The following is a 125,673-nucleotide window of genomic DNA, read 5'->3' on the forward strand; positions in this document are numbered from 1 at the left end:
CATGACAAAAAACAGCCTTTGTCCTCTCAGAACTTGTCATATGTTGAACAAGTAGTATAAATAAATTGTGGATGTGATCAGCATTTCAAAAGAACTACAGGTATACTGTGAGGGTCTATAAAAGAAGGAGCCAACATAATCTGAAACAGGCCCCCTAAGAAAGTGACAACTGTTCTGAAGAATAAATGGCGTACAATGTTGAAGTAGAGAAGCAAGTCATGACCATAGCTCTTGTGTGAGAGTGCAGTGTCAGTCAAAGCCAGAGACTGAGATAACTTTATAGTTTAGGAATATACTCCTCTTTCAAATTCTGAGTCTTGAAGCCTGAAAAGCATTATTTATTTGATTATTTATTTTTGTACTGGGAATTGAACCCAGGGCCACTTAACCACTGAGCCATATCCCAGCCCTTTTTATTTTTTATTTTGAGACAGGGTCTCGCTAAGTTGCTTAGGGCCTCACTAAGTTGCCAAGGCTGACTTTGAACTTAAAATCCTCCTGCCTGGGCCTCCAAGTCTCCTAGCGCTGGTATTATAGGCATGTGCCACCACCCCATCCAGTATTTATTTCCTTCTGTAAACATTACCTTTTAGAATGTCAGTGTCCTCTAGGATAGTCAGCATCAAGTCTCACCTGGGTGATATAATTTGTTGGTTTCCAAATTGGTAGTAGATCACTTGTGGAGAAGCAGTAATTTTGAACTGTGGGCATGGGGAAAAAGGGACGATCTGGGTGGAACCTTAAAATATGTGGATTAGTACTGCTGGAAGGCAGGCTAAAACCTTCAAGCACCTCAACGATTAAGAGGGGTTCCTGGGGATTGGAAGTCATAGGGAGATAGACAGAATCTGCTAGCTTTTTGCCTTATGGTCTCTACACTGTCAGGCTAGCCTGAGTGGCTCTTCTCGCTCTTGATTTGGGCCATCCCCCAGAGTCCAGTAACTTGGATTAACACATAAAAATAGCTGCAGTTTTTTTCTGGCTTACAATGTGGCAAAACCTGCTGTTCTGGAACCTGTGGTTTATAAGGTGGATCAAGGTTGTGAAAGTTTTAAGTGAGGCAGAAGGTGATAGTTTCTGGTGAAAGAGAACTGTTTGTTAAATGCAAATGCTACAATCACCAGGAGAAAATTAAAATGCACTTTAAAATGTAAAGACTGTTTAACCTCCTTCAGCCTTCTCTTTAAATAGTAAGCAGTTTAAATACTCTGGCCCACTTTCTCCTTGGAACCTTTTCTGTTTGTTGATATCTTCTGGCTCGTCTACCTCCCTTTCTGTTGCCTGGGCTGACACCTTTTTCCTCTCCTTTGCAGTGTTGGTGTCCCCAAGGTACCTTTGGCTCATTTCTGTCTTTATTCGCTCCCTCTTAGTGATTGTGTTAGCTTTCCATGACTGTGACAAAATATAGGGGAGAAACAATTTAAAGTCACAGGGGGCGGGGTGTTTATTTTGGCTCATAGTTTTAGGTTTCCATGGTCATTTGACTGTTATTTCTAAGCCTGTGGTGAGGCAGAGCATCAGGGCAGAAGTGCATGGAGAAGGAAAATTGCTCATCTCATGGCAACTGAGAAGCACAGAGGCAGAGAGGGGCCCAGGGACAAGATACAGCCTTCAAGAACATGCTACTAAGGACCTAACTTCCTCCAACTAAACCCTGCCTCCTAAGTTTCCACCACTCCCTAATAGCACATTGAATTATAAAACCATCAATAGATTAATCCGTTGATGAGGTTAGAGCCCTCATGATCCAATCACATTCCAATGCCCCACTCTGAACTCTGCTGCCTTGGGGACACATGAGCTTTTGGGGGACATTTCAGATCCAAACAATAACAGTGATCTTGTAGTAGTTTTCTGTTGCTGCCATATCAAATGCACAAATACAGAGGCATAAAGCCTCACAAATTTATAACCTTTCAGCTCTCTAGGTCAGAACTCTGGCATGGGTCTTAGTGGTCCAAAATCAAGTTTTCAGCAGGGCTGCTTCTAGGAAAGAGACCATTTCCTTACCTTTTCTGTTCTCTACAGGCTGCCTGCATCCTTGGCTTGTGGCCCTTTCCTTCACCTTCAAAGCCAAATACCATTGCATCTCTGACCACAGCCAGGAAGAGTTTCTCTTCCTACCCTAATAATCCAACCTAATCTTCCCTTCTCAAGGTCTTTAGCCTTTACTACATCTGTGGAGACCCTTTTGTTTTGTAATGCAATGTATTCACAGGTTCTGGGGATTAAGATATTGGTTTGGGTATAGCAGTTGCTATTCTACCTTTCACAGATCTCAAACACTCCTGTGGTTTCTACCGTTAGCATGGGATGAGGCTTTTTTTAAAACCTGGAAATGTTATAGGAAATATATGCAATGACAGAGGGATTAGTATAAAACATTCCTGTATCCCCATTACCCCAGCCTATGAGCACCAGGAAGAAGTGAAGTCTGACAAAGGCAGATTTACTAACTTGAAGGAGGAGAAGCTTTCATCCCCATCCACACCAGAGGAACTCTGGGACACCTCATCAACCAGGAAGAGTTGTAGGATTTTGAGGCAGGGTAGAGTTTAGGTGATATTTAAACAGCAGTGTTTTTGTAGGTGCAGAGCAAAACAGGACTGTATGAAAGAGTCAACAGCTTGTTCCTAACTGCCAAGCAGACCCACGATTTTTAGAAAATAGAATTAAGAATGTGAAGTATTGTGTCTAGAAGCTCCTTATTTGAGCCTCTGAAACTGGGCTGGAAGTCAAGACCACTTCTCTGTGTCCCTACACCACCCCCCACTATGGATTAGCATCCACTTATCAGAGAAAACATTTGACCTTTGGTTTTTTGGTATTGGCTCATTTCACTTTCCTTTACCTGCAAATGCCATAATTTCATTCTTTATGGTTGAGTAATATTCCATTGTGTTTATTTACCACATTTTCTTTATCCATTCATCTGTTGATGGGCACCTAGGTTGGTCCATATTTTCACTATTGTGAATTGATCTGCTATAAACATTGATGTGATGTGTCACTGTAGTATGCTGATTTTATGTCCTTTGGGTATAATCCGAGGAGTGGGATAACTGGGTCAAATGGTGGTTCCATTCCAGGTTTTCTTAGGACTCTCCACACTGCTTTCCATAGTGGTTGCACCAATTGCAGTCCCACCAGCAATGTATGAATGTACTTTTTCCCCCATATCCTCACCAACACTTCTTATTGCTTGTATTCTTGATAAATTGCCATTCTGACTAGAGTGAGATGAAATCTTAGAATAGTTTTATTTGCATTTCTTTAATTGCTAGAGATGATGAACATTTTTTCATGTTTATTGATCAATTGTATTTCTTCTGTAAAGCATATGTTCCATTCCTTAGCCCACCATTCATTGATTGTGTTATTTGGTTTTTTGGTGTTAAGTTTTTTGAGTTCTTTATAAATCCTGGAGATTAGTGCTCTATCTGAGGTGCATGTGGTAAAGGTAAAGATTTTCTCCCATTCTGTAGGCTCTCTCTTCACGTTATTGATTGTTTCCTTTCAATGGTATAAAGTAGAAGACACACAAACTACATAAATATAGTTATCTCATACTAGACAAAGGCACCAAAAACATAAATTGAAGAAAAGACAGCCTATTCAACAAATGGAACTAGGAAAACTGGAAATCCATATATAACAAAATGAAATTAAACCTCTATCTCTCACCCTGCCCAAAAATCAACTCAAAGTGAATCAAAGACTTAGGCACCTTGCACCTAACAGAAGAAGTAGGCTCAAATCTTGATCATGTCATCTTAGGACCTAACTTCCTTAACAAGACTCCTAAAGCACAAGAAGTAAAATTAAGAATCAATAAATGGGATGAATTCAAACTAAAAAACTATTTCTCAGCAGAGAAATATTATTTCATAGTAACTTTGTAACTGGCTCTACCTTTGTCTGTCCCCATAGCCTGATTAGTGACAGGGCAGCTTTTGACTTAGTGTGAGCTAATTACTTTCCTACCCACTTCAGTTATTTACTCAACCAATCTTGATTCACCTATAACCTGCCTCCCACTCTCAGCTTAGTTTGAAGCAAATCCCAGACAGGAAGATAACTTTTACAACTAGAGACTCATAGAACTCTAGATACCATTACCCAGATCCTTTATGGTCAATGAGCACAAAATGAGTTTCCATAAACTAGGCTTGGTGGTGCATGCCTGTAATCCCAGCAACTAGGAAGTTTGAGACAGGAGGATTGAAAGCTCAAAGTCAGCCTCAGCAACTTTGCAAGGTTATAAGCATCTCATCGAGACCCCATCTCTAAAGTTTTAAAAGGGGCTGAGGATGTGGCTCAGGGGTTAAGTGCACCTGGGTTCAATCCCCAGTACAGGAAAAAAAAAAAAAAAAGTATAGAAATAGCAGAATGATGATTACAAGGAGATGAGGGAGGGAGAGAAGTTCTTGTTCAGTGGGCCTAAAGTCACAGTGAGACAAAATGAGTGTGTTCCAGAGACCTGCACAGCATAGTGTCGTAATTAACTATAAGATATTATGTACTTAAAAATTATTTGAAAAGTAGACCATGTGTTATGTTCTTAGCACCAAAAAGGGTAGGAGGAGACACAAGAAACTTGTGGAGGTGATTGATGTATTTGTTTCTTGGGTTGAAGTAAAAGGAGTACATATATATGTCAAAACTCAGCCATGTATATGCAATAACTACGTACAGTCCTGTATACCACTTACACCTTAATAAAGCTGAGATGTAGGTAAAAAAAAAAAAAGTTTTCACCCCCACTCACACAGCTACCACCACCCCTACCCAACCCCAGCTAACAAAACCATTTACCCTGCTTCCCAGTCCACCCAAATGACATTAGAAGCCTTGGGATTGTCTTTGCCCCTCTACTGTCTTCTAACACTCATTCTCACCAAATTCTGCCTGTTCAACTCTGAAATCTTGTCTTCTCTGCCTGTCAATTTCTTTCTCTAGTTGAAGGTGGAGTTGACATTGTAATTGACTTCCCAACATTCATTCATTCCATACCTCTTTTTTAGCAGTTGTATGGTTGCCTTTCAGCAGTGACCATGCCTAGGAGTGGCTGGAAGGCCTCTGTCCCCTGCCTCCGCATTCACTACTACCCTGAGCCACCTCAACTAAACAGCGTGCAAAAAGAACTACAGTTAACATGCAGAAGCACAGGTTCAAATTCGATTCTTCTACCCTTCAGTCCCTCCTGTGTGGAGGCACTAGAGTCACCGCGTATTTAGAACTTTTATCTCCCACCACTCCTACCATAAACCCCATAAGAGGCTGGGTGCAGTGGTGCACACATGTAATTCTAGCAAGTTGGGAGGCTGAGGTAGGAGGATCACAAATTTGAGATCAGCCTCAGCAATTTAGCAAGACCCAATCTCAAAAAATAAAAAGTTGGGGATGTAGCTCAGTAGTAAACACCTCAGGGCTCAATGCACATTAAAAAAAAAAAAAAAAAAAAGAATATGTTTCTTGCTTCTCACTTGAACAAATCTCTCCCCACTCCTTCCCCTCCTCACTCCTTTACACAGGAAGAACTACTCATTCCTCCCAGCCCCAAGTCTACTATTCCTCCCTGTTGAAGCCCTTGCCTCACCCAACACAAGTAGCCAGTCTGTGCTCTTGGGCACCCTGCATATTAAAATTCTGTCAAATCTATTGCACCTGAATGAAAGTTGTTTGGAGCATCTCTTTGACCTTGTTGACACAGTCCATGTCTTGGTCACTTGGTACAATGCTTGACATTTATTTTTCTGATATTTAGTAAATGCCTAATACAAGACTTGCTAAGTAAAAGAATGATATGAATGGAGACACACTCTGCCCTTTCCAAGGTCATTGGTTGTGAGCTCCATGTTACAATCATTAATTCATGAAGTACCTTCTGTGTGCTAAGAACTGTGAGGATATGCAAGAAGATTAAGGGGCCCAGACCCCACCCTTGAGTTATAGAGGGAAGTGATGATTACTATGATTATTGGGTGCCTGCCTGTGGCAGCTACCCAACCAAAGTCTCCTTAAATTTTAATTAATCCTCTCAATAATGCCATGAAGAAGGGTTAAGATACCAGTTTTTATCAGTGGGGAAACTGAAGCTCAGAGAGATGCAGTAATTCAGCCAGAGGGCCACAAGAAGGGAAGGAGCTGAGACAAGCCTGCCCTCTGCACAATACCAAAGTGCCATGTAAGGGAGATGAGACTAGACTTCACGAAGAAGGAAGGCATGCACTTCTTTGGCTGCCTCTCTGGATTTATCAGCCTACTTTGGTAGCCTGGGCAGGATGACCTTCCTGTTTGCCAGCACTGCTAGGTGGAAGCCGCTAGGTGGAGGCCACCAGGTGTTTCCCAAATACGCCTTTGACACATTGCCACCTTCAGCAGCTTCAGAAATGCTTCCAGTGGCCCAGATTTTATCTTCTCTGCAGCTGCACCTTTGTAAATTTCTTCAGGCACTGGACATCAGAATGCATTTGGAAGCTTAGTGAAAGTTCTACAGTGTCTTCACAAATGCTTTCCTATCCCACTTCCCAGCTCACCTTTTATATTGCTATCAGACAATGCTCCCAAAACACCTTTAGTCATGTTAATATTCCTCTTTAAAAGGTTGGTATCTTCTTGGGTGTGGTGGCTCACCCCTGTAATCCCCGTGACTCAGGAGACTGAGGCAGGAGGATCGTGAGTTCAAAGCCAGCCTCAACAATCGAGTGAGGCCCTAAGCAATTTAGCAAGACCCAGTCTCAAAATAAAAAAAAAATAAATAAAAATGGTTGGGGATGTGACTCTGTGGTTAAGCACTCCTGGGTTCAATCCCTGTTACCACAAAAAAAAAAAAAAATTGGTATCCAAATGCAAAGTGGCATCCTGTATTGAATTCCTGAACAGAGAAAGGACATTGTGGAAAAACTAGTGAAATCCAAATCAGGTCTGGAGTTTAGTTAATAGTAACATACCAGTGTGGGCTTCTTAGTGTTTTTTTTTTTGTGTGTGTGTGTGTGTGTGTGTGTGTGTGTGTTGCTGTTGTTGTTGTTTTTGTACCTGGGATTGAACCTGGGGTGCTTTACCACTGAGCCACATCCCCAGCCCTTTTTATTTATTTTGAGACAGGGTCTCATTAAGTTGCTTAGGGCCTTGCTAAGTTGCTGAGGCTGACTTTGAACTCACAATCCTCCTGCCTCAGCCTCCCAAGCTGCCAGTATTATAACCACATGCCACCATGCCCAGCAGCTTCTTAGTCTTGACAAGTGTACCTTGTAACTTAAGGTATGAGCATTAGGGGAAACTGGGTAAGGGGTGTGTAGATACTCTGCCATCCTTGCAACTTGCCATAAATCTAAAATTAAAGTTCATTTTAAAATGGTACCCCGGGGCTGGGGTTGTGGCTCAGTGGTAGAGCACTCGCCTAGCATGTGTGAGGCACTGGGTTCGATTCTCAGCACCACATATAAATAAATAAATAAAATAAAGATATTGTGTCTGCCTACAGTTAAAATATTTTTTAAAAAATGGTACCCCAAAGCTGGGGATATAACTCAGTGATAACTCAGTGGTAGAGTGCTTGTTTAACGTGTGAGGATTTGGCAATCCCCAGTACTGCAAAAAAAAAAAAAAAAAAAAAAAAAAAGGAAGAAGAAGATGGTGCCTTTTAAGATGACTAGCCTCATTACCTGGGCTTTTAGGGTCTCCAGTCCTATCTTCTCCTCCCTATGAAAGAAACTTCTGGTCTAGCTAAATGATTTTGGATTTGTCCTCTGAACAAACTCCTCTGTCACCAAAGAATCAGTCATGGTCCTTCCTTGCGAATTGCAAATGGATGCAAGTTACTCTGACCCTAATAAGCCTAAGTTTCAGGGCCCACCATTGCAGGGCCCCAGGAGGGCCCACCTTGGCTGTTATGAGAATGTGAACTCTGCAACTATTACTGCTGTCACAGAAAGTTCCTTATGGACCAAAACTCTAGTACGTACATCTGATTTGCAAGACTGGGCCTCATGACCTTAACATGTCAAGTAGCTGCAAGGGAGTACAGGAAGGACAAACTCTCCATCCTCCCTGTGGGAGGTGGGCTCCACCTCCAACCAAGGTGAGTCAGTCCCCAAATATAGGAAGGAAATTTATTCACTGTTTCTCCCCAAAGAATGGCAGATGTTCACTACAGGTGGGTTTTCTAGAGCCAGTGTTTCCACTAGGCTCCATCAGGCTCAGGTGACATTTGTGTACTCCAGTTGGTTTGAACTGTGTTCCTTGATTCACTGGACCAGGGTCAAGGGGACTTCATCTCCAGAGGACGCTTGATTTAAGACCCTTAACATGAAAAGGGCCCGTGGCTTGCCTTTAGGGCCAGCCATGCAAAATAGAAGCACAGGGAGGTTATATTCTGTGAACCTGGGGATATTTCCAAGGCAAGAAAGCCCTGGGTGCTTGGGAGAAGACCTTGTATTCTCTATGTCAGTGGTGACCCCATCCAATCCCTCCAATCACCCCAGCTAAGAAACAGAGCCTCTCACTCCTCTCTCTCTCTCTCTCTCTCTTTCTCTCTTTCTCTCTCTCTCTCTCTCTCTCTCTCTCTCTCTCTCTCTCTCTCTCTCTCTCTCTCTCTCTCTCTTTCTCTCTCATTCCCACATCCAGGCAATTATGTGGTACTACCAATTTCCCTTAGTATTTCTCAGATCTGCCAGTTCTCCTGCTCCTCCCCTGAACCAGGCTCCCACATGTCTCTGCCCATTCTTATGATTTCTCCAAATCCCAGCTCCACACAGCAGCCTCACAGCTCTCGAGCACACCAACCTTGTGGAACCACCAGCTGCCTCCAGAACATACCATTGGGTCCCCCAGGTTCGTGAGCAGGCACATGTCTTTCCCAACCCTCTCTGTCCCAGTTTACATCAAACCGTCATTGTTCCCTGTGCTCCTTGCTACTCAAATTCTATTTGCTCATGTCACTTGCCCAGAATGCCTTTCATCCTCTAATCCCACCTTCATGACTGACTTCCACCCCACCTGGCTTAGGGGCTCCACCTTTGGCCTTCAGTTGAGAGTGTTTACTGTTGCACTGACCAAGTAGCATTAAAACTATCTCTTTCCAGAGTGTAGCCCAGTGGTAGAGTACTGGCTATCATGTGTGAGGCCCTGGGTTCAAGCGCCAGGAGGAAAAATCTCTTTTCTTGTCTCTCTCTTAGAGTATAGAATACATCTTATCCCTGTTTATATAGAACTGCAATACTGCCCTCAACTTCTTAGACTCCCCTCTCCCCCAGTACAAGGAACTGAACCCAGAGCACTCTACCACCTAGGGACATCCCCAACCTCTCTTTTATTCTTTATTTTGAGACAAGGTCTCCCTAAGTTGTTAAGGTTAGCCTTGAACTTGCCATCCTCCTGCCTCAGTCCCAGTGACTGAGATTACAAGCAGGCACCATTATCCTCAGCTCCTCAGACTTCTTTTATATGAGAAAGCTACAACCATCGAAGTCACCATTGTTTAGGGTTTTGTCATTGCACACAGCTGAGCTAATATATCCTGTGGCTCTGAGCTTGTGGCAACTTTCTCTCTTGCCTAATTTGAGGCCCTACTTGAAGTACATGTGTGTGCCAGATGGCTTACAACTGAAACCCCAGGAAATGTTACCTGGGAATCTCTGCAAATGGTAAGTGCCTGGGTCACCAGGGCAGACGTGTGAGAAAAACCAGGTAAAGGGATTGGGAGAAACTGTATCACCTTGGGCAAGTCAGTAGGCCTCCCCATGTCTTAGGTTCCTTGCTTTGAAAACAAGAAAGATGATCTTCAAGGTCCTCACTGTCTCATGCTCAAATGTTTGCTTTATAAATGAATAAGTAGCATGAATAGATGGAGAACTTGAGTCTGAGCATCAGACAAACCTAGATACAAATCCTGGCTGGGCCACTAACCAGCGGTGTAACTTGGACAAGTTCCTTAACTTCTCGGAGCTTCAGATTTTTGTTTTTGTTTGTTGTGGTACTGGTGATTGAACCCAGGGGTCTTTACCACTGAGCTACATTCCCAGTCCTTTTTATTTTTATTTTGAGATGTTCTCACTAAGTTGTTTAAGGTCTCGTTAATTTGCTGAGGCTGCCTCAAACTTGCAATCCTCCTGCCTCAGCCTCCCAAATTGCTGAGATTACAGGCATTCCCCATCTTGCCCAGTCAGCTTCTGTTTTCTTCAAGCAGAAACTGAAACCAGCTTTGGACTAATTTTCAGCATGGTTCCAAGGATTAGGACTACTACGGACCAGAGGTGTGGTTCAGTGGCCTGCTTGGAGCCCTGGGTTCAGTCCCCAGCATCAAAAAAGAAAACAAAAGATATTAGAGATAAACTTTTGGACACAGAGTAGTCCAATAATTCCATTCTAAATGGAACTGATAGGTATGGGTGGGATGGAGCGAGGAGAGAATTGGACAGTTTTTCAGAGTCTCTCTGAGCTGAGCTTTGGAAGCTGAGGTGAGGAATGTTCTGGCAGTACGTAGGACAGAATCCAGGTAGGTATGGAGCATGGCAAAGGAGGAGCTACACATGATATGATGGTGAAGAGCAAGACATCATGGTCACACTTGGGGAGAGAGCACACCCCCAGATGTGAGGCACAGCAGACTGGAACATGTGCCATTTCCAACTAAGGAAGCTTCATGATCACACAGCATTTGAACTGAGCATCAAATGACAGCAGGATTTTTGGAGCAAGAGTTGAGATGCAGGTGGTTTGCAGTAGATACCATGAGCAAAGGCAGGGAGCTAAGAAAGGGGTCTGGATGTCTGGGGTTCGGGAGGCAGGGATGCTGGAGTGGACAGCAATCATGGACGAGAAACACACAAATGTTTTAAAGAAAGTGACCCAGTCTTCCTTGCTGTTCTATTACCTGCCTCTTTCAGTAACTCTGGGCAGCCTGTCTTTGAGACCAGTCAGAAAGCCTGGGTCTGGAAGGAGCCTATGAGGTCTCTTGGGTAACCTGGCAAAGGAGTGGGTGTGGGACTTCTGCTCAGAAGGTGGAGGGCTGGGCGAGCAGGCAGGCATTCACTGCGGCTTCCTTCCCGCCTGGTGGCTGGCTGCGTGCCCTGAACTCGACCTTAGATGACCTGTGTGTTGGAAACCGTTCCATGGCCAGAAGCAGTTGGGCTTCATCTTCGACTTTTTTTGTCCTTCAAATAGGGACTCTGTCTCAGCTCCAACTGGCTTCTGCTGCTCCAAAAGTCTCCCCGTTTCCTGGCAGGACCTCCTTTCTTTAGCACTTGCCGGTGGGGTGTCTACTGTTAGTAACCTGCTGTCTTTGCTTTAGAATGGATGACTATAAGGGTGCTAAATCATTGCATAGATAAGGAAATAAAGACCCAGGGCATGGTGTTTCCCCCAAGGTTGCACAGCTAGTTAACAGCAGAGCCAAACAAGCCAGGTATCTCTCAGGTTGGTGACTCTCTCGTTCTCCTGCTGTGAGCTGCTTAACCTGTATATCTCAAATGCATCAAGGCATGAACCATACACTTCAGTTCTTTTGTATGTCTGGATTAATGTCAGTGTCTTGAAAAGCTCATGTGAAAAAATGAGTTATGCCAAGCACAGTGGTGCACACCTGTAATCCCAGTAGCTCATGAGGCTGAGGCAGCAGGATTGTATGTTCAAAGCCAGCCTTAGCATCTTAGCAAGACCCTAAGAAACTCAGTGAGAGCCTGCCTCAAAATAAAAAATAAAAAGGGCTTGGGGATGTGGTTCAGAGGTTAAGCAGCCCTGGGTTTGATCCTGGTTACCCACCCCCCTCCCAAAATGAGTTATGATCTGGCACTGTCATTAACAATACCATGTTCAGATGTTCTGTAGATGGGGTTGACATAAAGAATAATTCCCAAATGCCTAGATGTTTCCACTGTCACTGACTAGTGGTTGCCTTAGGAAAGTAAATCCAGCTATAGTTTCAGTAAGGTGAAGGGAACTACATTTTCTCCTTGGTCAAATGCTTAAGATAGAGATGTAACATATTAAAGGAAAAGGATTGACTTCTAACCAACATATAAGATAAAATTTATTAGTCCCAAGCTGTTGCTCAGAAGCCCTTTCAGAGTTACCTTTGGGTCCCGGTAGAACTAGACCCTGTTCATTATTCAACAAGGACACGTTGAGCATCTTCCTACCCAGCATCAGGAGCATGGGTAGCAAGATACACACACACGAGCGCCTCACAAGTGACCTCTTTCACTTTAGAAAATAAAATGTCTTCCCTAGTCAAACACTACCTTAATCACCAGGTTTCTGAAAGACATTTTTGACTGCTTTCTAAAATTAAACTCCTCTTGGAAAGATGGAGAATGAATTCACTGGTTGAAAAAATTCAGAAAAAAACATGTAGTTTAGACAAAGGCAATCTCAAAAGAGGAATTCCCAAGACATTTTAAGCTATGCTAAGACAATCTCCCAAAGAAATGATTTAGATAAGAATTTTTATTTAGAACTAGACATGGTGAGGTGTTTGTTTAAAACGCAGAGGCAGGTTTTCATGAGAACAAGGTTTTGGCTCCTGGACAAGAGCCACCTCTCAAAGCAGGAATGACCAAATGGTCTCAATCAACCCAGATCTATTTGGCTCTTGTCCACTATGTGAGCCCTCTGGCTAGGGCTGCTCCAGGCACCCGCATTTGACAGCACCTGACTACTACAGGCATTCCAAATCAAATGAAATCACAAGATGTACACAGTTTACAAACAAAGCTGCTTATTGGCACGAGTTCCCATGTTACCAAGGATATACCAATGATCAAAGGTAAGTGTCATGTGAGTGTCCAGACTTTAATAAGAACACATTCATATTTCACATAGTGCTTCCTCCTGTCCTGTCCTTGAGGTCACAACTCTAGCAATAGGCATTAAATATTCCTATTCTATGGATAGACAAAGTGAGTTTCAGTTAAACAAGTCATCTAATCGCACAGGGCCACCAGTGGAGTCAGAAAACGTGTCTTGTAGTTGTTCCTCTAGGGCTCTCTCCACCCGACCACAGAGACCAAAATGCCCAACTCAACTTCTGGTCACTCCTACAGGCAGTGGTTCCCAGCCTGGATGCACATTAGAGCCGTCCCACAAACCTAGGGTGTGATTGAATGTTGCTAAAGACACCATGGGGGACCTGGGGTCGTGGCTCAGTGGTAGAGCACTTGCCTAGCATGCTTGAGGCACTGGGTTCAATTCTCAGCACTGCATATAATAAAATAAAGGTCCGTTGACAACTAAAAACAAAATATTTAATAAAATAAAATAAAATAAAAACACCATGAAGTGGGGCATCCCAGTCCTTTCAACGAGAGCCTTTGGGTGTGAGTCTGGACATTAGTATTCCTCAAGTTCTCCAAGTAATTCCAATGTGCAAAGTCTTCATCACTCCGTTAGAGAGTAATCAGAATTTGCTTTCTTTCCTATTAAGGACCTACTTAAAGGTATTCATGACCAGGCATGGTGGTTCACACCCAGCTACTCTGGAGGCTGAGGCAGGAGGATCACAAGTTCAATGGCAGCCCCTACAGTTAAGTGAAAACCTGTCTCAAAACAAAACAAAAAGACTGGAATGTAGCTAAATGGTAAAGCATTTGCCTGGCATGTGTGAGACTCTGGGTTGGATCCCCAATATTACAAAAAAATAAATAAATAAAAAAGCAGCTGGGCGTGGTGGCACATGCCTGAAATCCCAGTGGCTTAGGAGGCTGAGGCAGGAGGATTGCAAGTTTGAGGCCATTCTCAGCAATTTAGTGAGACTCTGTCTAAAAGAATGAAAGGAAAAGAAAAAGAAAGATAGAAAAAGAAAGAGAAAAAATAAAAAGACTACAGATGTGGCTCAGTGTTCCTTCCCCAGTACCAAAATAAAAGTGTTGATGCTTCATTTGTTTTTTTGTTTTTTTGTTTGTTTGTTTGTCTGGGTGTTTTGTTTGTTAGTTTGTTTGTTTTTGAGCATGTGTATAGTACTTTTTGACTTTTAAATTTTGAGACAGGGTCTCCCTAAGTTGCCCAGGTTGGCCTTGAACTTGGGATCTTCCTGCCTCCAGCTTCCAAACTGCTGGGATTACAGGTGTGTGCCACTAAGCCCAGCTTCATTTCACAAATTTTTGAAAATACTGTAGTGATTTTTTTTCACTTGACTTCATATATTCAATATTTTCCAATGTTAGCAAGTGTTTTAAACATATTTTAATATTAAAACATACAAAATATTTTTAATAAATGACCTACTACAAATAATGATAATCATTGGACTATCTTTTTAGGTTTTTCTTTCTGCTAATTTGTATATTCTTTTTTTCTGTAATTAGACAGCATTTGTTTATTTTTATTTTTTGTGGTGCTGGGGATCAAACCCAGGACCTTGCATTTGCTAGGTAAGGGTTCCCTCACTGAGCTACATCCCCAGCCTTAATTTTTTTTTAATTTTTTTTTAGTTGTCAATCATCCTTTATTTATTTATGTGCGGTGCTGAGAATCAAACCCAGTGCCTCACACTTACTAGGCAAGTGCTCTACCACTGAGCTACAATTCCAGTCCCTCCCCAGCCTTAATTCTTAAATTAATGAAATTATTATAATGATATCATATCATGTTTCAATGTGCTAATATTCTATGAAATTATTTAATTGTTCCTTAATGTTGAACATTTAGATATTTTCCTTTTTTCTGTTATAAATAAGTCTTTCATGAGAATACTTGTATTTACTATTTTTTGTACTGGGGATTGAACCCAAAGGGGCTCTACCATTCAGCTACACCCCTAACCCTTTTTTTATTTTTTGAGATAGGGTCTCATTAAGTTGCTGAAGCTGGCTTTGAACTTGTGATCTTCCTGTTTCAGCCTTCCTGTGTCATTTAAATTCAGATTTTTATGCAACCCTTTTCTAAAAGTGCAATTAATTAATCAGAGGATATAAAATATTTTTAAGGCTATTGATAAGCATTGTTAATTTTATTCCCAGAAAGAAACACAAGATTATGGTTCCATCAGTGGCATATCTTGGAAAAGAAAAATGGTTCAGTCTTTGCAAAACTTTGTATTTTAATTTTACATTCTGTCAATTTATTATAATTAATGAGGATGACCTTTATGTGTCTTTATTAGTCATTGGTATTTTTTCTTTGGTGAATGTTCATCTCTTGGGGCTTTTTTCCCCCTGGTGGGTGTTAATTTTCTTTCTCGCATGTTAAGTTTATAATAGTTTTACTGTTCATTTATTTTGCAAACATTTTTGTAATTTGGTTTGTTGACATAAAGAAGAATTTTGTCTTATGCTTATAAATATTCTTGATCAGGTCAATAGTTACATCATTTTCTTTTACAGGTCCCAATGAATAAATGCCTGCCTACCAAGAAGCAATTTATCTAGTTAAGCAAAATTATATTGTTCTGGACTAAGAAATAGTTCATCTCCTACTGGAACCCAACTCGGAATTATCAGCACTATATTATTTTATAGTATATGTTCCTTAAACTACCCCACCTGATACAGAATAATATAAAAAACATGTTGGCAGTTCCTACCTTTTTAGGGCAAAACATTTTACAAAGCAAACAATTCAGCATGGCCTCTTACAAAAGACTGTCCCACCCCTAAACTAACATTGCCCAACCACATTTCCGTCCTAAGTTCAAAAATAGGGTGGGTATTAGGTTAGTGCTGCTGGTTCTCTCCACCCCGGGTGGAGACTTGCATTCAAACCAAATTTCTCCTGGTCCAATGCCTTGGGGTCAGACTGATCCTGAGCAGAGGGACTCTGGCATGTAATATTTGGTGCATATGTATGCTAAGAAATTATTTGCGGTTTATCTGACATTCAAATTCAACTGGAAGTCTTGTATTTTTATTTGCTAAATATGGCAACCTTAATCCTGAGGTTTTTCTCTGTGTTGATGTTAGTGACCAAGTCCCAGGAGTGCCCATGTCCCTAAAGTACCCACAGGAGAACAGACTTCTGGCATGCCACATTAAGGAATTTACCTGCTTGCTTCCAAAGAGATCTCTAGGGCCAAGGAGCAGCCTCCTCCTTGTACCCAAGAAACATTTTTGAAAACCCCACTGCATTACCTGTTACACAGATCAGCATGTACTTACAGACTAACCTCTTCAGCCAGGCCTGATGGGTTTTTTCCAGATTCCTGCACCTCCTTCCTCCTTTTTCTAGCAGCCATGAAACTCCTTGCAGGCCTGTGAGCCTGGGCAAGCCTGTTGAGTGACCACCAATGCCTGGCTCAATGCCCTGAGCCCACTGCACATTCCTACTTGAGCGGCCAATTTGTTAGTAGCCTCTTTCTGCTTTTGACACCTGTTTTCCATCATAAAGATTTTTTATTAGTTAATGATTAGATTATTTTCTTGAATTATGTTCAAATTCAAGTTTGTGGTTTGAGATGACCACTTGGATGTGGTTCATAGCCTAGTCCTGTTTTGATTAGGACAATCCCGTGGGATGACAAGAAGACAGAGATATTGGCTGATAACTTCCCTCCCTAGTTTAAGCAGATAAAGAATACAATGTTGTGAATACAATGTATCTCCCCAGGAACAATGTTAGAGTGACCCCGTATGACTCTATGACTCTGAATCCACTTATTCCCTGCTGGCTTCATGAGGGATGCCTGCTTTTTTTTTTTTTTTTTTTAATCTCTACCCTAACTAGCCTTGTCCCCAAAAGCTTCTAAAGCAGAGCTTCTTCTTCACTAGGGGGGCCAATGAATCACCTGGAGGTCTTGTTAAAGTGCAGCTTCTGATCAGTAGCTCTGGGACCTACTGAGATACTGCCGTTCTTCAGACTCTGAGTGTTGCTGCTGCTGGAAGCCCATAGCTGGTACTCTGAGTACAAAGAGCCTGAAACTGTAATTCCTGATTGGCTGCAGGAAGGCCCAGGTGTCTCATCAAATTGCTTCCAGGACATTATTGGGACTGCTCATTCCCAGAAGTCAGAATGAAAGGCAGTGTAATTCTTGTCAGTGAGAAAGGAGACCACAGAGTGAGGAGAAGGGAAGTAGACTGGAGTGGGGAGTGCAGGGACTCCAAGAAAGGAGATGAGCAAGACAGGTTAGAATGGAGCTGACAGGCAGTAGCATTGATTGAATGTGAAGGGAGGGAGGTGGTTAGTGAACTCGGGTCTCCAACTGGGAAGGCTGAATGGGGATCCTACTCAGTGCCATACCTTATGCTGGGTATGTAGACACCATTATATTCCATTATCTTATGTAACTTATAATGTCCTCATTGATAATTGTGTATATTTTAACTCTGGTTGTTATGGTTACATATGGTTAAAATATAACACAATTTCTTCTGTGAAGTGGGAAAAGGAATCAAGGAATTGGGTGGGAATGGAAGGATAGAACAGTTGGAGCACCTACTGTATACCAAGAACTTTACCATATGGTGGCTCATTTGATCATTCTGCAAAGGAGGTAGTATTAGTTCCATCTTTTCACATGGGAAGGACTTTATCTCATCCATAGTCACAAACTAGTACATGGATGGGCTGAAGTTGGAACTCAGCATCCATCCTGTGTTTCAGTATACAGACGAAGGGAAGATGTCATGGGTGGGAAGGTATAATGTCCAAGTGGGAAGAATATGGTTTGTGGTGAGGGCTCAAAGGATGGATACCTCTACATTGGGAAGTTCCCACAAATAAGGCTCAAATGGTTATGGGGAGGCCAGATGTGGTGGCACATGCCTGTAATCCCAATGGCTTGGGAGGCTGAGACAGGACGATTGCCAGTTCAAAGCCAGTCTCCGCAACTTAGCAAAGCCCTAAGCAACTCAGAGAGACTCTGTCTCTAAATGAAATACAAAAAAAGTGGTTGAGTGCCTCTGGGTTCAATCCCTAATACAGAAAAAAATTGGGGGGATATGGGAAGGGGGAGCCTCAAATATAAAAGAGGTTGATACATTCAAGTCTCAGATGGGACAAGCAGGCTCTGCAGGAGATGGGACAGAAACAATGTGGAAACCAGCTTATGGGAAAAATCAGTGAAGTTGAACAATCTTTTAGGGATATTCAGTTATGTCCATTCACTGTACTGAATGGATTCTTAGAAATTTACACTTCAGAAATTTCACCATTTTTTTGCTACATATATTTTCTCTGACCCCCCACCTCATCCTACCAAAAACTTTTTTTTTTTTTTTTTTTGGCAAGTCTCTTTTAAAAATGTTGACCTTGAAGGATTCAATGTTGAAGGTAAACCAAGAGGCAAATAATAGGGTCTGGTCCCACCTCATTTCTCCCACTCGAACCTCAGGCCCTTCAGATGCTGCTTCCTGGATCTCTTTCTGTAGGCATGTTCCATAGGCATCTTAAGTGAATGTGTCTTAGCTGATCCCATCAAATTGCTTCTCCTCAAATTGCCACTATTCACCCTGTTGCTCTTCCAGAAACCTCCCTCCCTTTCCCCTTGTCCAATCAACTCCCATCCTATTGATCTGACTCCCTAAATGTTTACCAGTACTTCTCTCCATTCTCACCTCTACCATCCCAATGAGACTAATCCCTTTCCCCACATCTTGATTTCTGCAACAGCCTTCTGGCTGTTCTCTGCTCCCATTCTGACACTCTACTTTACAATAGTCTCATGCAGTAGCCAACACTGGCCATATCCCAGTGGATGGGACAGAGCAAGACACTGCTACAATGTAAGTGGTAGGCCTCTCATCCAGTCTTGAGAATCATCAAAGACTTCCTGAATTGTCATCTGAATTTTACCAGAGAGGATGAGTTGGAGTTAATGGCAGGAAGGCACGAAACACCTCTGCCAAGGCTATGCTGTTTTAGAAGTTTTAGTAGGCAAGCCCTGGGTATCACGTATACCCTGAGTCCTTTCCTTTGCTAGATATCTTTCACTGTTTATAAATTACTTACCATTGAGCTTGCCCCATGGCCACTTACCTCCTCCACCACGATTCCCTCAACTTAGGTATCTTTCATCATCATTTAAGTCTCTGAGTCTGCCTTAGTGCAAAGAATGACAGTTCATTAGAGTGGGAATCTCTATTGTGTGTCTCCAGGAGGGAGAAACACCCTGGAAATGGACAGAATCATTTGTACTAACACCTAACTCAAATGTACACACATGTTCCCTGTGTATTAGTTAACACTGTTAGCCAAGTAGTTTCACTTCTCTCTCTTCCAGGCACAGGGCAAGATTGTACTTAGTGCACTTTCTTGTCCCCTTGTGACTTTCTTTGGCCAGTGGGATGAGAGCAAAAGTGATGTTTGTCATTTCCAGGTAAAAGTTGTAATAGTCAGTGCTTGATTTGCACCATCCTGCCTTCTTAACTTTCTACCTTCCAGATTGAGGAGGTACATGTCCACCTGCAACAGTCTGGGTTCCTGAGCTGGTTGCCAGAACTCCTGTTAGCCTACAGTGGACTTGTTTTGTGATTGAGAAACACAATTTTGTTATGTTAAACCACTGAGGTTTTGGGATTGTAGGGTGGCATGACATCACTGATCCTGATTCACTCATTCTACCAACCAAAGTTTAGGGGCACCCAGTCCTTTATCCCTGTTGAGCCTTCAGCAGTTTGGGTCTCTGAGTCAAGCAGAACTTCTAACCTCCTGCCCAGTCTCCCTACATTGGAAGATTTCCAAGTTGTTCTACCTCCTTGCCATTATGATGGGTTCCCTTGCATATCCCTTGCAGTAATTGTAATAGTAATTGCTAGTAATAGTATTTGGTTCAATCTAAATTCAAAATGCAGTTTCCTCAAAACTAGTTATAAAACACAAAGGCATTTGCTGAGCTATTCAGAAACATAGTCTAGATACCTTACACATGTCCCAAACACTCATACAATGTCCAAAAGCAAGCACTAATGAATCTCTCTGTCCGAAAGAGCAAACTGCCAGTGTCTTCCCTGTATCAGTCCTAGCAAAATTAGTAGGCTAATTTCGGGGATCCTAGATTATTGGCCTTATTCTGCCACTCAGTAGTGAATGACTTGGGCAGATTACTTCTCTGAACCCCAGTTCCTTTATCTGTAAAATGGTGATGATGATAATAAGAACTATGTCACAGAAAAGGAAGGTAACATTTGCACAATTGCCATATTAGCTACTCCGTGCAGACAGTGTGTGGAAGTGCTTTGAAATGGGAAAGCTCCATGCAAATCAATTGAGTGTATTTTTAACATATGCGACCAAAGAAATAACCTATCAAAAAATCAAATAAATCTCCCAATGTCTTCAATCTTTAAAACAAAATCCAGGTATATGTTTACATTTCTGCAAAAGGACACTTACTACAAATCTCATTCCTCACAGGGACACCCGTTGCTTATTAGCAAAAGTCAAGGAGTGGGGTCAAGTACTTCAGAGGAGGTTAGTCTCATTCAATCATTTGCAACCCAGCAGTGGTTCTAGGCATCACTTCCCCAAGAAAAACATGTGACACACATCCAATAATGCTGCTTGTCCTTTTCTGTTGCTCACTGCTGAATCAATTTCAGTTCAGCAACGGAATTGGAACATCTTGTTGCTCAGCCCCATCTCTATCCTTATCCCTGTCCAGGGAAATGCTTCCTCTCTCACCCCTGCCATACGTGTAGTGCTTCGTCCTTCATTCCTTGAAGAGGGCAGTTTTCTTTCTAAGGTCCTTGGGGGCAGTAGCGCAGCCAGGTTTGGCTTCCCTGGCGCAGTTGCTTGCACGAGGCTCAGCCCCCAGGCCCAACCCTCCCCCCGGGCCCGCCTCGCCGGCTCACAAAAGGCACAGACTAGTTCTCTGCTTTAAGCGCCTGGGGCCTGACCCTGGCCTCTGCCGAGGTGCTGAACTTGCGTTCCGCTGCTTGCGCTAGCCCAGTGCTTCTCAAACTTGACTTCAGCTGAAGGGCTTGTTAAAACAGACTGCTGGGTCCCACCCCCTGAGTTTCTGATTCAATAGGTTTAGGATGGGCGGGGAGCATGACTTCTAGTTCCCAGGTGACAGTGATGCTGTTGATCCGGGGACGTACTTAACGGGAACCGCTGCGGCTTTCTTCTAAAGCTTCTCAGAGATAGACGATTGTTCTCCCGCTGCACATCCTTCCCAGCCGCTCTCCTGCCTGAGCACCGTGCAACTATGGAATAACCCCTCAGTACTGGAGGCAGGAGACTCGAAGGCAGGATCTGGTATTTGAACTTAATTTGGAACTTCCTGGAGGGTTTGTGCAGGTTGGACACTAGGCAGGAAAGAAACTTGGAAGCTTATCTTGGGTGTTACTGGGGTATTTAATTGATCAGGCTCTGCTGACCTGTTTCTTCATTCACCACACCGTGATCGGGTATTAGGTCTAGGGTTTCAATAGTTAAAAGACTGAGACGTCCCAGCTGCCCAGGAATTCAGTGGTGACTGGGAGGGAACTATGCAAACGATTTCAAGGCCCATAACTGTTCTCTGGAGGGAGCTGTCTAACTTTGGAGCAGGGCAGGTGGAATTTGGGAGAGGAGCTGGAGGTTTCATGAAAGAATTGACATTTATGCACAGACCTGCAGTATTTGTGGGAATTTGGCAGGTGAGGTGGGAAGGATTTTCCCCAAGCAGAAAGAATAAGCCCAAGTGTAATAGTAAGACCAAGTTCAATAAGAACTGCCCAAGTGTACGGTTCCAGAGGTAGTGACTGGTAAGTTTGCATATTCAAGCTCTCCAGCCTGGCCTGCTTCCTCCTACCTCTTTGGTGGTTCCTTCTGTGTCTCCTTTGGTGTTTCTGGCAGCCTCTCCTTCTTGCTCTCCATATTCACTCCCCATGAGCTCCTTCTTACCTGAGGCCTCTCTTACTCACTGCTCATGAATAGTCAACGTCTGTCTCCAGTCCAGGCCTCACCTCCACACAGATGTCCCCAGGCATCTTTCCTTCCCCCTCCAGCAAATGGAACCAACTACCTACCTGAGTCAGAGGGCTTTATGAAATGACCTTCTCATAAGTTGCTGGTGGGGAGTAAATTGGTCCAATATTTTGCTGATGCTATTTATCAAGGCATAATAAAGAAGGAAAGATGCTTGGCTCAAATTCTGAGTCCACAACATACTGGCTGAGGGACCGTGGGCAAGTTACTTCTGTTTTTTATCTGTAAAATGGGTCTGGGAGTACTTACAGTTGTTCTATGGATTAAACACTAATTATCATTTATTGGGGTCTATATTAAGTTCTTGAATTCCCTCAGGTTGTGAGCTACCTAATTAAGGACACACCACTAAGTGGCTGAGCCCAGTCTGGAATACAAAGTTCTCTGGTTCTTAAACCATCTTCACCTCATTGTCACATTATATTTCTAGAGATTTTATACCAAATAGGAAACTGTATATGGTATGTTAAACAAAAAGAGGATGGAAAATTGCATAATCAGTATAAGTACAACTATGTTAGGAAAAAAAGGGGAAACTAACCCACAAGTAGAAAAGACTAGCAGGAAATGTAGCAAATCATTAATATGGTTGTATTGGGGTTTTTAACTTCTAATATCTATACTTCCCACATTTTCCTTAAATACATTTTATTAAAATATCTAAAACACTAAACATTTATTACATTGAAAACTACAAGTTCACAACTTCTCATGTTTAAAAACAACACTCTAGTGGCATTTCTTCTCAATTCTAGTCTTACTTCCCTGAACAGAAACCCTTCCGTCTTTCCAAAGGCCATGCATGGTAGGAAATAGGTACTGCAGCCATGTTCACCACCCACCTGACAGCTGACAACCTGGCCACTGGAGCCGGCTGTCAAAATCAGGCCTGTGAGAGGGAAGTTCCAGACAGATCGGAGCTGCTTCTACCGCCTAGGGCTTTCTGGATAGTGCTACTTAAGATCTGTTACTTTTTTTTTCCCTTCTAAATAGCCGGCCGAATGCTCTTTTTCCAGTTCTGAGTTGTTAGCTTCAGCGGGCGGGGACGGCTGCCAGGTACCTGGCTCAGTGAGCACCGCCCAAACTGGTCAAGCTAGTCCGCCCCGTGGCTGTTTCTGCCAGGACTTGCCCGTGTGTGTGTTTGTGTGTGTGTGTGTGTGTGTGTTAGTGTTAGAGACCCACCCTTCTCCACAGCAACCCAGGTAGTCAGCCTGGCAGTCAGGTCAGATGGGTGGAGCTGAATTAATCTAACCTGGAATTTCAACTTGGCCTGCACAACAGGTGAGGGGAAAAAAAGCTGCAGAGAAAATGGCTTAGTTTGGCAACTTGAAAGTATTCTTGTGTCTCTGCCCCTTACCCCCTGCCTGGAACATAGCCCAGGGTGACTTTTCAAAGTGTCTGCTCCAGGTTTTAGGGCTTGATCGCGCCATGGTCTCTCCGAGGCTAACCGAGCCCCTTCCTAAACGCTGTCCTCCTCTGTTACCCTCCGCGACGCGCCCGTTCCCCCTCCTCTGGGAGGCAGGGCGGGGGTATCGGATTAGTCTTTGTTTTCGACGCGAAAAGAGCCGAGCGCTGCTCAGGGGAGGCTTGAGATGGCAGGGCCCTGGGGTCCGCCTGGGCAGGGCGCTCGGCTGTGACCCCCGCGAGGGTGCTCTGCAGCCGGCCACGGCCTTTGCCTCCGGGCACCCCCTTCTTGCCGGCCGGGCTGACTTGGTACGCAAACGCGCGATGTCCCCTATTGTCCTGCCTCGGAATGAGAACGGCAGCCGGGGGAAAGGGGGTCAGTCGGGTCCACGGCTCAGGGTTCATGGGGGCGCTGAGGCTGTCCCGGACCGTTCAAGCCTGTAGGGAGTGGCAGGAAGTGGGGACACCAAGGCCCGCTCGGTCGAGGGCCTAGGTTGGGAGGTCCGCGTGCCCCACCCCGTCTCGCCAGTCCCGGCTGTGGTACCGCCGGAGGGCAGGAGCGGTCAGCCCGAGGGGGGCGGCCGAGTCCCGGGAGGGCTGGTCAGGGCATTGGGGAGGTACTGCAGGTGCAAAGACGCGGCGGCCGGGCCCGGCCCTGCCCCCACCCGCTCGCCGCCTGCCCTCTCCCACTTCTCTCCTCCGCGGGAACTCCCCCCTCGCGCAGTCCCGGGCCCGGCGGCGGGGGCGGCGGCGGGCCCGGCGGGGCTCGGCGGGGCCGCACGTGCGCGCCCTCCCGGGCGGGGGAGTCCCCGGGCGAGCACGTGCCGCGGCGCGCGGGGGGCGGGGAGTCCCGCGGACGCCTTCATTGCTGCTGCTGCTGCCGCCGCGGCCGCCGCTGCCTCTTCCTTCCTCCTGCGCCGTCTCCTCCTCGGCCCGGGCGGGGGGCTCCGCGCGTCGAGCTCTGCCGGGCCGGGCGCTCCGGGAGGCGGACGCCCCAGGCGGCGGCGGCGGCCGCGACGGTGGTGGCGGTGGCGCGGGCCGAGAAACTTTGCCCCTTTGTGCGCTCCGCCCCGGAGGCGGCGGGCAGGTCGGTGCAGTCGGTGCTTTTCCGGCTCCGGGGTGGGGGAGGGGAGGCGTGGGGGCCCGGCCCGGGGGGAGGGGACGGCCCGGGACCTGCTGGGGGGCGGCTACTTTGTTGCGGGGGTGCTGCGGATCGCACTGTAGCCGAGTCGGGTGGGGGGCGGGGGGGCGGGGCTGCGGAGCTGCCGGAGCCCGGCGGCCGAGGCCCCAGAACAAAGGAGCCCGAGCGGCGGCGCGCGCGCAGCCCGGCCCGCGCCCCGAGCGCGCCCCCCTCCCCGCGCCCCCTCTGCTGCGCGGGCCGCCCTCCCCCGTGGGGCCAGGCTCTGGCCGCAGGCGCGGCGGCCGGCGCGGGCTACCAGCGGGCGCGCCCCCACCTCCAGGCCGCTTCAGTGCAGGGGGCGCCGGGCAGCCTGGCTCAGCGAGGCTCTCAGCAAACTTTATTTTGAAAGCTGTGCTCCCTTGGGGAGGGCCCTGTGGCCTCCGGTGAGGGGGTGTGGGGGAATTTTGATGAAACTCTCATAAGCCCGCGGGGGGAGGGGTTCAGAGGACAACTTTCTCAAAAATCCCACCTTGACCACCCGTTTAAATTCGTCGTCCAGGCTCCCTCAGTCCCCAGTTTGACCCTAGGCCACCTCCCTGGTGCGTCCTGCCTAAGGTTCTGGGCAGGACTTCATTTGAGCTAGCCCCTCTCTTCCCCCATTTTCTTTTCCCAGAAGCAGGAAGAGGTGACACGTGAAAGTTGTCCATGAGCCCTAAGTGATGCGCTTCCCCTTTCTGTCTCTTTCAGGCAGCGCTGCTATCTCCACCATCCTGACCCTGGAGGAGAAATACCTGGAGGAGACGCCTCACACTGCTGTCCCACCACACACCCATCAGCTCACCTCATGCCCAGGTCCCGGGTGGGTGAGGGTGAAGGACCCACCCAGCCAAGATGATCCCTTCCCTGGGGGCTGCTGCTGCTGTCCTCCCCCAGATCCTGGGCCCCAGCAGGTGGGAGAGTGGCCCCAAAAGGAACCCTGTCAGACTGCTGCAGAGGAGGTGAAGAGGGCTTGAGAAGAGGCACCCATCCCGGAGACTGAAGCTCCTTGTCTTCACCCTTGTAGACTCTTGACTGTTTTAGGAGAGAAGAACCTGTTGGTGGCCTTTGCAGGCATCAGGAAACTGGACTGTGGTTCTGCTCCGCACCTATGCCCCCACCTCTGGCAGCATCAGCATCAGCGTCATGAGCCAGTTTCAGGTGCCCCTGGCGGTCCAGCCGGACCTACCAGGCCTTTATGACTTCCCTCAGGGCCAGGTGATGGTAGGGGGTTTCCAGGGGCCTGGGCTGCCCTTGGCCGGGAGTGAGGCCCAACTGCGATCGGGTGGAGATGGGAGAAAGAAACGGAAACGGTGTGGTACTTGTGAGCCTTGCCGGAGACTGGAAAACTGCGGGGCTTGCACCAGCTGCACCAACCGACGTACGCACCAGATCTGCAAACTCCGCAAGTGTGAGGTGCTAAAGAAAAAAAGTGGGGCTTCTCAAGGAGGTAAGCTGGGCCTTGCTAGGCTCCCTATCCCTTATCTGAGGGTGTTAAAATCATGAGAATCTTGTTAATGATTTGTCCAGTTAATCCTGTTCTCCCAGTCTCTTGGTCCAACTTTGAGTGGGTCCTTGAATGGGAATATAACTGAGATTGAAATCCAGAGTGGCCTCCTTTACAGGACTGGCATTTTGTTAGGGGAGTAACCGAATCACACAGGGAGCGGAGTTAGCATCCTCACCTTTATTTGCATTTGATGCAGGTCAGTGATGTCTAGCTTTATCTAGAAGAAGTTTCTTGTCCTGCTCGAAGCTTCATATGTTGTATTTCTAGGTCACATTAAGTTCTCCGTGATGTGGGCAGTGATGAGTGCCAAGTGAGGGATAGAGGCTCGTGGATTTGGAAAGAAAGCCGTGGAGTGACAGTGGTTTTATGCTACCCTGATTGAGTGGAATGTTTCTTTCCCTAAATCTTTTTTTGGGTGCCATTGTTTTTCTCAGACACCAAGAGAGCCAGTTGAAACTGTTTGGGAATTTAATGGAAAGCACATGATTTGGGTTCCCCTGTAGTACTGAGTACTTCTTGAGACCAAAGACCTTTTTTTTTAATTTCTGTGTTTTCAGGACCTGACACAGTAGTACCTTGTCAGGTAGTAGTCATCCACATACTAATTCATGAATGATGGATGTGCTTTTGAACCACTGTCAACCCAAGGAGGAGTTAGGGGATAGAGGAGTGAGGTTAGTATTGGGATGAGAGCAACCAGGGTGGGAGTGGGGGGAAAAATGGAGGGGAATTGACCCTGCATTACTGGCTTTCCCTTCCATTCTGGCAGTGGACTGCCGGCTCAAGATTGGTGGCAGCTTCAACAGCAGAGAGTTGGCAGAAGTAGGGACGAGTGAAGTTGAGCAGCTTAGGCAGAGCGATGTAGCGGCTGAGGTCGCTCCAGGCAGCGGAACTGGCGCTGGACAGAGACACAGGCCTGCGCTGTCTGCGGGGCTCCCCCAGCTCTGCCACAATCTGTCCAAGGGCCCAGACAACTCAGGTCTCTCTGGGCCTGTCTTCTCCTTGTGGAGGAGTTGTACCTGAAGCCCCCACAGCTGGGCCGAGAGCTGCTGTGCTCCTGAGGGTTGGGCACCTGTGGCTGTGATGGGTTGGCAGCGCACACAGGGATTTCCCTGACCACTGAGTGCAGAACCGAGCCGCAAGCTGGTGGGGTTGTGGTCCCGTGGCTAGGAAGAAGGATCCAAGTGTTGGGGGCAGGAAAGTGGGTGTTGCTGGGGTGTTTCTGTTACTTCTCACCTTCCCTTGTCCATTTGCTGTGGATCTTATATGTCATGACCAAGGCCACAGACTTGGTGCCCTGTTTACTCTGCTTCTGGTTCAAACAGACATCTGGATCACATCTGCAGCTCCCCACCTCAGCCTGGGAGACAATGTCCAGCCCCTTTATGTTACTGGTAGTTTGCGGGGAGTTAGCATCCTGCTGGTCTGTTTCCTTGCAGGTCATTTCTGAAAGTGGGTGAGATCAGATACAGGCTTCATTTCTGGAAATGAGATTTGGTGTTTTGGTGTGAGGAGCATCTGCCCACTGTACTTTGAAAAACTTGATTCCTTCACTACTTCCTTCTGACGTTCATGTCTTTCCCCACACCCCTGTATCTCTCTCTATTCCTCCCATAACCAAACCCAGCGGCTTAGCTTTAAGGGCTTAATGTTCTTGGAACCAGTGACCCTTGTGAATGATGTTAAGTGCTGCTTTTGGCAATAGTGGGGCATACCTGAGTGAAAGGGGCTGGGAGTGAGGCCAGGGCCATGTCATCCTTGTGTATAAGCTGCTGGCTGAGGCTGCTGGGTGGTCATGGTAAAGACACTGTGGTTCTGGGTCAGCTAAAGCTCAGAGACAACCCTGCTGAGAAATGTCTGTGCCCCTGTGTACATCACTTGCTGGGCCCCCAGGGTCTGGTAAAATGTGGCCTCATGGCCTGTGGTATTCCAGAACAGAAGGTCCACATGCTGTTTTGTGGATCAGTGTTGTACCACAATGGAGTTCTAGGTTCTGGAGAAACAGTGGGGACAATGGAGTGAATTTTTTCTTAAAGCTAACTTTCTTTAACTTAAAGAGCAATACGTTGTTCTAAGGATAGGTCCTTTCTACTTTAAAATTTTTTGTTGTTGTTGTTGATGGACCTTTATTGTATTCATTTATATGTAGTGCTGAGAATCAAACCCAGTGCCTCACACATGCTAGGCAAGTGCTCTACCACTGAGCCACAACCCCAGCTCCTTTCTGCTTTTGATATTTTAAAAAATGCTTACTTTTATGAAGTAGAGATTTAGATTTTTTTTTTTTTGAAAGATATCTTTGCTGAGTAAAACAAAACGGTGTAACTCATGTCCTTCTTTCCGTATTTGTGTAGTTTTTATTGGTCTGTGAAGACTGAAAGCCTGAGAACCACTGTTCAGGCAACACTATTTAATGGGCATCTCTCACGCACAGACAGAGCTGAGGTGGGTCTGAGAGAATCTGCCTGAGCAAAGTGTTTCACAGTCCCAAGGGACTGCTGGGACCTTAACCTTTATATTTTAGCAAGACATAGCAGAAGGAACATGTCCCAGGTCTGGGGTGGTTTTTTGGCCCTGACTCTTTAGATGGGGAGGACCCAGGAACCTCAGAAATTGAACCATCTACTTGTAATCTCTGCTTGCTGGTACTTCCTCCTGTTAGAGTGGTGCCACTCCTTTGGGCACCCTTTCCTTGCTTCATCCTGATTCCATTTCTCCCAGCTGCCTTTGGGGCTTCCTTTGAGCTGTCTGCTGATAGCTGCTTTGTATCATCCTATAAGGGAGGAAGATCATCTTGAATTTTCTTTCTTCCCTACTCCTCATCCTTTTTCCTAGTGGGATTTAAGGGGGGAACTAGGAATTCCTCTACTCAGAAAAGTATTTCATCATTTAAGACTAGAGGATGCTTTCCAGGGGCAGGTGACTACCTCTCTGGGTCTTAACATGAGGTTGGGGTAGTTGGCAGCAGCTGTAGGTATTATATCTGAAGGGGTTCATTCTTGTACCATGGTCTTCCATCCTAGTTCCAGGAAGGATTAAGATCCTAGGCTGATGACAGAAGCTGTTCAACTCGCATTCTTCTAGACTGAGGGGTGACTTGGCACAACAAAGACAGCTGGCTAAAAAAATAGGATTGGTGGGTGTAGAGGCACAGTAGGTTTACGTAGGACAACAGCATTAATCTCTGAACACCAGTTTTCTCAGTTGTAAACCTTGGGGTAACCCTTCTTTGCAGGGTTGTGAGATTAAACATGCATAGTGTCTAGCACATAGTAGGTAATCAGTACCCCATGACAACATTCCTAGAATGTGTAGAAAAGAATTAATCTTTATGCATAAACAACTGTGCATTAGTCTGACTTGTAAACTTGCAATACAAATTAAATGTTTATTTCAAGACATTCTCTGGCTTGCTCAAAGAACAACTGTGGTGCAGAACTGTTGGGCCATGCAGGGGGTTGGAGGCAGCACACCAGGAGCAAGAGGCCACCATGATCCTGGGCCTGACTGAAAGTAAAGACCTGATTGTGTAGGAGAATGATCCTTTATAGGGGAAAAAATCACCATAGAATATATGCATCATGTTGGAGACATGACTGAGAGAATTATGGTTGAAAATTAGAGCAATGAAAAGATGGATGGTTTGAAAACCCTTTCTAGCCCTTAGCCAAGTGGATTTCGTGACTGAAACACATCTTTCTGCTTGATTCAAGGCAAGATACCTTGGCACTGGGGGTGTTTCAACATCACAACACCTGATGGAATTCTTGCCCAGGTAGCTTTCTTTCTGAAGATAGAGACTGTGAGAAGGGATGCTCTCAGCAATAAAGGGGGAATTGATTGATTAAAGAGGTGATGAGACCCTTTAGAAAAAGGATCCCATCTTGGCATTTGTGTGGCCTGAGAAGAGTGTTGACCTTAGACTATATGAAAGTTGTCTTTTAAATGCAAGCAGAATTATGGTGAGTGAAAGGAGACCAAAAGACTAGAGACTGGTGAAAAGCCCAGTTCTTCAGAGATTTTGGAAATTATATATAAGTGTGTTTGTTAATTTTTTTTATAGTTCTAGAACAGGCTGTTTAGAAAGTGGTTTGTGAGACTACAGAAAGTCAAGTGGTGAACTGTGGGAGTCCGAATGGTTCTTTAGGAAGCAGCCCAGACAAACTAAGTTCTTGATTTTGACAAAGAAATGGTGTCTCCAGCCAGCTCTTTGACAGATCAAAGGTCCAATGTTTGACATGTCATGATGAAGGGAGGGCACTTATATAGCTGCTCTGCTCCACTATGTATATCAGGGGTTCCACCTTGGGATCATGGGGGCTGGGTGGGAGAACAAAACAATGCCTGGGACCCACCCCCCCAGGGATTCTGACTTACCTGGACTGAGGTGGACCTATGGGTCTGGGGCTCCTCAGGTGTATCTGATGTGTGGTAAGCATGTAGACCACCTGATGCAGATGAGAGACTGAGGTCTCTGCTGCCTAGACTCTGCTATGCTACTGCAGATTGAGTCCTAGGACCCCTGAGTGGGTCACAGTTCAACTTCCATTGCTGCTCAATGGACACATCAGCATCACCTGGGAGTTTGTTAGAAATGCAAAATCTCTGACCTTGTCTCAGACTTTCTGAATCAGAATATGTAGTTTAACCTGATTCCCAGGTAAGAATTTGAGGAGCTAGTTTACTGCACTTCTGTGACTGGAAGGGAATGGGACATAGAGAAGGGGGACACAAATAGGTCATGAACAGGCAAAGAATTCAAATGGCTAGTGAGGATAAGGAGAATGACCCAGCCTATTTCTTTATTCTGTAAGCCAGGAATACAAGAAGTCTTGAGATTTACTCCATGTTTGTTCTTGTTCTTTTGGAGTTCTGTTCCTTTTGGTCTAATGGATTATCAGTAAGACCCTTTAAGGATGTGTGTATGTGTGTTCTGAGAACATGTTTTGCTACTCAGCAGCCTAATTCAGGACGTTGGCACCCCAAAAAAGTATAGCTGGTGGTGCTTATGTAGAGGAGGAATGTGTCCATGGAATCTTGGACCTCTTAGAAGGATATGGAGGCTTATGAAGCAGAAGGGGTGTGTGTCTTTTTCACAAGAAGTAGGCGATAGATGTGTTACATCCATGAGTGGGTGCTGGTAGTGAGGGTACAGCTATTAAATTGATGGAACAAGGGGTTAAGGTGATTGGGACAGCCAGAACAATAAGCCTAGTCAGACTCAGGGACAATTAATCAAGATAATGCAAAGTCCATTTCTTTTCTAAAAAGAAAAGAAATTCACAAGAAACCCTTGCTTTCTAGCAGGTAGAAAGAGCTGAAGTTTTATAAGGACTCTTGACAACCTATCTTGAGCTTTGTTGGAGCAGTCACATGCAGGACAATTGAAGGAAACAAAGCTGTGCAGCTTGCAAATGAGTAGGACAGGGCACTTCTTGTATGGAAGAGGGAGTTGGCGCCTTCACATGGAGGAGAATGAACAACTTCTGTCAGTGGGCAGAAATTATAAGCAGACCAACTGAACTCATGTTAGAAAAAAGAATGTCCAAAATATACAGCTATTCCTACGCTGAAGAGCTGGCCCTGAGGGGTACTGTTTCCTTTGCCTGTATGTGTCTGGATAGGGTTTGGGTGGGGTGCTGACTGGCGGGAATGTTATGAGGACATCCTCTGTCAGATGGGGGCTTCCTCACCTGCTGGGCTCTTGATAGGACTTCGTAAAGTATAATATCAGGTCTATCTTCATATTCCTTAGATATCTGTGTTGTAGAGGAAATATCTATTTTGGGCCACAACGTTTTTGGTCAAGTTCTAGGCTTATTTATTTTGGGAGTGCCAAAGATCAGACCCCAGTCCTAGACTTAATCTTAGACCTAGACCTAGTCTCAGACCTGGATTGGGGTAAGGTTTATGAACTTCCTGAAAGCTTCAGCCGACTGTTAAGTGAATGTGTAGGGGTATGTTTTCTTAGGGGAGAGGGCCTATAGTTTTTAGCAGATACTCAAGAATATTCATGAACTCCCTAGATTTAAAAAGCATGCTTGGGGCTGGGGATATAGCTCAGTCAGTAGAGTGCTCACCTTGTAAGCACAAGGCCCTGGGTTTGATCCCCAGCACCCAAAAAATAAATAAATAAATAAAAAACATGCTCTACCTGACCTGTCCAATATGATAGCCATAAGCGAAAAATGGTCATTTTAATTTAATTTAAATAATAAATCACTCTGTCTTTCACATACCTGACAGCCACATGTGGCTAGTGGTTCACTACTGAACAGTGCAGATAAAGAATGTTCCTGTCATTGCAGGAAGCTCTGTTGGACAGTACTGTGAGCCAGACATAAGATGCCCTTGTGTGGTCCCTGTACCCTCACCAAAGCATCTTTCTAGGTTGGGCCAGTAGCTCTCTGGGTTGGCTGCTCTTTGATGAATTTTTTTGGTTTAGGATCATGGCTTCCACTCCAGGTAAGTGGTGAGGCCTGTGGAGGGGGACAGCACTTTCCTGGGTAACCCACCACAAAGCTCATACTTCTTAAAGGTGTGGCCATGTCTTATTTACCTGTTATGGGGAGAGAATGACAGTGGGAGTGAGGTGTGGCTCCCACACAACTCCCTAGTGGGGAAAATTAGTTCTTTCCACCTACAATCCTGATTGGCAGCCCCAGTGAACCTTGGTATTGTGGACTTCTAGTATCAAATGTATTTCTTCATGGATCTGACCTACAATCATCCCTTTGTCTTGGGTTGTCTCATTCAAGAGAAGGCAGTGTAGTGACTTGGTAGGCTGGAAGACCATATGTATGGTCTTACGATTTGTCACCAGTTTTACCCCATTCCCCATCACTTCTTTACATCTGACTTGTGGAATGCTGGTAGGAAGCTCAGAAATGAGGCCGACAAGAAAAGACACCCCTTCATCTTCCTCTTAAGCTCACTGCAGATGGCTGTTCTGGAAGAGTCCTTTGGGTTGCTGTGGTCTTCTTCCCAAGTGCATCTATGCAGATCCGAGGCTGTTGCCACACCTGGAGTACAAAGATCCCTTGGTGGCCTTCTGTCACTTGAATAAGAAATTTGATGACCTTAGGTTTTATTAATCACTGAGGAAGGGAGTAAAAAAAGATAGTCAGCAACCCAATGTGGGGTAACTGGCTCATCTTCAGGTGACCACAGGTCTTTGGGTTGCTTGTTTACTTCATGTTGCACAAGCAGCAGTCTGGACATTCTTGATGACTTTGTTCCTGCAAGGATGCCTGGGACTTGTACAGTTTCTAATCATCTTATCCTACCTGCCCTAAACCCACCTGGGAATTAGTGGACAAATAATACATCTGCCCCTGCTGTTAGAGCAGGAACTCTAGATTCTCAGAATAGGATGGGAATTTCTTGAGGTAGCATTGTTTTGGGGGGGCATTGGCCAGACTGCAGCTGCCTCCTGTTCCTCTTAATTACTGCTAGGGGAAGCCTCGGGAAGGAAGCATGGGGAAACTGGGTCAGAATTGGTGATAGTTGAGTTCAGAGGTGCACGCCTGTAATCCCAGCTATTTGGGAGACTGGCAAGAGGGTCCCAAGTTTGAGGCCAGCCTGGGTAACTTCCTGAGATTTTTGTCTCAAGAGAGTGGGCTGGGGATGTAGTTCAGTGGTAGAATACTCCTGGGTTTAACCAGGGTTTAGTACTGGGAGAAAAAAAAAAAGTGACAAAGTACCAGACAAGATAGTCTGTTCCAATTCTGAGCCATCCTTGTGAGTAGGATATTTGAGTTCTCTCCTGTCTTTGTCTTATTTTTTATTGATCTCCCCTTTCAGAGTAAGCTCTGGGTGTCCCAGTTTCCCTGATCTTGCTGTGAATGATTCTGGATTCTGAAGCTCTAGAAGAGAGAGAGGAATGGCAGACTCTTACTGTGAAGGCTGGGACCTGTCTATACCGTGTTCATGCTGCAGGTTGGGATGGAGGATGATAGGGACATGGGGACAGGAGAAAGAGAACTTGTGCTAGAAGGAGATACACTGCCTTCAAATGTTTTCTGGATCCCAGGACCTTCAGTGTCCCTTGTACTGAAAGAGGGCATTTTCTCCTTCTGGTGTTTCTTCTGTTTCCAGAGGCAGGGTGTTATCTGCTTTGACCTGTAGACATTCAAGCTGCCTTCCCAGCCCCATTCAGCTAATGTTGCCTGGGACTTGGTGTGGGCAAGGTTCTGTGCTGAGCCTGAGCAGCGAGTAAAACAGAGTCAACGTTAACTATGTCTTTAATGAGCCTGCAGTCTGGGGAGGGAGATGAGCATGAAAACAAATAAGTATAACACATTCTGATAGGACTGTAAGGGAGAGAAACCTTGAGAACAGAAACCAGCCTTACTTCTGGGCCCCTATAGTCTAGCAGGCAAGGGAACGAACATATCCTGAGAGTTTCATGAAGAGTAATGATGTGTGACATGTGAGGAGGGCAGGGTCTCCTCTGACCCCATGTGTGTGGAGATGCTGTTAGAGTGCTCATGGCTGGTGGCAGGGTGTGAAAGATGCAGGCAGGCCACTGGGCACACCCAAGGATGTTCATGGATCTTTGATGTGAGAGTTTAGATGCTTTGTGTTAATTCCTCTTGGAAATGTTCCTCTGGGGCTGCCCCAGGTTTCTAAACTACTCAGCATTTGTGTCCTGCCTTCTCTACAGCATCATGGAGTCCCTTGTTACTTGATTGGGTTCTGGAACATTTGGTGGCCCAAAGCTGTTGACTTTGGGGTGAGGAGACCCTGATGACATTCACAGGATATAAGACCTTCTCACAAGCATCTAGGAGGGCAAGTGGGGTGTAGGCAGAGTTGCAAGTGCTGCCTGTCAGAGGTTCCGTGTGTGTTCTGCTTGTTGGTGCAGAAGGAGAGGGCGAACTGTTGGCTGCCTCTTGCTGGCTTCTGCTGGTCATCACTGGGTGCCTTGATTCCATCTGGTTCTGCTGCATCTCCAAGGAGGGGCATCTTTTTTCTTCTGTTGTTGCTCCTGCTCCTCAGCTTCCTCCTCCCTGCAATTGCTGTTGACACAGACTTCCGCTGCCAAAGCTAATTGTGGGGACTGATCAGTGAATGAAGGCAAAGGCAGTTCCCATGACAACCACAAAGAGTTTCAAATATAGGGGATGATGTGTGTGTGATGGGCTGCAATTACTTGGGTGGAAATTGATGCGTGGACACCGGGGACTTCAAACATAGGCTCTGAAGGTGGAGGGGGTGTTAGGTTTCTTTGGCAGGATCCTTTGTGTGATAGAGAGGGAAGGAGGTCACAGACTTCCCTCACAGTTAATTCTAAGTGCCTTCAGCATGTGGAATGGTGGGCAAAGCCCCACAGGGGCTTTGGAGAGGCACAACTTCAGTCATTCTGGTTGGGGAGGCAGGACACACATACAGAAAGGCAAATTCTAAGTGCCAAATGAGAAATGTCAGAAGTACTTTCAGCTGGCAGAGACTGGGGTAACCAGAGAAGGCTTCCTGGAGGAAGTGGGACTTGAACTGAGTTCTGAAGTAAAGCCCCAAGAAGAGTGACCTGATTTAGGGCACAGCCATGGCAAAGGAGAAGCCTGTCTTCCTGTATCCCCCACTGGCACTAGAAGAGGTAGGTAGACTTGAAAAGCATAGAGCTACTTATGGTAGCTCTGACTGCGCTCCTGCAAATGAGGGAATTATAAGAGCCCTGCTTAGGTATTTTCTAGCTGTGACCTTGGCAAGGTGCTTAGCCTTTCTGTATCCCAGTTTCTTCATCTGTAAAATGGGCATGAATAATTAGTCTCATTGATTCATTTTGAAGCTTAAATAAGATGCTGTCTCTTGTGCCCCAGGTGTGGGCCCCTGCATGAGTTGGTACCTGGTTGCTGTTCTTGCATATCCCCCATGAATGTGTCTCTGGATCTGTCCACATTCCTTGGTCTTAATCTGTGTGGGGTCTTGGCTTGGGGTATCCATGTTTCTGAGGTTTTCATTATTCATCCTGAAAATTGATGAATTGATTCACTTCTTCCTAGTTGGGAGGATTGAGACCCTTTTTTCCTGATGGGAGCACAGTGGGACTGGGAGGTTGTGATGGAAGGTTGGGGAGGGACCCTCTGCCCTATGCAGAGGAATTCCAAGTACCTCTGATTTGGTCACTGTGAAGCTCCAGATGAAGTAAGAGGAGAACATAGAGATGGAAGGAGGATTAGGTGGGGAGTGTCCCAGCTTCAGGGAGCTGCCCCAGCCTGTGCCTCTGTGACTCCCTCCAGTCTTGGCATTCCAGATGCCTCAGAAGAAGGAAGGAAACCAGGGTGGGATGAGGATGGAAGCAGGTGGTAGACTGCCTTGGGGCTCCTTTGGTGTAACTGAGGGCAGGATAGGGATTTGCAGTTGGTAGGGCTGAGTTAGCAGGGGGAGAGGGGTTTGAACAGGAAGTTAGTGTGGAAACTTGGCTCCTGCAGGCTGCTGGAAGATGTGTGCTGGCCGAATAAGTCGAACTCGGCTCTGGTTCAGTTGTGGCAGATCCTGCCCTCCCAGGAGAGCAAGTGTGCCCCCAGATCTTTGGGGACCTCAGCGAGAAGGCTGACCAGGCGAGGGGCCTCCCCATTTCAGTGCTGCCCAGCCCCTGCCTCTCAAACCTCCCGTGTAGAAACTCGGCTCAGCACATTCCAGCTCTGCGCAGAGCCTAGTTAAAGTGGGGAAGACAGGGCCCCCGCCCACGTGGGGAGGACTGCCATGTAAATAAATAACTGTACTTCATTGTGGCTGGTGCCTAGAAGAGGCAGTACACTGCTCTGGGGACCCGGGAGGAGCCAGTGATGCTCTTGGAGGCTTGGTGACTGAGAAACTGGCAGAGGGGAGGCACTGTTTGGATTAAGCCCTGTACCACATTAACTTGCCAGGATGGAGAGGGGAGGGCAATCCAGGCAGAAGGAGAAGCATCAGGAAGCCTGTGAAAAAATTACTATTCTCAGATCTGCAGCTTAAGGGGAAGTGGTCAGTTCAAGGGTCCTATTCCGTTTTCTCCCCGTAGGGTTGTGGGGGTGTTTGTGTTTTTTGTGTGTGCGAATTGGAATAAGAAAGGGCTGAGTTTGAATTCCAGCTGTTTTGACAGGCAAGTAACTTAGCTTCTCTAAGTCCCTCCATTCCTGGGAAGAGACAAGGTTGTGTGTGGAGTAAGTCAAATGAGATGATCCTACAATGTGGTTGGCACTGGGCCTGGTATGTAGCAGGGCCTCGATAAACTGTGGCAGCTGTTAACAGCAACAGTATTAATTGATACTGACCAAGCAGTGTTGGTCTCTTATCCAGTAGCAGACTGTGTGTGGGATAGGAGTGTGGGGCAAGGGCTTTGGGGAGGATAGAGGAGGGAATTCTTTGACTAGGTTAAAACTAGGTTAAAGTAAGAGTAAAGAGGCACAAAAGCCCAGTTTTCAACCCATAATCATGGCTTGGGATATTGTTCCTTACCCTGGTTTCCCTCCTTGCTCTGGGAGAAACCCAATAGGACTGCCCTGTGTCCCCAGGAGGAAGCAAGTGTGGACCCTGGTGCCTTCTGGAGTCTCCTTACTGAGGTCAGCTTTGCTCTTTCTCCTAAGGTAGTTCTTCCTGTTCTGGGTATCCCCTTGGGGCCCCAGGGGAGGGGCAACAATTAGGTATCTGTGGAGTGGGTAATAGAGCGAATCACTGATCAGGGGCCCTCACACATCCTAACTAGTCCTATGAGTCATATCTCTTCTCTGGCCTTGGCTTATTCATCTGTGAGAATAAGAAGTAGCATCCAGTGAGCTCTTCCAGAAATGAAAAGTGCTGGTAGCTAACAGCCTCCACAGCCTGACAGGCAGTGTGCTGCGTGCATTCCTTCAAGGGAGCCCCTGCAACTGTGTGAAGGTCGCTGCTGATTCCATTTACAGATGAGCAAAGTGAGGCTAAGGCAGGTAAGTTACCACCAGCTAGGTAGTGATGGAACTGGGATCTGAACCCAGATTTGTGGGTACCAGAGAGTGTGTGAGTTGGAAGATCTGGAGTGTTCAGCCACAGGGAGAGAATGGGGTAGAGAAGGATGTGCTCAGAGATGCAGGGTAATTGAATCCAGGAGTGGACTGCAGGGTCTTTCTCTCCCCTCTCTCTTCTTACCTTTGCTGCTTGCCCTTCAGTTTCCTGACTGTTACCTTCCCTCCTCTGCCTCTCCTGGAACTGGGAGACCCTGAGTTCAGGAAATTTTGGGGGAACCTCCTGCAGATTTTCCAAAAGAAGAGAAACCATGGTGGGGTGGGGTATGCTCAGGCATCAGCAGCAGTGATCCCAGAATGAGCTGTTTGAATGTCCCTGGCGGGCACAGCTGACTTGGTGGCACAGGCAATGGGGGCTCTCAGAAACAGCCTGTTTCTGAGGTGGGTGCTGCAAAATGGTTAAGAATAGTTTTTTAGAAGCAACAGACCTGGTCTGGTGTCCCAGCTCTGCTGTGTCACCTTGGCCAGGTTACTTCACTGGTCTCGCCTTGTTTCCTCATCTGCAAAACGGGGTAAAGGTTCGCACCGCCCCGGCTTTTTCTTCTGGGAGGATCGAAGGGGCTATTTTATTGCGCCTTATGCTCTTGTGTCCTCGCTACCACCAGGATGAGACTGACTAGAGTGGTGGGGATGGGAATTCTACCGGTGTCTGTTCTGTCCCAGACGCAGTCTGTCATCTTTGACCCTGGAGGAGCAGAGGACGCCTTCTGCACATTGCCTTCGGGTGCCCTCAGGAGGAAGCAGGGGTTTGCCCCGGGATCCCCAGCCTGCCGGGGAACGGTGGCGGGCCTGGGAAGCAGCCCTGGCTGCGCAGCGGCACCCTCGGTGGCAGCCCCCGCCTCCCGGCTGGGCAGGTCCACCGGCGGGGGCAGGGCCGACCGAGGGATTGGCTGGCGCGCGCGCCGCCCCCTCGCACACCAGCCTCGCGGCGGGGAGGGGAGCGCAGCCGGCAGCTGGCCGCCGCCTCCTCTGCAGTGCCTCCCCTCCGTGCGCTCCTCCGGCGGGGATAATGGAGGCCCGGCGGCGGCCAATGCACCAGAGGAGGCCGGCCGAGGTAAAGCGCGCAGGGCCAGGAGGGGCAGGCAGGCAGAACACGGGAAGGGGGACAGTGTCCTCTCAGGCCTCAGGAAGGTTCTAAAAGGAGAGATGAAAACAAAAACACACTGGAAGGCGAATGAACCCATCCGCACGGGTCTGGGCGGCAGCTGGAGGCAGGAAGATGTCCCTGCTAGCCTTTCTTCCCAGGCCCCTTCTTCGTCCCCTCCCTTCTTCCCCTTAGTGTGGGGGACTTTGTGCTGTAGAAGGACTTTGCTTCTTTTCTGACACCAGCCTGGCTCATCAGTCTCTCTGGCTTCTTTTGCAGGTGGAAATAAAGGCTGGTGAAGGAGCGGGCAGTGGGGTACAAGGGACAGCTGTCAAGGTACCTTGTGTGTGTGTGTGTGTGTGTGTGTGTCTGTGTGTGGTGGGGGTGATTGTTTGGATTGGATAAAAATAAAGGGTCTCCTCTGGTGATCCTTAATCTCCCACTGTGTGTGTAGCAGCAGCTGAGGGGGAGGGGCGGCAGGAGTGTGGCGGCCATGAATTCTCAGGCCTGTGTGGGTTTTGTTTGGATTCTTTTGCTTTCTCAGCTGGATGGTTTGGGTGCAGTTGGGGTTTGGTTTGTTGAACTGTTTTTTTTTTTAAAGACATGCAACCCACTCCCCACCCCTGTCTCTGAAAATCTCTCTTGAGAATGTCCCTGGCACTGTTGGTTAGCATCCAATCTGCAGAAATCCCCGAGGGGGGGGTGATGGTAATGGGGGAGGGGGAATTGCACTCCTGAATCTGAAGCTGATAGGGTGTCATTAGTCATGCTGCTGTCACCATGGAGATGGCTGGAGAGGAGAGGAGGTGGTGGGGGTGAGGATATTTTGGGTAGGGTGGGGGGCTGATGCAACATCATGACTAGGAAGCCGCTGCTACTCTGTGCAGCTTGGTGTCTGGGGAACTGGGAAGGGAGCGTTCCCAGGTGTGTGGGAAGCAGAGAAAGGGGCACTGAGTTGTTCCAGGGGGTTGTCTGAGGGTGGGGGCTGGGGCATTTGGGACAAGCAAGTGGAGAGTCTCATAGAGTATCTATTATTACTAGGAACCACAGAAAAGCCTTCCAGGTTGGCAAGGACCAGATCAGTAGGTTTCCTTGGGCTTTGCCCCTATTTTCAGGGCTGGGGACCTTCAGTGAGTGGGGATTACTCAGCAGTATCCTCTGCTGGCTAAGGATAGAGAAAACAGGAGGAGGCAGCTTGAAGTGGCTGCCTTTCAAGACCAGAGAGACTAGGAAGGTATGTAGGGACAGGTGGGCAGGGGCAGGCCAGTGGGACTTTTCCTAGCAGGAAGGAATCTGGGGGAGCCCGGTTGCTAAGGTAGTAGGTGGATGAGCTGCTAGTGTCCCTGCGTGCTCTTAGTCTCTCCTCCCTGGAAATCCTCCTCCTGCTTCCTGTGAAAACTGTGGGAAGCTCTGCGGAGGTGCTGGAAGTGGCACCCTGCCACCTTGCTGCTTGGGTGGGGATATTGGTAGGGAGGCTCTCTGCTTCTCCACATGGGATGGGGGCTCCTGAGCAAGGCTACAGGGTGGCTCAGGAGCCAGGGTGGTTCCTTGGCTTTGTCCCAAAGAACTTGATTCAAGGAAGTGCTTGTGGGAGGGCATGGATTTTTGCTTCTGGAGCAGCTTCTAGGAGAAGAGAAGCCAGGTGGCATTGGCTTCTCTGGGGAGCTTGGCATGCCTTGGTGAGTCTGGGAGTAGTGGGCGATCACCTGGACTGAGACTGTGGGAGCCTCTAGGCAAGCAGAGGATAGTATGTACTGGAGATGGTGTGGGTGCAGAGGAGAGAGCTGTGAGCTCACCTCAACTCACACTGGCTCTCACTCCACCTCTTCTCTGGAGCAAAATGCCCGGGTTCCTCCTCTGCTTCCTCCACTGGCTGCCCGAGGCTAACTAGAGGAGTTGTAGTCATGCATGTGCTATTTCAGGGCTCTAGGCCCTGAAATCATGGAGTAGACCTGTTCTGCCCACCCCCAGCCTAGGGGAAAACAGGGCAAGAGGATGGGGACAGATGGGATCAGAGGGGGAAGCTCCCTCCTCCCTCTGTATCTCCAGCTTTGTCAGCAGAGCTTCTCACTCTACTGGGAGAAGGGGCTGCTGGCAAGTCTGTTTACTCCTGAAAGCATCCCTCCTGCCTGCCGTACTGATGGCTCTCTCTGGCAGACCTACTTCCCTTCCACTCCCAGTGTGCTCTCCAGTTCTCCTGCCTGCATTCTGCTGGCCTGTGATGAGGCCAGTTTTCTGCAGACCTGCTGGAAGCTCCCAGCCCTTCGTGTTGTGGTCATGGGCAGGGGCAATTTGAAAATGCCTAGGAAGCCCTCCAAGCAAGTCTTCCCGCTTCCTTCCTCTCAGTAGAGGCTGAGCTGACTGTGTTCTGACAGCTTGGGGTTGCGTTTGTTCTTGTTTGTATTGTTGAGCTGTCTGTCTGACAATCATAGCTTCTTTTTAGGATAGCACTGCCAATGGGCATTCAGGTTTGAGCCTCTGTACCTGGTTCAGTCTTAACTCCACATAGGATTTTCTCAGGTGGCCAGTTGTGGTGTGATGCCCCACATACCCTGAATGAGACAGTTTTGCCAAATCCTCATCTAGCATCAGGTCATGGTATACGAACAAATGTCTGGTGTGTGAACTTGTCTGAGATGCTGAGACATAGGAAATAGGGGGTGTCAGTCTGCATTTCCATGGGATGGGTGCAGGAGAAGTAAGCCCCATTGGTGTCCAAGCCAGAGGGAATCTGACATCTGTGTTTTGTCTTGTCAGGGTTTAGAGAATATCATGATGTATGGCTGTACATACAGGCACAGAACCGAGCTTCATGAACACAAGTTGTCATTTTTCTGTTTATGTATTCCATGTCTTTCCATGATATCCCAAGAAACATACCATAGTGCACACTGTTGCCACCTCCTCCCCCTTGGCAGCCTGGACAGGAGCAAGTGCCCAGTGCCGAGAGCACCAGGCAGCCCTGCTTTTGGGCTCCCACGCGGCTCCCACGCTCTGCCCCATGGGAACACTCCACTGGCTAGGGATGTTCTGGAAACTATTTTGGGACTGTGCCCAGGATCTCTGCCTTCTGTCTTTCCTTTTGACCACTGCAGAAATGCCCTGTTGTCCAGAATATGATCCTTGGCTTTCTACACACTGTGGGTCACTCTTGCTAGTACTTTCTTGCTTATGCTTCCAGCCTTTTGTGAGGGTTCAGGAGCAGTCCCTCCTTTTTGAGGTGAACTTGGAGATATGGAAGCAGGTGAGCCTGTGAGGCAAGAGCAGGAAAGGAACCAACCAAGAGTTGAGTTAGAGGATGGAGCAAGAGAGGACTTCTCTGTGTATGACAAGAACTGGAATTAAACACTATAAAGTTTAGCTCCATCTTTTGGTGACCCCAACCTTTTTGAATGTCATCAAGAGATGGGGCGAAAGCTTGACACGATAGATAGGAAACTGAACTGAAGGGAGAACCTTCCTCTCTGCAGTGGCTCAGGAGCCCTGGGACTGTATGAAGGGACCACCATAATGGATACAGTCCTCTAGCTGCATGAGGAAGGGCCTGGGTGCTGGGTTCCCTCCAGATGTAGTTGGACATTTCTGTTAGAAATGGGCTTTGTGGTCTTGCCAAGTCCCCTCCCATACCCTGGAGACTGTAGCAAATGGTTTGGCCTGCTGGGCTGGGGGCGGGGAGTGTGGGGAGGGGCTTTGGTTTGGCTCAGCTTTTGGGTCTCCCAATCCTCTTAAGTCCTCTCTTTCCCACTCCTGACCTCTTGGGCTTTTGGCCTCATTTCCTCTCACACCAGACATCTGGCAGTCAGCTGAGGACTCCCCCTTATTCCCAGCATCTCTGCAGCTTCTAAGAAGAAGGTGGCTTTCTTGTGGATAAGTTTAGGGAATCTTTAGGCAGACAGGGGACAGGGATGACTCGGATGCTTAAAATGTTTCGATTATTGTGCTAACTAGGGTTGTGACACCAACCATCCCCATCCACTTCATCACCCTCTGCCTGTCCCTTTGTTTTTCAACATTTACTGAGCTTTTACCATGTTCTAGGTACAATTCTTAGCATAGAAAAAAAGGAGAAATCATTATTTGAACCTCATAAAACAGGTGGAAGGTAAGAGACATTGATTAAATTACCTAAAATCATAACCCTGAGTGGGAAAACCAGCATTGCCAGTTTTTGTCTTCAGGCAGTGAAAACCCTTGGTTGTTTGTGTTTTGGGCTGGTGAACTTATACATGGTGGACAAAACCTTTCATCCCATACACACCTAGCTTGGTCCCTTTTTCTCCCACTCAGTAAAATTCAAGGGACTTTGAAGGAATCAACATGCTAACCTCATTTTTAGTAAGTTAGTGTTTCTAGGATCTAGTGGGTTAGGAGAGCATGGCCAAAAGTGGACTAGCTAGGTTTTGAAAGGAAGGTATTGGCCTTAGGTGTGTTGGGCTTGAGATCCTGAGATCTGTTTAGTTTGTTCCGTGTTTCCGCATGATATCCCAAGAAACGTACCGTGGTGCACACTGTCCTCGCTGACCCCCAACCGCTCTTGACAGCCTGGACAGGAGCAAGTGCCCAGTGCCAGGAGCATCATTCAGCCCTGCTTTGAGCTCCTGCTGCACTGTTCTTGAACTTGCTTTGGGGAGAGCATAATAATCTCCATTTTGATGCTTCCCTACCCTTTCTGGACATAACCTCCCTAATCTCCCATCTGGGAGATGAATGGAGCTACCGCTTGGAAGAATAGAGATTTTTCTCTCCAAGACATTCTCTGGGAGTGCCCTAGAAGATTGACTTGTACCTCTGCTTCTGTAGACAGGGATGCCTCTGCCCCTCTGCCTTCCCTTCATCTCTGTAAGTCCGGAGGTCCAATGGCAGAGCATCAGAACCAGAGGAACTCCCTGAGGGGCAGGCCTGAGTGTGTGTGTGTGTGTGTGAACTACCTGACTTTGAGGAAGAATGCCGTTTGGTGAAGCCAAGGTGAAGCCGGGTCTCCTGTAGATTCTTTTGTACACTTGGGCCCTGAAAGAAACTAAAGCTGTGTTTCTACAGGCAAGACACCTTGACTTGTGGGTTTTTTCTATTTTGTGACTCTTAATAATCTAGAGGTAAAGTCCTTTCCTCCTGGGGGCTGATCACAAATTGCCATAAGAATGGATATCCTTATTAAGTTTGACTGCTTGAGTTTAGCATCTTGCCCCTACTTCTTCCTTCTGAGGTCTTTGGCTTTGTTGTTGTTTGAGATGCTAAAGATTAGACCCTAAAGTGAAAATACCAATTTCCTTCTATTCCAGCTGCCTCACCCTAGAGGGAAGGAGGGGGTTGAAAGGCAGGTAACACTGTCTTGCCACAAAATATTCCTTAAGAGGCTAACATGCCAAGGAGCCAAGGATAGGAGGATTAGGGTCTAGGCAATCCTGGTCATTCTGTGACCTGGAACTCTGGTGCCCTTGGTGCTTAAGTAATTGGATTTCTCAACCCCGCCTTCAGGCATTTTCACGTGTAATCTTAGCCTCCTGGGCTTTGCAAGGAAACAAAAAGGTTTGAAAGGGTTTGCAACTTGTCCTGGACAGTGAGCTGCTGAGCTCCATGCCCTGTTGACTGACTCTGCATCCTCCTCCTCCTCTCCCCAAATGCCCCCATCCCCTGTCTTTCTAGCCTGCAGGCTTTGGTTCCCAGCCTGCTAAGCAGATGGAGTTTACAGAAGGAACCATTTCCTGCCAGTTCACCTTCTTGTACCTCAGGGAGGTTCTGTCTCTGATGCTGCAGGCTACCCTACTGAAGGGAAGAACCAGGGAGGCCAGTAATGTGTGTCCAGAGACAGAGATAGATCCTGGGAAGGGTTCTGGCCTGAGAACTCTGTTTGGATCTCCAGACCAATTTCCTCTGCTATGCAGAGGGAGTCATTCTCTGCTGGCTTGAATGGGGTCAGACTGAGGTGCAGAGGGCTCTCTGACTATAAGAGGCCCTGCTCAATCCAGAGATGGGAGAATGGACCTTCACATCCTTGTTGCACCTCACTGTGAGTCCTAGGGAAATGGATTTTCAATGGAACTGGAGGTGATACCCAAGAGATGCCCACCTGTTTTTCCTGGCATCCTTTTCTTCCTCTGTCGTCTCCATCCTAGGACACTTGCTCTTGGCCTGCTCTTGGCCCTAATGCTTTGAGTGCAGCTCTGCATGCTAGACAGCAGAGAGGGCCTCTGAGGGCATGCTTTATAAAGTATGGGCCAATGACTCCTTGGGTCAGAATCATCTAGGGAGCTTGTAAAAATGCCCTGGGTCTGCCTGGTCAAGATAGCCATCCACTGGATCAAACCATGGGCTCCTATTGCACAGTTAGGTCAAGTGGACATAGAATCGGGGGTGACATGGGTCTCAGCTATGAGTACTGGCAGCTCTGGGCAGGTAGGCCATATGGCATCTCCCTCCCTGCTGGCCTTGCTGCTTGTCCCTGAGTCGGTCCTACTGATGATTGAGCTCTATGCTGACCTTTGCCCTGTGGCCTTTTTTTCCTACTATTATTTCTCCTTGGTTTCCTGTTTTCCAGCTGTGGGTTCCCAGAGGCATCATTTGGACCCTGAGTAGTAGTTAGGGCTTAGCTCTGGGTTTGTGTGGTTGGTGTGGCGTGTGTCTTGGGGCTGTCCTGGCAAGTGGTCTAGAGCAGCCTGAACACCTGGCAAGGATCCAGAAGCCAGGGTTCAGTGTCTAGCCCTAGGGAGCTCCTCCTTCTCACTTTGTAGATGCTGTACCCTTCTTGTGGGGGACATTATTCCCCACTGGGACTCTGCCCAGGATCTGGGGGAAGTGCAATGTGAAGAAGGATCTGGATGGGTGCCAGGACACTTTAGCCCTAAACACTCCCACCTCCCACCAGGGCAGGCAGGGGCCATGCTTCAACTTGCCTACAGAATTAGAGTTTCCAGTGACCAGTTCCTCTGGTTCAACTAGTCTAGTGGTTCACAGCCCCCACTGCACATTAGAATCATCCAAGGAGCTTAAAAAAAAAAAAAAAGAAAAGAAAAGAAAATACCAGTGTCTGGGCCCAGCCCCAGGGAGCTGGGTGCCATTGATCTGGAGTGGAGCCTGTCCCCAGCACTTTTTTAAGCTCCCCAGATTATAGAACGGAGCAGTCAGGGTCAGAACAACTGCCTTGTCCAGTTGGCTCTTCCTATGTCTACTGTAACTGTGGACTGTCCCAGAATTCATTTCTTATTCATTGATAACTTTAGTGATAATCAATATAATCTGGAAAAGACAGATATATCACACTGTTGAATATTCTGTTCCATGAAACTGATACATGAATTCATAGTTATTAAAATCAGAATTTCAGAGGGAAACTGTAGCAGATGATAGAAATGGAGTTTTCTCTCTAGACTTTTAATTTTGTAAAAACTCACTTGAACCATATACACAGCAAAACCCACATTGTATATACAGTGTGGTGAATTTTCACAAACACCAGTGTAACCAGCACCTGGATCAAGCAGTGAGTACCATGCTTTGTTCCCAGTGCCCAGAATTTCTGTGTCATTTGGGTGAAATCAAGCATAGCAATGTGCCCAGGCTTTAGACCTAAGAGCTTTAGCTCGACTTTACCACGAATGCCTTTCAGTGCTTTTCACCCACTTGTGTGGGTGCACCTAGAGTAAGTGATAGGTATCGCTGATAGGGCACAGGAACCCTGTGAGCCCCTTCCCTATGTTATCCTCTTCCTTATGTCCTTTAGTTTCTTTTTTCCATTTGGGCCTTTAGACATGCCGTTCTCATTTGTGGATAAATCCAAAAATCTATATTCTTTTTTGGCCTTTGAGTCCTTTTATTTATTTTGTGGTACTGGGGATGGAACTTAGGGATGCTCTACCACTGAGCTACTTCCTCAGCCCTTTTGTTTTATTTGAGGCAGGGTCTTGCTGAGTTAACCCAGGCTGGTCGCAAACATTCACTCCTCCTGCCTCAGACTCCGGAGTAGCTGGGTTATTGGTGAACACCACCATACCCAGCTAAGTCTCTTTTATTGGTTATAGAGGTAATATATTCTTTGGAAAAATTGGAAAATATGAGTAGACAGAAGAAGAGAGAAGGGGAGGAATTTACCTATGATTGCACAATCCAGTTAATCGCTATAACTGGAGTGCCTGTCCAGATTTTGTTCTGGACAGGCGCTCCAGATGCATGCTGTACTCCATAGAGTTATTTATAATGAGTCATGCTGCATTATAGCTTGTATATTATTATATATTTACCCTTCACAGCAAAGTGGTCAAACCATTTATTGAGAGCTTCCTGTGTACAGAGTGGGCACATGGGCAAAGTTTCAGTTCTCTTCCATAGTTCTCATGACAACTCTGGGGCAGGTGGTAGTAGCCCTACTTTCAGATAAGGAAATTGAGAATCAGGCCAGGCACTTGACCAAGGGCTGATGTTTCATGAGAGTTGGAGCTGGAATGGAGGCCAGGGATGTCTGTGCTTTCATGTAGATCACTTGCCAAATATTTATTGGATAAAGAATATCTTTCTTCTTGATGATTTCTTTCACGTTAGTATGAATGACTCTAGCATTTTACCCTTAAGCATGATGTTGCTCCTTGAGTTCTGTTTGTGTTGGATTTCTTGTATATCAAAGAAATCTCATTCCATGTTAATTGAGATTGATTCCTATTAGCAGTGGATGTTTCATTTCATCATGTCTATTTAGCATGACTTGAAGATCAAATGCTATTTCACTTTTGCCTGTTAATGTGAAATGTGTTAATAATATTGACTGTCTTTGCATTCCTTGAATATGCTTGATAATGGGGTGCTTTTTTAACATGCTATTTGATTTATTAACATCTGTATCTGTGAGATTGACCTATCATTTTCATTTTGTTTTTATTGTCAGATGTTAGTATTAGAATAATAGTAACTTCATACAGTAGATTGGAAAGGTTTTATTCTGTATGCTCTGTTAAAAGTGAATTATATTAGCTTAAATAAAATTCTGTTCCTTAAAGATTTGAGAAAATCTGATGAAACCATCTGAGTTTGTTATTTCTCTTTCTCCATGTGTGTACACATGCATTACATGTGCGCCTCCCCCCCCGCCCCCACTAGGGATTAAACCCAGTGCTTCACTGCATTGAGGCAAGTGCTCTACCACTGAGCTGTCTCCACCCTTATAATTTTATTTTGAGACAGGGTCTCACTAAGTTGCCCAGGCTGACCTCAAATTTGGCAATCCTTCTGCCTCAGCCTCCCAAGTAGCTGGGATTACTGGTGCATGCCACCACACCCAGCTCTAAACTTGCTATCTTTATTGAGGAATGGTCCTTTGCAGCATTGTTTTTTTTCCCCCTGTAGCTATTGGTATAAAATGTTCGCTTTGTATTTTCCATGAAGTAATCTCCTTTCAGGGGGTGGGGTTGTGGTTCAGTGGTAGAGCACTTGCCTAGAATGTGTGAGGCACTTTTTTCAATCCTTAGAACCTCATATAAATAAATGAATAAAATAAAGGTCTGTCAACATCTAAAAAAATTTTTTTAAAGTGATCTACTTTCAAATTTACTAACCTGGTGTATATTCAGTTAATTGTTTCTCACTTCTCTTAGTACTTTTTCCTACATTTCTAATGTATGAAATTTAAAACAAATAGATTTGTTGTCCTGTTTTCTAAAGCATTAATTTCTGCTTTAAGTCATAAATTGTATTAGATTTTTTAGTATGTTCTTTCTCTAGATTCTCTGTTGAACCCTTAGTACATTGGTTTAGTCCCTAGTACTGAGAAAGAGAAATACCTATATTTTCTTCTTTGATAACACATTTTAAAAATATGACTCTTTAAGGTTTGACTGTGGGCTCCTTCTATAGGTTTTGATAATTTGTCTGTTGGTGCTTCTGGAGAGAACCAGCATGTGAATACCAAGACCCTGTTCAGCCTGACCACCTTCCTCCCATAGAGCCAATAGAGAACAATCCTTCCAGTGCAGCAAAGGGCAACCCAGGCAGTGCAGCTCTTGATTACTCTCTGGGGCTTTATCTCCAAATCCCCAGGTAGGAACCCTAGTAATAGCTTACCAGCTTCACACCAGGACCTGTGGAAAACTTTTTTTAACCTAACCAGTCTGTTTGAATTCATTGCCTAGGACATGTCCTAAGTTTATATCCTAAACCCACGTGTAAGTTTAGTAATGGTGTTTAGAAGAACCATATGCATTGGCACAGAGGAAATGAAGCTAGAAGGTAGGGACAGTAAGAGAGGACATAAGAGTATTTGCCCAGAGCTAATAGCCTGAGATGGGTCAGGCTATAGGTAAGTCTTGCACCTCCTAGAAATATGGTCCCATTGGTGTCTTTCAGGCTCTGACAAGTGTTCTAGGATGGAAAGAACAGTGGAAGATGAAAGAGGGATACTAGGAAAAGCGGGGTGGGTGTCTTTTGGATACAGCCTTCTGTATGCCCATCTCTGTATTCCTGTTCTAGAACTCAAGGTACATCAGTGATCGACACTGTGAAGGCTCTTTTTTTCTGTGCTCAGCGGGGCCTCTTGCAGTCCTGAACTTGTTCAGGCCAGCAGAGAAATGACTTAGCCCAAAGAAGGCGCAATACCTTGGGGAAATTTTTCTTTCCCTTTACCTTAGTCTTAAACAACCAGGGAGGCTTTGGGCAGGGGCATGAAGAAGGGATGGACTTTGAATTCAACCTAGAAACCACAGTAGTAGTGTTCTTTTTTTTCTCCAAATGGAAATTTTTTTGAACTTTAAAAGTAATACATACCCATTTAAAGAAATAAAATAATATGAAAGCATATAATTGGAAACTGAGAATCCTTATTTCTTTTCCATTCCAGTGTAATCACTAACAATTTATACCTCTTTCCAGGCTTTAAAACAAGTACATTATTTTACTGCCTTTCTCACATTTATGTGTTTGTACCATACCTGTTTTTGAGTAATCTTTTATTCACTCACTAATATGTTGAAGACCTCTTTCCATGTCAGCACATCTGTCTTAGCCTTTTAAATGGCTATGAAGTATTTCATTTGTAGGTTTAGCATAATTTAACTTGTTTCCCACTAATGGACATTCACAGTTCCAACTTTTTTTGCAGTTATAAATGATGAAGTAGTGAGCATATTTGTACATAGTTTTTTTTTTTTTTTTTTTGGTTATTACTTGTCCAAGTGATCGTTGTAGGACAAAATCATACAAATGGAGTTTTTTTTTGATAAATGAAAATTTTAATTGCTATTGCCAAGTTACCTTTTCAAAAGGTAATTTGATAATACCTAACAAATTACTCCCCCACTATCACTGAATGAGCATTTCAGTTCTTAATTTTTACCAATGGTAGGTTAAATAATTTCATTTTAATTTTTTATTAAAGTTAAAAATGTTTCAAAATGTTGGTTATTTTGAATTTTTTCTGTGTATTACCTGTTATATTCATTATCTACTCTTTTTGATCCATAAAAGTTCTTAATATATTATTTATCTGTTGTATATTTGTTTTTCTGGTATTGGAGATTGAACCAGAACCTCTCACATGCTAGGCAAACACTGAACTAAATCCTAAGCCCTTTTTATATTTTAAGACAGGATCTTGATAAGTTGCTGAGGCTGGCCTGGAACTTGCAATCCTCCTCCCTCAGCCACTTGAGTAACTGGGATTACAGTTGTACCGCACCATACCCATTTTATTTTTGTTTTTGTTTTTGGTGCTGGGATTGAATCCAGGCCATTGCACATGCTAAATGTGTTCTCTGCCACTGAGTTACTCCCCTATCCGACATCTGTTTCATTTTGAAAAAAGTTTTGGCCTTCATAGTATCTGTCTATGGAGATTTGATTTTTGTACAACCAGAATTTATTAATATTTGGTTTCTGAGTTTTTACTTTATAGTTTTTTTATACATTCAGATCTCTATGGTGATACATGTATTTTTGTATATGATATAAGATAGGATTGAACTTTTCCTAAAGAGAAAGCCTGTAATCTCCAGTGTCTTCATAGCGTATTTATAGTTTCCCCAGTGGTTTGCAATCCATGTGAAGTATTTCATAAATACTTGTCTTCACTGGTGTTCTAAGACCTTGCTGCAGGTCTGTTGAATTCTTAGTCCAATTCTGTGTATTCCATTGTTTAATTACCACTGTTTTTATTCAACAGTTGTGTGGTTCTGAAAACACTTTGCTGACAACATTGTTTGCCTTCTCCCCCCCCCCCCCCATTTTCCTTATCCTCATGAGCCTATTGAACAACTTGCCGCGTTCTGTGAGAAATGTTGGGAGTTTCCAGTTGGAATCACATAGAACTTAGAGATTTGGGGGGGAGAATAAATAGCTTTCTATTGAGTCTTCCTTTCCAAGGGAAGGGAAGTATATCTTTCCATTTCCATTCTGCTCTTTTTTTTTGTATATCCATCAAAGTTTTAAAGTTTTCTCCATTTGACTGTTACACATTTCTTGTTAAATTCATTCCTGGTCATGCTGTAGTTGTTAATGTCTGTTGTGAATGGGTTCATTTCTGTTGCAATCGCTGCTCCTCGTGCAATGCTGAATGCATGCCAGGTAAGAGTGCTACCACTGAGCTGTACTCCTCACCCCCCCCCCCCCCCAGCTCCTGTTGCACTCTTTAACCTGTCTCTTCAGGCACATTATAAAAACTTCTGTGGGTTTTTTTTTCTTTTTTTTTAAACTGCTCTGTGCTGCTGTTTCTGACACTTCCCTTAAGTCCTGGTAGCACACTGCACCTCTGTGGCAATACTGCAGTGTGTGGGTGGGTATGGGTTCCTCATGTTGGGGTGCTCCTCTTATCAATTTCATGTTTTCAGTACCTGGCACAAAGCCTAGATGCAGTAAATCCTTTTAATAAATGCTTGTGGAATCAAATTGATGAGAGACAGTATCACATCACATCACTTCTTCAAAGTATGCCAGCCTGGGCCAAGGAGAGCAGAGCCTAAGGCAGCCCCTGCTCCAACCCTGGAGGTTTGATCTGGATAACAAATGGAGCACCCACCCTGTCCCCACAGGGGAAAAAAAAGTCCTGGGCCATTTTCCCACAAGCAGACATCAGGGAGGAACCCATACCTCATAATTACCCTGGGACTGCAAACCACTTGTCATTAACCTCATTAGTACTGACTAGTAGGGAGAACTACTTTCTTGCTTCCCAAACATCTAAAGGTAGCACAAAACAAACACATGCAACTTCCATTAAAGGAAGAGGACTCAGCAAGACTGGAAGCAGGGCTTATAAAGACCATTGGTGAAACTGGCTCCACATCTCCATGCCCAGTCTCCTTTCTTTTCCCACTGCTATCCTTTCCAGAGTCTGTTCCCTGGAGTATCTCCTAGGTCGAGTTTATTCTCATGGTTGCCTTCTAAGCTTTTATTGGTAATTGGGAATCAAAGGCATATTTATTGATGGAGCCGTTGGGGTGTGCTCCACCCTGCCTCCCTGGTGGTCATTGCAGATCCTCAGGACCTTGCTCTCCGCTTCCCCAAGAACCAGGATGGAGATGCCTGCCTGTCTAGGAGAGTTGGCTTAGCAGGGACCAAAGAGCCTGAGGGGTATTGACTTGGAGTGGGAAACACCTGCTGTTCATAAGAAGGTGGGGGTGGAGGGCAGGAGCAGGATGACAGTCCCTCTGCAAGAGCTGTGTGTCAGTGTGTCACCCGTTTGGCTTTACTGCTGCAGCTGTTACTCATTTAGCTGGTGGTCTGGGCTTGCTTTCCCCTTCCACTTATCTCCCAAGCTCAGGGCAGTAGAGGAGACTGAAATGCTTCTCTGGCTTCTTTGCTAGTTTAATTCCCTAGAAGCAGGGAAAGCAAGGGTGTACCCAAGAAATGCTGTGGAACAGGGAGGGAGGTGGAAATATTGTTCTGGGCCCCCATTCCATCTCATGTTAGTGCATCTCCCAGCGCCCATCTGGGATGGGTGAGGCACTATGTGCCAGGTGGCCCTGGGGCTGAGAAAAGGGCCCCTCCTGGCAGCCCTGTCTGTATCTCTGCCAGCTCTGGAGGAGCTGCCTTCTCAGGGTGCTGAGCAGAAACTCTGACAGATGGACCTCTGTGAACCTGTGGAGTTGTTCCAAATGCCTCTCCCAGAGCAGAGCACATTCCGGCAGCAAGGCTACAATGCCAGACTGCTCAGGACTTCAGTTCACCTGTTGGACAAAGCCTGTTTCTACCCTTGCCTTCCCTGTCCACGTGTTACCCTTTCAAAGAGCGAAGGCACTGACTGCTGACTGCTTAAACCTGTGTGTGCGTGGGAGGTAGAAAGAGAGCGTTGTCCCCTGTCAGCCTGCAAGAGTTCCAGTTCTCCAAGCTTCCAAATCAGGTGGGACTGTCCCTGTGTTTGTGCTTACCCTCACCCCTGCAGGGTTATTGGAAAGGGGTTCTCAAAGGGTAGTTTGGGAACTACTTGTATCAGGATCCCCTTCAGGGGTGAGACCTGGATGTCAGCATCTGTAGCCAGCTTCCTGCAGGGGATTCCTAAGTGCACTGGAGTTTGAGAACTGCTCCACTGGGGACTAATAGAACAAAAAGGGCTCTGCTTTTTCGGGTTCTCAATACTTGATCAGGACTGGAAAGGCATGCCTTTCAGGGCTTATGATCGTTTTGAAAAGGCCAGGCATTATGCATACACTTGTGAAAACACAAGGGCAGGATTAAGTGTAAAAGCTATGAGTTCCATTTCTGATATGACCAAACTCTAGAAATAGTAAAAACTTTTTGCTGTTGTTACAAAGAAGGCAAATTCATCACAGAAAAGATAGTTTAAGTTAGAGTTAAAATTCCTTAATTTTCCCCTTAGAACTGCTGTTACTATTTTGGCCTTTCAAGAATAATTTTTTTTTTAAATTTTAAAATGTCTGGTTTTTTTTTTTTTTACCCCAATTATAAAAATAATGTTTATTATAAAAAAGTATTTTCTAATTGATATAAAAATGATGTAAAAGGTCTTGACTTACAAATCTTTATTGCTATATTTAGTTATGGTCTGCCTCTTTTTCTCTGTGGATCGATAATGATTTTCTTTGCCTACTTTTGAGTTTTGTTCATGAGAGCTTCCTATATAAGTAGTGTTAACTCTTTTCATACTTTAGCAAATATTACATATTTCTTTTGTTATTTTTTTAAATTTTGTTTCATGCTTTTTGTCCCTCAGTTTGAGAGAACCTGAGTTTTAGAGCCCCTCTGCTGTCACTGATAGTGACCACACACTTAATTCTGTTTCCTCTTCACCTGTAAACCATGGAGAATGTTACCTTTCCACAGAAACTAGAAGACCCTTAAGAGATATCCACCAACAATCACTCTTCAAAAAAGTTTTTTGGGGCATGATTTCTGAGTTTCAGAAGTTACAGAAATAGTACAAATAATTCTTTTCACCCAGATTCACAAATGTTAGCATTTTACTACATTTACTTTGTTCAGTGTCTGTTTGTGTCTCTCTCTCTCCCTCTCTCTCTCTCTCCCTTCCTCCCTCCCTCCCTCTCCCTCCCCCCACCTCTATTTTTGTGGGGATTGAATTCATGGTTTTGTGTATGCTAGGTATAGCTATATCATTGAGCTATACCTTCAACCTTTCTCTGTGATTGTTATTTGAGCTATTTGAAATTAGAAACATAATGCTCTTTACTTCTAAATACTTAAATGTGAATTTTTAAAAATCACATCAGTATCCACAGTTGTGATCAAAATCTGGAAATTCACTGTGGATGCAGTATCACTAGCTGATCTGTAGAACTTAATCATATTTTGACAGTTATCAACAACCTCTTTCGTGGGAGAAAAACCCCTGGATCACACATGCATACAGTATTTGGTCATTTTTTTCCCTCAGTTTTTCTTTTTTCAATTTTTGTATTGGTGCATCATAGTTGTACATATTGATGGGATTTGTTACTTATTTGTACATGCACACAGTCTCAGTTTTTTGGGTTTTTCAAAAAATATATTTTAAAGTTTTTTTTTTTTTTTTTAAGTTGATGAGGAACTTGAGGCCCTAGTGGATGAATGACTTGCCTAGAGCTTACAGCAACACAGGCTTAGCAAAGCTGGGCAGGAATCTGGTTGCCAAGTCCATAGGTAGAGAGGGAGCAGGGCCAGCTCCCCAGGGAACTGCCTTCCCTCTTTTCTCCTTTTGCCCTTCTGTCTTTGCAATGCCAGGCCACAGCCCTAACCCCACCCTTTCCTTGGCTGGTTGGTGTTGGCCTGGAATCAGGGCCATAACTGGAGAGAGAGGGACTTTAAAACTGGTCCAGCCACTGCCTCTCCCTGAGAATAGTGCTGAGGAACGAGATCACCCCTTGGGTGTGGCACAGCTGCAGATTTCTGAGGAGGAACACCCTCAGGCTGAGGTGTGTGTTTTAGCCATGCACCCGCCTCCACTACTTTGGAGTCATTAGCTGGGCCTTCTTCATCCCTAGCCAGAGTTGGGGGTCTGAGATATGTCCCAACTGAGCTGTGTCCGGTTGGGCCAGCGTGAGGTAGTTAGTGCTCTGGGTCCCCTCTCCAGTGCAGTGCTTCTGGAGTGATCATTTACATTACAAGGCGGATGCTTCACAGGCAATTGTTAGATTATCTTGCAGTGTCAGGCCCCCCTCCCCCATTGTGTTGTGGGTATAAACATGATTTTTTTTTTTTTCAACTATCCATTTGCATTACACTCTTTGGGGACATGCCTATCACTTAATATACATTCTTGACACCACCCCTGCCACCTGAGGGGTTCTCCCCTTCAGAGACTGGCAGTGAGGTATGGGAGGTACTCTCCTTGTCTGCTTTTGATGGAAAAGAAACTGCTGCCACCGAAGTCCCTGGGACAGGATCCTCCTGTTTTCACTTTCACCCATAACCTATTGTGAAAATACAGGGAGTTACAAGCTGTGTTTTCCCTGCTCCAGTTTTTCCTCTGTACCTGTGTCTCCACCTGTTTGAGGGTGAGTTCACCAGTCCAGCCCTCCCCTCCCCTTCTTGAGCAGGTGTTCAGCTTCTGCATTTCTTATAACTTCTTACAGAGATGAAGGGTATGGTTTTCTCTAAAGATTTTTCAAATTATGGTTTTACTGAGATATACTTCATCTAACATAATTCACCCAAAATTTACAGTTCAGTGGTTTTAGTATATGCAGAGTTATACAACCAACACCATTCTATTTCATGAAATTTTCATCAACCCCAAAAGAAACCATAGCAAATAGCATTAACCTCCCTTTGGTTTTCCCCAACTCCCTCAGCCCCTGGCAACCACTAGTGTACTTTGTTTTGGTGGATTTGCTTGGTCTGCACATTTCATATAAATGGAATCATACAGTATGTGACCTTTTGTGTCTGACTTATGTCACTTAATGCAGTGTTTTCAAGGGCCATCCACGTTGGAGCACGTGTCAATATTTCATTCCTTTTAGTGACTGCATAATCTTAGTAGGACGGGACCACATTTTGTGTATCCATTCATCAGTTGATAGACATTTGGGTTATTTCTCCTTTACAGCTATTGTGAATAATACTGGCATGAAAGTTCATGTACAAGTTTTTGTGTGGACATGTCCATTTTTAAATTGGTTTGTCATTTTTTCTATGAAGACGTAAGTCTCTTACGAGTGATATGATTTGCAAGTACTTTTCCCATAGTATGCTCCCACCTTCTTGATGATGTCATTTGGAGCTGAAGAGTTTTTAATTTCAGTGAAATCTGGTTGATCTTAGTTCTGTTGGTATTGCATCTCAGAAACCAGTGTCTAATCCGAGATAAGAAAGAGTTATGCATATTTTTAAGAGCTTTATAGTTACACTTTTTACACTTAGGTCTTTGATCCATTATGAGTGGAGCTTTGTCTGTGGTGTGAGACAGGTGTGCAGATTCATTCTGTTGCACGTGGCTGTTTAGTTGTCCCAGTACTATTTGTCAAAAAGATGTTTTCCCTCATTGACCTGTCTTGGCGCGCTCTGAAGGTTTGTGAGATGTTTATACCAAGTGAGGTAGTTAGATTAATCATTTCAACTTTTTTTTTTAACTGCTTATTTGCATGAATTGGCTGGTGTTTACATTTAAACAATATGCCAACCATATTCAGATTTTTTGGTGAAGGACTAGGTTTTATAATTGACACATAATATACATATTTATGGGAAATTGTGAGACATTTCATCCATGGACACAGTGTGTAATGATCAGGGTGATTGGGTATATGTTACCTCAGAAGTTTATTATTCCTTTGTGTTGGGAACATTCACTCTGTTTTGAAGTATACAATTGGTGTCAACCATAGTTACTGTGCTATAGAACTTAAAAAAAATTACTCCTTTCCAACTGCACTCCTGTACCTACCCATTAACCATCCTCTCCTGTTTCTAAAATTTCTAATCCATCATAGGCTGATCATTTTGTAAAATACATTAAAAATGAATTACTAGAAAAATGATCATGTGCTTAGGTGCCACAACAATGTCAAGTCGTGATGCAGGTTTGAAAGTTGGTGCTTACTCTCAGCTTTTGTACTTATTTTGTCCTGGACTGAGCTTGCAGAGCAGCCCTGGTACTCAGACCACCGGGAGCACTACAGGCCAAGACCCTGCGGCCTGTGTTCAGTCTCCTTGTCCCTTGCTGTGCATGTCTAAGGGGGGGCCTTAGGGAGCCTCATCAGTGTCACTGGAACAGTAGATACTGCTGCTCCCTCTACTCCCTCTCTAGTCTCAGAAGAGCCATTGTCTTCAGGGCTTGCTAGGGATATGTTTCTAAATTGTCACTCAAATAAAATGAAACCCTGTGCTAATCTGTTATTATCATGGTTGTTACCAGTAGTGTTTGGGGTGAGTAGTCTGTCTATTCAGCCCTGTCTTATTGCCAGTTTTCATGCCTCTCCTTAGGAGTGATAAGCCCAAACGGATGTAGGAGGAAGCGGGAAACTACCCCAACAGTCACTATATGCTGTGGGATTGTAGTGAACCTAGAGATTCATGGCAAGTAGTGTATATGTTATGCACATACCAGGGAGAACAGTATGTGTGCCTTCTACTGTGAAGGTCCTGTGAGAGATTCCGAGATTAAACCAACTGAAAGAAGGCAGATTCAAATTAAAGATGAAATTCTTGAGTAGTTAATATTATGGGGTAATGCTCAGGACCTAGAGAAGAATTTAACATATAAAAACCCACTGAATATTCTGAATTTTGAATTTTGTAAGTTAAGTGCATATTGACATAGTAAAATACATATATATAAAATATGTATAATTATATATGTGTGCGCACACACATACCACAATGGTCATCTCTTGCCAGTGGGACCCTCATATTGTTTTTATTTGTTCATTTCACTTTATAGTGAGAAGAGCCTCTTGTTCTTCCATCTCACTGAGCAATTTCTACTGAAACTGTTCCTTTTCTTCCTTATCATTCTGTTCTTCTGACCTTTTTTTATTCTCCTGGGTCATCCACCAGGGTTTTCCCTGACTTTTTCATGAGTTTATGGTATGTCTTTGATAGCCTATCAGTAACTACACAAAAGGCAACTTCACTTGGAGAAAAAGTCATAGTTAATGTCAGTTTTCATTGCTTTCATTACATATTCAAAGCCATAGTATGTGATATAGGCTTATGCAGCTACACACATTTTAGTGACACTGGCACAGTATAAATTCCTAAAGGAGCTTGGGATCTAAGACAAATTCAAACTTATAACAAGTCCTTGTCCATGAGTCAGGATCTCTGCTCCTTTACCACTGTGTCCTCAGTGTCTAAAAGTATGCTGAATACATTTGCATTAGAGGAATAAATTAATGGACACATAATTATATGCATGCATAGAAGAAAGGTATGGTTGTTACAATGTGCTGATAGCAGTAGTAGGTGGAATTTCTTTTCTTTTTCTTTTTTTTTTTTTTTTTTTTTTTGGTGCGGGGATCGAACCCAGGGCCTTATGCTTACAAGGCAAGCACTGTACAGACTGAGCTATCTCCCCAGCCCAGTAGGTGGAATTTCATAGTTATGTAAGGATTTTCTTTTTTTAAAAAAAAAAAAACTACTTCCTGGCACACAGTGGTGCATGCCTGTAATCCCAGAGGCTTGGAAGGCTGAGGCAGGAGGATCACAAGTTCAAAGCCAGCCTCAGCAACTTAGCAAGTCCCTAAGCATCTTAATGAGACTCTGTCTCAAAATAAAAAAATACCAAAAGGGCTGGCTATGTGGCTCAGTGGTAAAGTGTCCCTGGGTTCGATCTCTGGTGCCAAAAACAAAAAAGCAAAACAACAAAATGAACTACCTTTTTTTTCATTTGCATACGTAGATTTACATTGTAAAACCTTCATGCAGTATGGTATTGTGCTATTTTTGCTTCTTATTTCATCTTTTTTCCTTGGAGTTTATATTTAAGGGTTTTGATGAGTGCATAATATTCCATTGAGTTGTATCAGTCTACCGGAACATTCCCCTCATAACGAGTTTTCAGGAGTGTAGAAAAGACATTTTATACATGTAAGTTTATAAATTTACCATCCTAGGAGAATCACTACTTGACGGAGATATCTTTATTGCCCTGATTAATTTATTCATTTGCTTATCTACTGCTCCATTTTTACTGTTAGAACCAAGAGAGAAGATTAAAGTTGTGAATTTGTGGGGACTGTGGCCTGGGAGTCAGGGCAGGGGCTCAGTGGGTTGAACATGAATCTAACAGTGGTCTGCTGGGGTGAAAGCAGAGGTGGGCTGACTTCTGCTTTGATTGTCCTGTGAGAGGTTCAGAGATGAAGTCAACTGAAAAAAGGCAAATTTGAAATGCTCTGGAGGAGCTCATGGCAGGTTTTGTGTATGGAAACATAAAGATGAGAACACTGAAGGTGATAGAGAAACCAGTTTGAATAGGTTGCCCAGGAGAGTAGCTCTTAACATGATTTTTTCCCTAAAGAAAGGGGTTGTCCAAGTGGCATGGTGGTGTATACCTATAATCCAGGTACTCAGGAAGCAGAGGCAAGAGGATCACAAGTTCAAGACCAGTAAGACCAGCTTCAGCAACTTGGTGATACTGTCTCTAGATAAAATAGGGCTGCAAGATAGCTCGATGTTAGTGGTCCTTGCCGGGCGAGGCCCTAAGTTTATTCCCCTTCTACTGTCTGGAAAAAAAAGGCAGTGGAAGGGGTTGTCTAGAGGAGGAGTTGTTCAGTAAATGGGGACAAGTGCTGAGGTTTTATTTATTTAATTTCTATATTTAGAGGTACTAGGGATTGAACCCAGGGTCTTGCACATACTAAGCAAGCACTTTACCATAGGGTTACATCCCCAGCCTCTGAATTAAGTTTTAGATGTATGAGCTTTAAGTTGCATCCGAGTGGAATCATGTTTGGCAGCTGGAGGGCAGTGGAGGAAAAAAGAAGCTTTTGGGTTATTGGTGTAAGCTGAATCATGGAGTCTTAAAAGGAAGTGAGGTTTCCAAGGGTGGGTCTTGGAGAGAAGGAGGAGATCGACTCCTTGAGAGGACAAAGGAGGGAAAGGAGAATTAAGGAGGACCAGGATTCAGCAGAGTCACAAAAACAGAGGGATGAAGGGAGGTGTGGGGGTGGGCGGGAGGTTGGGTGGTCTGCCATTGAGGCCAAAGAAGTAGGACTCCCAGGGCCTTCCTCGCCATTCCTGACCCTCAGGAGCAGGGAACAGATGAGACTGGGCCTAGGCTGCTGTTCCCTTCTCCCCGACTGTAGACAGGACTTTCAGATGAACATGTGTAAGACCCTAATTACTGGCATCATTCAGTTATTGGAGATAACAGACCAACAGTGACATGGAAAATGAGGCTCTGGGATATGTTGTATGAGTTTTGTTCATTTGTGTGGAGTTAAGGTTTAGGGTGAAGAGGATTTATTTGCACTCCTTCATTTCCTGCCTTTTGAACAGCAGGTGCCTCTTAACAGGCATGTCTGACATGTAACGCCCCTTTCTCACTTCCCAGCCCAGTGTGTAAAGTTGGTCTTAGGGCTCATAAGTGGATACCGCTCCTCTTAATTTTCCTTCGAATTTTGAGGTGGTTAAAGATTAATTTATTTTAATGAAAAAAGAAAAACCTCAAGTCTTATTGAGTCCTTGGAAAAGGAATGAGGAGGGGATAGACTTGTTTGACAGGGGTTTGAGGAAGAAACTGAAATCCATTAATAATTACTGAGCACTTCCCTAAAATTTAGGAGCTCATTTCTGAATGGCTAGAATTGTGGTAGCACATCAGTTGTATTGATATTGGATTCAACTTTTGTCCTGCTGTTAATTTTGGGCCTGGGAGTAGGTCAGTTACCCTCTCTGTGCCTCATCTGCTCACCTGCTTTAATGGAGGTGGGATTGTGGGAATTGAAAGGTTACATTTAAATGTAATAGATCTTGCTTAATGTTGTTGGCACCCAACCTTCAAAACTGTTCGCAGCCATCGCAGCACTGCTTCCTAACCCTAGCCCCTTCAACACACCTGAGGAGCGGGTGGGTTTTGAGGGCTGTGGGGCCCCTTTTAGGGAAAGTATATGGGGCTGTTAGCCAAGGGCTGGCTCTCTGTCAGGGAGCTGTGGTGCCAGCAGCCTGCTTTCTTGTTTCCTTGGGAGGTGGTGCTGGAACTCGGTGTGAATAACCGGGTGGGCGCGCTGTGGGCGCGCTGTGGGTCGCCCAACCTCGCCGGGAGCTGCCAGGGGCTTTTCTGGCTGCAGGCGTGCACGGTGTGGCCCTCGGTGGCCCAGCACTGCCGGGATTGCGTGTGCGCCCGCGCGTGTGTGGTGGGGAGCCCGGGCTCTGGCTGCATCTGGCTGAGGAGCCGCCTGCGCGTCATGACCTGGTTCTTGTGTGCTGGCGGCTTCGGAGGCAGCCACTGCTGCTTTATGCCAGGCCTCAGATGTGGTCGGGGCTCGATTTCCTCCCTGCTGGCCTCAGGCCGGACCGCCACCGGCTGCTTGAGACCGGTGCTTCCGTCAGGAGAGCTGGATCCTGCTCCCTGGCTGCAGATCAAGGGGCTGGCGGGGACCCTGCAGAGTGGCTGCAGCTCTGTTTGCCCTCGCCTGTCAGCCCTGCCCTGCCACCGGGTGCTTTGGTATGGTGAGCTGGGAGGGGGCAGTTCAGAGCTGGTCACAGTGACCAGGCTTTAGTTTGGAATTCTGGTTGGACAGCAAGTTGCAGAGATTCTTAATGGGTGGGCAGTTCCAAGCCTAGCACCCAGCCTTAACCAGACTGAATCTTCCCCTTCCAGAGTATCCTTCATCTTTTAGGCATTTTCCTCAATTTTCTTACTTTGCGTGTGTGATCTCTGTGCACAGTGAACAGCTTTCTAGCAACAGAAATAGTACAGGAACAACAACAACAACAAAAAAAAAAACCCCACAAATTCCTGTCCCAGAGATTAACAGGTACGAAAGGTTTGCTCAAACTTTCGATTGTGTTGTAGGCACTCTAAAACCTTTCCCCTTAAATAAAATTGAAGAATAATAAAATTTGGAGACTATCGACAGAAAATATACCCACTCTGTACCACTCAGAAGTAAGCAGTCTTCACGGTGCCATGTATTTCTTCTTGGTGTTTTATGTGTGCATGGAATGTAATTGTTAAATTAGGCAGTATTTTGATTCCTGGTTTTTGTTTTTCTATTTAAAATAGTATTCACTTCTCCAGCAAAAGAACCCTCAAAGTATCCTTGTAAGAAGTACATTCTTGTCCTTTCTTCATTTAACACATTTCCTTATGTCATGTTCCTATTTTAAATAATTGTGAGTTTACTGATGAGATGTCATGATTTTTCACGTATGTATGTAAGCATATTAAGCTAGTGTTAAGCATAATGATAAAAGATACATATGAACTCTCTACCCACTTGAACTAGAACATCAATGGCATCACTGACCCTACCCTGGTGATTCTATCAGTCCATCACCCTTCTTCATTCCAGAGGTGACCATTACCTTGAATTTTATGTTTTTCTTTCCTTTAAAATTTTTCATTTTATGTGTTTATATTTTTACACATTTTAACTTTGCTTATTAGAGGTGTTTACCATCAACAGAGTATAGGTAGTCTTTCAAAGCTTGCTTTTTTTTCCCCCCCAGCTGTTTTCTGAGATTCATTCATGGTCCTGTAGTTCATTCATTCTCACTGCTCAGTAATATTCTATTGTCCATTCTGTGGTTGATGGGCACTGAGAATACTTTCACGCTTAGGTGTTTGACTAATGCTACTGTGAACTTTTGTGTACTTACCTTCTGATGTACCAAGTTTCTCTAGGAGTGGAATATGCAGGGTCAACATTAAATGTAGTGCCATAAACCTTTCCAGAATGTTTGTCCTGTTTTGCCTTCTTGCCAGTGGTGTATAAGGAAAAGTTAATACTAAACTATAGGCACTTGGTATTGATTTAAAATCCCCTCTTGTGGTGCTTACCAGGTATCGGTGCTGTTTTGAGTGTTCTTTGTATAGTTAATTTGTTTAATCATTGTAACAGCTTTGAGATAGGTATTGTTATTAGTTCCTGATTTACAGATGAGGAAAGGGAGACAGATTAATTTGCTAAAAGTCACACAGCTGGCAAGTGGCAGGAGGACAAGATTCAACCAACTAAATGTTGTTCCTCTTGAGTCCAATATGATGGTATCAAATGGAATCTCACTGTGTTCTTTGTATTTCTTTGATATTAATGAAGCTAAGTATTTTTCACGTTTATCCCCTATTTTCTTTTCATACAGAAGAAATATGTTATTTAAAAACCTTCCCTGTTTAGATACTCAGATTATTTGTAGTTCTACACTGTTAATGCTTCAGGGAATATCTTTGGCACACGTAACTTTAATTTCTTCTATTTCACCTATTTTTTACATTTATTTTATATGAGTTTAAAATAGCCTCTTCTGGATTGCTTTGTGATCTTGAGAATGTTACTTAACCTCTCTGTGTTCAGTGTCCTTTTCTGTGGTCCCTACTTTTGGGGGTTTGTGATGATTAAATGAAATAAGTGTGGAATGATTAGCAAGATGCTCAGCCTGTTGTAAGGGTGTTCCATCAGCGCCGTGGAGACTTTTCCTGGTGCTGCTGCTTTTCCTTTCTTCCTCAAAGCCACATTAATTATTATTAGGTCAGAGGGCATGAACAGTCATAGCTCTGCTTTTGCCAGATGTGATGACCTCAGGGAGTTAGGCCCATTTCAGCTTTTTCCTGAGCATTACCCCAGCCGCTGAAAGATCTGTATCCATCCATTTTGTAGTACAGAAAACATTAGGTTTTAGAATGTTTTTACTGACATGTACATAGTAACCATGAGAACCACTTCTTCCCCCCACCTCACACAAGAGCACCTCTGCCGACATTTGACAGCTTTAAGAAGTTGTCGATAACCCTCTTGGGTTTGCTGTCTGCAGAGGGCCAGGTGGCTTTTTTTTTTCTTTTTGTGGTTCTGGGGATTGAACCCAGGGCCTTGTGCATGCAAGGCAAGCACTCTACCAACTGAGCTGTATCCCCAGTCCAGAGGGCCAGTTCTGATGTGGAGGGTCCACACATGCAGCTGGGCTAGCCAGTGTCCATGTGCACACTCCTGCAAAAGCAGGCAGATAAGCACATCCTCTGCAGGGGTCCCCTAAAAGTCTCTCCACTCAGATTGGTGTCATCAGTAAGTCCCGGGAGAGCAGGACCCTCTTAAGAGATGAATAATTGATCAACTCTAGACAGCGTGCCATGTACTGTTGGAGAGAATGGGCCATCCGTTTGGGAGGGGGGGAAAGATTTGGCCTTGTTTGGAGGTGGATGCTGAGCTCAGGGACTGAGGGAAAGGGTAGGGCTGGAAGGGTCAAGCCCTCAAACAGCTGCTGACAGAACAGAGGCGCAGAGCGGTGGTGTGTGTGGATGGGAAAGCCCGGGGTGGGATTCACTAGCCCGCTGGCAGGGAAGCAGCCCCCCACTGCCTTGGAGTCCCATAAGAGTCCACTGTGGAAGAATCTTGTGGAGGCCAACTGCAGACGTGTTCACTCTGGCTGAAAACACCTTGTACACGGTTTTCTAACACGGTGTTTCACTGCTGGCGGTCAGGTTGGCCCTCTGTGCGTATCTTCCAGCTTCTCCTTTCTTAGAGGCCCTAAGAGATGTAGCCATTGAGGACTTTGCTCTTTCTGGATAATGTCTTCATCTTCCCTCACCCTTCCATTTCCCTTTAGTAGAGAATTGCTGATCTGGTTTCAGTGTGTTGATTCTCTGAGAGACAGAAAGGACTTAGGAAACTGATGTTATTTCTGTACCTCTCTGTGTTGGTGACCACATTGGTATTTGAGTGGAGTTTATTCTTTTCCAGCCTCACCTGGCATTTGGGAGTTCCAGAGCCCCGAGTGTGGGGTGGGGGGTAGGCTGCTGCTGTTGAATACCTGCAGATACCTGGGGATTTGGGAGCCCAAGAAGGGAGTTTGCTGTAGAGGTGGAGACAGGCAGGGCCTCTGGAGTCCTAACCAGGCAGGCTGCAGATTTGGATCCCAGCAGAGATTCCTGGACCCCTGGGGGAAGAGGCGGGTCTTCTGCAGGTGAGATCTGTGACTGCAGGTGACAGTGCAGTGCATACACATTAGCTGTCAGGAAGAAGAAAGTGAGCTTAGCTCTCGGATCTAAAAAGGATGTTTTCTCCAAGTAATTTTTTTGTTGTAGTCCCCCTCCCTGCCAGTACTAGGGATTGAACCCAGGGATACTTTAACTTTGTCCGCAGTTCTTTTTGTTTTTTAATTAATTTTTAATACACACACACACACACACACACACACCCCCATATGTTTTAGTTGTAGGCGGATACAGTACCTTTATTTTTATATGGTGTTGAGGATCGAACCCAGGGCCTCACGCATGCTAGGTGAGTGCTCTACCACTGAGCCACAACCCCAGCCCCTTGTTCTTTATTTTGAGACAGGGTTTCACTAAGTTGCTTAGGCCGGTCTTGAGCTCACAATCCTCCTGCCCTAGTCTCCTGAGTTACTCAGATTACAGGTGTGTACCAACATTTTCGGCTCTGCCTGAGTAATGTTTACCACCCTGCATCTTGTAATAAATCCCTGCTGCCCCTGGATGAGGGAGCAGCCCTCAAGGAGCCCCCAAGATGGGGAAAGCCTTGCCTAGGGTGGACTGGAGCCATTTACGTGATAGTGGGAGGCAAGGAACCTAATAGGGCTTGAGTGGGAAGGCCCTAATAGGGCTGGGCAGGGTTCTGTACCTGGAAGGGGGCAACACTGGTGCTATTGGTGGGCCTCTCTGGAGGGTACATGGGGGTACCAGGTCATTCTGAGGTCCTTTGCTGGGTTCCTGGGTCCTTTGTGGCCAAGGCATTTCTAATGGCATTCAGCAGCCTTTGCTGATTTCTACCATGCATGAGTTGTGACAGTGCTGTCATTGAGGAGAGATCACCGACTCTGCCTGGAGCGTTCACGTATCTTCCTCTGAAAGCACACAGGTGACAAACTGTGTACCAGCCAGGTCCTTCAGGAGGCAGAGGGGGCAGAACTTTTAGAACACACCCTAGGAACTTTCTTCTAGATTCCAAAGGTGTGATGGAAGACTTGTCCCAGAGGAGCTCAGGGTATAGTTGGTCATATGCTTTTATGAAAAGATCCCCAACAGAACAAGCTGTGTATGGTGACTCCAGTCTGGAACAGACCCTGTGGTGGGTCAAGGAAGACTTTGTAGGAGGGAGTCGATTCTGTTTTTGTCTCGCTCCATGACCATGTTTCATCCCTATCTCAGCTGGTGCCTCAGTTCTGGACCTCACTGTTGTGGATCTGAGCAGTGCCATTAGCCTGGTCTTTGGGTCACCTGCCTTGAATCCTGTAGCCTGTGCTCTGTGGGGACACCTGAATGTCCCAGAGTATAAATCTACTCAGGTAGCCCATGCACTTTCTTCCTCCTTTAGGATCAAGATACATACAACTGCTGGATGTAGTGGCCTGTGATTCCAGTGACTAGAGAGTTTGAGGCAGAAGGAATGAAAGTTCTAGGCCAGCCTCAGCAAATTAGTGAGACCCTGTATCAAATTAAAAACAGGTGGGTATACAGCTTCATGGTAGAGTGCTTGCCAAGCATGCACAAGGCCCTGGGTTCAGTTACTAGCCACACTCTCACACACACACACACACACACACACACACACACACACACACACACAGAGCAACTTTCCCATCCTCAAGCCTGCAACCTCATCATGATTGTGTGCCTTTGCATATGCTCATCCTTCCTTTAGGAATTCTTCCTCCTGCCACTCTTTTAAAATACCTGCCCATCTTTCCAGCCTCATCCCAAAGGGATTTTGAGATGAATCCTTTCTGGACACCCATATACCCACATGTGTTTCTGCCTGGAGAGATCTGACCTTAACCCTACAGGCCTAGGTGTGCCCTGCTTTCATAGCACTGATGTGCTTCCGGGCATTATTTTATAGACCTGTTTCTCACCTTTCATCTTTATCTTCTCAAGGTTCTTGAGATCTACTGTCTGACTGTTGTTGGGTAACAAACGACCCAAAACTTAGTGGCGTAGAACAGCAGTCATTTTCTTGTGCTCTTGAATTCTGTATTAAGAAATCAGAAATGATTCAGCATGGGGTAGCTTGTCTCTGTCCTTTGATGTTTAGGATCTTAGGGAAGGCTTGAGAATTCCAGGTTAGTCAGTCCTCAAAGAGTTCCTTCACCCACATTTGGTGGTTAACAACAGGTTGGCCAGGCCCTTAGCTGGAAATACTGGCTCCTACCTGTGGGCTCCCATGGGCCTGAGCTTCCTCACATCATAGTAACTGAGCTCCAGGAGTGAGTGTCCCAAGAGACCCATACAGAAGCTGTGTTGTCTTCTTGATCTATCTTTGAAGGTCATAAAGGTGTCACTTTGAAAGTGTCACTTGTGTCATTGTCACAAGCCCACCCAGATTGAAGAGAAGGGAATAGACCCCACCTGTTCATGGGACTACAAAGCCAAAAGATCTTATGGGATGGAGGGATTGTTGTGGCCATCTTTGAGAAATATAGTCAGACACACACACATCCTAAGTCCTTAATGTGCACGCATTAAAATCTGAAGCTTGAAGCAGAGTGAAGTATGAGATTTATGGACTTTGGGAATCCCAAGGGAGAGTGAACTATGTTCAGCAATAAATTTCAGGGTGGAGAAAAAAGTGTGTGTGTGTATGGTGGGGGAGAGGACTAAGGGTGTATAGAATTGCTTGAAAAGGCCCCTGTTGCTTAGGAACACTAAAAAAGTGCATGCACACAAAAAGACCTAGACTGGGAGTTGTTAGAATAGAGAGACAGTACAAATACAGAGTTGTTTGGATCTGATACGTGGGCACATTGGAGGGACATGGGTAACGTTTGGACTGGGAACCTGAAGTGTGAAAATGGGAAAGGAGTTACTGGAGATTGAGAAGGAGACTTTAGTTCCATTTTAGACAAGCTGACTCTCAGTGTGGAGCACATTCCAGGGGTTGGAGCTGACTGGAGGGCACTTGAGGTGAGAAGCAGACATTTAGGCTTCCTCACAGTTGGTGTTTGCTGGAGCCCAGAGGGGTGTAAGAATTGAGGGGGGGAAAGAATGGAGGATTTAGAGTTGGGGAATGTTGAGCTGGAACTTTGAAAGGGCTTAAACTGGCCTCCATCCTCCAAGATTACTGTCTCTACCAGTAATCAACAAACAAGTCTTGGTTTCCTCGTCTATGTCTCCATTGATAAGAACTCATTACCCCCTGGCTGTTTGGGTGACTGGGTTCATTGCTGTATTAGGAAAATTCTCCCCTAAAAGGACCCTAGGTTCTGTTTATAGCTTTACCCTTAGGGCCAACTCAAAATTCTTAATTCTTTTCCCAAGCGACAGATGTTTAAAGACCTTCTTAAGTTTTTATCTTTTCAGGACCAAACAGGACTTATTTATATTATGAAGTGTGTTTTTATTGACAGACTGTAGTTGTATATATTTATGGGGTACCCGCTTATATTTTTGAGCTACTCACTCTTCTCTATGTCCTCAGAGGATGTGGCCCCAAAGAGGAACAAAGGAACTATCTCTGCCTGTTCTGCAGGTCCTGTTTAGATAGCTGTGTCTGGGACCCTTTAGTAGACTATGAAGTAGACTTAAAAGACTTCAGTCTGAGCTGGAGTTGTGATTCAGTAGAGCACTTGCCTAGCATGTGTGAGGCACTGGGTTTGATCCTCAGCACCACTTAAAAATAAATGAATAAAATGTGTTGTGTCCATCTACAACTAAAAATACTTTAAAAATTCCGTCTACATTAAGAAAGGAAGGGAAGAAGAAAGATTAATTCATCCAGTAAAGGGAAGTAGTGTTTTGTAAAAACGTTGTTTATAAGTACATAATACCAGTGTAAAATGTGTATTTCTTACTCTGGATTGTAATCACAAAGTTTGAAAAAACTGTGGGTCATAAGGCCCTTTGAAGCTGCCACATCACGTCATAGTGAATGTACCTCCAGTTAACCTTCAGTCTTTTCTCCCTCCCAGTGTGTGGCTACTGCTGCCATTGCTTCCCCCATTTTTAATCTAAGTAGATGTGGTGATGTGGTTTGGAGTGTGAGTATGGGATCCTGCTTTACCCTGTTAGATTTTTCTCTCTGGCCTGTTGACTTTTTGGCTCCTGGTACTGTCATTCAGCATAGCTTTATCCCTCCAATTTTCAACATCTGCCTGTTTGATAAGTGTCCCCTCGCTATCATTTATTGGTAAATGGGTTGAACAGGACAGTTCTGAGAACAGAGCCCTGTGGTGGACCACTAGAGATTCGTCCCCCACCAGTTGACATGCCACTTGGCTCTTGGAGCCTGGTTGTCTTACAGTGGGGTGCCAGCCCTTACAGCTACAGTCCTCTATAGCCAGCCTCAAAGGAGTCGCAGCAGACCTTGTGAAATTTGAACATCTACAGACTGAGTTGCACATTCAAAAGCCTTCAAGGACTTGGCAGGTAACATGAGTGAATGAAGTGATAATTAATTCGGGCAATTAGTAAGTAATCCCTGACCCCTGACCTTGGTTTCTAGGCAGTGTGGAGTGGTGGAACTGAGTGTGAGCTGGAGCACTTACATTCTGAGATTCAGCAGCCACCCCTGTTGTAGACACATTGACCAGGTAGAAGTGCAGACCATCAAGGAAATCCAGGTGTCACGTGCAGTTTGATTTTTGAATGCTGTCAAAACAAACACAAACATGAACACTGTGTAGGCCAGCTCCAACAGATCGATAGCAGATTTGGCCCATAGCTTTCAGATTTGTGACTGGGCGGCCATGGGATCTCCTCATCTGCTGGTCCACTGACCATGTAACAGAGAGGAGTTAGAGTGGTTGGATGTGGACGGGTTGATGGTCTTTTGTGGAACCTGGCTCCTGTGGTTCCTCTGTGAATGCATTCAAGAATCCTACGGGGGTAGGACTGGAATGGGACTGGAGGTTGGGAATGGTGTTTGCCCTCTGTGCCTGCTGGTGTCCTCCCCTGCTCCAGGATCACTGGCAGGTGTTGAAAAATATATCACTGGGCTCCCTTGGCTGAGAAACTAGGATTTAGGGTTTCTTAAGATCTCCTTACACGTGCTAGCTTCATTTCCTTCCCCTCATATCCTTATCTACTTTTCCCTTCCTTCTCTTTTTGGGGACAAAAAGCATTTTACTTCCCAGGGAATTCTAAGGCACAAAACTAATATAGCCCTTCCTTGTTCTTATTCACACACCCAGAATAATTTTTTAAATCCCTTGTAGTTGTTGTGCCCATTAAGGGGAAGCGTTACCTCATACAGCATGAGTCTTCCTGACTGTTTTTGTAAATCAATGCTACACTCATGTTTTTGACTTTTTTTTTTTTTTTTTTTACTGGGAATTGAACCGAGGGGTGCTTAATCACTGAGCCACATCCCCAGCCTTTTTTAACTTTTTATCAGTCTTGCTGAGGCTGGCTTTGAACTTGGGATCCTCCTGCCTCTGCCTCCCAAGCTGCTGGGTTTACAGGCTTGAACCACCATGCCCATTTCATTTCTTTCTTTTTTTTTTTTTTTTTTTTTTTTTTTTTTTGTGGTACTCGGGATTGAACTCAGGGCCTGGGGATTGAACCCAGCACCTTGCGCTTGCAAGGCAAGCACTTTACCAGCTGAGCTATATCCCCAGCCCTTCATGTTTCTTTATGGTTATGCATGTTCCCTCTGTCTTTTATATTTAAGCATGTTGATTTTTATTGCTTCAGACTTTGTAGCTTTTGTCAGTTCACGTTCATATAGGCTTATAAGGAGGAAGGGAGTGCTGGGTCATCCGGCACACTCCTGGGCTTTTCCTCTGAAAGATGGTCTTCCTCTCGGGTTAGAGAGTTGTTGGGCTATTCCACAGGGGATGTGATGCCTCTTAATCTCCTGGGATTATGCTACTGTACCAGCTGTGGACAGGAGGTGCAGAAGTCATTAAGATTTGGACATTGGCTGGTAGGGCAGGCTGCTGCTTGAACATGTAATAGTGAGTGCACATGATAATGCTAACAGAGGTGCCATGGGAATCCGGGGAAGAAGCCATAGTGTTCAAGGTGCCATGAGATCCCAGGAGAAGGAACCACAGATAACTCTGCCAACTGGGTAGGAGAGGAGGTGACCCTGAGCTGGTGCTTGAAAGATAAGCCAGAGTGACCCTTTTAGATGCTGAGGACTGGTAACTCTATGTGCAAAGCTTGTTGGCATCAGAGAATGTGGCCTATTGGAGAAGTCTAAGGATCCCTTGTGGCCAGACCAGGAGCAGTGATGAGGATGAGGCAGAAACTGAAGGCTGGGGCCTCACCTTGAACAAGTCTAATCCCAAATCCTAGTTCCTACCACCACTTAGGAGCCTGTGATGGCCCCGTCTGAGTGCTAGAGCTAGCATTATTTTAGCCATCTGTTTAAAGCACTTTGTGTTTTTACCAAGGAACTGATTTCTTTTTTAGCTTTTTATTTTAATGAAAGTTTAAAACTTACAGAAAAGTTGGAAGAGGCTGGACACATTGGTACATGCCTATAATTGCAGCAGCAGGGAGACTGAGGCAGAAGGATCTCAAATTTGAGGCCAATCCAGGCAACTTAATAAGACCCTGTCTCAAACAAAGGGTTGGGGTTGTAACTTAGACTTCTCCAATAGGCCACATTCTCTGATATTGCAAACAAAAAAAAGTTTGTAAGAATAGTGCCTGGGTCTCTTGTATACCCCGAGTGTCTACGTTTTGCCTCATGTGCCTTATTGTTTTCTCTGTATGTAATATGTGTTTTTATATATACATGCAGTTTTTTTTTAATCATTTGCAATTAATTGGAATTACTGTCCCTTTACCCCATTACTGTCCCTTTACCCCATTACTTCAGTGCATGTGTCCTAACAAGGACATTATCTTATATAATTATAGCCTAATGTTCCACGGCAAGAAAATTAAGTGGACTCAGTATTATCTTGTCCATGTCCACATTCAAATTTCATGAATTGTTCTAACAGTATACTTTATTGCTGGTTTTCCTCAGTCTGAGATCTAACCTGTGAGCCTGCATTTTGTCCAGATAAATTGGAAGAGATTGTTTCTTGATTGAAATATTTAAAGAGAACATTTCGGGTATTTTGTAGAACACCCTGCAATTTTGGTTTACTGACATTTCCTCAAGAATAAATTCAGGTTCTACATTTTGGCAGAGTTCTGTGTGAGTGGTGTAATCCTCAGTGTATCACAGGCAGAGGCCCATGATGTTGATTTGTCTCAATATTGGTGGTAATAACTTTGATCATTTGGTTAAGGTGGTATCCGCCAGATTTCTTCTCTACAAAGTTCCTGTTGTAATTAAGTGATCCGTAAGGAGATGCCTTCAGACCTTGTATATACCCTTGTGTACTGCTTGTAGCATCCACTGTGACTTTCAAAATCTGTCACTCCTTGAGTATTCTTTCTTGGCATTTGATAGTAAAGAAGAACTCTTCTTTCCTGAGGGATGAGTTTTGCAGACTCAATTCCATGTCTTTTATTAGTGTTGGCCTTGTTGGGTCCTCCTAGTCCCCTTTCTCTCATGCTTTCCCTTTTGTGCTTCTGTAGACATCAGGTATATAATGGTAGTTCCTGGACTTGAGAAGTGGCCTGAGGTTTTTTTTTTCCCTAAGCAACAACTTGCTTGTCATTGGCATGACTAACTTGGCCCGGCACTAAACACGCACTGTGTAGGATCATCAGTGTTTCCCTCCAGCCTGGGGCTATGTGTGGGAATGTGGTCTGTCACTAGCTGTCTGACAGCTCAACCTAGGCTTAAGTGAGGTCAGTAGAGGAGAGAGAGAAAGGAACCATGGATTCCTTTCTGCGAAGAAGCTATGGCTGACTGCTAGTCCAGGCTGAGTTTGTGAAAGTGCTTTTCCCCCCTGACCCCCACATGTACATGCTTCCACTTAGAGTACACAGTTAGTGTGCTGGGCTTGGCTAACTTTCTTTACCTCTTGGAAATAAAATAAAATAAAATAAACATGGTCCTGGTATGACTTTGGTGATTGTGAGTTAGACTTTTCTTGGTGCCCTTGGTTTCGGGGAGCCTGTCAGTGTGATTCGTCCGAGGCTCTCACAGAACCTGAGCCAACACTGAGGACTCTGTTAGGACCTCCTTTTTGCAGGGTGTGGTGGTGCATGCCTGTAATCTCAGCCACTTAGGAGACTGAGGCAGGAGGATTCTAAGTTTGAGTCTGGCCTCATGCGACAGTGAGGCCCTGTCTCAAAAATGAAAAGGCTGGGGATGTGTTCCAGTGGTAAAGCACCCCTGGGTTTAATCCTCAGCATTCAGGGGAAGAATCTTTCTATTGCTGCTTGTGAAGCTAGCTAAGGAACAGAAACATGGGAAGACAGAGGCTTGTGAAGTATCAGGAAGTATCTTACAAGTATTTGTAAGAAAAGCAGGGTTTGGAGTTGTGTGAAGAGTGTGATGCCTTTCAAATAGTGTGGTTCATCTTTTTCCTTTTTTGCTTTCCCCTCTCTCTCTCCAGACAGGCTCAGAGCTCAGCCCAGTTGATGGACCTGTTCCAGGTCAGATGGACTCAGGGCCAGTGTACCATGGGGACTCACGGCAGCTAAGTACCTCAGGGGCGCCGGTCAATGGTGCTAGAGAGCCCCCTGGACCCAGTCTGCTGGGGACTGCGGGTCCTTGGCGGGTAGACCAGAAGCCCGACTGGGACGCTGCCCCAGGCCCAGCTCACACTGCTCGCCTGGAAGATGCCCACGATCTGGTGGCCTTTTCGGCTGTGGCCGAAGCTGTGTCCTCTTATGGGGCCCTTAGCACCCGGCTCTATGAAACCTTCAACCGTGAGATGAGTCGCGAGGCTGGGAACAATAGCAGGGCCCCCCGGCCAGGGTCTGAGGGCTGCTCTGCTGGCAGTGAAGACCTTGATACGCTGCAGACTGCCCTGGCCCTAGCACGGCATGGCATGAAACCACCCAACTGCAACTGCGATGGCCCAGAGTGCCCTGACTACCTCGAGTGGCTGGAGGGGAAGATCAAGTCTGTGGTCATGGAAGGAGGGCAGGAGCGGCCCAGGCTCCCAGGGACTCTGCCTCCTGGTGAGGCTAGCCTCCCAGCCCCAAGCACCAGGCCACTCCTTAGCTCTGAGGTCCCCCAAATACCTCCCCTGGAGGGCCTGCCCCTGTCCCAGAGTGCCCTGAACATCGCCAAGGAAAAAAACATCAGTCTGCAGACCGCCATCGCCATCGAGGCCCTCACACAACTCTCCTCCGCCCTCCCCCAGCCTTCTCACTCCACCTCCCAGGCTTCTTGCCCTCTCCCTGAGGCCTTGTCCCCTCCAGCCCCTTTCAGGTCTCCCCAGTCCTACCTCCGGGCCCCCTCATGGCCTGTGGTTTCCCCTGAGGAGCATCCATCTTTTGCTCCTGATAGTCCTGCCTTCCCTTCAGCAACTCCTAGAACTGAGTTTCCTGAAGCCTGGGGCACCGACACCCCACCTGCCACGCCCCGGAACTCCTGGCCTGTGCCCCGTCCAAGCCCTGACCCCATGGCTGAACTGGAACAGTTGTTGGGCAGTGCCAGTGATTACATCCAGTCAGTATTCAAGCGACCTGAGGCCCTACCCACCAAGCCCAAGGTCAAGGTTGAGGCACCCTCTTCCTCCCCGGCCCCATCTCCATCACCTGTTCTCCAGAGGGAGGCTCCCCCGCCATCCTCAGAACCCAGCACCCACCAGAAGGCCCAGACTGCCCTACAGCAGCACCTCCACCATAAGCGCAGTCTCTTTCTAGAACAGGCCCACGATGCCTCCTTCCCCCCTCCCTCAGAGCCTCCTACTCCTGGCTGGTGGGCCCCACCAAGCTCACCTGCCCCACGGCCTCCCGACAAACCACCCAAGGAGAAGAAGAAGAAGCCCCCCACACCAGCTGGAGGTCTTGTGGGAGTAGATAAAGCTACCCCGGGAATTAAGCCCAGTGTCCGAAAGCCCATTCAGATCAAGAAGTCCAGGCTACGGGAAGCCCAGCCCCTCTTCCTGCCTCTTCGGCAGATTGTCCTGGAAGGGCTGAGGTCCCCAGCCTCTGAGGAAGTGCAGGCACATCCACCTGCCCCTGCCCCTTCCCCTGCCTCTGTCTCTCTCCCTGCCCCCATCTCTGCCTCTCTCCCTCTCCCTGCTCCTCTCCCAACCACTCTCCCTGCCTCAGAGGGCTCTGCTGTTTCCTTGCCCCCAGAACCTTCTCTTGCGCTATTTGCACCTAGTCCCTCCGGGGACAGCCTGCTGCCCCCTACTCAGGAAATGAGGTCCCCCAGCCCTATGGCAACCCTGCAGCCAGGCTCCACTGGCCCCCTTCCCCCTGCTGATGACAAGTTGGAAGAGCTTATCCGGCAGTTTGAGGCTGAATTCGGGGATAGCTTTGGGCTTCCTGGCCCCCCTTCTGTGCCCATTCAGGACCCTGAGAACCAGCCAGCATGTCTCCCAGCCCCTGAGAGCCCTTTTGCTACCCGCTCCCCCAAGCAAATCAAGATTGAGTCTTCAGGGGCTGTGACTGTGCTCTCAACCACCTGCTTCCATTCTGAGGAGGGAGGCCAGGAGGCCACACCAACCAAGGCTGAGAACCCACTCACACCCACCCTCAGTGGCTTCTTGGAGTCACCTCTTAAGTACCTGGACACACCTACCAAGAGTCTGCTGGACACACCTGCCAAGAGGGCCCAGGCTGAGTTCCCTACCTGCGATTGTGTCGGTAAGTCCATTCAGGTGTCAGAGAAGGGCAAAGGGCCATGGCCTGGTGGATTTGAATCTCTAGGATCTGTCTTTTCATTTGGCAAACACAACGTGTGCCAGGCATCGCATTGAGTCCTAGGAACACAGAAGTGAGCTCACAGGTGAATTAAAAAGATTGCCAGAAACCGATTATGATGCTGTGAGGTGTATGCCATGTTAGTAGGGGTGGGACGGGTGCCGTGTGGTACAGATGAGCTGAAGGCACCTGGAGGACTTCCTGTGGGAGGTGGCTTCTGTGCGAGCTCCTCAGGGCCATCAGGTGGAAAGAAGACCTTCTAGGAAGAGGGAGCAGCTTGGGCTATGGGCGGGTGGAACTTGTTTGGACTGTTTTTGGTCTGGCAAGAGAAAAGAGAAGGGAGAAAAGGTGATTTGAGGGGTGGGCAGGGGCCAGATGGAGCAGGGCCCAGGAAGCCAAGGTCAGCAGTTGGACTAGGTGAGCTCCTAAGGGTTCGAAAACAACTAATGCCCTGCCAGCTTGTGCTTTAAAAAACTGTTCTGGCTTATGAAGAGGAAAGATTGGTGGGGTTCCTGTAAGGAAGGACAAAGGCCTGCAGAGGGAACAGACCAAGGAATCCTAGGACCTCTTAAGAGGAGGAGGTGATGAGGCCAACTCTGTTCTCCACTGTGGTGCTGGTGTTAAGAGTTCTGTTTGTATGGGTGGGTCTGAAGTGGTTGAGAGACCACTTGAGAGGCCAGAGGATGAGTTGGGGGTTTAACAGAGGTACCTGTGGTGTAGTGCATGCAGCTGTGCTGTGGGTCAGAGCACTGAGGGGTTAACCTGTAGGCCTTGCTTTGTGGGATAAAAAGACTTGGGGCCTTTGTTTAGCAGTGGCCACTGGTGGGGTTGTACACTGCAGGCTCACTCTGGGCTCCAAGCTCTGCTGTTGATGGAGCATTCTGTCAAAGACACGTGCATTTCAGGTGTTGACAGAAAAGCACTAATACTGGAGATAAGCATGTGGAATTACTGTGACTTTTTGGTACACAAATGGGTATTAGGAAAGGGCAGTCCTGTTCTCTTGACTTGTCAAAATACATAAATAGCAACAAAATTGTGTGATATGTTGGGAAGCTGTGTCATAGCCCATGAGAAGGAGCTGACTGTCCTTCCACACCAGCTACCCCAGACTCCTGTCTAGACACCAGGGGCCAGTGACAAGGATTCTCTTGCGGTGCAAAGAATGTTGGCTTCTGTTGGAGTGAGCAGATGTGCATGGTCCTGCTGAGTATGCACAGACATGTTCTGGCATCCCATTCTGCTAACCCCACTCCTTAGGCATGACTAGTGTTGATATGGTCTCGAGGGCCACCTTATCTCCCAGTATTTGGGGGAGTCTAATTCTAATGACAGGAATTGGGCCCCCTCCTCTTGCTTTTTCTGTGTTTGTACACATCTGTCCCACCTACCTGAGTTTAGTGCTATGTTAGGTGTTTCTCCCCCTCCAAGGTCAGAAACATCCTAACCTAGTGCTTAGGGCATAGTTGATTCTTAATGTTTTAATTGTTGCATTCAATTGTATGAGTATTAGGTTTGGTCAAACTAGTTTTTTATTTAAATTTCGACTCCTGTTCTTACTAGGAGGGAGAGCTTGGGTATTTCCCCCAACCTCTCAGTATCTGTTTCCTCAGTGTACAATGAAAATGATAATAGCGCCTACTCACCAGACTGAGGGTTGGGTTAGCTCATCTGTGCAAACACTTAAAACCACATCTGGGTCGTCTTGAGGCCTAGAGGAGCACCAGCTGGTCTCATGCCTGTCAAGTCCAATCAGCAAGAAAAATAAGTAAAAACACATGCATTGTAAAGGAAGAATCAGGTTGGTTGTTCCTTTATGCATCAGTCATTTATTGATCATCTAACCCTGTATCCTTAACCAATATGAATAAAAACGAAGAGAAGTGGCTCAGTAAGAAAGGACTTTGTGGCTTGCTTGAGGAGACAGAATATATGATAAAATACCCAGCAGCTTATTCCACAGGGTCTGCCCCTGCACTCTGCCACAGCCATGCGTGCATGGAAGTAGCTGTGTTATAAGAGTATATGGAAGACCAGGTTTGGTCCTCATCAAGGAGAATAAATGTTTTATTTAGGAAACTTCTTCCAAGCTGAGTTTTTTAAAACTGTAGAGAACATGAATGATAAGAAGTGAGGAGGTAGCCTCTCCAGACACAGAAATGCATGAGCACAGAGTTGGGGCAGCAGGAAGCACAGGTGCAGGGTGGAAGCCCACTAGTGCAGGGCTAGACCTGAAACCTTGGCTTTCTCCTGTGTTCCTGGGACCTGAGGAGCTCCTGGGGGATGTGTTCCAGCTCAAAGCCTCTGAGCAAAAATGCAAGCAGTAGACAGTCAGCATCCAAGAACTCCAGCAGAGGAAAAGTGGCAGCTACTGCCTTAGCAGACAGGTGGCGGGCATCAGCAGTGGGCAAGAGGCAAGGGGAGCGGAGTCCCATCACTGCCACTCCCTCCCTGCTGCAGGTTGTATGTCAGCTGTTTCTAAACAAAGAAGTATAACCAAACCTACCTCGTGTTGTTAAATGTTGAAAGTGCTTGGGTGAAAACAGAAAATTAATAGTATATAGCTGGGCACAGTGGTGCATGCTTTTAATCCCAGTGTCGTGGGAGACTGAGGCAAGAGGATAGCCAGCCTCGGCAATTTAGTGAGGCCCTAAGCAACTTAGCAAGACCCTCACTCTAAATAAAGTATAAAAAAAGGGTTGGGGATGTGGCTTAGTGGTTAAGTGCCCCTGGGGTCAATTCCTGGTAACCCTCCTCCCCCCAAAAAGAAAGTATATAAATGGTAATCTCATCTAGTTAAAAAAAAAAAAAGACTAACAAGAACTTTGTCAAGTTGCTATAGTCAGACTACAGGTTACATTTTCCTCATGTTTTCTGGAATTTTTTTCTATGACAAAATATGTATTTTATAATCAAGAGATTTTTTAAAAGTGTACCCTAGCAGTAGCACAGAAGATGGGTTGGCAGAGGGTGGTAACCCTGTGGCAGAAGACAGGTTAGGTGACTGTTGAGGACAATAGTGCCGGTATTTATGAAACGCTTGCTCTGATCTAGGCACTGTGCCAAGCGCTTTACAGTCACCACCTCATTTAATCCTTGTAACATTTGTATGAGGTGAGGACTGTTGGTGGCTCCATTTTAACAGCAAAGAAACAAAAGTCGGATTAAATGGTTTTTCAAGGTCATAGAAAGGTAGAAGTGAGATTTGAGCCCAGCAGTGGGACTCCTGACGAATATGTCTTCGAAGTTGGTTAGTTGAGAAATAAGCTCTAAGTGTACCAACAGTGGCAGAATGAAGAGGGCACAGAAGAAGGGATTTTTCCCTGAAACAATTTTTGTAGGGACTGGGAGTTTGTTAGGGAAAGCCATCCTGGACTCCGGGGGTGTCTGGGACCCTGCATCTGCACGGGTGCTTCATCAGCTGGTGGGAAGGACTCTGCCTTTGTGAATTCAGGCTCGGGACAGGGTTTAGAGAAAAGGGTGCTCACTCTAGGATTAATGAGACATGGGGACTGTCTCGTATCTCCCAAACTCATCCCCTCACACATGGGAGGCAGAGAGATACACATGGCAGGTGCCATTAAGGAAGAATTTGCTGTGGATGTGACAGTGAAATGTAAAGGCTCCATTAAGCACTCATAATAAACAATTGTTGATAGACTGTGGGAACTACTTTATAAAAGCAAAACTAGTCCCTGTAGCTTGGCAAAGGAAACCTGTTATTCAGGTGTCTTGGTAAGTCTTGCCAAATATACAATCTTGGCCAACATGGGCATCACCAGGTAACTGAAACCCTGAGCATCAAGAGCATTGTTTTACCCTTTAATGAAACTGTAAGTTTCCGAGGGTTTGAATGGGATCCATCAAAATACTAGGATTCAAGCACCCTTGAAGCTTCAAAGACCTAAATTTAGAAGATATGAGAGGAAATGTCTTTCTCCAAAAGGTGTGTGAATTTACAGTTTTGAGGATATTTAAGTTGAAGCTCTGTATTGCCTTTTTGCAGGGGATGCAGGGAGTTGATATAGTTGATATGGTTCTATTATGTTGAAGCATGTGTTCAGATGCTCCATATCCCCTGGCAATCCTATAAACACCCTCGTCAGGGGTAGGATGATATTCAGGCCTCTGTGCATTATATCCATTCTCAGTAATAGGGAAATTCCTCAGAGGAGCCACTAGGGCAGAGAATGAGTTCAAGTGATTTTTTAGTGGGAAAAGCATCCTTTGAGATCTAGTCATCATTTTATAGATGAGGAAATAGTCTGTTAGCTTCTAAGTGTTGCCCTGATGTCCCTGAGGAGCAGCTGACAGGAAACTGTAGAGACTAAACTTCTAGCCAAAGCAGGAGGCTAGGAGACATAGATTTTAGGGGCTGCCATCCTAGAAGTGCTGAATTTTTTTTAAATTTATTTTTATTGTAAACAAATGGGATACATCTCGTTTCTCTGTTAGAAGTGCTGAATTTTTAACCAGTTGATTATCTTGTCCTAAAAAAGTGACCACATGAAACAAATGCCCTTTGCCTGGAACATGGTGGAAGTCCAGGTAAGGGAGAGGTGTTGTCCATTGGACATGACTGATTGATGTGTCTGCCAGTTAACCTAAATAAGGACCACAGTCCTGAGTGGGGGACACAAAGTTCTCTCTGTTTACAGTCATTTAAAGACTACTTTCTGTAGTATTTTTGAGAACTTACCCCCTCCCTTGCATATAGATGTAAAGAGGAACTTCATATGAAATATTTTTCAAGATGGTAGAATATTTGGATACCAATATAACGGTGGGTAGGAGGGTTTCAGAGAGAACATCCTGGAGGAGGTGAGGTCTGAATTTTAAAGGATCAATAGAAGTTTAACTGGTCAACAGGAAGAAGGTAACATATGCCAGGCAAAGAGATGTAAAGATTATGGAGAAGAAAGACGTGAAAGAACCATGTGAAGATGTGGAGATCACAGAACATGGAGAAACACAAGTGGTTCTGGGGTGGCTGGTATGTTAGAGGAAGAACTGGGAGTAGCTGGAGAAGAGAGTTTCTGGGGAAGAAGGAATGATATCAAAGGCAGAGAAACCAGTTTGCAGGCTCAGGTGTCATCAGGCAAGAAATAACAGGTGCCTGAACTAAGAGAGTAATGGTGAGGAGGAGGAGGAAAAGATAGGAGAAGCAAAAAGAAAAATAATTAACTGCTTCATTAACAGTTGGGTGTAGAAATAAAAGAGAAGAAGCAGGCACAGGCTCCTCCTGGAGTCCTGGATTGACCGATTGCATGATGGTGGAGTCATTTGCTGAGATTGCAAACACTGGAGGAGAGCGAGTTTGGCCCTCCAGCCTTAGAGACTTCTGTGGGGGGTGTCCCTGTGGAGTCTTGTTGGATCAGTGAATTAGAGGTTCTCCAGCAAAGTGATGGGAGTCTAAGTTTCAGTTCTGGTCCTTTCACTAGGCTAAATATGTAGACCAAGTAGTTTGAGAATGGAGGAGACCACAGTTTAGAGGAGAGGGGCTCAAACAGGAGACTTTGAAGGACAAGTAGACAAGCAGTGGGAAGAAATGGAGAAGGTAGGTTGAAGAATCGACAGATGGTTTCTGGGTTGAGAACGGGTAACAGCATCAGTGCTGAAGAAGAGTCAAGTTGTAATGCTGTCTTCTTTGTCTCACTTTGTGCTTTAGTCTTTGCAGTTAAATTCCAGTTTCCTTAGGAACAGAAACTGTGTTGTATTTTTAAAGCATCTGTGCTGGTGTTGAGCATTTGGCAAGTATTCCAGATGTTTTTTTGGTTACCTGGTCAACCTTATTCTGTTTCTAAATTTCAGCTTTACAAAAGTATCAGGTTTAGGCATCATCTCATTTTTTAATCCTTTTTGTCAGCAAACGTACCCATTATTATGAAGTTGTTTATATCTCTTACCATTTAGCCCAGGATGCTGCCTGTGAACTCATAGGCAGGGTGACCTGAGATTTTAGTGTTAAGAAAATTTATCTAACACACCTGATCCAAGGTAGGTTCTGACCATCTACCCATCCACTGCTGTGTGCTTATGACTGTCAGCAGGCATCATGCTAGTGGTCAGTTATTGACCATCATCGAAGTGGAATCTAATTAGCTGTATACCTTTAGTCTGTTCAGATTGAAGTCAGCTGATTACGTTAGAAATCTGAGGCATTATGAAGGATTGTTTGGAAAGAGAAGATAGGTACAAATAAAGCCCTTCTGTGATTTAGATATCTGTACATTTATTGTCTCTGTGAACCAGTGTCATAAAAAAGAAGTACCTTAACTCTTCTCCCATGTACATTTCTGGCCTTGATTTTCCCCGTGGGAAAAGTGTGGATGCCCTAGTCTCTGAGTAGAGAGGGAAGGAAAGGTGGAAGTTTCATTTAGATCAGAGAATCCCTTTTCCTGTTATGTAGTCATGAGTAATTTCTTATGTTTAGTAATCTCTTGCTGATAGCAGAAAAGATATATTTCATTCTCACCCCAGCCTAGTGCAGGACAGAGCATATTTTTCTATTTTAATGATTGTAAAATTAAGTGTGTAGGGTTAAGAAAAACACCTAGAGCCATATGATGAACATTTTCTCAAAAATTGAATTTTACTCTTCTGAACTGTCCCCCAGAGCTTTCTATTGAATATTTTAGGAAAGAAAACTCAATTTTTGTCTCACTACTCAAAGTAAGACATAAAGCAAATTTTTCTTTAAGAGAGTTGAGTCATTTCTCTGCTCTCTCACTTTACCTTTATGGAGAAGGAAGAAATATTGCACTGGGGACTAAAAGGAAGAACAAGGACTTACCAGCAAAATAACAAAGTACTCCATTCTTAGAACCTGATGAAAAGAACCAAAAGAAACAAAATTAGAGGAGAAAGTCTCATCAACTGAAATTTGGCCAAAGCCATGGTCTTAAACAGTGAATTCTAAGAGCTGTCTGCCAGTATAAGATCAAGTTAAAATAAAGGATACTAAGGTATACAGTTCCCAGTGTTGGGAAAGACCGTCACGGAGGCTCAGAGGAACCCTACATCTTAGAGAATGGATTGGAGACCACTTGTCTAGAAGGCATGCTCTGTGCAAAGTTGGGGGTGCAAGCAGGTGACTGTGTCCCTCTACTCCAGCTTCTGGTGGGGTTAAGTGTGGTGTGAGGACAGTTGGCTGGAGAAAGGAGAAACCATGTAGTAGGAGCCAACTCTGTAGCTGAAGGCCAGCAGCATCAAACAAAGGCCATTGTGCAGATAAAAAGTATTTGCTGAACCACCAAACAAAAATCCTGCCAAATATAAGGCTTTATTTTAACTTGATGTCTTATTAGAGTGACCAGCTCATGCCCTTTTGAGGGAATAAGCCAAAATCCCAGAGCATTTGTCCGCATTAAGACTGAGTATATAACCCAACCCTCAACATACAAACACATACATTGACTCCAGCAAACAGAATGCTCAGAGATGAAATTTCCCAGTTGCAGCTGTCCATACCCAGCCACAGTTCCTCCAGTTCCTCTCAGACTGCTGAGCTTTTGAACTAACAGTCAAAACTTCTACTGTATCCAATTATCTAACTTAATGTCTAAGGGAAGAATTTGAGCAGTGGCCAGGTAACCAGAATTAAGAGTCTACCACTGTATTTTTGGATAAATGAGTCTAGTAGACCAGTGACTTGCAATTTTTTTTTCTTTTAATAATTGCCTCAAACAAATTGTTTGAGGATGTTTTTGGTTGTTGCAACAGGTGAATAGTGCTGGCATTAGAGGCTGGGTATGCTGCTGAACCTCTTACCACACCCAAGGCAGCCCTACAACAAAGACTTATCCATTGCACAATGTCAGTCATGTTGAAGATGAGAAGCCCTTCGAGATAGACTTCCATTATGAAAAGATTGATTAATGAACAAAAATCCAATATGGTACCCATCAAATTCTGTGGGAAAAGAGAAGAGGTTAATATAAGTGTAAGATGGAAGTTTACCCTAGAAAATATAAGAATCATTCAACTGGTTTATACTTTAAGAGAAGTTGAAGAAATGTTCACTGTGAAATCAGAAATGAAAGGTGAGATACTACTAAAGTTACAAAGTGACAAGAGTTATGGATTAAGTTTCAGGAGAGCACCATTCCAAAGCACTTAAGATTCCATTGGAAGCTGCAAAAAGCAGAACCAAAGCTACAGGAAAAGCAAATCAGTGAGGATGAGGGACAAGTATGAAAGAGCAGGACAGGGAAAAAACAGGAACGAACATAATTAGAGTGCAGATGAGAGACTCAGAAGAGAGGCTGCATTCTACAGGAAACATTGGGAACATTTGTTGGTGTTCCCAGTGATGTCCCTGGAACAAACCAATGGAAGATAAGAGCATCCAAAGGCAGCAGAAGACTTCTGAAAGGAAGAAAAGCTTTATGAAAAAAAATGATCATAAGTGATTCCAGGAAAAATGAGCAAAAATAGGCAAATCATGATTCTGATGAACTTAATTTCAGGGATAAAGAAATGCCTACAAATTAACCATCAAGTTGGTGACATACACTTGGTTTTTCAAAGCAAGGTTTTTTCCTGACTCTTAAAAAGTTTTTTTAAAGTTGTTTTTATTTGAAATATATATATATATATATATATATATATATATATATATGAAAGTATATAAATCTTAAAGTACAGCTTAGTGCAGTTTTATAGGAGTTAGACCCTTGTGTAACCAGAACAAAACATGACTAGCACCCCACAGTGCCCCTCATCCCCTTGCCCAGTCGCTTACCACCTCGTCCCCTACAGCATGGGCTGGCAAACTGTGTCCTGCAGAACAAATCTGGCCCACATCTGTGAGTAGAAATGGTTTTTATATTTTTAAATGGCTGAAAGAGAACCAAAAGAAGCATACTATTTCATGACTCATAAAAACTATATGAAATCCAAATTTCAGGGTCCATAAATAAAGTCTGATTGAAACATTGCCATGCTCATTAGTTTATGTATCATATAAAGCTATTTTTGCACTATAGTAGCAAAGTTAAGTAATTACCCCTGAGGCTGCATGCCCTGCAAAGCCTAGAATGTTTACTGTCTGGACCTTCACACTGTGTGCTGACCCCTCTCCTAAGGCAACTACTCTTTTCTAACTTCCAACCACACTGATCATTTTGTCTGTTGTTGAACTTCATATGTATGGAATCATTCCTACATACTCTTTTATTCCGGTTTTCATTCAGTAGTACGTTTGTGAGATTGATCTGTGTTGTATGTAGCAGTACATGTTGTTCGTTTTATTGTTGCACAGAATTTTGGTTTGTGAATATTCCACTGTGTATCTACTGGATCATAGATGGTCTTTTGGATCATTCCCAATTTGGGGTTATTACAAATCATGCTGATGTGAAACATTCTTATACCTGTCTCTGGGTACATTTATGTCTATTGGCCATGTTTGTCCCTAGGACTGAAATTGTGTGTGTTCAGCTTTATTAGGTACCATCAGTTTTCTTGTAATGATCTAAACTCCCACCAGCATTGCTGCACATCCTCACCAGCAAATACTGTCATTCAGTCTTTCTGCCATTTTAGTCAGTGTACAGTAGTATCTTCTTGTAACTTTGACATTTCCCTGTTGACTAATGAGACTCAGCAGTTTTTCATACACCCTCTTTTGTAGAGTTCCTGTGTGAGTCGACCTGCCTGTTTCTCTGTTGGTAAGGTTTCTTTATTCTAGGTACGAGTCCTGTATTGCAGTCCTCAGTAGAATGTTGACATAAAATGTTTGACCCAAGAAGTCTATACCCAGTTAAATTGCCATTCACATTTGTAAAGTCTTCATTAAAACATTTCCAAATGTGCAAGAACTCAAGTTTTCTGGAGATGCATCAAAATGAATAATGGATGTTGAAGTTTTGTTATGAATGGGGCTGGCAGCGAACATTAAGTCTTCAAAAAGAAAAGTCTAACTATGATTATTTTTCTAAAACAAAAGATGTTTTTACTTTGCTTGAAATAAATTTATTTTTATGTTAAGTATCTTACAGTAGAGAAGGGTAAACATTCACGAGGATACCAGCAAAAGCAGGTGGCAAAGTAAAGGAGAAGGTGGGAGAAATTGCAAAGGTGCTTTACCAAAAACATTAGCTTTCCCATTAGCTTTACCAAAAATATACTGTAGATTTTCCAAGTCACCAAAGGAGGTGCTAATTGGGGGTGGGGTAGGGGTAGAAAATACAATACTTATGGCAGAAATAGGAAAGAAAGAAAATAAGGAAACATATAAACTTGGAAAACAGAAAATGACAAAAGAGTAAATATGTTATAACACTAAATGTAAATAAATTCACCTATTCAGTTGAAGATTAATAGCATTAAACAGCACTAAAGTTAATAAACTTTATTTCTCTATGGGAAAAATAGTACCACATACTGATATGCAATTCCAAGCATGTATATCATGTAGAACTTGTCCCACTCCAGGCTTAGTGGTTCACACATGTAATCTCAGAGACTAAGGAGCCTGAGGCAGGAGAATTACAAGTTCAAGGCCAGCCTCAACAATTTAGCAAAACCCTGTCTTAAAATAAAGAGGGATGAGGATGTAGCTCAGTGATAGAACTGCTCTGGGCTCAATCCTCAGTACCAAACAAACAAAACTTACAAAACATTATCCCAACTTTGCAAAGTGTCATCTCCTCTCTGGCACCATAACTGTGTACAAGCCCATTGATACCTTTCGTTATCTGTAACTTGAGCCCTAGTTGCGCTTCTGTGCAAGATACACATGGCATTGTGTAAGTCCATAGTGGTGGTTTGGCAGGAGCACTGCAGGAAGAGAAGGCAAATCCATATCCAGAGTATATTGAGCACAGGGCTAGCTGGCCTCTATATTGTCCTATCACCTTTCTGGATTTGTGATGCTACCTAACTTATTCTTGTTTCTGTGTTTCCTAGGGCTGAAAGTTATATCTGAGTACTTGATTGGTGGGAAAAGTTTTTTAAATGGATGATGCTATGTTTTATTACATCACATCCAGAAGTATGCTTGTTCCACTGTTAGTGATAATAGTTGATCAGTAGGTTAAGGTGGTAAGGCTAGATTTTGCTATTACAAAGTTACTTTTTCCCCCTTCGCATCCAACAAGTAATCTATGTAGCAATACTTTGCCACATTTTGGTCACATATTTTCCTTGCTGTGACCAAAATACCTTACAATAAAAACTTAGAGGAGGAAAAGTTTATTGGGGATCGTGGTTTCAGAGGTTCAGTCCATGGTCAGCCAGCTCCATTGCTATGGGGCCAAGGTGAAGCAGAACATCATGGCAGAAGGGCATGGTGGAGGAAAACTGCCCAGCTCATGGTAGCCAGGAAGCAGAAGAAAGAGAAAGGGAAGGACCGGGGCATACCTCCAGTAACCCTTTTCCTCCTGCCATGCCCCATCTGTGGATAGCAACCACTCAGTACTGTAGTTCTAAATTATTTATCCATGAAATGGATTAATCCACTAAATAGGTTACAGCTCTCATACTTAATCATCACACCTCTGAACATTCCTGCATTAACACAGGCACTTTTGGGGGGACACCTCATATCCAAATCTTAAGTCATGTGCTTATCCAGATCCTCATGTTCCTTAAGTAAATTAATTTTTCATTACAGATTGCAAAATTATAATTTTCTATCATTCCTTGTATGTTTAAAAAGTGACACTTTTCTAAACATGGATGGATCTGGAAAACATTATGCTAAGTGAAATAAGTCAGTTATAGACCAACACATACTTCATGATTCCACTTATGTGAGGTATTTAAAATAGACTTACAGAAGTAGAAAATAGAATGGCAGTTGCCAGGGGATGGCGGGGGAGAGAAACGGGAAGTTTGTTCAGTGGGTGTGATGTTACACAAGATGAGAAAGTTCTAGAGATCTGCTGTACAACATAGGGCCTGTAGTTAACAATGCCATGTTGTGCACTTAAAAATGTAACAGGGTAGACATTACATAACGTGTTATTACCAAAAGGTGGCAGGGCTTGATCTTCATAGTTAACTTCTACCAGAAAGCCAGGATAATGCATAATTTTCCTTTTAGTTGTCAATTATCAGAATATAAAAGGTGGCTTATTATGTTTCCTCATTTGGAATACTCGTGAGTGTGCATGTGTGTATACCTTTTAAAAACATCTTCAACATTTCTGAAGTCAGGCTGTGGCTTGTAATCAGTGATGTCTTGTGCAAGTTGTTGGTCGGGCAGTCATTTTGATACCAGTACACACATGAACTGTACTTCTGCCTTAGACCTTGAATTGATCATTTCTTTTTTTTGTCTGGGGAGAGGGTACTGAGGATTGATCTTGGGGACACTCGACCACTAAGCCATATCCCTAACCCTGTTTTGTATTTTATAGAGAGACAGGGTCTCACTGAGTGGCTTAGCACCTCACTTTTGCTGAGGCTGGCTTTGAACTTGCAATCCTCCTGCTTCAGCCTCCCGAACCACTGGGATTACAGGCGTGTGCCACCATTCCCTGCTTGATCATTTCTTTGAGGACACCTGTTCCTTCTGGTGGATAATGATATTTAGAAATCAAAATTGGAGAGCTAGTGGTGCTCACAGTTACTAGAGTACCTTTGCTATTTTGCTCTTTGACTAGAACCGAAGTTCATAGTGATTGCTACAGTTAGGAACTTGAATGACCCCCAGAGAGACACATATTGAAGGCATGTGCTGAGCCCAGAACTTCTGGGAAGTGGTGGAACCTTGGGGGCTAGTGGAAGAAAGGTCATGGGGACCTACCCTCCAAGGAGATGTTGGTACCCTGGCCCCTTTTCTTCCTCTCTCTGCTTCCTGGCTTCCTGGCTTCCATGAGGTGACAGATCTCCTTGCCATGCACTCTCCATGATGCACTGTGCCAGCTCAGGCCCAGAGCAACAGGGGCCAAGCAACCATGGACTAAAACTTCTGAAACCATAAGCCCGAATAAACCTTTCTTCTTTATAAATAGATTATCTCAGGTATTTCTGTCACTGTGATATTTATACTTCAAATTTTACAGAACAGGATTTTTACTTAATTTTTAAATTTTATACTTATATCTCTTTTATCCTTACTATGTTAGTTCCTAACTCAGGAACCTTTAAGTATCAAATATAATATTGAGTATAAAAACAAAAACTGTATGAAATTGAGATTGGTAGTGTTAAGAGTGTTTATAAATATATACACTCCAGTTTCATACTAGGCCTACTGCATTGTCAGATTCCTTCACATATCTTCCCCTGACACAGACACACGGGGCAAGGGATGCAGTGAAAAGAAACATGCTGTTAAGATTCTCCTTGTTCTGTCTTGTAAACTGCTACAAGTGGCTTTGGTTTTGTTTGGCTCTTGGAGCTGGCCTGCCCTGTGTGTTTCACTGGCCCTCCCAGAGAAACCCAACCAGCCGGTTTCCAGGTTGGCTTGGTTTAGAATCCTCTTTTCTTCTGTTCCAGCTGCTGGACTGGAGTTGCCAAGATTTAGTTTGCGTTTTCTCCTTGAAAATTTCCTTTCTCTGCCCTTAACCCTGTGAGGTTTGAGTTTTTCTGATGTAGGGCAGAAGGTGATCACCATAAGCTATATTAGGTTCTAGTTCCAGTGTAAGACCCTGTAGTCAATTCATAACTTTGCATTTTCTCCAGACAATAAAAACTGGAACAGAGCCCAGAAGTTCTGGCATGTTCTTCAGTTCTATTTTCTGTATACCATGTGGTCTCCTAGCACCTATAAAGAGCTTCAGACTACTACCCCCACACCCACATCCTCACACCATCTTTCCCTAAACCCCAGTCCCTCCCAGCCTTTCCCTTCCTCCACTCTTCACTCGCAGACTTTGTAAAATCTGTTTTATGTTTCAAAAAAATGCATATTTGGAGCAGGTAGTTTTTAACTCTTTGGTTGAAACCATTCATTCCTGTAGTATTTAAAGCCCTGGTACCTTACATCTGATGTAATCCTCCATAATTCTGTCATGCGTAAATATTATTTCAACTGCTTTAAGGCTTATGAAGGTTGTGCAACTTGTCCATAGTCACACAGTTCGTTTGTCAGAGCCTGCACAATGGCAGCCTATTGAGTTCATATTATGTGCCAAAAACTGTGCTAATAAGCCCTTTATGTATTTTACACATGAAGGCATGAGGATTAGAGAGGTTGGGAACATAATGCATCACAGTTGCCCAGGTCTCTGTCTGCAAGATCCGTGTGTGTTCTTCTGTTCCCCATTAACAATTACATAATGGATCGTGACCGGTGCCTGATAGTACTTTGTGTATAAAGTGCTCTGAGGAAGTCCAGTAGGGCATCACAGAAAAGACAGCACTTAAACTAGGCCTTAGGAGATGAGTTTCTCCAAAGGGAGAAATAAAGGAAGGCACTGTTGTCAGTGAGAAAACATTTAAAGACACAGGGGTACTGTGCCAGGAGCCTGGGTGGCCAAGGCAGAATGCAAGATCAGCAGGTTTGTAGAGATGCCCACGTGACAGGATCCTGAGGACAGAGCTCTGGAGTTGTTGGTGGTGGGGGTCTCTTGTCTAGTGTGGAGTTGTCAGTGGTAAGTTGTGTGAGCAGATTTCTGTATGGGGAGCATAACTGGTGGTGGTGGATAGGATGACTTAGGAGACAGACCAGTTAGGAGACCATGGTAATAACTCAGGTAAAAGTCTATCCTAGGGCAGTAGGGAGGAATGAAGAGCCTTTGCGAGCAGATTATTGGCTGGGTTGCACACAGCATTGGTATTAAAAAAAATAATAATAAAGAATACAAGTGAAGTCAATTTAAACTTGCTCTTACTCTGTTCTTAATAATACTATATACACCTTTATGCTTGTTTGTGTACAAATGTGTATGTGATTGTATATGAATGTTATACATGTTATACTGAGAATCTGAATCGCCTTCTACTTAAAATACCTTGGAAATCATTTTCTCAGCATATTTGGAGATGGAACCACCTAATTTTAGCTGCTTAATATTTTATTATATGGATATGTCAATATTTTTAACCAGTTCTTAATGAACATTTAGGTACTTTCTGACATTTTCCCATTACAAATACAGTAAATACTCTTGTACACTTATTTAATATATATGCAAGTATAACCAAACTCCTAGAAATAAATTATTTGAATAAATAATTTGAAGTTGCTGGATCAGATTGTGCATTCATCACTTTAATATGTTGCTAAATTCTATAATACTTGTTTTGTATACCCTTGCCAACACAGTGAGTTATCAGGTTTTATTTTTTTGATGATGACCTTTCTGAAAGGAAAAAAATTATCTTATTGTAGCTTTATGTGTGTTTGAACCATTTGCTTTCTCCAAGATTCGTTTTTATCCTTTTTTTCCCCATTTTTCTCTTATGCATTGACCTTGTTTAGCTATAGTAGCTCTTAATATGGAAAACAGGTGCAGTGATGCACACCTGTGATCTCAGGGGCTCAAGAGGCTGCAGTAGAGGGATAGCAAGGTCAAGGACAACCTGGATAACTTAGTGAGACCCTTTCTCAAAATAAAAGGGGCTGGGGATATAGCTCAGTGGTAGAACACACCTGGAATTAAACAAAACAAAACAAAAACAACAAAAAAACACATACAAAGGAATTTAAAAAAAAAAAAAGGAGAAGGGTAATATTAAGGAAATTTAGCTTTTGAGTGGAGAAGGGAAAAGTGCTCTCTGAGGCTCTTCTTGTAAGGGCACTAATCCTAATCATGAGAACTGCATTCGCTACCTCTCAAAAGCCCCACCTCTAATACCATCACGTGGGGTTAGTCTTCTACATGACTGTGGGAGGACACAGACATTCCACCCATAGCAGGCTGTTTCCAGTTTTGATTATTGCAAACAGTGTTGTTATGAAAACTCTTTTATATGTGTTTTATCTGACCATAATTTTTTTATAGGACAGAATAACAAATGAGAGCTCACTGCCTGATTTAACTTTGAAAAAAGAAAAAAAACTATTTTGAAATAATTTATACCTATAGGAGAGTTGCAGAATGGTACAGAAAGTTTCTGAATATTCTTTATGTAGCTTCCCTTAATGTAAATGTCTTACATAATTATGGTACATTGATTGGTTGATTGATACTGGGGATTGAACCCAGGGGCGTTTAACCACTGAACCACATCCCCAGCCCTTTTTATGTTTTGAAGACAGGGTCTTGCTAATTTGTTGAGGGTGGTTTTGAGTCCTCCTTTCTTAGCTTCCCAAGTTGCTGAGGTTACAGGTGTGAGCCCAACTAGATCTTTATTCCTTTTTAAGTCTGAATAATATTCCATTGTATGGTTATACCACATTTAATTTATCCATTCATTTATTGATGGATACCTGTGTCGTTTTCACTTTTTGTTTGTGAATGATGGCTCTGAATGCTGGCCCAATTTGGGTGTGTTTTGTAGTCCATCTGGAGTAGCTTGCTGACCCCTGATCTATACATAGAAGGGGACTTACTGGGTCACAGTGTATAACACTCTGACTTTACTGGGTGTTGGTGAGCTGAATTCCAAAGTGGTTAGACCACAGTCTCCATGACACTTAGTTTTACCAGATTTCTAAATGTTTGCCCATTTGGTGGGTGTGTAATGATGCTTTATTATGATTTCCTGGTTTCTGAAGGAATTGAATACCTTTTCACATGCTTATAAGTCATTGGGGTTTCCTGTTTTGTAATGTGCCTATTAATTTTCCTTTTGATGGCTTGCCTTTCTTAATTCATGTTGACTAATTGATATCTCCAAATAATGCTTATTCTTGGTGTTTCTGCAGAACAAATAGTGGAGAAAGATGAAGGTCCTTATTACACTCACCTGGGATCTGGCCCCACAGTAGCCTCCATCCGGGAACTCATGGAGGAGCGGTGAGTGATGCATAGATGTGCTAAAAGAAATGGGTGTGTCAACAGAATGTGCCTTCTAGTCCTGGGTTTCTTAAAACTGGGAATTGAACCTACGGGCCCTTTACCACTGAGCTCTCCACCCTCCATATGCCCCCTCATTTCTGAAATATGTTTACTGAAGGCACATGTTCATGTGGGTGTATGTCCTGCAGAGTTTGTTTCCCACAGTCTGAATTGTGCTGATTGCTTTCCTGTGATGTCATTTAACATGCTCTTCCTCCCTCTGTGAGTCCTATAAATTGGTAATTAGAGCTAAAAGACTGGAATCAGGTGGTTTTTTTTTTTTTTTTCCAAAACTGCTTCATAGATGATATCCACTTGATTTCTATATGAAAAGATGTTCTGGGCTCATGTCATACAATTATTCAGAAGTTGTTCTGACAATATAGCCCATCTCGTAGAGTGCTTGCCTAGCATGCACAAGGCCCGGTTTCGAATCCCCAGCACTGTGGGATTGTGGGGGGTTGCAGGGGGGGCAGTTTTTATTTCTATTTACTTTTAAACTTTTTTTACAAAACTGGGAATTGAACCTACGGACCCTTTACCACTGAGCTACTTACCCAGCCTTTTTTATTTTTTATTTTTTATTTTGAGCTACGGTCTTGCCAGGTTGCTGAGGTTACCCTCAAGTTTGTGCTCCTCCTCCTTCAGCCTCCCAAAGGTCTGGGATTATAGGTACACACCACTGCTTTGTTCATTATTTTTAGATCATTTCAGTAGAAAGACCTAAGTTGTATCTGTGGGGTTTTAATTTTTGTTATCCTCTAGGGGTTAAATCATCATGAATTTATATCAACACTCCCAATTCAAATTCAAGACTATAGAATAATAGTTTAAAAAAAAAAAAAGCTGTTCATGTAGATAGAAACTTTAAACCTATGTACCTGTCCACAGCAGTTAGTAAATACTGAGTTCCAGTCTGTATTACCATAGTAATACAGCCTGATGGCTGAGAGCACAGATACTGGAACCCTTTTGGGTCCACTCCTGGCCCTGCCACTTACTGCTGAGTCCTTGGGAAGTCGTTCTCCTGTGTGATTCAGTTTTCTTAATGACAAAATAGGGATGATGACAGAAGCACATACAGCGTGGGAGTATTGTGAGGATAAACTGAGCTGACGTATGGAAAATAGTGTCTGCTAAAAGCACCACATGGTGGGCAGTCTTCGTCTGCCTCGTATACTTGTGCACCCATTGCAGTTTCTATGACAAGCATGAGCATTTTAAGTAAAGGCAAAGGTGACGTGGACATGAGCATATGTTTGGTATACACATAGGAGCAGTTGTGTGGAAGGCTTGAGTGGCTTAGAATTTCCAGAGATTTGGGAACCAGATTTTATCTGAGCAGGGGAGCCAATGAGTTCTGTCAACATAGTAGGGAACTTGATTTTGAGCTGAATTACTGTAAGGTGAGATGGCTGGAGGTCAGTGATCTGCAGTGGTCACTCTTCATTTCTTACATCATTTGGAAACATTTATATTCAAAGTCGATCAGAAGAACATTTGATCAAAGACCCAATCTGTAAATCTGAGCCTGATGTGAAGGGCACTTCTGAGCCCATAAGAGCACAACAGGTTTAAAACTGTGTGTTTTGTACACGTTTGCTTCCTGTGCCTATAGGCCCGTGTGCTGCAGTTTCTAGATTGGAATAAGCAACATTTGCCAGTAGTTTTTGTAAGAAGTCTCAACAGTATCCTTTACTGCAGGGGAGTGAAATGTACAAATTGATCTGGGATGGGTGCTTGTTTTTTGCATTTGCTTTTTGGAGGGGTTTGGGAGTAATACTTTTATAAGATTTCCTTAAATAACTTTTAATTATAGAAGAGTACATTTTAAAACATGGATTAAGAGATAAAGTTGAGATTTGTATATTTTTTCCTCTTTGTTTAAAAAAAAACAACAACCAGCTGTAGATTCTTCATAGTCTGATCCAAGGGAGGAATTCCTCTTAAGACCAGGAATACTTGTGTTTTTCCTCAGCAACTGGTTTATTTTTATCTTAAGAACCTTGTAAATCATGTAACAGATTGCATTTCCATCTTTATGTTGGCTGCTAGTAAGTTTAGAGCCAGATTTTTGTACCCCCCACTAGGAGGAATGTGGTATCTCTCCTTTGACCATGGAACGTGTTCAGGTTGCTCCTGAGTCCTTTTGATATAACCCTAAAGAGTCTTTTAATGTTTTCAATTCTTCATATGACAAGATGTTCTAGGCACATCTCAAAAATACATGTAAAACCCCACTGATTATATTTTGTGTACCAACATATCTGTTCTTTACCCACTTCTGTCTGATTTCATCAGCTGTTATTTTTATCTTGGAGACATGTTATTAAGATCCTTCCTGGAACAAAGAGGGAAATGAATGAATGATGAAAATTCCCTGGCTGGGGTCGAGTTTGTGAATGGTCTTAGCCCTGTCTCTAGACTTTTCCCTCTACCCTTTCTCTGCAGAACTTCTGTTGTCAGCCATCAGCCAAAGTCAGAGAGGAGAAATAAGGTGAAATCAAAGAGATGATGCTCCAAGCGCAGTGGTACACACCTGTAATCCCAGCAGCTCGGGAGGCTGAGGCAGGAGGATGGAGAGTTCAAAACCAGCCTCAGCAATAGTGAGGCTCTAAGCAACTCTCAGTGAGACCCTGCCTCTAAATAAAATACAAAATAGGCCTGGGAATGTGACTCAGTGGTTAAGTGCCCCTGAGTTCAATCCCCAGTACAAAAAAAAAAAAAAAAAGAGAGAGAGAGAAAGAGAGAGATGATGCTGTTAGTTTCTCTGGTACAGATTTGGAGAAAGGAGAAGGTGGTTGGAAGCAAATCCTAAAATATCTCAATTTATTTATGGGTTTCATACCTCCTGGGTACCCAGGTCCTCATTGTCATAGATAATTGGAGTCAGTTGTCAAACTCAGATCTGAGAATGGTACGTTGCCCAGAGCGTTTCCCTCTCTGGGAAAGGGATTCCCTGCAGCCTAGTTCATTAAATGCTTGTTCTAGAAATGAAGAACTAACACTGTGATAGCAAGTCCTCTGAGCTTTGGAGGAACTGATCTCATTAGTGTGGTAGAGCTGACCCTGAAGAAATACAGCTTTAGAGCAGTGGTTCTTCAACTTACACAGGCATCAGAAGCTCCTGAGGGCCTTTGAAAGAACATATTGCCTGGCCCTACTGAGTTTCTGACCCAGCAGGTCTGGGATGTGATGTGAAAACCTACTTCCCAATCCTGTGAAGTTGCCAGGTGATGCCAATGCTGCTAGTCCTGGGACCACCCTTGGAGAACCACTGGCTAAGATTCTTAGTTACTCTTTAGAATAAGGTCCAGCCTGTCCTTGCTGACTTAGTTTAGGGCCTGGGTGTTTATCTAGTAGTAGAAGGTCTAATCCATGCTAGGACAGAAAGTGAGATGTTTAAGAAGAAAGAGCTAAAGCAAGAGTTGATGGATTGTATTTAAACACAAAGGAACACTCAATTCTGTTTTTTGTTTGTTTTTTAAAATGTAACTGGTCAGTCAGTGCTTGATTCTTTTATTTGCTCTCTAGTACAAAGCTCACTGAAGGATGCATTTCTCAGAGAGGGTGGTGGGGAGGACCTGGGTGGAAAGCCAGCAACTGTGTCCTTAGCTCACCCTCCTGTGAGGAACATGATAGTCCTACATCTTAGAGAGGTTAGTATGGTCACCTCACACTGTTCTCCGGACAGAGATTCCCAGGACACGCAGAGGACCCAGACCTGTACTTGTGGGCGGCTTCCTGATAAGTGCTTGTTGAACTGAAAGTTGTCTAGGAGCCAAACAAAAACAGCACTATGTGATCTTTTTCTCATGATCCAGACCACACTATAGGAGTTCTCAGTGTCCTGTTGTCAAATACTTTCTATAAGGGGCTAATAGAGCTTTCAAATTCTAATGCTGTAGTGATCAGAAGCATTCCTCACCCCATCACTAGACCTCAGGTGAAACGGACAACATGAAGCTCAGAAACCTTTGATTAACACTTAAAAAAAAAAATTTTTTTAAGTTATGAAAATGAAACAAGACCCTTAAAAAGTCTTAAATACAGAGTGACAAAAAAAAAAAAAAACCCTCTAGCAGTTATCCTTCCCAGAGGAAACTTTTTTAAAGGCTTGATGTTTACATTTCCATCTTTGTAAGCATTTACAAAGATACACATATGTATATAGAGAAATATTGAACCAAATGAGATCATTCCTACCCACTGTTGTACCACTGGGCCACAGCCCCGGCACACTGCATTTGTATGGTTATTTTGAGGTAGTGATTCCTAGAAGTTGAAGGGAGGTGATAAAAAACGTGGTATTTTAAACGGTAATCACTATGATAACATTATGCTTTATTAAATAGTATATTAAAATGTTTTATCAAGTTGAATTCATTACAGAAATATAAGAAAAGTTTGATTTACACAGTGTTAAAAATTGGGCTGGGATTGTAGCTCAGTGGTAGACCACTTGCCTAGCATGTGTGAGGCACTGAGCTCAATCCTCAGCACCACATTAAAAAAAAAAAAAAGGTGTACCAGTAAGGTGCAGTAGCACACACCTACAATCCCAGTGACTCAGGACGCTGAGGCAGGAGGATCACAAGTTCAAAGCCAGCCTCAGCAACTTAGCAAGGCCCTAAGCAACTCAGCAAGACCCTGTCTCTAAATAAAATTTTAGAAAGGGCTGAGGATGGTGCTCAGTGGTTAAGCACCCCTGGGTTCAATCCCTGAAAAAAAAAAAAAAAAGCATAACTTGTTCATTGATCAAAGAAAAAAAAAAAAAGCCATATCTCCTGTCTCTTTAGATGTTAAAATTGTATTTGATAAGAGTTAAATTATTCTTAGTTAAAAATTCTTAGGAGATCTTTAGTAGCACTCTTCAAAGCAAGGAGTCTGTCTCCCAGCACCAGCTGGCTTCATGCTCAGTGATAACTTACAAGAAACATTTTTGTTAAAGTGGAGAAATAAGCAAAGGTGCAGTGGCGCACCTGTAATCCCAGCAACTCAGGAGGCTGAGGCAGGAGGATCACAAATTTGAGATGATAATCGACTTAGTGAGGCCCTGTCTCCAAATAAAAATTAAAAAGAGCTGGGAAGGTAGCTCAGTGGCAAAGTGTCCCTGGATTTAATCTCTAATACAAAAAAAAAAAAAAAAAAATGAGGTCAGTACAGAGAGACAGAAATTGAAATAGAGGCATCAAGAGTAAAAAGGAAGAGGTGACAAGTGACTATGATCTGCAGGTGATATATTTTTCCTGAAATTAAAATCTATTAAAATGAGGTGGTTCAGTAAGATGAATCACCATAGTGCTCCCCTATGCGTTGTGTTTACCAAGCCTAGGAGTTAGGAACAATTTTCATCTCCATTTTGCAGTAAGAAAATTGAGATTTAGAGAAGTCAGTAATTAGCCACCATTATTTGTCTAGGTAGTGACTGGACTGGCACTCAAACCCAGTCTGTCTGACCTCCCAGGCTGTACGTGAACCACCCTTTCCCCCATAGGGTTGTGTGGCCTTGGACAAGTCACTTCAGTTCTGGGCCATTTGTGGCCTCATCACCTCTGAACACGATATGGTTGATTAGATGATCTCAGAGGACCTGCAGGTCTGCAGAGCTGAGCGTGGACAAGGGCAGCAGATGTGTGCAGGAACCAGATGTGTTTACCAATCTGTGTGTTTGGTAGGGCCACTTCCCCAGGGGTCAGCTGGGATGGCTAAAAGAGAAAAGTAAAGATTTCCCCCATTTATTTTCTTTTGTGCACTGGATTTATAAATTGCTAACTCTCAGGTGGCTAAGCTAACAAGGCAGAATACAGGAACCTTGTTTAGCCTTTGATTTCAAGATCCTTCTTGGAGGCTCAGGCTAATAATCAGGGACATTCTGCCTGACCGTTCCTCTGCCCTGGGACAGGAGCAAAGAAGAGGCAGGTGAACCCAAGCCTGGGAATCTGGAAGTAGCCACTGTGTCTTCCAGAGCCTTGAAGCACAGAATAACTGTTCTCTCTAATGTCCCCACAGTAACTGCAAACCCGTAATGAAGCTCCTGGGGACCTACCTTCTTACCATAAGGTGTTTGGCATTCCACTGTGCTAATGGTGGCCTCTGTCTCCTTCTCTAGGTATGGAGAGAAGGGGAAAGCCATCCGGATCGAGAAGGTCATCTACACGGGGAAGGAGGGGAAGAGCTCTCGAGGCTGCCCCATTGCTAAGTGGGTGAGTGTTGAGTCCTCATAGCCAAGCTGTTCCTTCTTTCCTCACCCCATCAACTAGCAGAGCAGTTGGCAGGTCTGGGCAGGGAGTGTAAGAAACAGACGTGTTAACCATCCAGGGAACTCTGGAGCCAGTGGTTAGGGTCATTTTCCTCCAGCATCAGCCATTTGTCTTCATGTTATCTAAGTGCGAGCCCCTGGCATCCCAGGCTATCTGGGAACTGTTGATCATTACCCTTAGGTCATATGGTCTCTGGTTCAGGGTGCAGGTTAGGAAAAGGAGAGCTGGAAATGCTGTCATTACCCAATGCTGGGTCCCCCTGAGGTCTCTGGGATTCCTGTGCCCTGGAGTGGCCAATACTCTGTCTCCTATCTTCTGCCTGAAAGCCAGGGAGGAAACTGAAGACTGGCCTGCTGTGACCCAACCTGAGGGACAAACCTGGACCCCTGAGCAGGGTTGTGACCAACCTTACAACTGCGTGGCTTCTGAGCTGCCATTTCTTCCCAGAAGCCTGGGTGTCTCAGCAGGGAGAATGAGACCCCAATTAACCAAAGCAAAATTCTCCTGGCCTAGCTGTGGTGATCCACAGGGAGATGTGGCAGTAGCAGAGCATACGTTTCTGTAGAAGGAGAGCCCAGGAGCCACAGCGAGACTCTGCTAGCACCTGTGAGCTCGGCTGGGGGCTCGGTAAGGGTACACGTGGAAGATGCTCAGTCTTTATGTTGAAGCAGTTTGTGCTTTAGAGACAGCAAAATAAAGTCATGGAGACGTGAACAATAAGAGGTTTAATAGAGGCAGATATGCTGCAGGAGTTTAGGGACAAGGACCTAGAGTGGCAAAAGGAATGTTCAGACTAGATTGTCCCAGGAAGGTGCATATGCACGAGGCCATGGATTATTGGTCCACGTGTAATGAACTGGGTAGTGGGTAGAAGCATTCCCAGGGAGGAGGGTCAGGTAGTCAAAAGACAGAAAGGCTGGGTGGATAACACATGACTGACTGAGGGAGGGAGGTTGGTAGACTGACCTTGGTCAGCATTTGTTCATCTGCACACATGCTTGTTGTAACTGTTGTGTACCCCAGGCCCCTGCATCTTTGCATTTAATGAAAATCAAAGGTGTCCGAACTTCACCTACCACATACCTACTTTTAGCAGTTTTTAGTCACTGTGGTAGAAATATATACAACAAAATAATCTGAAACTACTTAGCACATTCGCAGGCATAATAAACGTGCTGGCCCAACCCCTGTGAGAGATGGTCATTGCAGTGGGAGGTCTGATGTGGCTGGTCCAAGGTGTAGGTTCTCTCTCCGTAAAACCCATCCGTGAAATTACATCAGCCATAGAGTGACAGCTGCACCTTTCTCCTGATAATTCAGCTGATTGTTGAGGAATTCCAGCATTTTGGGGAGAAAAACCTCAGGGCACAGGTAAAAGGAGGGACTTTTCCAGCTTCAAAAAAGTTGGCATCTTAAAGAGGGACAGCTGACTATGTGGTAGCCTTGAAGGAGAGAATGTGGACTTCTAGAGCCTGGAACGGATAGTAGAGTGACCAGGCTTGTGTGGCTCTTCCGAGGGTTAGGAAGAGCTTCTTTGTTTGTTGTAAGAGGGAAGCAGAAGGGAGGAGGGGAAGAATTCCATCCTCAGTACAGTGATCCTCACAGAGATCCCCAAGCCCTGGTGGGCAGCATAGGGAATACATAGTGACCGTGTCCAGGTGGGGAAGTTCCCATCCATTGAGTGAAGAAAAAAGGAAAGAAATCTTTTTCTTATGGAGAAAGCATAGCATGTGGGTGTTAGGCACATCATGAGTGTACAGAAAATGTGTTGAAGGATAGGTCAATCCAGGGAGTCCTATCTGATCTTATTCTTTTGTTTTATTCTATTTTCGCAGTACTAGGAACTGAACTCAGGGGGCTCTCTACCACTGAGCTACATCCCAGCCCTTTTTAATAAGGTTTTGTTTTTTGTGGGTTTTTTTTTTTTTTTTTTTTTTTTTTTTGGTTCCAGGAATTGAATCCAACCTTTTTTATTTTTTATTTCGATACAGTCTCACTAGGTTGTTTACAGCCTCACTAAGTTGCTAAGGCTGGCTTCAAACCTACAGTCCTGCCTCTGTCTCCCAAGTTGCTAGGATTTCAGGGATGTGCCACCATACTCTGCTATTTATTTATTTTGAGACAGAATCTCGCTAAATTGCCTAGGCCGGTCTGGAACTTGCAAACCTTCTGCCCCAACCTCTTGAGTCCCTGCGATTATAGGCATGTTAGAATGCCCAACATCTGATTTTGAGATGGCCTGTACCAAATATGGAAGATGCCAAACATGAGAGTGAGGGAGTGCCCAGGGAGCAGTCACAGGCTCAGAATAAACACAAGCACACAATGAGGATAGCAGACACACAGAGATAGAAAAACCACAGAGATGCTGTTGGGCAAGATAAAGGTAGCAGAGATCAGAAGGCAGGTATCTGAAGGCCCATCAGGGCATGGTGGAGCAGACCGACTCAGGAAACTGTAGAGGATGAAGCCAAGAACTCCTACAGGAGGGGACACTTTGCTTTCTGCTGGGTGTTACTCTGCTCTTGGTTCAGTGCTCAGGGAATACCTCCCCAGAAATGGGGTGAGACATCCATGATGCTTTCAGAGTGTGAACCACCCACAGTACAGTGCTTGGTGTTTGTGTGTTCATGCCTTTCATTCACCTTTGACTTTTACATTTTCGTGCACCTCTTCCTGCTGGGTTTCTTCCTAGGACTGTGGGCAGTAAGCAGCTTCTGTTTTTTGCTCTCTTAATTTTTTGGCCATAACCATAGACCTGTGAGGATGTGGCCAGGGAGAGCTGTCTACTTGTGCTAACACATTTGAGTGTTTGCCACTGTGGGAACCAGAATGACACAGCCTCATCACAGCTTTGGCTGCTTGGATCTTCCTGTGTGCTCTGAGTATAGGACCCATGAGTGTGGTTAGCCTGTGTGGTGCCCCAGGCAGTGAGCAGAGGTTGACCATAGTGCCTCACAAATCCTAGTCACAGGGACCATTTGTCATGTTAGTTTCCACAGATGCGTGTTGATACCCATGATATGCTCAGCTCATTCTGCAGAAAGCCAGGAAACTACACAGGAAGTTCTAGCACAGTATGACTTAGTGTCTTATTCATGTGTTACTGGTTTCCAAAATACAACTTAAAAAATAAATACAATTGATGCTTCAGTAGGAAGGCACCATTATTGCCTTGCCCCAAAGCAAGAACCAGCCAGAGATGTATTTTGATCAGCATGCAAAGTATCCCTTAAAAGTTTGAAGGAAATTGTGACACATGCTACAACATGGATGAACCTTGAGGAGTTATACTTTAGTGAAACAAGTTGGTCACAAAAGGACAGATTTTACTTGGCTTCACTCACATGAGGTACCTAGAGGAGTCAAATTCATAGAGACTTAAAGTGGAGTAGTGCTTAGTGGGATCTGTCAGGAGGGAAGAACCAGGAGTTATTGTTTGAATAGTTTAGGTTTTGCAAGATGAAAAAAGTTCTAGAGATGGTGATGATTTGGATGTACCCAATTCCACTGAAATGTACATTTAAAATGGAAAAGTTGTTGTATATTTTACCATGACAAAAAAGTTGAATGTGGTGTCCACATTTTTAAAATCACATAAAATTGTGAATTTATACTTTTTTCCTCTGATAAATCAGAAGAATTGACTGTGCTAGGCTGGGATTCCCCAACTGCAGGCAGCTGATAGGGCCGAGGCCTGGCTTCCCCCTTTAATAAGCAGACGCTTTTACATTGCCGTGGTCCACATCAGTCGCTGGCCTTGCATCAGGCCCACTTGCCTTGCTGGTGTTATCTGCCTGGCTACCCCTTTCTGCATCTCCTGCCTGGGCATTCATGTGACCGTGTCTCTGCAGCCCAGACATCCGATCTCCAGACTCACTCTGTTGAGACTTGATGGAAATAGCCCCTGAGATCTTCCCAAGTAGCTCAACCTCCGTGAACTCCCAGTCGACATGCCATTCGGCACCTCCGCACCCAGCCTCCTAAGCCACAAAAGTTGGAAGTCACTTGAATGCTTCCCTGTCAGCCTCTGTAGTCCCAAATTGCTTTTCTCCCCACCGTCTCTGGAATCCACTCCTTTGCTTGTTTCCCTCCCTGCTGCCATACTTCAGAACCTTGTGCATTTTTGCTTCTGTTACATCAGTACCACTCAGCTCTTCCCTGTCTGCCTCCATCCCACCCCTGTTCACAGGCCCTCTACCTTGTATCTCATCACAGAACTGCTTGGGACCCTTTGGGGAGATTCAGCCACCCTACCCTGTTCCCCAGCTCCCAGGATGCTTTGACCTGATGCATCTTTCTGTGTGGGGAGGGAGGACATGGAAACCTGGATGAGAAACAACTGAATCCTGAACTGCAGAGTAGTGTGATGCCTAGGGCCCTTGCTTTTTAATATTTTAACAGCTTGTTTTGGGTATTCTCCCCAATTTCTTCCCCATTCCCCCTTCTCCAGTCCCTGATAGCCTCTAATCTGCTTTCTGTCTCTCTGAATCTGTCTATTCTAGTCACCTTATATTAGCAGAGTCATACAAAATTCATCCTCTGGTGTCTGGCTTATTTCACTTAGCCGAATGTTTTCAGGGTTCATCTGTGTTTGTAGCAGGTGTCAGAATTTCATTCCTTTTTATAGCTGAATAATATAATATGAATATATAATATGAATGTATAATAGAATAATATTGTACATATAAACCATAATTTATTTATCCGTGCATCCATCTGCTGATAGACTTGAGTCGTTTCCACCTTCGGCTGTTGTCATGCTGCTGTAATCATTTATGTACATGTATCTGCCTGAGTTCCTGTCCCGATTCCCTAGTATATAGTCCAAGGCATAGAGTTTCTGGATCATGTGTTAATTCTATTTGTAGCTTTTTAAGGAACTGTGATCTGTTTTCCATAGCACCCGAGCTCCGTGCTTTTAACTTAAAACACAGGTATGCTGTATTTTCACTATAAATGTTTTAGGACAGTGTAAAAATCTCTGACTGTACTCTGGCTTAGAATTTTATCTATGCATCTTTACTTCAAAGCCTATGTAAGTCATCAGTATCTTAAACTGCAAAGTCTGAGACACTGTAGTGATTATTCTTCATTTCACTCTTAAATGTTTTTTGTGTGTGGTTTATTCCCTGATTGTAACCATCTTTTGGCCTGTGGGGTTGCTCTTGCCACGTTGTGACACTCATGGATCAACACCCTAAAGACCCACATCCTGTGTGGGATTTGTGGCACCGTGTGGAGGGTGTGGCTCCCACAGTTTACAGTGTGGCCCTGCATCCCCACAGGTGATCCGCAGGCACACGCTGGAAGAGAAGCTGCTCTGCCTGGTGCGGCACCGGGCGGGCCACCACTGTCAGAATGCTGTGATTGTCATCCTCATCCTGGCCTGGGAGGGCATCCCCCGCAGCCTCGGAGACACCCTGTACCAGGAGCTTACTGACACTCTTCGGAAGTATGGGAATCCCACCAGCCGGAGATGTGGCCTCAACGATGAGTATGTGTTGAAGGGTGAGGGGGTCAGGAGGCAGGCACAGGGGTGCCAGGGTCTCCCACAGAGCTCAGGACAGTAGGTGCAGGGATTTTGGGCAACCCTGGGCAAGCTTGCACCCTCTCTGGGTGCTGTTTGTCCTACAGTGTTGGGACCAGGGTTGAGGAATGTCTCCCACAGATCCTGGCCTGGGTGCTGACCTGGCTCTGGGGAGGCTGTTGCCTTCAGCTCCAGGTCAGCGCTGCGGCTCTAATGGTATTAACAAGGGTGGAGAAAGTATGTGTCCCACAAACATTCATATCTTACAAAACCTGCTTTTGTTTTGAATTTCCTCGTTTTTTTTTTTTTTTTTTTTTTTTTTTTTATTGAGGCATAGTTATTTTCAGTAAGATTCATCCTTTCAGGTATATAATTGGGAGATTTTGACAAATATTTACAGTCATGCAGCTGCCATCACCATAATCAAGATAGAAATCAGTTCCATCACCTCCCCAAAGTCTCCGTGCTGATAAAACTCCCCTTTATCAGCAGCCCTTTCCCCAGCCCTTAGCAACCACCAGTCTTGTTTCCTGCCTCTGCAGGTTTGCCTTTGTGGGAATGTCACCTAGCGAGATCATACAGAGTGCAGCCTGTTGAGCCTGGCTATGCACTGAGCACGATGTTTTTGAGGCTTGTGCAGTTGATATGTGTCAGTGACTTTGTTCTTTCTTTCGCTTAGGGATCTTCCATTGTGTGGATGGATCAGTCTTTGTTTATCCATTCCCCAGTTGAGGGGGGCACTTAGGTTGTTTCCAGATTAATTTATTGTGTTGAATTTTTATGTCAGCATTCTTTAGTTTCAAGACCTTTCAGCTGGGCTATAGGAAACAGGCGTGTTCCAACCTTGGGGTCCACATCATTCCCTACTTGGAGGTCTGCATTGGAGCTGGTCAGAATATTAGAGTTAAAGCAAAGTATAAACCTTACTGGGTTTTTACTAATTCAACCCCTATCTTAATGTACTTGCCTCTCTCAACATCAGACTGGGTTAGCTCTTTACTCTCAGATGGGGCACAGAGGGTTGCTGAGAGCTGGTCATCTGCTCAAAGAAATTTGAGAAAGGACTTGGGCAGGGAAGGATGAGCCTAAGTCACTTGGAGGCTGGTAGATGTCAGACCTCAGCAGGGACTTCCCTCATGGGAGGAAAAAGGTTCCAGGACAAATTGGCATTATATCAATATGCCTACTTTGTGATATATGTTGCAGCCGGACCTGCGCTTGCCAAGGCAAAGACCCTAACACCTGTGGTGCCTCCTTCTCCTTCGGCTGTTCCTGGAGCATGTACTTCAATGGCTGCAAATACGCCCGGAGCAAGACACCTCGCAAGTTCCGCCTGGCAGGGGACAATCCCAAGGAGGTGAGCAGAGTTGTATAGGGAGCACAGGGACCCTACCCCTTTCTCCCCTGGGAGGTAGGACTGGTGTACCACAACAAAACAGGCTTAAGCCTTCTGGGCTTGCCATCACTTCGCCTCCACCTTCCCTCCCTCTTGCCTGAGTGTCTGAGCCGGAGGGTACTGAGTCACTATGTTGGAATCCAGGCATAGCATCCTGATCCCAGTCTTAACCTTCCAGCTCTTCATGCTTCCATGCCAGAGGGGCTTTCCCCTTTCCCACAGAGTAGGGACATCCATCCACCTCTGTATACCATGTGAACTTGTGTTTTCCTACTTCCAACAAAAGGAAGCAAAAGGCAGAGTTTGAATGCATTATAAACAAAAGGAAGCATTTTCAAATTCAGGACGTTCCCCCCTCCCAAAACCTGTCTCTTAGACTGTCCTGTTAGTTTATCATAGTTTAATTTGGTACTAGACTTTTAAGATAGGATATGCCCTTCCCCTGAAGCAGCAAATGGTGTTATTAGTGAATAGAGGAGCCTCAGGGCCACCAAGACCTAAGAATTCCCAGGACTGGAAAGACTGGTTCAGTCTCTTAAAATACTTCCCCTGTGCTGTCAGCCTTCATTTCCTGTGCACTTATTATTTGCTGGATATTGCACTGAGCTTCTCACAGGTATCTCAGTTAATTTCAGGCCCCCCAGTAAATCTAGGCACTGTTACCTCACTTTACAGAGAGGCAAAGGTCTTGTCGAAGGTCTTCTGGCTCATGGCGAAGACAAGGTCTGGTCCTCAGCCTGTTTCCCCAGATCTCATGGGACTCACCTCAATGCTGCACTGGCTTCAGGCCCACTATATTGGTGGCAGTGTCTGGACAGCAGCCAGGGAGGTCACCAGGCTTTGTCCATCCCACTGGATAGAGAACTGAGCCATTGCTCTTGATTTCCATTTCTAACCCCATGTGTTTGCTTCTTTTTCTCTTCCCTCTTCTTCCTACTTCTTCATAAACTCTTTGTGCCTATGCTCAAGGCCTTGTAGAAGCCCTTTACAGCCTGGCTTGCTACTCTGTGAGGGCTAGAGAGAGGGCTATGGACATCTGTAAATGCAGGTGACCATGGCCTTGTCTAAAGTGGTACCATCCAGGGAACTTTCTCTGATTAGAGGGTAGTAGCTGCTGGGTATTTGAAATGTGGCTAGTTCACCCGAGGGAGTGAATTTGTAATTAGGTGGTATGGATTTAGCAGCCCGAGCTTTGGAATTCATCTGAGCATCTGGCTCATGACAGACTCTGGGCCAGGCTGGCCATGGATTTTCTAGCACAGAATCCTGTCTCCTCTGCCTTCCTGTCTCCAACATGAGTGAAAGGAGCCATACCTGTTGCTCACAGTTTTTCTATGCCCGTGGTACCATACCTTCAGGGTGTTCAGCACTAGAAGCAAGAACCTGTACTGTGTGTCCTGGGTTGAACTGTCAGTAGCATAGTAGTCAAGATGACCTTCTGGCAGTGGCTTTTCTTGGTGAGCCTCAGTGCCCCCAACTTTAAAGTGGACAGGGCAGAGGGAATACACTAAAACTGTGCTTGCACCTGACTTCCCACTTTGCCTGTACAGCTGGCTGTGGTTCTGGATGGAGGTGCATTCCCAGCATGCAGTTTGCCCTGCAGGGCCGCTCTGACTGTTTTTCTTTCCATAGGAAGAAGTGCTCCGGAAGAGTTTCCAGGACCTGGCCACTGAAGTCGCTCCTCTGTACAAGCGGCTGGCCCCTCAGGCCTATCAGAACCAGGTACTGGGACCTGGGCCTTTCTGCCCACACGCCATCCACATCTTCCCCCAACCCCTGGGCTCCCCAAAGTTATGAAGTGGGAGTATGGGCTCCTTTGTGCTCTTACTTAAAGAGCCCAGCCCATAAGTAAAGAGGCGATGTAGTTCTTTGACAAATCCTTTTTATACCAAGCTAAACACATCACACACCATCTCTACAGAACCCCTAGTCTTTGTACCCCTCTCCCGAGTTGTCCTCTGCCTCCTCTGGTCTGGTTTCCACTGCTGAGGAAGGAAACTCACTGAGGCCTGACTCTCCCTGGAACCTGCATCTCCCAGGCGAGGTGCAGCGCTGGAGATAACCCAAGAGGGAACCATTCAGTAATTGGAAAGTAACTTTTGGGAACTGGGGACTCTCACCAGTCCAAGTTGAAGCCAGCTGTGATCCTTAACCTCCATTCCTCTAAGACCTGGCTCCTCAGGTGCGGAATCAGGATCTCACTTCTGATTCCATGAGCAGCTCTCTCCTTGATATTCACACAGGTTACCAATGAGGAAATAGCGATCGACTGCCGCCTGGGGCTGAAGGAAGGGCGGCCCTTCTCGGGGGTCACAGCCTGTATGGACTTCTGTGCCCACGCCCACAAGGACCAGCATAACCTCTACAATGGGTGCACTGTGGTAAGGAAGCCTGTGTTCTGTGGCAGCCCCACCTGCAGAGCAGTCCTGGGAGGGAAGCCCACCTGCGGTCTGTGCAGAAAGTGGGCCTAGGGTCTAGAGGGACAAGGAGGCAGTATTCTCAAAATTCTGGGTGTTGTCTGGCCAGACTACCTGCTCTTGCTGCTTCTCAGAGAAATTCCATAATGATAGGCAGGTTGGGTGCAGGCTCTGTGTCTCAGGTGGATGCTGTGGGATACAGTACCTTGGCCACCTGGAGTCCCTGGTCATCTAGAATGTGGTTCCAGTTCTCTGTGGACACTTGGATTTAAATCCAGATAACTTCTCAATTCATTAATTAAGCAATTGTTTATTGAGTATCAGCTGTGTTCCCAGGCACTGCCTAGGTTGTGGGGAATAAAATGGACAAAGTCTCCTCCCAAGTATGTGATACTCTGTCCCATAGCAGTAGAAGCTGAGGTAGAAGTAAGTAGTGTGAGGGACAAAGGGACAGGAGATGTTTGAACAACTGGGAGTATATTGGTGCCATTTTCTGAGGAGAATAACAGGAGAAGATCAGATTTGGGGTAAAAAAAAAAAAAAAATCAAAGAATTTGTTTTGAGATATCTACTAAATGTGTAGAAGGAGCAGGTAGAAGAGAGGTGGAGTTGCAGGGATGGTGCTCCCAGAGCTCTGGGCCAACTGGTTCTCCAGGGGCGCATTTGTGGATGAAGAAGGGAAGAGCGTGGGTGTAGAATCCCCCTCAAAGGGATGACGCCAGTGCTGTGCTCTGCTCAGCTCTTTAACTAGACCCTATGCAGGCAGGGCTCCTGGGCGCCTGTGGAAGAGGCAAGAGAGCTCCCGGATTCTGACTGTACTTCTTGGCCCTGTGAGGACTGGCGGCCCCATCCCAGGATTTTATTCCTCCACCCTGTCTCCTGTCTCTGTGCCCAAGACTGAGAAGCAAGATGGGGCAGGCATCGGTCCACGCCCTCATGTGAGGGTTTCTAGTTGAGATCTCTCATCCTCTTCTGTGACTTGCTGTTCCTAACTCAAGGATAACTCCAACTTTGTGTCAGTGGAGATGGATTTATATCCGTGCTTGCTGAGGCTGTGTGTATGGCTCTGCTGCCATTTATTTAACCAGCCCCTGTGGAGGGAAGTGGGCACTTTCAGTTTCTCATCTGTAAGCCACGAGGCAGACCCAGCCTCATGCAGCTTTGTGCCACCACGTGGTAGTTTCTTTGATGTCCCGAGGCTAGAGCATTTACATGTATAGGCTTGGGGAGCATCTGTTCTGCCTACTGGCAACACTGGACTGTGTCAGTCTTTTTAGTCGTCACCTCCTCCAGTGGCCAACATAGAGTCGCACTTTAATTTGTGTCCCTTATACTAAAGAAGTTGTTTTTCTTGCCCATTTTAGCTTTGTGAATATTCCATTTATGTCCTTTACTGCTTATTTTTAAAATTAGGATTGCCATATCTTTTGACATTTTGTTAAGTGTCTTTTATGTGTTAGAAATAGAAGTAAAATTTCTGTCATATCTCACCCTTCCATTTTACCTCTGTCCTGTTTATAACATTGAGTCAAGCTAGAGCATGAAGCCAAAGGAGGAAGTCAGAATGAAAGGATTCATAAAGCTGACCCCAAAAAATGAAGTTTCTGTTCAATAAATGAAGCACCATAATCAAAATGAAAGGTTAATGCAAAATGGATAACTGGAATTATCCTTCCAGTTAAGAAAAGTAGGTCCTGCCAGGCGTAGTTGAGCATGATGGTCATCCCAGTAACTTGGGAGGCTGAGGCACAGGAGGATCGCAAGTTTGAGGCCAGCCTCAGCAACTTCGTGAGATCCTCAGCAACTTAGCAAGACCCTGTCTCAAAATAAAAAATGACGGGGGTGTAGCTTAGAGGTGGAGCACCCCTGGGTTCAAAAAATAAAAGTAGGTCCTAGAACAGGAATAGACAACATGTGCTCATTTGTGTCAAAGTGTGTCTAGCTACACATGCACACACATGCAGCTTCTGGATGGTCATCAGATGCTCACAGTGGCTAACAGTGCACAGAGCTCAACTGCAGTAGTATTTGTGATAAAGGAATGAATAACATGAATGTACAAAGGTGACTATATGGGGTTCAGTTGTAGCTCAGTGGTAGAGCACTTGCTTAGCACATGTGAGGCACTGAGTTCAATCCTCAGCACCACATAAAAATAAAGGTATTGTCTATCTACAACTAAAAAGTTTTTTTAAAAAGAGGACTATAAACGAATAAAAATTGGCAAAAGGTCTAATACAATTCTATAGAGTTGTAAAAATTTGTTTTAATCAGGTATCATAAGACACATGAAATAACTGTCCTCAAGGAAGAAGTTCATACAGATCCCTAGAGAAAGGAGGCATGGCACACCATGGGGTGGAGGTGGGGGCAAGGCAGACCAGGATCAGTCAGGAGGCAGGGGAGCTGCAAAAAATTTGGCCAGAGCCTTTATTGTAGTTTCCACAGGAAGGAATGGCAAAGCGTAGCAAGGTATGTGGAGTTTGTTCAGGTTTGGATAATTTTAGCAGGCTTTGGGTTATGGAGGTGGTCCACAGCTGCTTGGGACCTAGCCGTGGGGTGAGTTAGAGTAGGGAGAATATTGGCTTGCTGTGTGAGCTTGATGAAGGAGGTGGTTGGGAGATGTGGGCTCTGGATTGTTTGGTTCTGTATCAAAGGCTCAATTCTCAGGGAGTCATGTGCTATCTCTAGGAATTAGCTAGTTCTGGGAGGGGCCAGATCTCCAGGGTCAAGGCCTCAAATACCAGCATCAAGAATACAGAGAAAGAAATAAAAAATAAGAAAATACAAGAGGAGAGAGTAAACTTTAAAAAAAATGTAAGGCTGGTTAGGAAATGTAAACCAACAAGAAGATACATTTTAATGAGTAAAATGTTTTTAAAGAGATTAATGACAAAATTATCAGCAAAAATGTGCAAAAAAATGGAAACTCACATTCTGCTGGTATGAGTGAAAAACAGTTATTTCTGAAGGCATTTTGGCTCTATGTGACGGGTGTGCTTCACAGCATTTAGTCTAAGGAATTAAGTATCCTAGAGAACAGTTAAAGGAAATTTAGAAGCACATATCGTTATGGTAGGGAAAAATCGGAAACAAGTTGAAATGTTTTATAATGAGGGATTAGTTAAGTAATTAACATTGGTACCATAATCATATGTAGTTCTTAAATCATACTGGGATGAATGTTTAATGTATAAGAAAATATTCATACTGTGTTAAGAAGAAATGGACTTGTTAATGCACATGTATCCCTAGTACCACAAGTAATCATGTGCACGTGTATGCACAGATGACCCAAGTGTTTGCAATGATTGTCTGAGTAATGGGATTATGGAGATAGTTTTGTTTTTTTTTTTTTTTTTCTTTCCTAAATTTTGTACAACCAGAACATAGTTTTTAACAAAAAGGAGAATTATCTCAAGAGTAAAAGGAACTTGCGTGTTCAGGACAGGGAAAGGAAGGTCCAGGCTCAGCTAGGTGCAGTGGCAGCAATGCTGGGCGCAGGGCAAAGCAGTTTTCTTGTTCCTGGCCCAGCCCTTTGCCAGCATTGACCCTGTGCCACATCAGGGGCATTCGAGGTGACATGAGCAGACCCACTTTGAAAGCTGTGGCGCAGACTGTAATGTTGGCAGTACTGTTACTCCATGAATCAAGATGAACGTGCTTTTAGAAACTCTGGGAAGCAGCTGAGAGTGGTGGGGCTGGGTTGATGGGTGGCAGTGTGGGGCAGGAGGTGGTCACGTGTTTGCAGATTTAGACCCTCCCCAGCACTTGGTTCCCAACTCCCTGTCTTTCTCTCCCACTGTGTGGGGCAGGTCTGTACCCTGACCAAGGAAGACAATCGCTGTGTGGGCCAGATTCCCGAGGACGAGCAGCTGCACGTGCTCCCCCTGTACAAGATGGCCAGCACAGATGAGTTTGGCAGCGAGGAGAACCAGAATGCCAAGGTGGGCAGCGGGGCCATTCAGGTGCTCACTGCCTTCCCCCGTGAGGTCCGGCGCCTACCTGAGCCTGCCAAGTCTTGTCGACAACGGCAACTGGAAGCCAGGAGGGCAGCAGCTGAAAAGAAGAAGATTCAGAAGGAGAAGCTGAGCACCCCTGAGAAGATCAAGCAAGAGGCCCTGGAGCTGGCCGGGGTTCCCACTGACACAGGTGTGTGGAGAGGGCTCTGTCAGGGCTGGCCTGGGCCCCTTCCTGGAGGGGCTCACCCTCCACCCCCATGCCTGCATCACATAGCAGCTGGATAGAAAGTCTTGGGGCCTCTGCTTAGTTGTGTCGTAGGAGAGTTACCTGATGGAGGCTCCTGGCGGGGTAAGTGCAGCGAGGGCTGGTTCTGTCCAGGGAACTGAGCGTGGTGGATGGGAGCACTGGCTTCTCTAGCATGCTCACACATCCCCTGGAGTCTGAGGAAAGGTGCGTTGCCCCAGGGTTTGTGGACTTGCTAATACAGAGGGTAGTAGGCACCTGGGTTCTTGTGTCTAGTGACCCTGACCCAGCATGTGGTAGTGATGGTGCTTTGGTGAAAACTTGGGGAGTTCCCTGGGGAAGTGTGAGGACCGCAAGCCACTTCCTCACACCCGAAGTGGGTCTGGGACCTGTGCTCAGGGGCATCCAGGAAGTAAGTCCAGATCCTGAACTGGGTAAGTCTCAGCACCTCACCTGTCCTGCCTCTCCCACCAGAAAGAGGACACATCTCAGGGAAGGAGAAGGTCCCTTCCCCCGTCCTCCACCCCGACCTTGCCAGGCTGTGGTGTTCTCGGCTCCTTTCCACCTTGCCTTCTGCTCTCCCCAGGCCTGTCTCTGAAGGGTGGATTGTCCCAGCAAAGCCTGAAGCCCTCCCTCAAGGTGGAGCCGCAGAACCACTTCAGCTCCTTCAAGTACAGCGGCAACTCTGTGGTGGAGAGCTACTCGGTGCTGGGCAATTGCCGGCCCTCCGACCCTTACAGCATGAACAGCGTGTACTCCTACCACTCCTACTATGCACAGCCCAGCCTGACCTCTGTCAACGGGTTCCACTCCAAGTACGCTCTTCCCTCATTCAGTTACTATGGCTTTCCACCCAGCAACCCCGTTTTCCCCTCTCAGTTCCTGGGTCCTGGCACCTGGGGGCACAGTGGCAGCAGCAGCAGCAGTTTTGAGAAGAAGCCAGATCTCCACGCTCTGCACAACAGCCTGAGCCCAGCCTACGGTGGTGCTGAGTTTGCCGAGCTACCTGGCCAGGCTGTTCCCACGGACACCCACCACCCCACTCCTCACCACCAGCAGCCTGCTTACCCAGGCCCCAAGGAGTATCTGCTTCCCAAGGCCCCCCAGCTCCACCCAGCATCCAGGGACCCCTCTCCCTTTGCTCAGAGCTCCAACTGCTATAACAGATCCATCAAGCAAGAGCCAGTAGACACACTGGCCCAGGCCGAATCTGTAACCAGAGACCCTGGTAAGCTGGGCAAAACACCTTTGCCTGAGGCATCTCAGAATGGGGGACCCAATCACCTATGGGGACAGTACTCAGGAGGCCCAACCATGTCCCCCAAGAGGACTAACAGTGTGGGTGGCAGCTGGGGCATGTTCCCTTCAGGGGAGAGCCCTGCTGTTGTCCCCGACAAGCTTAGTTCTTTTGGGACCAGCTGCCTGACACCTTCGCACTTCCCAGATGGCCAGTGGGGTCTGTTTGCTGGCGATGGGCAGCAGTCAGCTCCCCATCCTGGAGGACGGCTTCGAGGCAAACCGTGGAGCCCTTGTAAGTTTGGGAATAACACCTCAGCCTTGACTGGACCTGGCCTGACTGAGAAGCCATGTTGGGTGGGGACAGGGGATTTCAACTCTGCCCTGAAAGGTGGTGCAGGGTTCCAAGACAAGTTGTGGAACCCCATGAAAGGGGAGGAGGGAAGAATTCCCACCCCCGGGGCCAGCCAGCTGGATAAAGCCTGGCAGGCCTTTGGCATGCCCCTGGGCTCCAGCGAGAAGCTGTTTGGGGCGCTGAAGTCAGAGGAGAAGCTGTGGGACCCCTTCAGCCTGGAGGAGGGAACAGCTGAGGAGCCCCCCAGCAAGGGAGCTGTGAAGGAGGAGAAGGGCAGCGCTGGCGTGGAGGAAGAGGAGGAAGAGCTGTGGTCAGACAGCGAACACAACTTCCTAGATGAGAACATCGGCGGCGTGGCTGTGGCCCCTGCCCATGGCTCCATCCTCATCGAGTGTGCCCGGCGGGAGCTACACGCCACCACACCACTCAAGAAGCCCAACCGCTGCCACCCCACCCGCATCTCGCTGGTTTTCTACCAGCACAAGAACCTCAACCAGCCCAACCACGGGCTGGCCCTCTGGGAAGCCAAGATGAAGCAGCTGGCGGAGCGGGCACGGGCCCGACAGGAGGAGGCTGCCCGACTGGGCCTGGGCCAGCAGGAGGCCAAGCTGTACGGGAAGAAGCGCAAGTGGGGGGGTGCCATGGTCCCTGAGCCCCAGCACAAGGAGAAGAAGGGGGCTGTCCCCACCCGGCAGGCACTGGCCGTGCCCACAGACTCAGCGGTCACCGTGTCCTCTTACGCCTACACGAAGGTCACTGGCCCCTACAGCCGCTGGATCTAGGTGCCAGGGAGCCAGCGTACCTCAGCGTCGGGCCCGGCCCGAGCTGCCTCTGGTGCTTTTGCCCTCACACCGGGGGCGGGTTGGGGGTGCAGAAGTCTTTCTATCTATACATACATATATGGATATGCCTATCATATATATGTATTTATGGTCCAAACCTCAGAACTGACCCGCCCCTCCCCCCCCACGTCCCCAGCACTTTGAAGAAGAAACTACGGCTGTCGGGTGATTTTTCCGTGATCTTAATATTTATATCTCCACGTTGTTTTATTTTTCCCCTTGTTTGAGGGGTTTTATTTTGTTTTTAAAACTCTATCCTTGTATATCACAATAATGGAAAGAAAGTTTATAGTGTCCTTTCACAAAGGAGTAGTTTTAAATTCCATTTAAAATGTGTATTTATTGGATTTTTTTAAAGCGACAGTAGTAATGGTAACAGAGGGCAGGAAAGGCCCACAGTGCTCGTTCCTGCCTGGCGAGCCTGGCCTCTTGGGAGCTGACAGGTTCTCAGTCATCTGCCCCTCATGAGCCAAGTGCAGCGTGTAGCCCCCAGTCCATTCATCCCTCCCCACAGGCAAGGGAGCCCTTGGGACAGCCTCATCCTCTCCAGCAGGATGGGAGAAACTGTAGAAAACCATCTGGGGCCCCTTTCCGGTTGGTGGCAGGGCAGGGGGGGCACCCCAGGCCCAGCCCCAGAGACCCTGGTATTGATTTCCCCAGAAACCAGGGTGGAAGTAGACAGCTTCAAGCTTGCTAGTCTCCACACTGAATCCTGTCTGTCCGTTATTTACCAAGTCACGATGTCATGGTTTGCTAGGCAGCACCTCATGCTGGAGCTGGAGTTGAGAGGCTCCCAGGAGTCCTCTCCACCACCTTGATAAGCCAGTGAATACTGGGCTGAAGGAATTTGTCTCAGTGGCAGTTTTTCAGAATCGCCCCAAAGTCTGTGCTGATGCTGCAAAAGGGCTACTGTTCTCTAAAGCAAGTTGAATCCAAGCAGCGGAGAGCCTGCATGGTTCTGCCCTTGGTGCCGGGCTGTGCGGAGCTGGTGCTCTAGTATTGTGCTGGGACTTTCTTGACTCTTGGGCCAGTCGTGTCCTGTGGGAGCTCAGCAAACCAGTGTAACAGCAGTTACCACATCTGTCCTTATTCCTGGATCTCCACAGTGGACAATGGTGCATGCCCCAGCCCACCCCCTCCATGCTCTGCAAGGGGGTGGGGCCTCCACTTAATTTTAAAGTGCAAGAGTCAAACATTTTCAACAGGTTGCTATGATTTTCCTCCCTCATTGGTGCCAGTTCTCCATTTACTCCATTTTCTTTTTTCCTTCCTTGCCTCTCCACCCTCCTGTAACACACCCATTCTAAAATTCTGGTGCATTCGTTCAGTTCTTTGAAATGAGAATGTGGTGCTTAATTTTAGTGACATTGTTAAGAGAGGTTGGGCCTGACAGGTGGAAGTAGCCCTCGTCTACAACAAGTCACACTTCTTGGAGTGTTCATTTTTCCTGTGGTATTAGCAGAGATGATCTCAAGCTACCCTCGTGGATGTGTATGGTGAGTGGGGGGTTTTGTCAGGACACGGGGTAGGGAGATGGGGGCCACATGGTGAATGACAGCCAAGCCCTGAGGGTGAACATCAGATATTTAAGCAGTTTTATTCAGATGTAGGTCTTCATAAGTCGAGTCTAACAATCAGATGACAATGCTAAAGGCAAGCTCCTGAGCTTCCAGGTGCCTTGTGGAAGAGCTGAGAACCGACCCGCCAGGTGTTCACTGTAGCCCTTTGGAAGCACTGGTGGAGAGTCGCTGTGAGACGTCCTGAGCATTTATGTGGTCTGGTTTTAACTGTAAATAGCGAAAGATTTTTTTAAGCACTTTTGCCTAGATTTAAACAGCAACTTGAAAAAAAAAAAGTACGTTTTAACATGTAATTGTGGGAGAAATTGTAAATAGTAGCTGAATATTTAACGTGCTTTGTCTATCCTCCACTTTTACCATATTCTGTAAAGTTGCATTTATTTTACAGGACAAAAATGAAATATTATTGCTTTTGAAATAAATACCCAAGAGTTTATCAGGATTTAGAATTATTCAGAACTCAGATTTATAGGAAAACCTCTGACCTTCAGTTTGACAAGCTAAAGGAAGCAGAGTCTTTAATGAGCATGCTAATTTTTCTAGTTTTGAGGAAAAGTTGGGTCCTTTAAATGCTATTTTGCTTATCGCATCAGTACTTTTATGCAGGTCTCATTTGACTCCGTGCTTAGGTAGATGCGGGGGTGCCTTGAAAACTTCATTTTAAATGATCTTAAGCAAGAAATATGATATTTTACGAAACATTTGGAGAATGTGACCGTCTGTATGACCCGTGGAAGCCCCAGGTTGGCTGTTGGTTTGGAAGGTCCTGAGTGTAACCCAGGTGATTTCTGATACTTGGCATGTGTGGATCTCTCTGATGTATGTTAAATATACTCTTCCCCTCGCCACCCTTTGGTAGCAAAGCCATTAGAAGAAAGGAGAAAACAATACAAGCTCAAAGCATGTGACGTCTGTCCCCCAGCCCACACAGCCTTGGGTCATAAGCTTCCTGGCTAGGAGCTGAGAGGCTGGCAGGAGGCAGTCTCTGTGGGACACCCCCCTTTCCCACCAGGCGTGTTCTGAGAGTTGGGTGGTGCTGTTGCCGCGCTCAAGCCCATTGCTGATTTTTACACACTACATGTATAACCTACCTCAAATCTCAGTCATTGAAATTAGCATGCTTTAGACGTATATTTTAAAAGTAACTATGCACAGCTCTTTATCCCCCCTTGCTGCTGAAGGCTTCTTAAAGAGAAAAATCAAATTTTTATTTTTTACTGGCACTATCATTTTTTTAAGTCCTAAAGATGATTGACATTTTTATCATGAGAAGAAAAATAAAGCCATTGCAACTGAAGAACCTAACAGCATGACCAAGTTTTAAGAATGATAATATAGCAACAGAAAATGATGGAGTCTTACTGTCATCTCCCCAGTGTGCCCCGTCCACGGACCATCCACATGCAGTGCAAATGTTCGGTTCCTTTTTTTGCTTTGTTGTGTTTTCCCTTCCTGTTGCATGCAAGGGAAGTACTTGCAAAGTTCTGTGCTAAGAGATTTTTTAAAAGAAAAATCACTTTGCAGTAGGTTCTCACAAAATAACTGGTGCTAGCTCAAGAAACATCCGTCTTGCCATTGGCAAGCTTGACTAAAGGTGTTGCATGGATTTAGGGGGTTTTGTTTTGGGTCTGGCTTTTAGCAGGTCCTAAGTTCCCCATACCCCTAGCTTCCTGGGTGCTGCTTTGCCTTCTCACTGAGCTGACGATGGTGTGCATGGAAAGGGATTGATACCTGTCCCCTCTGGTCCTTCCACCTGTCTTTTTTGGAAACAGTAGTTGCAGAGCAAGAGATTTTTAAAGTGCTAAAGCAAGGAAAGAAGTAGTAGAGCTTAATTGCTTTGTTTTAGACAGCAGCAGATGTGTGAGGATGATTGACGATAAGTAGATGTGACCTGGCTTCACTGAGAGATATCCAGCCAGACTTTTGTCCTGAAGTTTAACCACCATGAGATCACAAACCAAGGCAAAGCTGGTGGAAAACTGATATATCCCTGACGTGCCTCAACCAATATCTCTTTCCTTTTGTTACTGAAGTGTGTTTTATGGACTAGGAAGCATTTTTATGAATTGAAATAGACTAAATAAAATGGTGCTATGGTGTTTTAATGTGACTGTCCCCGATCCTGTCTCGCTGAGGTGCTATCAACGTTCTGAAACCACAACCAACCAAAAACAAGGTGGGCTCCAGTCTCTCTTGGCTTCCCCCCCCCCCCTCCTCGTTTGGTGCTGTCTTCTTAGACCTCTGTTTACCATGCTGTAATCTGCTCTGAGCAATTTTTGTGTTTTGTTTTATGGTTCTTCCCTTGGTGGCCAAACTAAGGCAAGGTGAGAAGGTAGCTTGCTCCCTTGCTGAGGGTGGTGATGGGCCTGTCCGGCTCAGCAGGTGCTTTGGTTTCATGCCTGTCTTCTCAGGCCCGAAGAGGAAGAAAGTGGGGAGGGCTTGGGGGTGATGTCTTTGCGGAACGGGAGTCAGATACTCCTGTCTCTCCTAGCATGGCAGGCGTCCCCATAGCCAGAGCCACTTATTTCCTCCTATGGCCCAGGGTGCTAAGCAGATTTCCTGGGAGTCTCGAAGGGGCACACTGAGGGGTCCAGAGGGAGCTCCTTCCTCTTCTGACACCAGCTGGGGCCACTGTAGACAAGGGGTTCATTCCTTTGCTGGTCCCAGTCTGCCCCAGCATGGCTTCTGCTGCCTGCCATGTTCAGACTGCAGGCAGGAGCTTTCTTTGTCCCTCAGTGCCACTGAGGCTGCTTTTTAGTTGGTGCTAAATTTCTCCTTGGGTCCACAGAAGTTGATGTTTTAGAACTCAACAGGAAGCTCCATTTTGCATCATCCACTGTCACAATTTTTTTAAATACCTCAAAAACAGGACATCATGACGACTTCAGTAGATTCCATGAGGGTCTGAGACCTGTAGGTTGTCCATTTGATGACATGCTTGACCTTGAAGAATCTGGGGTCATTTTGGTTTTCATTCTTCAGCAGTTAAGATGGCAGAACGCCTAAAGGAAGGAGTGTGGTCGGCTTCTTTGTTTCCTTTAAGTTTTGCTTTAGAATAAAATGTGAATCTCTTCTGCCCATCTCATCGTGCTTTCTCAGTCATGGTTGCTGTCATTTGAAATGACTCCTTCAAAACCTAGTTTTATTAGCCAGCTGCCTCGGCTGTAGTACCTGGCCAGCTTCATCACACCCTGGACCAAAATAACACCGAGGTGCATGCCCCAGCCTAGGTCATGCCGTCCCGCACGCACGCGTGCGCCAGCCCTTCTGCAGAGCTGCTGGCAAGAGCAAAGCAATAGGCTTCTCCCCTGAGCAGAGACCTCAGCGCAGATATGCCAGGTCTAAAGTTGATTTTTGTCTAAGAATCAGTGAGCTATTTGGCCTACTTCCTCCTATGCTTCTATTCTGATATCAGGGATGCTTTTTGTAGTGGTATTGTTTGTGCTCTCCTCGTTTTGACTACCCGTCATTCAGGGGGAACTCGTCACTCTTCACACAGGGACTTAAATACCAATTGGCTCATTTGAACATCGCAAATTTCCTCCCTTCCAGTACCTTTCCTTTTTTCTTTTGAGGGGAAAAGGGGAGAAAAACAGGAGTGATGTCATTTCTTTTTCATGTATTAAAGAAACAAGGACAGGTCGTCTTGTGGCATATTATTAACACGTTAGGCTTAATCTAGAGCCCTTGTAGCTTTCCGATGTGTTTTATTTCTTATCTCTTTGAATTCCTGTTTGGTTACTTGGCTTCCAATGGAGGTGAACTTAACAACCATACTTGAATATTCCGTCTTGACTTTGTAAACTGTGGCTACTTGAAATGAAGTTTATCTGGGGTTGATGGATGAATGGTAGATTTTTGCTATGTCTCAAGGCAATAGGATGTGTATTAAACTGTAGATACTCTTAGTACAGTAAATTTATGCTGATAATTTTATTTTGTATAATTTTTACCTTTTTGTTAATATTTTTTCCTTCCACTTTATTGGTTTGCCTCCTGAGCTACCCCCTTCCCTTACCCTCCCTTCTCCCCCAGTGTTTCAGTAAATTTAATTTAGGGTGCCTAGAAATTGCAAGTATGTATCCTTTTTTGATTTGTATTTTATTATAATTTACACAAACAACTGGGTTTGTGAACTGTATTACTCCTGGTATCTTTAAAATATTGTGGGTGTTTTAATAAATTTTATATTTATTTTTTGCACTCAAATTCAGTGTGGACTCTTTCTTTCCTCCTTGAACCAGGATTTCATTTCGACACTCAGGGACCCTGTAACCTCTCCCTTCCAGTGTGGGTGTAGATGCACAAATGAAGCCTTCGTTGCTAACTGTCCTTGTCCATTATGCACCCAGATAAATAAAGCCATGTTCAAGGACTGCTGTTAAATCTGGGTATAATGAGGTGGCATTTCCCCCATCTGTTTCTCCTCTTGTTTTCTTTTCCTTTTTCCCCCAACTTGGCAATCCCCCCACCCTCCATTAAAATTTTTACCGTGCTGAGGATCACGGAATCTGACTTGGATGTGAGTCTAGTAGGGAGGGGCAAAGATGGAACCGGAGAGTCTGCTGTCCCTGGGAAGAGGAGGTTCCCTAAGACCCCGTACCTAGAGCTACCCTCTTTATTTCAGGTTGCTGATTCTGATGTGGCTGTTCTTAAAAAGGGGAACCCTGTACTAAGGAAGGAGGAGAGGGAAGAATAAAGGGGCAGGAAAGCTGTCCTATCTTCTCCTTCCTCCGACTTGAAACAGCACCGGAATCAATCCAGTGTCTGAGACAAGCACCCCAGCCATCCACAAAACCTCCCACAACAAGAAAGCTCATCTCTGAGGGCATCTGACTAAAAGCTTCACAACTCTAACAGGTGACTAACTCAGAGGTTTTCATCTCCCATTTTGTTTCACTTGCAGAAAACTCGTGGGAAGGTCTCCATAGGTAGAACCTTCTAGAACCTTCTAGTCTACCCAGGGGTCCTCATATTTCTTTGTATTTTCACAAAAGCAGGATCACACTGTTTTGTAACTTGCTTTCCTGTGAGATAGAGTTCCTTCCTAGGTCCCTGTCATGGTGGCCCCATCTTCAGAGTCTGAGGGGAGGGTGGGCAAGTCCTGCTTCAGCAGGGGCTGATTTCACTACTGGGTGGCTGTAAATATGCCCTCATTTCTTAGACAAAGTCCCTGTTCAATGTAGAATTAGAAGACAACTTTTTAAAATTATCTGAAATTCCACACAAGAATATTATAGTTGTTGTAAACATTTTCTCAGTATGTATATATGACCATGTGTGTATATGTATTTTAAAAAGTGGAGTACAGTAATACTGTCACTTTTTTCACTTAATATATATTTAAATATCAATTATATGGAGCTACATCTTTTCAAATATGGTTTGGATATGAAGTGTTCTCCCTGCCCTAAAAAAGCTCCTGTGTCAACACAAATATTCAGAGGGAAAAATGATTAGATTATGAGAACTCTGACCTAATCGGTCTATTCTGGTTTGTATGAACTTGCTGGGTGGTAACTGTAGGCAGGTGAGGCAGAACTGGAGAAGGTAGGTCACTGGGGACATGCCCTGGAAGGTGCATCTTCCCCCGGGAATCTTCTCTGCTTCCTGGCTGCTATGTCCTGAGCAGCTTGCCTCTGCCACACGCTTCTGCTATGGTGTTCTTCACCTTTAAATCCCAGAGCAATAGAGTCAACCAACCATGGACTAAATCTGTGAAATTGTGAGCCAAAATAAACAACTTCCTCTATGTTGTCCTTGTCAGGTACTTTGGTCACAGTGACACAAAGACGACTAATACAGAAGTCACCTCGTGTTTCATTGTATTGATACAGAAGCATTTAATCATCCCCAAGTTTTCAAGCTCTTTAACTTCCCGACCTGTTGCAAGTATCAATTATACTATTCCAAACCTGCTTCCAAGCCCACCCACTGAATTTCTTTCTACTGTAGCAGCACCACAGTAAGTCACCCTCCACCGCATAACTGCATCTTTAATTCTCCAACTCTCTTTGGAACAGTGCCAGGCCCTATCCACCACACCCCCGTTTTGTCATGCCTAGAGCGTCATTCTTCACATTGGGACACTCAGACATGAACGTCTTCATCCAGATAGTATCCTGCGGGTCCACGCCAAGCAGACACACAGGATGATCTACTCATGATCACACACGATCTGCTCATGGCATTTTTATAAATGCATACCAAGGTTTATTAAGTTTTTAATCAGCTAAAACATGTTGGAGGCTCTGGAGAGAAGGTGGCTTCGTTTCCCAAATGCATGATGTAAGTTGAGCAGTTCTGTCTCCCTGTGCCATTCACTTTGTAAAACAGGCTGATGATATGGCATAAAATTGATATGCGGATAAAAATGAATACTACAGAAATAACACTGCCAGGCATTAGGGGTATGGCAGATAATAAGAGCCAGTGTTACTCTTGACATATACAAAGTTTTGACCAAGATTCGTTTCTTGAATGCTTCACACAGCACTTGAAGCTTAGCCATCTCAAATGGACTCTAACCCATCCTCCCTATTTTGAGTCTTCACTTTGTCAGAGTAGTCATTGTCCCTGTCCAGATAGCACGGTCAACAACCTTATCAAACGTTCTCCCACTGATGCTCTTACAGCCTTCCTAACCCTGAAGAGCTATTAGTCATTGTTATCCCTCCTGCTATACTCTAAATAATAGGCTCTCGCCATTCTGGAGGAGGAAAAAGGCCCTGGAAATATGTTCAACCCACATAGTCTAGTGCCTGGTCCTGTCAAGGATGCCACAGAAGACAAAGTTTTGTCAAACACTGGATCCCTCCAACCCCAGCCCCTCTCCCACTCCCACCAGTCTTGGTAACACCCCTTTTCCTCCCCTACTGAGAAGCCCCTCTGGCCTGAAGGACCTTGCCCAACTTCCTGTCCTCCACCTCAAGCCACCCTTCTGTATCCTCACCCTCTTCTCTACACTTCAATCCCTGCTCCTTGGTGCCCCCTCCACTGACTTACTCTACATCTCTACCTTTGCTGCTCCTTGGGAAGATGCTTCGCAGTCACTCCTTTTCTCCCCATCCCAACTTCTCAGGGCTGCCTGGGCCTGCTGCTGCTCTTCCTCAGACTCGCACTTTCCCAGGTCATACTGCCACTACCACATTTCTGCAGGCATCGACAACCTCCAGGCTTCAACTTCCATATCACTCACTTGCCCACGTCCTGTTCCTCCATAAAGAGCTGTCTTCCAGGCCCAAGCACCTTGTCCTTGCTGATCTCTGAAGTCTTGACTCTGTGCCCCTTTATCCCTCAAGAAACATTCTGCTCCCAGGATCCATGGCTGGTAACAACAGGACCCAAAAGTCTTCTACCCCTCTTCATGGACCCCTTTGTACCTTCATGTCTTTTAAATACTAATGCCCACAAGAGAATTGACTCAATCTCCACAGCTACAGGCTTTCCCTCAAGGACCTTGTTGAGCCACCAGGTCTCAAGTATGACCCCAGTGCCAATGATTTTCAAAACCATGTCCATCCCTGTTCTCCAAGGGTTTAGGCTGCTGGGTAGCTCTAGGTGGTCATTTGGTAGAGTCAAAGTGTTAAATGCAACACGACTAAAACTGACAACTCTGTCAAGTTCCCATTTTTCTCCTGGTCACATTCTGACACCCATCAAATCTGGATTCTACCCCCAGTATCTTGCCCATTTTTTCTGTACCCTAAGACCCATATCCCCAAGGGACACATACTGTCCTTGCTTTTGGACATCTACCCATAAGCAGAACTTAGGGCATGTAGGTTTATGGACAAGAGAGGCACAGTTTATAACAGGTGGTTCTATAGAAGAGACTGGTACTCTTTAGGGTATTTTCAACAGGTACTGATATCTGAAAGGCTTGGATTCCAGTTTCTATTTGATTTCCCTGCCCAGCTTACCAAAGCTAGTCTATTTACATAGTCTTTCTGAAAAACAAATTGGACAATACTATTTGCCTAAAATACTGCTCCATATTCCCCAACTGATGCAGTTCTCAGGAAAAGGTACGCATCTTTTAACTTTGTCCAAGGGCCTCACAGGACCTGGCCCAATTTGCATATCTAGGACCTTACAGGCCACTTGGTGTCTTTCTCTAATCATCTCCTTGGTACTTCCAAGTGGCCCCTCAATATGAAGGGTTTCCAGGCTGAAAGTCATTCCAGAAAGACCACCCAAAACTCACTCCTTTTAAATTCCTTTAAAAGATTGGCCTAAGCTCTGAAAGTACTCCAAATAAAGAAAAGGATCAATAAGAGCAAAAAGATTAGGAAGATTTTACTTAGGAGAGCACGAATAAACAGGAGACAAAATGAATTTAAGACAAATATAAAGTTTTACGGCAGAAATAACAAACCAACATTAAGAGTTCACAGTCTTTTGTAAGAAATATGAAAGGGGGGCTGGGGAGATAGCTCAGCTGGTAGAGTGCTTGCCTCGAAAGCACAAGGCCCTGAGTTCGATCCCCAGTACCTCAAAAAAAAAAAAAAAAAAAAAAAAGAAATATGAAAGGGTAGCCAGTAATTGCTATATACTTGAAATAAATTAAAAAAGACATCTCACCTACTCCACCAAAGCAAGACTACTAGATAACAAAGTCATGCCTATTTAGCCAAAATGCACAAATAATGCTGTAGGGAAGAAAATAAGGCAGAAGATCAGGAAACAGCTAGAACAGGAAAGAATATACAGTAAAAGCCTGGGGTATGGTTCAGTGGTAGAGTGCTTGCCTAGCA

General features: G+C 45.2%; 1 protein-coding gene across 2 annotated transcripts; it reads left to right on the forward strand.

Annotated features, from left to right (window-relative positions):
* Positions 1-24,082: 24,082 nt before the first annotated feature.
* Tet3 (tet methylcytosine dioxygenase 3) lies at positions 24,083-121,126 on the forward strand. 2 transcript variants are annotated; one of them, XM_047522493.1, is made up of 13 exons: positions 24,083-24,331; positions 25,112-25,832; positions 35,377-35,393; positions 39,258-39,314; positions 73,926-76,137; positions 92,960-93,050; positions 99,205-99,298; positions 104,644-104,852; positions 106,092-106,242; positions 107,914-108,003; positions 108,525-108,662; positions 112,514-112,850; positions 113,491-121,126. In XM_047522493.1, the coding sequence occupies exons 2-13, from the start codon at positions 25,547-25,549 to the stop codon at positions 115,275-115,277; spliced, it is 5,469 nt and encodes a 1,822-aa protein (XP_047378449.1). In that variant the 5' UTR covers positions 24,083-24,331; positions 25,112-25,546; the 3' UTR covers positions 115,278-121,126. The 2 variants fall into 2 exon arrangements, with proteins under 2 accessions (XP_047378449.1, XP_047378448.1); XM_047522492.1 differs by lacking the exons at positions 24,083-24,331; positions 35,377-35,393 and having other exon boundaries at positions 25,795-25,850.
* The last annotated feature ends 4,547 nt before the right edge of the window (positions 121,127-125,673 follow it).

Source organism: Sciurus carolinensis, chromosome 13 (genome assembly GCF_902686445.1).
Source record: "Sciurus carolinensis chromosome 13, mSciCar1.2, whole genome shotgun sequence".
Classification (NCBI taxonomy): Eukaryota; Metazoa; Chordata; class Mammalia; order Rodentia; family Sciuridae; genus Sciurus; species Sciurus carolinensis.

Bases quoted from the DNA above. Each gene is read 5' to 3' on its own strand.
- Tet3 (XM_047522493.1), top strand. From the start codon at position 25,547: ATGAGCCAGTTTCAGGTGCCCCTGGCGGTCCAGCCGGACCTACCAGGC. The intron at 76,138-92,959 runs GTAAGTCCATTC...GTGTTTCTGCAG, and splicing joins CCCTACCTGCGATTGTGTCG to AACAAATAGTGGAGAAAGAT. The intron at 108,004-108,524 runs GTACTGGGACCT...ATATTCACACAG, and splicing joins CTCAGGCCTATCAGAACCAG to GTTACCAATGAGGAAATAGC.